At 48.3% G+C, this 124,623-nt stretch overlaps 1 protein-coding gene across 1 annotated transcript; it reads right to left on the bottom strand.

Moving 5' to 3' along the window:
- Positions 1–14,514: 14,514 nt before the first annotated feature.
- VWA5B1 (von Willebrand factor A domain containing 5B1) lies at positions 14,515–94,173 on the bottom strand. The gene is made up of 23 exons (XM_077260272.1): positions 94,036–94,173; positions 62,850–63,007; positions 62,254–62,415; positions 60,174–60,393; positions 58,387–58,517; positions 57,719–57,850; positions 56,703–56,827; positions 55,522–55,698; positions 50,335–50,445; positions 47,217–47,419; positions 46,866–46,980; positions 46,521–46,706; positions 32,182–32,356; positions 31,879–32,060; positions 24,663–24,897; positions 22,592–22,903; positions 20,071–20,208; positions 19,352–19,480; positions 18,890–18,964; positions 18,678–18,747; positions 18,491–18,608; positions 16,150–17,908; positions 14,515–16,082 (listed from the first exon to the last, which is right to left on the bottom strand). The coding sequence occupies exons 2-22, from the start codon at positions 62,986–62,988 to the stop codon at positions 17,180–17,182; spliced, it is 3,864 nt and encodes a 1,287-aa protein (XP_077116387.1). The 5' UTR covers positions 62,989–63,007; positions 94,036–94,173; the 3' UTR covers positions 14,515–16,082; positions 16,150–17,179.
- Positions 94,174–124,623: the final 30,450 nt, after the last annotated feature.

The raw sequence follows: 124,623 nt of genomic DNA, 5'->3' as shown, positions 1-124,623 counted from the left end.
ATGGGGGGCACACGGGGAGCAGTCTGTGTATGGGGGGAACACGGGGAGAAGTCTGTGTATGGGGGGAACACGGGGAGCAGTCTGTTTATGGGGGGGAACACAGGGAGCAGTCTGTGTATGGGGGAACACGGAGAGAAGTCTGTGTATGGAGGATGTAGGGAGCAGTCTGTGTATGGGGGGACACGGGGAGGAGTCTGTGTATGGGGGGAACACGGGGAGAAGTCTGTGTATGGGGGGAACACGGGGAGCAGTCTGTGTATGGGGGGGAACACGGGGAGCAGTCTGTGTATGGGGGGAACACGGGGAGAAGTCTGTGTATGGGGGGAACACGGGGAGCAGTCTGTGTATGAAAGGATGTAGGGAGCAGTCTGTGTATGGGGGGACACGGGGAGCAGTCTGTGTATGGGGGGACACGGGGAGCAGTCTGTGTATGGGGGACACGGGGAGAAGTCTGTGTATGGGGGACACGGGGAGCAGTCTGTGTATGGAGGATATAGGAAGCAGTCTGTGTATGGGGGGACACAGGGAGCAGTCTGTGTATGGGGGGAACACGGGGAGAAGTCTGTATGGGGGGAAGTCTGTATAGGGGGAACACGGGGAGAAGTCTGTGTATGGGGGAAGTCTGTATAGGGGGAACACGGGGAGCAGTCTGTGTGTGGGGGGACACGGGAATCAGTCTGTGTATGGGGGGACACAGGGAGCAGTCTGTGTATGGGGGCAACACGGGGAGCAGTCTCTATGGGTGGACACGGGGAGAAGTCTGTATGGAGGATATAGGAAGCAGTCTGTGTATGGGGGGACTCGGGGAGCAGTCTGTATATAGGGAAAACACAGGAAGAAGTCTGTATGGGGGGACACGGGGAGCAGTCTGTGTATGGGGGGAAGTCTGTATAGGGGGAACACGGGGATCAGTCTGTGTATGGGGGGAACACGGGGAGCAGTCTGTGTATGGGGGGAACACGGGGAGAAGTCTGTGTATGGGGGGGAACTCGGGGAGCAGTCTGTGTACGGCGGGAACACGGGGAGCAGTCTGTGTATGGGGGGTAGATGGGGGACCGTCTGTGTATGGGGGGAACACGGGAACAGTCTGTGTATGGGGGGAACACAGGGAGAAGTCTGTATGGGGGGGAAGTCTGTGTATGGGGGGAACACGGGGAGAAGTCTGTGTATGGGGAGAACACGGGGAGCACTCTGTATGGGGGGGAACACGGGGAGCAGTCTGTATGGGGGGGACACGGGAGAAGTCTGTGTATGGGGGGGACACGGGGAGCAGTCTGTGTATGGGGGGTACACGGGGCGCAGTCTGTGTGTGGGGGATATAAGGAGCAGTGTTTGTGTGTTATGGGCATCCCCCTCATTCTCTGGATCGGTGGGGTTCTCAGAGGTTGGACCTACATATATGCCGTCACCTTATGTGATGGAAAGCCCCATCCACAGTCTCAGTGCTGGAGAACAGATTGTCCCCCTGCCCTCCAGCTCTCAGCCAGGATCAGGGCCCCGGGCCCCTCCTGCACTTTTGAGAAGACAACAGTTGGTTCTGCGCCTTCTTCCCTTCCATGACTGGCACTTTGGGGGTCGATTAGGGGCATGGTTATGAATTATGGGCTCGGCTTTGATGGCACAGATGGTCTACGATCGCGGTGCCATCCCTGGCGCCAGGTTTTCTTTAGTTTCCTGATAATTTTGTTATTTGCAACTTTTTTTTTGTTTCTAAATAAAACTGAGATGAACATTTTGTACCACGACGCCTCCTCGCCTGTCGGATGACTGACAGCTCCGGCGGTTGTGGCGGGGGGCGCAGACGCTGGGGTCTGCCTCATGTCTGGTACCTGACTGATTACATTACGGCAGATGATCTGTGCCATCTTGTGTCTTTATAACAATAGTACAGTACGACGGCAGCACCAAAACCCCACAGAAGGGATGACTCAGGCCTCGCGGAGAGAGCGAGAAAGTAAAAATAGTCGTCAGGCCGCGGCCGAAGCTTTGATTAGCAGATCCCGAGTTCCAACAATCCACAAATCTGAGGATCCAGTAGAGAAGAGGCGACGGCGGGACGTTACCAGCACATTGTATAGCAGGCGGCAAATGAAGACGCCACCTCGCCAGCGCCTGAAGAATACACAAGGGCCGAGGCTGGAGGCTTATGCACGGACTGGAGTCACACTGCCTCTAACCCTTCTCTAGTCAGTGCCCTGAAATGAAGCCGTGGTGTCCGTACAAAGCAATCCGCAAAGATTTCATGTGTCCACTGCCGGTGAGGAAAGGAAGTCGAGCGTCGGATGGAGTGGTGTAAATCCGCCACTGCTGGACTCTGGAGGAGACGTGTTCTGTGCAGTTACGGAATGCACTTCTCTATCTGCGTCTGATGGAGGAGTCTGGGTTTGGTGATTCCAGGAGGACGCTACCCTCTGACTGCATTGTGCCCCCTGTACAGATGGTGGAGGGGGATAATGCCCTGGGCTGTTATAAGGAGGTGGCCGCGGACCCTCCGCTCCAGTGAAAGAAAATATTAATCTTCAGCACAAGACATTGTGGACAACTGTAGCTTCAGCATTGTGGGAACAGTTTGGGGAAGACCCTTATCTGTCCCCCATGACTGCGCCCAGTGCACAAGTAGCATACAGACATGTGGGGACATGAGGGGCTGCAGAGACCTCTTGTCACGGAGTTACCGCGACAGAGCAGTACCAGAAGACCACGGCGTCTGATGGCTTCTGCTTCTTCTCTGAGAAGCACTTCTGTGTATTAATGGTGTTTTTTTTTTTTCAGCAGGACAGGGGTTAATAGGCCATGTGGAAATTCCTGCTTTCAGCTGTGCTCGGTTAGCCACTCCTCTCTCCTGTAAAAGCTAGGCCTTCTGATCAGATCTTTGTCTGAGATATCACATGCTTGATAGACCTGGAGTAGTGAGGAGCTGGTGTTTGGAGAGCTGGAGGAATTTATTGTGCGACAGTTGTATGGTTTGTACTCTTGGAATATTCCTCATCCTTACCTGCCTTATTTACTCTTCACACCCTGGTGGTCACCCCTGTTATTTGTGAGAGCATATTTTGTGTGTGTGTGTGTGTGTGTGTGTGTGTGTGTGTGTGTGTGTGTGTGTGTGTGTGTGTGTGTGTGTGGAGTTTTCTTTTTACCCTTGTCTTCGCTCCTGTTTGTCGGGTTGGTGTACTGTTGTACATGGTAGCGCCTCTCTTCCCCGGGTGGGGAGGGGAACAGACGCAGGGCGGCAGTCAGGAGACAGGGCAAGGGCGGAGGCCCCACATCCTCGCCATCTGAGGTATCCCGGGGAACAGGGCGAGTTAGGGCGCCCCCTAGAGCTAGGGCCAGGAAAGGTGCCCCTGGTCCCGGTTTACTCGCCAGTCCAATCGTGACACCTCTGCTCTGACTACGGAGATTGTGAGTCCGGAGCCCCCAACATCAGGGTCTGACCCCACAAATGCTCTTCTGGATGAAGGGGCAAAAATTCGCACACGCCTCCAAAATCTTGTAGAAAATCCAGAAGAGCAGATATATTAATTACATAATTAATTACTTCCATAGACATATTAATGTCTATGGATGTAGATCAGGACAGAGAAGCCCCCGGAGGTGGATGTGGGTGGCACATATTTTCCTCCATATTAATGTCTATGAATGTACAGTGCCTTGCGAAAGTTTCAGCTCTCTGGAACTTTTCAACCTTTTCACACACATCAGGCTTCAAACATGAAGATACCAAATGTAAATTTTTGGTAAAGAATCAACAACAAGTGGAACACAATTGTGAAGTTGAATGAAATTTATTGGTTATTTTACATTTTTGTGGAAATTCAAAAACTGAAAAGTGGGTTGTGAGATATTTTTCGGCCCCTTTAACCCCTTTCTGACATTGGACGTACTATCCCGTCGAGGTGGGGTGGGCCCGTATGACCACCGACGGGATAGTACGTCCAGCGCGATCGGCGGCGCTCACAGGGGGAGCGCGGCCGATCGCGGCCGGGTGTCAGCTGACTATCGCAGCTGACATCCGGCACTATGTGCCAGGAGCGGTCATGGACCGCCCCCGGCACATTAACCCCCGGCACACCGCGATCAAACATGATCGCGGTGTACCGGCGGTACAGGGAAGCATCCTGAGACCCCCGGAGCATCGCGATGTGATCGCGTTGCTCCGAGGGTCTCCTACCTCCTTCCTTGCTGCAGGTCCCGGATCCAAGATGGCCGCGGCATCCGGGTCCTGCAGGGAGGGAGGTGGCTTACCGAGTGCCTGCTCAGAGCAGGCGCTTGGTAAGCCTGCAGTGCTCTAAGTCAGATCGGTGATCGGTGATGTCCCCCCCTGGGACAAAGTAAAAAAGTTTAAAAATTTTTTTTCCACATGTGTAAAAAAAAAATAAATAAATAAAAAAAATAAAATAAAAAAAAATTCCTAAATAAAGAAAAAAAAAATATATATTATTCCCATAAATACATTTCTTTATCTAAATAAATAAAAAAAAACAAAACAATAAAAGTACACATTTAGTATCACTGTGTCCGTAACGACCCCACCTATAAAACTATCACTAGTTAACCCCTTCAGTGAACACCGTAGGGGGGGGGGGGGGGAAAAGAGGCAAAAAACAACGCTTTATTATCATACCGCCGAACAAAAAGTGGAATAACACGCGATCAAAAAGACAGATATAAATAACCATGGTACCGCTGAAAACGTCATCTTGTCCCGCAAAAAATGAGCCGCCCTACAGCGTCATCAAAGAAAAAATAAAAAAGTTATAGTCCTCAGAATAAAGCGATGCCAAAATAATAATTTATTCTATAAAATAGTTTTTATCGTATAAAAGCGCCAAAACATAAAAAAATGATATAAATGAGGTATCGCTGTAATCATACTGACCCGAAGAATAAAACTGCTTTATCAATTTTACCAAACGTGGAACGGTATAAACGCCCCCCCAAAAGAAATTCATGAATAGCTGTTTTTTTGTCATTCTGCCTCACAAAAATCGGAATAAAAAGCGATCAAAAACTGTCACGTGTCCGAAAATGTTACCATTAAAAACGTCAACTCGTCCCGCAAAAAACAAGACCTCACATGACTCTGTGGACCAAAATATGGAAAAATTATAGGTCTCAAAATGAGAAGAAAAAACTTTTTTGCTATAAAAAGCGTCTTTTAGTGTGTGACGGCTGCCAATCATAAAAATCCGATATAAAAAACGCTATAAGGCCATGTTCACACAGTGCGTTTTTTACTGCGGAACCGCAGCGGTTTTGCCGCTGCGGTTCCGCAGCTGTTTTCCATGCAGGGTACATTACAATGTACTCCTATGGAAAACAGGAACCACTGTGCACACGGTCCTGAATTTCCCTTAAAAAGCCGCGCTGAATCGGTGCGGGAAAAAAGAAGGAGCATGTCACTTCTTTTTCCTAAACCGCAGCGGTTCTGCACCCATAGACCTCCATTGTGAGGTCAAAACCGCAGTAAAACCCGCAGATCAAAAATATATCTGCGGGTTTTACTGCGGTTTGATGTGCAGAACCGCAGCTGCAGGAAGTGCGGGGAAGCAGGCGGAAGTTGTTCCTCGGAAGTGCGTGGGCGGAGTGTCGTTCCTGAAGAGACTGTCATCATGGAGGCATACCGTCGCATGGGGATCGATGTCGGGCGTCTGATTGATCTGGTATGTCTGTGTGTCCATCCCCATGCGACGATAGTGCCTCCATTGTGCTAAGTCGCCGTATGGGACTACTACTCCCATCCGGTATTAGGATGGGAGAGTTGTCCCTGTGTCCGGCGACTTAGCACAATAGTAAAGTTTACACCAAACACCTACACACAATACACATACATGACACACAGTACAGTACATACAACACATAACACAGAGTATATACTCACCAACAGCACACTTGTAGGCGAAGCCCTCGATCCTCCATGAGAAAATCCAAAAATAATAAACCAAATTCATACTCCCTGTCCGCAGAATCCATAAAACGAGTGTCCCACGCCGATCAGCTGCTCTCCGGCGATACACTGCCAGGAGCGAGACTCCTAGCAGTGTATCGCGTACTGTCCCGGAGTTCAATGGCGCCGGCGTCTCGGTTAACGGCAGTACAGCTGTGTTGAAATTTCCCACGCAGCACTGCCGTTAAGCGAGAGTGCCGGGGTCAATGACCGCCGGTAAACTCGCTCACGCATGCGCAGTGACATACCGACAGGAACTATGGCTCCTGTCAGTGTGTTGCTGCAGCCGTGGAGAGCAGACATATCTCTGGATGTGTCTGTTCTCCATGGAAGATCTTAATGCCACCTTACAATAGTAAAAATACGTGGCACTTAAATACGTGATACGTGGCACTTAACGTATTTCAGTGCCACGTATTTCAGTGCCACGTATTTCACGTGCCACACTGGCACGTGGCACTGAAATACGTGATACGTGGCACTGAAATATGTGGCACTGAAATACGTGGCACTGAAATACGTGATACGTGGCACTGAAATACGTGGCACTTAAATACGTGATACGTGGCACTGAAATACGTGGCACTGAAATACGTGGCACTGAAATACGTGGCACTGAAATACGTGGCACTGAAATACGTGGCACTGAAATACGTGCGGAGCTGAATCCGCGGGCTGTCATCTGGCCTACGCTCAGCACGTCCACTCATTTTGATGTGTAAGTTCCAAAATGGAGGATGGAAGAAGAAAAGGGTTGGACTATGAAATGACATCATTTTTTTTTTCCCCCCCAACTGCAGTAAGCTTTATTTGTGTCAAACACAGACATTCTGCAGACAAAACTGCATAAAAAAACGCACTAAAAACCACACCAAAAACGCACCAAAACCGCACCTGCGTTTTCTGCAAAGACCTGCGGTTTCAGTCCTGAAAAAAAAAGGATGGAAATCAGGAACGTGTGAACATACCCTAAAAGTAAAACAAACCCCCCTTCATCACCCCCTTAGTTAGGGAAAAATAATAAAATTAAAAAAATGTATTTATTTCCATTTTCCCTTTAGGGTTAGGGTTGGGGCTAAAGATAGGGTTAGGGTTGGGGCTAAAGTTGGGGTTAGGGTTTGGATTACATTTACAGTTGGGATTAGTGTTGGGATTAGAGTTAGGGGTGTGTCAGGGTTAGGGGTGTGGTTAGGGTTACCATTGGGATTAGGGCTAGGTTTGTGTTTGGATTAGGGTTTCAGTTAGATTTGGGGAGTTTCCACTGTTTAGGCACATCAGGGGCGCTCCAAACGCGACATGGCGTCCGATCTCAATTCCAGCCAATTCTGCATTGAAAAAGTAAAACAGTGCTCCTTCCCTTCCGAGCTTTCCTGTGCGCCCAAACAGGGGTTTACCCCAACATATGGGGCATCATCGTACTCGGGACAAATTGCACAACAACTTTTGGGGTCCAAGTTCTCTTGTTACCCTTGGGAAAATATAAATTTGGGGGGCTAAAAATCATTTTTGTGGGGAAAAAAAAAAGATTTTTCATTTTCATGGCTCTGCGTTGTAAACTGTAGTGAAACACTTGGGGGTTAAAAGTTCTCACAACACATCTAGATAAGTTCCTTGGGAGGTCTAGTTTCCAATATGGGGTCACTTTTGGGGGTTTCTACTGTTTGGGTACATCAGGGGCTCTGCAAATACAACGTGATGCCTGCAGACCAATCCATCTAAGTCTGCATTCCAAATGGCGCTCCTTCCCTTCCGAGCTCTGCCATGCGCCCAAACAGTGGTTCCCTCCCACATATGGGGTATCAGCATACTCAGGACAAATTGGACAACAACTTTTGGGGTCCAATTTCTTCTGTTACCCTTGGGAAAATACAAAACTGGGGGCTAAAAAATAATTTTTGCGAAAAAAAAAAAAAAGGAATTTTTATTTTCACGGCTCTGCGTTATAAACTGTAGTGAAACACTTGGGGGATCAAAGCTCTCCAAACACATATAGATAAGTTCCTTAGTGGGTCTACTTTCCAAAATGGTGTCACTTGTGGGGGGGTTTAATGTTTAGGCACATCAGGGGCTCTCCAAACGCAACATGGCGTCCCATCTTAATTCCAGTCAATTTTGCATTGAAAAGTCAAATGGCGCTCCTTCCCTTCCGAGCTTTGCCATGCGCCCAAACAGTCGTTTACCCCCACATATGGGGTATCGGTGTACTCAGGACAAATTGCACAACAACTTTTGTGGTCTAATTTCTTCTCTTACCCTTGGGAAAATAAAAAATTGGGGGCAAAAAGATCATTTTTGTGAAAAAATATGATTTTTTATTTTTACGGCTCTGCATTATAAACTTCTGTGAAGCACTTGTTGGGTCAAAGTGCTCACCACACATCTAGCTAAGTTCCTAAAGGGGTCTACTTTCCAAAATGGTGTCACTTGTGGGGGTTTCAATGTTTAGGCACATCAGGGGCTCTCCAAATGCAACATGGCGTCCCATCTTAAAGGGCACCTGTCACCCCGTTTTTTCGGTATGAGATAAAAATACTGTTAAATAGGGCCTGAGCTGAGCATTACAATAGTGTAGTTTGTGTACCCCGATTCCCCACCTATGCTGCCGAAATACGTTACCGAAGTAGTCGTTTTCGCCTGTCAATCAGGCTGGTCAGGTCAAAAGGGTGTGGTGTCCTCCCCCAGATCTTGCGTAGTTTTCCGTTGGTGGCGTAGTGGTGTGCGCATGTCCAAGGTCCAGATTCCTCTGCCAGGGGATTTCAAAGAGCGCGGTGTCCGTTATTGCATTGGTGATCGGTGGGCGCGGCCATCTTCCTTTGGCCGCGCGTGCGCAGAAGCGGCGCTGTTCTGGCCGCGACGCTCTGCTGGCCGCGGCTTCAGGAAAATGGCCGCGGGATGCCGCGCGTGCGCAGATGGATATCGCGGCGGCCATTTTCCTGAAGCCGCGGCCAGCAGAGCGTCGCGGCCAGCACAGCGCCGCTTCTGCGCACGCGCGGCCAAAGGAAGATGGCCGCGCCCACCGATCACCAATGCAATAACGGACACCGCGCTCTTTGAAATCCCCTGGCAGAGGAATCTGGACCTTGGACATGCGCACACCACTACGCCACCAACGGAAAACTACGCAAGATCTGGGGGAGGACACCACACCCTTTTGACCTGACCAGCCTGATTGACAGGCGAAAACGACTACTTCGGTAACGTATTTCGGCAGCATAGGTGGGGAATCGGGGTCCACAAACTACACTATTGTAATGCTCAGCTCAGGCCCTATTTAACAGTATTTTTATCTCATACCGAAAAAACGGGGTGACAGGTTCCCTTTAATTCCAGTCAATTTTGCATTGAAAAGTCAAATGGCGCTCCTTCCCTTCCGAGCTCTGCGGTGCGCCCAAACAGTGGTTTACCCCCACATATGGGGTATCAGCGTACTCAGCACAAATTGTACAACAACTTTTGGGGTCCATTTTCTCCTGTTACCCTTGGTAAAATAAAACAAATTGGAGCCGAAATAAATTTTGTGTGAAAAAAAGTTAAATGTTCATTTTTATTTAAACATTCCAAAAATTCCTGTGAAACACCTGAAGGGTTAATAAACTTCTTGAATGTGGTTTTGAGCACCTTGAGGGGTGCAGTTTTTAGAATGGTGTCACACTTGGTTAATTTCTATCATATAGACCCCTCAAAATGACTTCAAATGAGATGTGGTCCCTAAAAAAAAAAAAAAATGGTGTTGTAAAAATGAGAAATTGCTGGTCAACTTTTAACCCTTATAACTCCTTAACAAAAAAATTTTGGTTCCTAAATTGTGCTGATGTAAAGTAGACATGTGGGAAATGTTACCTATTAAGTATTTTGTGTGACATATCTCTGTGATTTTAAGGGCATAAAAATTCAGAGTTGGAAAATTGCGAAATTTTCGCCAAATTTCCGTTTTTTTCCACAAATAAACGCAAGTTATATCGAAGAAATGTTACCACTATCATGAAGTACAATATGTCACGAGAAAACAGTATCAGAATCGCCAGGAAACGTTGAAGCGTTCCAGAGTTATAACCTCATAAAGGGACAGTGGTCAGAATTATAAAAATTGGCCCGGTCATTAACGTGCAAACCACCCTTGGGGGTGAAGGGGTTACCTTAATACTTTGTTGCGCTACCTTTTGCTGCGATTACAAGTCGCTTGGGGTATATCTCTATCAGTTTTGTACATCGAGAGACTGAAATTCTTGCCCATTCTTCCTTGGCAAACAGCTCGAGCTCAGTGAGGTTTGATGGAGATCATTTGTGAACAGCAGTTCTCAGCTCTTTCCACAGATTCTCGATTGGATTGAGGTCTGGACTCTGACTTGGCCATTCTACCACCTGGATACGTTTATTTGTGAACCATTCCATTGTAGATTTTGCTTTATGTTTGGGATCATTGTCTTGTTAGAAGACAAATCTCCGTCCCAGTCTCAGGTCTTTTGCAGACTCCAACAGATTTTCTTCAAGAATGGTCCTGTATTTGGCTCCATCCATCTTCCCTGTCCCTGCTGAAGAAAAGCAGGCCCAAACTATGATGCTGCCACCACCATGTTTGACAGTGGGGATGGTGTGTTCAGGGTGATGAGCTGTGTTGCCTTTACACCAAACATATCGTTTGGCATTTTTGCCAAAAAGTTTGATTTTTGTTTCCTCTGACCAGAGCACCTTCTTCCACGTTTGGTGTCTCCCAGGTGGCTTGTTGCAAACTTTAAACCACACTTTTCATGGATATCTTTGAGAAATGGTTTTCTTCTTGCCGCTCTTACATAAAGGCTCATTGTTGTCCTATGGACAGACTGTCCCACCCCAGCTGTAGATCTCTGCAGTTCATCCAGAGTGATCATGGGCCTCTTCGCTGCATCTCAGATCAGTCTTCTCCTTGTTTGAGATGAGAGTTTAGAGGGACGGCCGGGTCTTGGTAGATTTGCAGTGGTATGATACTCCTTCCATTTCAATATGATCGCTTGCACAGTGCTCCTTGGGATGCTTAAAGTTTTGGAAAACATTTTGTATCCAAATCCAGCTTTAAACTTCTCCACAACAGTATCACGGACCTGCCTGTTGTGTTCCTTGGTCTTCATGATGCTCTCTGTGCTTCACACAGAACCCTGAGACTATCACAGAGCAGGTGCATTTATACGGAGACTTGATTACACACAGGTGGATTATATTTATCATCATTAGGCATTTAGGACAACATTGGATCATTCAGAGATCCACAATGATCTTCTGGAGTGAGTTTGCTGCACTGAAAGTAAAGGGGCCGAATAATATTGCACGCTCCACTTTTCAGGTTTGAATTTCCACAAAAATTTAAAATAACCAATAAATTTCGTTCAACTTCACAATTGTGTTCCACTTGTTGATTCTTCACCAAAAATTTACATTTGGTATCTTTATGTTTGAAGCATGATATGTGGGAAAAGGCTGAAAAGTCCCAGGGGGCCGAATACTTTTGCAAGGCACTGTAGATGAGGACATAGAAGCCCCTTGTCAGAAAATAGTAAGAAGTTCTGATTACTTCAATTACACATACAGAGTTATCCGTACCAGTTTCCTGTGCCTGCCAGCAGAAGGCTGGTATTCTAAGTCACTCTCCCTCCCTCCCTCCCTCCTGCTATATGGCTGTAATGTGAGCCCAGTGTGCTAGCAACACTCACTGGAATCGCTGAAAAATATTTAGAATTGAGAGTCCTCAGTGGTTGATACCTTTAATGGCTAACTGAAAAGATGGAAACAAATTGCAAGCTTTGGAGACTACACAGGCCTCTTCATCAGGCAAAGACTAAAAGAAATTCTGAAGAATCACATATTTATGCACAATACAGCACAGAAAAACGCCATAGGTAAGACAGGTGATGTGAAGCAGAATTACCATTATAAACAGTTATGTCCATAAATATTGGAGCAGTTCATAGATAAGGAGTGTAAATGTTTTATTGTCCTCTGGGGTCAGGTTCTGTTATGATGACCCCACATGGTCTGAGGGGCAAGTTTCTTAGTTGATGTAAAAAGACATAAATCCATGCGACACATTCATTCCTGCACTGAGTGTGTCAAAGGTCATCATCAGATTATACTCCCAGACTCTTCTGGGAGTATAATTTTTGTGAAAAAATATGATTTTTTATTTTTACGGCTCTGCATTATAAACTTCTGTGAAGCACTTGGTGGGTCAAAGTGCTCACCACACATCTAGATAAGTTCCTTAGGGGGTCTACTTTCCAAAATGGTGTCACTTGTGGGGGGTTTCAATGTTTAGGCACATCAGGGGCTCTCCAAACGCAACATGGCATCCCATCTCAATTCCAGTCAATTTTGCATTGAAAAGTAAAATGGCGCTCCTTTCCTTCCAAGCTCTGCCATGCGCCCAAACAGTGGTTTACCCCCACATATGGGGTATCAGCGTACTCAGGACAAATTGTACAAAAACTTTTGGGGTCCATTTTCTCCTGTTACCCTTGGTAAAATAAAACAAATAGGAGCTGAAATAAATTTTGTGTGAAAAAAAGTTAAATGTTCATTTTTATTTAAACATTCCAAAAATTCCTGTGAAACACCTGAAGGGTTAATAAACTTTTTGAATGTGGTTTTGAGCACCTTGAGGGGTGCAGTTTTTAGAATGGTGTCACACTTGGGTATTTTCTATCATATAGACCCCTCAAAATGACTTCAAATGAGATGTGGTCCCTAAAAATTTTTTAGTAAAAATTAGAAATTTCTGTTCAACTTTACACCCTTATAACTCCCAAACAATTGTGCTGATGTAAAGTAGACATGTGGGAAATGTTACTTATTAAGTATTTTGCGTGACATATCTCTGTGATTTAAGGGCATAAAAATTCAAAGTTGGAAAATGGCGATATTTTCAAAATTTTCACCAAATTTCCATTTTTTTCACAAATAAACGCAGGTAATATCAAAGAAATGTTACCACTATCATGAAGTACAATATGTCACGAGAAAACAATGTCAGAATCACCGGGATCCGTTGAAGCGTTCCAGAGTTATAGGGACAGTGGTCAGAATTGTAAAAATTGGCCTGGTCATTAACGTGCAAACCACCCTTGGGGGTAAAGGGGTTAAACTCTTCATTCCCCCCCTCCCACCTAATACCAGCCAAAACTGGTACAGAAACTGCATGGGACACTTTGTTCATTTAAAGTTATGCATATTTTCACCGATCAGGGCTAGAGATATAAGGATTATATATTCCGGATGTTTATCGAGAGATCTATAGCTCACTGAAACCGCTAGGAGCTAAACCAAGTAGTGAGTTGCAAGGAGCGGGTTTCTCCGTATGCGGGTCATGTAACTACACCGTGTTTACGCTTAAAAGAATCCCCCTGATGTGGTGCACATCCTGATCAATGTGTCGTTCGTATACGAGGTTCATACAGCGAGCTATGTATAAAATGGTTTGTCACAGCTCTAAGAAAGGGGAGGATTCAGCCCGAGTGAGGTCACCACAGGAGGAGTGCCTTGGTTTTGGGCTGGAAGATAACTGAGTGGGACATCAGTCTTCCAGTGTCTCTTGTCCGGGATCTAGCTGCTATACAGATGTGTGATATGCATGTAGATGTGTCGCCCATCCCCCACAGCACACGGTCAGCCATGAGATGAAATGACATAACGAAATGTAAGTGTTCTTTTCAACTTTAATCCCATTTTATTTGTAATTGTACTGTATATACAATACTTGTCTTCTTTATAATATCTTTTTATACTTCTGTAAACACTGCCTACCTTTTTTAGAGTAAAATATATAAAATTACTAGCTTTGTCTCTCTTTGCTCTATAACGAACTGTCACGTCCTCTGAAGTGAATTACGCTACTAATCTGGGTTGGCTCCGGACCCGTTAATAATTAAGAAATCGGAGCTGGTGGCAGCGGGATTTGTCCTGTGCGTTTGGGATGCTTTGTAGCGACTGCAGTGTGCCCATTAGGCACTACAAAGCCTTTCTGGCGACTAATTATCCTACGTGCAGTACCCTGTCTGACCTGAATAAGGTGAGGGGAGCCAGAGAGCTGCAAGTTCCAAACCGGAACTGGGAAGTGAGATATAGATAAATCCCCTTCAGAAAGAACCAGGGGCAACCAAACAACCCCGGTTCATGACAAATTGGTGTGAGTGGTGGGGATGATAAGGGTATCCTCCCCGTGAACCGTGACACCCTTGGAGCTGGATGTGGGGGACACATACTTTTCTCCATATTAATGTCTATGGATGTAGATGAGGACAGAGAAGCCCCCGGAGGTGGATGTGGGGGGCACATACTTTCTCCATATTAATGTCTATGGATGTAGATGAGGACCGAGAAGCCCCCGGAGGTGGATGTGGGGGGCACATACTTTCTCCATATTAATGTCTATGGATGTAGCAGAGGACAGAGTAGCCCCCGGAGGTGGGGGGCACATACTTTCCTCCATATTAATGTCTATGGATGTAGTTGAGGACAGATAAGCCCCCGGATGTGGGGGGCACATACTTTCTCCATATATTGCACCCACCATGTGACTTATGAATGACGCATCACTCGGCTCGGTCACAAAGTATCACTTTACTGAACACAAATCTGATGATACAAGATCCGGAATGTTTGCTGCCGACAGACAGGAGAACAATGAGAATATCTGATACCTGATGCCAAATCCTCCGCAGTAAGAACCAAGCTGAATGACCAGAAGGCACAAGGGAGCAGCCGGACGGCGCGCAGCAAGAGATGGATCAACTTCTACAAAACATCATGGATGTATAAGACGGGATTGGTGGGCAGCGGAGACGCCCGAGGCGCAGCAGCATCTGACGACCCTCAGTGGGAGAGATGAAGCGGAATCCTTGTATATTCATGTTCTATTTTCACTATTCTCAATACCTCCGCTTGCTTTCTACGAACAGTAATATTTTCATCCACTCTAAAGAGCTGCCCTCAAACTTCTCACAGCTGCGGGTTTGTTTCAGTTGTATCCATTCTAGACAATCCTCTGTACGCTGTGCTGCTCTGATGGGTTGTTACAATGTATCAGTCTGGGGTCCAGGCCATTTAGCTTGCAGAGGATTGGCAGGACTTGATACAACTGTGACAAACCATCAGCTGAGATAAGGTAAGACATTTTCATACTTTGATAGAAAGCAGAGATCTTGATAAAATGCTAGAAAACTGTGAAACTATGTGACGTACGCATAGGGCTTTATTCGCAGAGCCCCTTTAAAATGTGAGAAGTGAAATGTGTCTGTGCTGCAAACTCTGCTGGAAGAAGTCGTGGTGACAGTCTGGGCCAAAAGGAGAAGAAAATAAAGAACATCTCCCATCAGACAGGACATCAGCGGTGAGCATCTGTCTATGACTACACTGCCATTTCTTAATAAGTTCTGCTGAACCGATACGTACTGTGATACGATCACTGTATGGCGGTAATATCAGCCTGTGCATAGTAATATCTATTCCATAACAGCATCGTTGTCAGCCGAGGAGCCCATTATAGATAGTGGGGGCCCACTCGTGTATTTGCCCCCTGCGCTGAACGACTAACTGCGCCTGTGTACGGCGCACAATGGTCACTTCACAAATTCTCCCCATCCCCCACCACCTGACGCTCCAATAAGGCTGAATAGAAGAATAAGATTGTCCCCCGCTGATCTACCTGCCATAACTAATCACATGACTCATAGTCCTGACTCCTTACAATCAGCAAGTGTCAAGGGGGCGGTGCCATGAATGTCCTTAATGACCCTCCTATTGGAACAGGATGATCTTCCACCCTCCGGCACGGTGCACATGCACACTAAAGGCATGAGAATCTCTCTCTCCATCTATCCATTCATCTCTCCATCAATAATCCATCTCTCCATCTATGATCCATCTCTCTCTCCATCCATGCACATCTCCATCTAACTCTTGTCTCCATCCATCCATCTCTCCATCAAACTCTCCGTCCATCTCTATCTCCATCCATCTTTCTCTCTCCATCCATCACTCTCTCTATATCAATACATCTTTCTCACTCCATCCATCACTCTCTCTATCTCCATCCATTCATCCATCACTCTTTCTCTCTCCATCCATCACTCTTTCTCTCTCCATCCATCACTCTTTCTCTCTCCATCCATCACTCTTTCTCTCTCCATCCATCACTCTTTCTCTCTCCATCCATCACTCTTTCTCTCTCCATCCATCACTCTTTCTCTCTCCATCCATCCCTCTTTCCATCCATCCCTCTCTTTCCATCCATCCATCTTTCTCTCTCCATCCATCCATCTCTTTCTCACTCCATCCATCCATCTTTCTTTCTCTCTCCATCCATCCATCTCTCTCTTTCCATCCATCCCTTTCTCTCTCCATCCCTCTCATCCATCTCTCTCTTTTTCTCTCTCCATCCATCTGTCGTACAGGAATGCTACACTGTGCGCTCAGCGTGTGATACAGGAAGACGATCTGTGTACAATTCTTCCTTGTCGTGAAACGCGCTGGGATGAATGTGCGCACACCGAGATATATTAGATCAAAAAACAAGAACGTAGATCTGATGTGCAGCTGAAACCTTTCCCCTCCCCCCAACAAAAAGAAACACACAGATGACAAAAAAAATCCAACAAGTTAACCTCAAACACAAGAAAAGTCCAAGACCCCATGCATAGAGCTGATCCCACATTCCTGCAAGTTATATCCCCCCCCAATAAGGACCCCACAGTACACAGAATATCACGTGGCTGTCTACACTCAGGACATTCTCACGGAGAAGACAGGAGCAGGCACGATGGGGTATCGTATGCCGTCTCCAACCACAGACTGGACAAGACCCCGCAGCTCATACTCACACCTACAAAGCTGGAAGACCCCCACATAACTGGGGATGATGGGTACGTCACCAGAAAAGGGTGGGACAGACCACCATGAGCACAAAGGGGCAAAGGACCATGCGATGATTGGAGAGCACACGTAGAAGTACACGGACAGACGGTATCAGTGCCCGGCGTCCCCACCATGGGACTAACATGCAAACAGGCCGACTACTGGTGGCTTCCATCGCTCCTAGTGGCACACCTGTCTGTCCCTTACATGGCAGGAGGTCCCCTTTAATCCCCCTTGGTGTCACCGGCAGCGTCCTCTCCTGGTACCCGCCCCGCTAGCAGCACTGATACAACTCTTCACGACAAAGCCATACCACAACACACAGACCGGTACACCCCGGCGCCATCGTCCCGTCCGCTACACGCTGCTCGGGTTGTAACACAAGACGTTGAACTGCAAATTTTCATCCCAATGTCGGAGCAACACGAAGAGCTGCTGGGCGGCGGACTTGACGGTGGCCAGCGTGCGTCCCTCAGGGATCTTCTGCCAGCACAGCCACCGGTCAGCCTTGGCGGCCAGTAGCTCCCACTCAATGAAGTAAGCTGCGGAGTTGTTCTCGAGCCAGGCCAGGGCGACGGCGGTGGCCCAGATCATGCTTTCTGGATGTGACCTTCGCTGCTCCTCAATGCTCTCCATCCACGTCTGGACCTCGGCGCCATCAGACTCCGACCCCAATCCACTGTCTGTGTGAATGGAGGCCGAGTCTTGGGCGCTGTCGGGAGATGAAAAGCGTCGCACGGGCAGGACGGGGAGCGTCAGTTCGTTCTCGGACTTTGCGGATCGAGAGGGACTGTCCAAGGCGCTGCCGGAGAGGTGGCGTGTCCGCGACGGCTGCTGGCAGACGTCTTCACCAAATCCATTCAATGTGGTATGGTGGTCGTCGTCCGGGGCAAGAAACTGCCCCGTGCCCGCTGTAGAGGGTCCGGAGTCCTTACGTGAAGGAGAAGAACCGTGAGATACGGGGCTCAGAGCAGATCGGTGACTTGTGAACGGAGACGTCCACTTGAGTTTGTCCATCGGGATGTTGGCCGCATCGGCAAAGGCCTGGTTCAATAGGAAAGCGCCACAAGCCAACTGCAGCGTGACCTACGGGAGGGGCGACACCAAAACCAGCCGTCATCTCACAAGCGGTCAGTAAAGAAGGGGCCGGTTTTACTTACATCACTGGAAACGAGAAATTCTGCAGGTTCCTTTAAGATCCCTGCTTGCTGTCAAAGAATTGGAAAGCTCATTCGTTGTTGCGTTTCAGTTATCGCAATTCCTCTTTTAGTGAGGACGGGATTTACATTCATGGATTAAAAAAAAGGCTTTTTCCATCCGCTGACAGCAAGCAGGGTTCTTGAAAATGGCGAGGAATAGAAACAAAAATGAAACCTTTCCCCTCTCCTGCCGGCAGCAGCTCTATAAAATGTTCACAAACCTCTAAGAGCTGCATCTATTGTAAAGAGGCGAGGTGGAGGGGGGAGATGCGGCTGCAGCTTCTCTCTTGCTGCATACTGTGAGGGGAGAGGGAGTTTCTCTATTCTTAGTGTCTCACCAAAAGCAGCGGCCATGGAAATTAATATTTATCTGCTTGAAACTGTAGCCCCCCATTAAACCTGCACCCGTTACAGACAGCAGCAGGATCTCCTGGACGAGAAGCCGTCCCCCGAGGATCCTGGCACTCACCAGGGGCAGGTAGTCGATGTTCTTCTCGCTGTCGCTTTCCTCGCTGCCTTTTCCGGGGGATTTAATCATGAATCCTTTGGCGGCTCGAGTCAGAAGTCTCGTCTTATTGAGGCTCAACCTACGACAAGACGAGAGATCAGGAGACCTGCCGGAGCGAACGCGAGATCTGCATGTGAGCGCGGGTTACCTGGCGGCAAACAGACTCTCTATGGACCTCTGAGAATGGGCCGAGGACACGGACGGACTGCGCGGGGCGGCTGAAAGACAGACACAATAGGAATGCAGGCATTTAAAGGGCCGCTGCAGGAAATAGTGGTCACAACACCAGTCGCTTCCTATCAGGACCGTTGCAGACTCGGCTCCGCCATCACCGTGCTCTACAATCTTCATAGTTCTCACCTTGTGGAAAGCTGCAGCGTTCCCATCCCAAGGACCCTGGGGTGGTGCAGGCCGATATAGCGCACTCGTCTGCATCTGAAGGAGAATGACCGCGTTACCAGCTGGCATCTATAGACCTTCTTTGCCCCTCACAGGAGAAGACCCCACATGACTTGGTTACCTGCAGCAGCCCCTGGGGGGCGTTCACCTGGATTTATAAACTCTGTGCATTGAGCGCCCCCTAGTGGTCACAGCTTGTGGCCAGAATTATCTCATTTATCAGGTCTGCTCACTGGGAGCTCCTCACAGCTCGAACAGGGCGGAAACAGACAGAAGGGGCTTCAGAGATTGGAGTTTTACTTTTGGGGGAGATCTAATTTGCATATTTTTGCCTCAGTTACATTCCCGGTCACCGAATGGATCTGCACAGTAAGAATCAGCCCCCCAGGACAAAAATAAATTAACACGGCAGTGAGTTCTTACTGAAAAATCGATCTTCTGAAGAGTCAGACACACATGTTGACTGCGATCGGCCCAGTCCGATGGAGAATCCTCGCAGGCGGCGACTTCCGGAGCTTAAGCTGCGCTGAGAGCCCTGTTTGAGAGCAGCACCTAGCAGGGAATGAGGGCATCCTCCTCAGTCAGTGCGAGAGGCCTCCGGACAAAGACAGAGAGAGAAAGGGCCAGACGAGAGACTCACAGTTAACACAGACAGACGGGTGCTGGAGACATGGGGTAAGAATGGTGAAAGGTGGGAGACATGGAGGGTGGGCACCATGGATTGTGGGCAATATGGATGGTGGAACAGGTGATGGGTGGAAGACATGGGGGGTAGGAAAGGTGGAGGATGGGAGAGGTGAAGGATGGGAGAGGAAGGGAGGGAGAGGAAGGGAGAGAGGTGGAGGGCGAGAGGTGGAGGACGAGAGAGATGGAGGACGAGAGATGGAGGGCGAGAGGGGTGGAGGACGAGAAGTGGAGAGAGAGGTGGAGGGCGAGAGAGGTGGAGGGCGAGAGGTGGAGGGCGAGAGAGGTGGAGGGCGAGAGGTGGAGGGCGAGAGAGGTGGAGGGCGAGAGAGGTGGAAGTCGTTGGAATTGGTAGAGATAAAGCCAAAAACAAAGGTAGGACTAATAGAACCTGGAGGGGAGCAGCATGAGATGCGGCAGGCGGAGCGGCGTGTTCCTGCACAGCGTTGCGCCGTTACCTGTGTTGGCGTACTCCACCACGCTGGGCAGGTACGAGTTGCTGCTGAGGTCTACAGGGACGAACGCCGTGTACTTGCTGATGACATTACAGGCCTTGCTGGCGTTAATGGCGTTGAGCTGGAATCGGCGTCCGACACCTACAGGGGAAGCACAGGGAGGACGGTGATGACGGACACGTGGCCTGATGTGAGGGGGATTATTCCTGGTTACGTGGGGGGGACACTCAGTGGATTTGTCTAGATGTGGCTCCGTGTGTGATGTGTCTCTTCATGAATAGGACGACCAGCCACTGAGGACCCCGAGGAAGGTGGGCGACAACCCAGTGCAAGCTATAATGGAAACCAGATAGGGAAAGGTCACGATAATAAATTGGTGCCAGGATCAACGTAGGTGAGGAAATGAGAGAAGAGACGGACCCTCCCCGCTCCTCCAGTGTCAGATCATCACAGTCAGACACTGAAGTCCCTTGCCGGGGGTTCTCTGCCTCTAAATATCTCATCCTATAACTACAGTCACAGAAACCCCATAACGACAGCCACAGAGACCCCATAACTACAGCCACAGAGATCCCATAACGACAGTCACAGAGATCCCATAACGACAGCCACAGAGATCCCATAACGACAGCCAGAGAAACCCCATAACTACAGCCACAGAGATCCCATAACGAGTCACACAGATCCCATAACTACATCCAAAGTGAGCCCACATGATCAGCCAGTGACGCCATAACTACCCCCACAGAGACCCCACAGCAACAGCCACAGAGACCCCATAACAGCTACAGAGACCCCACAACTGCAGCCACAGAGACCCCATAACAGCTACAGAGAAGCCATAACTCCAGCCAAAGAGACCCCATAACTCCAGCCAAAGAGACCCCATAACTCCAGCCAAAGAGACCCCATAACTCCAGCCAAAGAGACCCCATAACTATATCAACGGTGACCCCACATCATCAGCTGCGATCTCTTAATTAGTGCTGCATGTTGATGCACTTGTGCACCAATACAAAATCTCCAATATGGCCCCCCAACTCCCCCACATCTTCTCCAAAGGACAATTTGGGCCACGAGGCTTCATGGCAGGGGTCACCACTGTCACCTCTGATGGTTATGCCCATGCCTTTATTGACATCCAGTGACAGACACAGTAGCTCCCCCACATCTCATCCAGTTGGTCTCTCCTTATCTCAGGGGTCTTCTATATAATCTAGAATAGGTAGAAACCTGATGGATTACTAGACAACTAGGGGGGCACAATGTTTAGGGATTTTAGGCTCAGCTTAGTGTAAACCCAAGGCTAAGGCCTAAATATCTCCAGGATCTCAGCTCTGGAAATTTTTGACCTAAAACAACAATCACAGGGGTCTAGACATCACACGTCACTTATAGTGAACAAGGCCATCACTAACACTACTGCTTCACCTCTAGAGCCGCGGCCATCACTGCTTCGCCACTAAAACTTTGACCATCAATAACACCAATGATACATCTCTGAAGTCTCGGCCATCACCATCACCACTGCTCCAAGTCTGGAGACCGAGGCTATCATTGACACCATTGCTTCACCTCTAGAGCCTCGGCCATCATTGACACCAATGATGCACCTCTGAAGTTTCGGACATTATCGACACCACTGCTCCACTTCTGGAGACCGGGGCCATCACTGACTCCATTGCTCCACCTCTGAAGTCCTGGACATCATCCACACCACTGCTCCACTTCTGGAGACCGGGGCCATCACTGACTCCATTGCTCCACCTCTGAAGTCTCGGACATCATCCACACCACTGCTCCACCTCTGGAGTCCCAGCCATCACCAACACCACTGCTCCACTTTTGGTTCCTTAGTCTTCAGTGACACCACTGCTCCACCTATGGAGTCCCAGTCATCGCCAACACCACTGCTCCACTTTTGGTCCCTTAGTCTTCAGTGACACCACTGCTCCACCTCTGGAGTCCCAGCTATCACCAACACCACTGCTCCACTTTTGGTTCCTTAGTCTTTAGTGACACCACTGCTCCACCTCTGGAGTCCCAGCTATCACCAACACCACTTTTGGTTCCTTAGTCTTCACTGACATTACTGACCTATGTCTGGAACCCTGCCCATCACCATCACCATTGCTCTACCTCTGGAGCCCCAGCCATCTCTGACACCACTGCTCCACCTTAGGAAAAAAGGGCATTCAGCAACACCGCTGCTCCACCTCTGGAGCTCCAGCCATCACTGGCACCCATGGAGCGCTGGCTTTGAATAGTTAGTATGGCCGACCCGTTGGGGTCTACCATTACATATTGTGAGGTCAGTTGCTTGGGATCTCCCTCTATTATTTTGCTAATACTAACACTACTTTTGCTGTGGTGCCGCCTCATATAGTGAAAGGTTTGTGGGGTTTTTTGGAAACTGCAAAATCAAAACGTTTCCACCGGCTACCAGTGAGAAGCTTTGTACAGCAGTAAATAGGGGTGCAGTGAGAATTGGGGCCTTATGATGAGGTTCTGCATTTTTTATTACCATGCTCGATCTCACTTTCTCTCTCAGCCAGCTGCTCAAAGTCTCGAATGATGGACTTGGCCGACAGATGATGAAACGTCTCGTTCCACAGGTCGCTCTCGTCGTCGTCTCTGTTCTCCCGTTCCCTGAAAAGCTTTTGGATGTCAAATGCGATTTCCCACTGCACCGGATGATTGCCCTTCAGGCCCCTGACCACAGCCTTGCACATAGAGGTCGGGTGAGAAGACGGACTCTTCATCCCAGAGATCTTCTCTTGAGGGAACTCCACTGAAGACGCCTCGGTTTCGAAGGTGAAACATGGATGATGACAATCTACGAGAGAACAATGCAGGACAATGACTCCATGTGTCAATACCCTGATAGACAATCACATTACCTATTTTAAAGGGGTTAATTGACCACCGCCAATGGCCACTGGAAGCCTTGAACCATTTCCAAAACATGAGGTAGGCCAGGTTCCATCTTACCAGCATATGGACAACCCTACCAGAGGGGCTTTGGCCCCAACTCATCATTCGCATTATTTGTTTTTCGTGACTTATTATTGATTATTTAAATAAAAAAGGTGCAAATTAAATAATGAACGAGGCAAAAAACATAAAAGTCCCTAATAGAAGCATTTTTACTCCAGAAGAAAGGTGCAAAGACGATGGTGAATCGGGACCATATTTCTCAACACCCTGAGACAATCAGCCCTCATTAAGCCCCTATATTGCTCCTCAAGGGCGGGTCCATTTTGCCTCAGGACCCCCACAGTGATCTGCATTATACAAGCTATAGAAGAGGTGTTGGGATTTCGAGGTCCTAGCTTTGCATCCACCCGTGGAGTAAAGTGGATCTGGCTTCCAGTGGGTAGGTAGTAGTACTGGCGGGTCATCGAGGCCGTGAAGTATGGGAAGGGCCATATGTATTTTGCGATGGGACCCTGAGACCCTCCCTCTACAGTGAACGCCCCTGCAGATACCCACATATTCAATGCTGTAGTATATTTAGCCACATTACTCAATAAAACCTCTTTTCTCTGTGGATTTCTTGGGTGGGTGAGGGGCCCTAAAGCCTCTTTTCTCTGTGGATTTCTTGGGTGGGTGAGGGGCCCTAAAGCCTCTTTTCTCTGTGGATTTCTTGGGTGGGTGAGGGGCCCTGATGACAAATTATACCATGTCCGGCAGCATCCTGGCACAGAGTGGCTCGTCTACAGCAGAGCAGATCAGTTTCAACGAGCCATTGTATATGTACGGCATTTCCCACACACTCCGAGAAGAAGACAATAAAAAGTAAAGCAACAACCTGGGTATTTATGCTGCGGGTCTGTGTTTTATGGATGAATTATTATAATTATCACATTCTGTATTATTATTACAGCTGCTGGCGGAGAGTTACGCTGCTTGTTTCATAAAGTCTATGAATGAATCCCCCGAGGAGCTCGGCTCATTCATACAATCCCGCACTAAATAATGAATGGCCGCCTCGCAGCGGGGATCTCCAGTGCACTTTGATTCGCATCCTGCATTATTCACCGGGAAATGTGCAAATACAGAAGAATATTCCTGGCCTGAACATGACTGATCCCAGACAAGCAAGCAAAGCCCAGCTTATACCGGCTGTACATATATAATTATATACAGGAGATGCTCAGGTTATACTGGCTGTACATATATAATTATATACAGGAGATGCTCAGGTTATACCGGCTGTACATATATAATTATATACAGGAGATGCCCAGGTTATACTGGCTGTACAAATATAATTATATACAGGAGATGCCCAGGTTATATCGGCTGTACATGTATAATTATATACAGGAGATGCCCAGGTTATATCGGCTGTACATGTATAATTATATACCGGAGATGCCCAGGTTATAGCAGCTGTACATATTTAATTATATACAGGAGATGCCCAGGTTATAGCAGCTGTACATATATAATTATATACAGGAGATGCCCAGGTTATAGCAGCATGCTCTTTATTATTAGATGGATGTAATTGTGTTTGGTCGCTGAACGCCATGTAGCGCCTCTTGCCCGCTCACACACATTAGTACATGGACTATCAAGGATAGCCTCACCCAGGTCTCCCGGGCTGCAGAAAGGCTGACTGTCCGAGGAAGATTTCAGAGAGAGAGTGGTCTCCTGCTGGGTGGAGGGATTTCCTGTGTTTGATGCTTGCGGACCCTCATGTGTCAGTGGGGATTCCCAGTCATGGCAGAAAGAAAGGCAGCTCTGCTGAAGAAGAGATGGCCGCCTGGCGCCAGCTCCCCTAATTTTTGTGGTGCTGACAAATGGGCTGATGGATAGAGACGACTGATGGAATTCAGACAATGGATATGGGGGAGAGAAAAGATGGCGGAGCATTACTATCTTATAATTACTGGTGAATTTCTGTAATAACTGCACTCCAAACAGAACAAATTTCCTGATCTTACTGTCTACCGTATGTAGTGACACCATTAAATCACCGGAGTATCTACCACACCCGATAAATATCCTCTTGATACAATGCCATGACCGACTTTCCGAAAGAGTTCGAATAATTCTGGTGGTCATAAATAGACTCTTTAGAAAGAGTTAAAACAAGGCCTGGGCTGGTGGTCAGGTTAGAGATGGCCATTACAAGACCTCGGTTAGGGTTGGTGAAAGGGTTGGTCAGTAGACAGGCTGGGTAGGTGGATGGTTAACACATGGTCATTACAAGGTCTAGGTCTCGATGTTGGTCGTCTCTGAAAGAATTACTAGAATATCTGGGTTGGTGGATGGCTCACACATTGTCAATATAAGGTCTAGGTCAGATATTGGTTGGCATTGGAGGCTGGTTTACAGGTGATCATTACGAGGTCAAAGTTGGGTCTCGATTTAAAAATGGCTTATAGATGGTCACTACAAGGTCTGAGTTGGTGAATGGTTTACAGAAGGCCTGTTTTGATGTCCATACAATTCTTGGATTAGTAGCTCATTTGGACATAGTCATTAAAAGTTCTAAGTTAAAGGTTGGTTTAGACTTGGACTTGAGAAGGTTGCTGATCAGTTTGGAAATGGTCAGTACAAGGTCTGGGTTGGTTGTTGATATAGATATTTCAAGGTCCTTGGGGTGGTGGTTGGTTTATAGATGGTCATCACAATATTTAAGTTAGTTGTTTGGTTTGGAGATGGTCACTAGAATATTTGGGTCGGTGGATGGTTTAGAGACTCCTGACAAGGTCTGAGTTGGTGGATGGTTTAGATATGGGTTTGGATTGGAGGCTCATTTAAAGCTGGCCATTACAAGATTTCCCTTGGTTGTTGACTTAAAAATGGTATCAGTTGGTAGATGGTTTAGAAAATGCTCGTTTTGTTTGATGTTTTTGGGGTTGGTGGTTCAATTGGACATAGTCATTAAAAGTTCCAGATTGGTTGGTTTAGATATGTTCATGAGAAGGTTGTTGATCAGTTCGGAGATGATCACTACAAAGTTTGAGTTGGTTTAGATATGGATATTACAAGGTCTGGGGTGGTGGTTTGTTTACACATGGTCATTACAAGGTTTGTGTCAGTTGTTGGTTGGTTTGGAGTTGGTCACTACAACATCTGGGTTGGTGGATTATTTAGAGAAGGTCATGGCAACGTCAGTGTTCATAAATGGTTTTGATATATGGGTTTCTTTTGGAGGCTGGTTTAAAGCTGGTCAATATAAGATCTGTATTGGTTGTTGATTTAGAGATGGTCTGGGTTGGTCGATGGCTTACAGATGGTCACTACAAGGTGTGGGTTGGTGAATGGTTTACAGAAGCCCTGGTTTGAATGAGGTTTGGAGATAGTCACTACCAGATTTGGGTTAGTCCTTGGTTTAGATATGAATAATACAAGTTCTGCTGTGGTGGTTGGTTTATAGATGGTCACTAAAAGGTTTGAGTTGGTGGTTGGTTTCGTCATGGTGATTAGAAGGTCTGGATTAGTTGTGGCTTTAGGCTTTGACAAGGTTGGTAGTCAGTTTGGAGATGGTCTCTACAATATTCAGGTTCGTTTAAACATGGTCACTACAAGACCTGGATTGGTGGTTGGTTTAAAAGGTCTGACATTTTTCTTACTACTTGAGTTGGGGGTTTGGATGAAGTAAGGACATTAGAAGTAGGAAGTTCTTCTTGCTCTCGGTTGTTGGAGATCTGTTTCGGGAGCCACATAGCTTATCTGGTGGTTGACGTAGAGTCATCGTTATCTTTTTTCTCTACTGTAATTAACCAATATGACCACTAATGATATCAATAGTTATTGCTACTATTGGCTGGAGTTAATGTAGGGAACGGAATGGGGTCTGGTGAAAGTTTGTAAACTGTTAAAAACTTCTAGAAAACCTACAACTTACGGCCCTCCAGCTGCCATAAACTCAGTCCCGAAGGGCAGGGCGTGAATGGTGGTTGAGAGGCAGAGGCTGGAGATCACTAGGTATGCAGGATATTTCTGCAGATGTGGTAAGTACTTGGTTGTAATGTTTGGAAGCCTGACCTCCGGTCTAACCTATAAATGTACAGTGTAGACACCCTGCACCAGTAATTATAAAAATAATGAAAAAAAATCAGGGGAACAAGTGGGATTTTTTTTTTGCTACCGCCATAAAAGACCATGGAAGAAAAAAAAAATCCATTGTTTCTGATTCTTGTCATTATTTCTCTACATTGTGCCAGGCAGAGTGTAAACTTTATAAACTCTCTGATATAACGTCATGATGAAACATTGTCAAGATTATGGAAATACATTGAAAACAAATTATTAAAAGCTGTGGATAACTACAGATACACATAAAAAGGTAAACAATGCCCTTAGAGGGGCTGTGACACCCACCTTCTGTATCATGGACGTCTGCAGTGTTCCTTCTTGTCATGATTATGTGTTTTCTGACATTTCTGTAGGACGTTTCCGTCTAATGATTTTTTCTTTTGCATTTTAAACATTTTTATAAAGTCAAACAGATTAAGGTGAGGTGGAGGCGCTGTTGCACTAATTCTTATGTCTCTGGTGGTGGCGAAGAGTGGTACTGCAAGTGATTCTTATGTAAGATTCGTAAGAAACGTCTTGCAGAAACGAAAGAACCAGATTATAAAGTAGTGAGAACCTCTGCGACAGATTATATTTATTTACTCCATCCGCTTAGTATAAGTCTACTGTAAGTTTGCTACTTACCTTTCATAACCCTAAATACTGTTCATTACATGACTCTGTATATTATGTTTAACCCTATCACTATCATCTATACCCCCTGTGGCGCTCCAGGTGTTGCAAACTACAACTACCAGCAGACCCTAAGGTTGCCCTTGTTGAAAGTTGTATTTTTCTTTTTCTATCAGCCACTGCCATGAAGATGTAGTACATTCAGCTGCACCTCCGGCTGCTGCTGTAAAGCTCCTTAGCGAGTTACCACCGTATTATAAATCCTTTTTTCGGAGTTGGTGCATCAGTTTTTTCCTCTCCTACCTGTATCCTACAATTCCCAGCCCATTTCTGTGCAGATCCTTTTGGTCAGGAGGAGCCATCCTCGATCTTGGCTGATGACCCTGCATTGTGAGCCGCCATTATTTGGGTATTTATCGCCAGGTGTTTCCCTGGTTCTCGCTGCAATAATTGACATTTGGTGGGAAATAAAAGCAAGGGGCTGAAAATCCCCCAATTTCTATTATCTCTGGTGGTTAATGGAGTGATGGTGGCCCCTTCCCTTTCTATGTGCTGATGTTTGAGGCTATAGCACAGGCTGCATTTAGAAGAGTGTTTGACGCCTTTTCGCACCCATATTACGGACACAACACCCCGACCAGCCTGGTGACAACACCCCGACCAGCCTGGTGCATTAGAAGGTCCTCAAAAGCCTATAGTGACATAAAATGGGCGTCATATAAATGCAAATAAAGTCGTCCGTATCTTGCCTGTCAAAACGTGATCTTCCTATTGGCTGAATTTTTACTTTCAGAACATGTTGGGTCTCTTCAAACCAGTTGGGAATTCGGTTGGAGAAGTTTCTAGAATGTTCTGCTGTCTTCTGTACCGTCCATGCAGCGATTTTGATTGCTTTCCCTGGAGGAGACGGTCGGACTTTGTAATGACTGCGGAGGATTATATAAGCCATTCTAAGACTCATGCCCTTGGAGTGATTTGGGCGCTAGGCTCCTTCCTCAGTTCTGGGATTCGTGTATTTGGATTGGTTTTGGCACAGGGCTCCTTTTTTGGTTAGAGATTCTTTCCCCTGGCATGATTTGGACATTGGACTCCTTCCTCGGTTATGGGATTTGCGTCCTTGGTGTAGTTTTGGTGCATGGCTCCTTTCTCGGTTTTAGGACTCATGCCATTAGAGAGGTTTGAACATTGGGCTCCTTTCTCGGTTCTGTGCCTTCTGCCCAGGCGTGGTTTGAGAATTAGGCTCCATTCTTGGTTTTGTGTCTTTTGCCCTTGGAGCCTCATGCCCAAACCACGCCAAGGGCAGACGACACAAAACCAAGAATGGAGCCTCGTGCCCAAACCACGCCAGGGTCAGAAGGCACAAAGCCAAGAATGGAGGCTCGTGTCCAAACCACGCCATGGTCAGAAGGCACAGAACCAAGAATGGAGCCTCGTGCCCAAAAAACTCCATTCTTGGTTTTGTGTCTTCTGTTCCTGCGTGGTTTGGGCATGAGACTCCATTCTTGGTTTTGTATCTTCTGTCCCTGGTGTGGTTTGGGCACGAGGCTCCATTCTTGGTTTTGCATCTTCTGTTCCTGGCGTGGTTTGGGCATGAGACTCCATTCTTGGTTTTGTATCTTCTGTCCCTGGCGTGGTTTGGCCACGAAGCTCCATTCTTGGTTTTGTGACTAGTGCGCCTGGCGTGGTTTGGGCACGAGGCTCCATTCTTGGTGTTGTATCTTCTGTTCCTGGTGTGGTTTGGGCACGAGGCTCCATTCTTGGTTTTGCATCTTCTGTTCCTGGCGTGGTTTGGGCATGAGACTCCATTCTTGGTTTTGTATCTTCCGTCCCTGGTGTGGTTTGGGCACGAGGCTCTATTCTTGGTCTTGTATCTTCTGTTCCTGGCGTGGTTTGGGCAAAAGGCTCCATTCTTGGTTTTGTATCTTCTGACCCTGGCATGGTTTGGGCACCAGGCTCCATTCCTGGTTTTGTATCTTCTGACCCTGGCGTGGTTTGGGCTCGAGGCTCCATTCTTGGTTTTGCATCTTCTGCCCCTGGCGTGGTTTGGGCACGAGGCTCCATTCTTAGTTTTGTATCTTCTGTCCCTGGTGTAGTTTGGGCACGAGTCTCCATTCATGGTTTTGTGACTCGTGTGCCTGGCGTGGTTTGGGCACTTTGGCTTTCTTTCTCAGTTGGGTCTGAAAATTGCAAATGAGATGGATCGAAGGCTTTAACCTGGGCTTTGTTTCCATGGCGACGCAGGAGCAGTTGGCTGATATGGTGGCCCCGTATCTGAGCAACTTGCAGGGAACATAATTCACTAAGACAACAGCAAAGAGGCGTCTAGAGACGAGGTGCTCAGAATCGGAGAGATAGGTAATTAATGTAATAGCGTCCCCCCCCCGACCTCCGCGGCTCCTGATGCCTCCTGGGAGGTGGTGATCGGTATTAACGACAGTGTGTGTGGGGCTCCATGCCTCCCGCCGGGTTCGACAGTTCTCACAGATTCTTTCTTTTACCTTTTCAGTGCCGGCACGCCTCAGGTGGTTACAGATATGACACAATGCTGCCGTTGCAGGTGTAGAAAGGGTTAATGGTAGCAGTGACGCCATGGTCCGGGTCTCAGCTGGGATGCCATATTATTACATGTGAATTATTTACCGGCCAGATATGGATTTTATTGTAAGTGTTTTTCTCATACGTATGAAGCCGCATCGCCCTTAGAGGAAACAAATGTAATCCAAGTGGATGGCGAGGACTGAAGCGGCGCGTCCTCCCGGATATCAGCATCCTGGATATATTGCTGTAATAAGCGGAGTGCAGGAACATGGGAACAACAGGGCCTGAGAGGCACCATGTGCACGGCGGACGCTGTTAGACTGTAAGCTCTGCAGCCTCACACTGACCAATGTTAAAGGTCAATTTACCTTACTAAATCCCAGTATGGTCGCTGGAATGGTGAGGTCACAGGGTGAGGTTACAGGGTGAGGGCGGTGAGGTCACAGGGTGAGGGCGGTGAGGTCACAGGGTGAGTGCGGTGAGGTCACAGGGTGAGGGCAGTGACGTCAAAGGGTGAGGGCAGTGAGGTCAGTGTAATGACAGTAAAGTCACAGGGTGAGGGCACAGAGTGAGGGCCAGTGAGGTCACAGGGTGAGGGCTGTGAGGTCACAGGGTGAGGACAGTGAGGTCACAGGGTGAGGACAGTGAGGTCACAGGGTGAGGACAGTGAGGTCATAGGGTGAGGGACAGTGAGGTCACAGGGTGATGGACAGTGATGTCACAGGGTGAGGGCAGTGAGGTTAGTGTGAGGACAGTAAAGTCACAGGGTGAGGGCCAGTGAGGTCACATGGTGAGGGCTGTGAGGTCACAGGGTGAGGGCAGTGAGGTCACAGGGTGAGAGCAGTGAGGTCACAGGGTGAGAGCAGTGAGGTCACAGGGTGAGAGCAGTGAGGTCACAGGGTGAGAGCAGTAAAGTCACAGGATGAGGTCCAGTGAGGTCACAGGATGAGGGCTGTGAGGTCACGGTGAGGGCTGTGAGGTCACAGGGTGAGGGCTGTGAGGTCACAGGGTGAGGGCTGTGAGGTCACAAGGTAAGGGCAGTGAGGTCACAGGGTGAGGGCGGTGAGGTCATAAGGTGAGGGTAGTGAGGTCATAAGGTGAGGATAGTGAGGTCACAGGCTATGCGGAAGGCCGGTTTGTGATTGGGTGATAACCACCAATCGACCAAACCGCTGCACGTCCAGCTCTGCCTTCACCTACTGTATCCTCACTCATCCCTTGTAGATTGTGAGGCTCGTGGGCAGGGTCCTCTCTCCTCCTGTACCAGCTGTGACTTGTATTGTTTAAGATTATTGTACTTGTTTTTATTATGTATACCCCTCCTCACATGTAAAGCGCCATGGAATAAATGGCGCTATAATAATAATAATATCACAAGGTGAGGGCAGTGAAGTGTAACAGGTCAGTGTATGATTGTGATGTTCTGGAAAAAATGGTGATGTCACACAGTTTATGCAGACGGCCAGTCTGTGATCGACTGATGATGTCACAGTGAGGTCACAGTTTATGTAACAGGTCAATTTGTGATTGGATGATCATAAATGTTAAATAATTCTCAGAATTTCCTCTTTGAGAACTTTTCTTGTACATCGTGTCACGTGGTACCTGAGACTCATGAGTGTCAGCGCTCGTGTCATCTGTACCCTGAAGTTCCTGGATTTCGATTCTGCAGAGGGGATTCTTCTCCTGGGCTGTGCTGGGGTCATGGGCCGCGTGGGACCTTGGCAAAGGCTGGTGGTCGGCAATCTGACTGGTGCTGTAGGTTCTGCACTGGAAGCCGGGATCAACTGATGGAAGAGCAAACTGGAATTATGGATCTTGGTCGTGTGGCTCTACCCATCCTCTGTGCTGAGCCTTCAGCATAGTGACCTGGTGCCAGTGACCCATGCCTGGCGCCGATGACCTTACCACACTCTCCAGCCAGATCCTCTTTGCCGTTCAGGAATTCGGAGTTCTGCTCTGAGGGAAGACCCCCGTCTTGTTGACCCCTTGACCCTCCACTTCCAGAAGAGTCTTGGGACTGAAAAAATACAGAACTTCCCGACTCCTGAGAGCGCATCATACTGTATCTCCGCCTCTTGTCCTGGAAGGAGAGAAGATGCAAAAACTCATGATGACATTTAAAGGGTTCTCCATCTCCACTCATGGTTACAGAAAATTGGTTAAAAAACAGAAAGACAGAATGGGCATAGCTTTGCCCCGATAATCCTTTTTTCCTCTTCTCTGCGCCTTATTTAGTCTCAGTTCTGAATTATCTGAGAAAGACTGGTTGCTAGGGAACTGCTGCCTGGCAACTCATTTGAAATGTTGTTACAATGTATCAATAGCAACTAGAAAGAATGCAGTGACACTGCCTCAGCCTAGGTTTCCCAATAATTAATTATTCTTAATTGGTCAGACATTCAGATGGCTCCGTACAAGATAATGAAAACTATAAGAAAGGCGAAGTTTTGGAGATGCCGTCGCGCTTGATCAGAAGTTTATAGTTCGACTTAAAAGAATCCCGAGAAATGAAGGTTCAGATTTCTGTCTCGTTACGACTTATTCCGTTTCCATGGTGAAAACCAAAAAGCTGAACTGCAACTAAGGAGAACTGAATATGTGAAGCCTCGCTGTGAGCGGAGAGCGGCTTCAGGAAAATTAACCATGTCCTTGCCCAGCGTGGATTTCTCCAAGAGGAAAATCTACAGCTCTTGTAAACCACAGGAAAGAGTTAAAATCAGCCGATAAGTACTACAATGTAGCAATGACAAACATATCACAGCCTTTATGTATTTTGTAAATAGACCCGAAATTCTGTGCTGAGAGCTAATTTTAACACTTGTACTGCCTTCAGCTGCCACTTGGGGGCTCCCAGGAGTTGACTGCAGACAGTTCTAATATTGATCCCAATGTATATGTTGTACGCAGGAAGACTATGGCCCTTCTGAGTGCAGCCGAAATGCTGGTAGTTTGAAAAAGGGAGAGGCATATTTCAGGTCCCTCCCTATTGACTAATTCCTAGCCTAATGTACTGGGTGACATTAAAAAAAACAACTTGATTAGCCCTTGGTATAGGTTACTGACCCTCTTATATACTTGCTAAGTAGCAAACAGGCAGACTATAATACAACTTCAGGGCTGCAAACGCTAGCAGTGAATAATCCCTTTAAGTAAGCCCCTCCCCCGCACATTAAGTATATAATCCCATGCGTAAACCCCTGACTGCAATTGAAATATCTAATAAATAATAATAAATTCACGGGGTGAGAGTATTTTGGGCATTTTGTGAGCAGAGTTACTTAGTAACGGAAGATTTCTAGGAGCGCCGTGATTCCTCCCCCCTCTTTATCGTTTGTAAAGAGCAGAAATGTGCGCTTCTGAGACCGGAGCGTCAGGGACACATACAGGAACCCAGAGCAGAGAGAATATTGGTATGGGCTCAGCTACAGAGAGGGTCCACGCTCCAGCAGAGGAGAAAAAAACAATTTAATTCAATGAGGCCAGAAAGGAACATGGACAACAGAAAGCGCTGTATGCACATTGTGAAGGTCCTGCGCTTCCTGCAGCCTCTGCTACAAGGTCCTGTACTTCCTGCAGACACAGATACAAGGCACTCTGCTTCCTGCAGCCACTGCTACAAGGTCCTGTGCTTCCTGCAGCCACTGCTACAAGGTCTGTGCTTCCTGCAGCCACTGCTACAAGGTCCTGTACTTCTTGCAGCCACAGCTACAAGGTCCTGTGCTTCCGGCAGCCACTGCTACAAGGTCCTGTGCTTCCTGTAGCCACTGCTACAAGGTCCTGTGCTTCCTGCAGCCACTGCTACAAGGTCCTGTGCTTCCTGCAGCCACTGCTACAAGGTCTTGTGCTTCCTGCAGCCACTGCTACAAGGTCCTGTGCTTCCTGCAGCCACTGCTACAAGGTCCTGTGCTTCCTGCAGCCACTGCTACAAGGTTCTGTGCTTCCTGCAGCCACTGCTACAAGGTCCTGTGCTTCCTGCAGCCACTGCTACAAGGTCCTGTGCTACCTGCAGCCACTGCTACAAGGTCCTTTGCTTCCTGCAGCCACTGCTACAAGGTCATGTGCTTCCTGCAGCCACTGCTACAAGGTCCTGTGCTTCCTGTAACCACTGCTACAAGGTCCTGTGCTTCCTGCAGCCACTGCTACAAGGTCCTGTGCTTCCTGCAGCCATTGCTACAAGGTCCTGTACTTCCTGCAGAAACTGCTACAAGGTCTGTGCTTCCTGCAGCCACTGCTACAAGGTCCTGCACTTCCTGCAGCCACTGCTACAAGGTCCTGTGCTTCCTGCAGCCACTGCTACAAGGTCTTGTGCTTCCTGCAGCCACTGCTACAAGGTCCTGTGCTTCCTGCAGCAATTGCTACAAGGACCTGTGCTTCCTGCAGCCACTGCTACAAGGTCCTCCGCTTCCTGCAGCCACTGTTACAAGATCCTCTGCTTCCTGCAGCCACTGCTACAAGGTCTGTGCTTCTTGCAGCCACTGCTACAAGGTCTTGTGCTTCCTGCAGCCACTGCTACAAGGTCCTGTGCTTCCTGCAGCCACTGCTACAAGGTCCTGTGCTTCCTGCAGCCACTGCTACAAGGTCCTGTGCTTCCTGCAGCCACTGCTACAAGATCCTGTACTTCCTGCAGCCACTGCTACAAGGTCTGTGCTTCCTGCAGCCACTGCTACAAGGTCTGTGCTTCCTGCAGCCACTGCTACAAGGTCCTCTGCTTCCTGCAGTCACTGCTACAAGGTCCTCTGCTTCCTGCAGTCACTGCTACAAGGTCCTCTGCTTCCTGCAGTCACTGCTACAAGGTCCTCTGCTTCCTGCAGCCACTGCTACAAGATCCTCTGCTTCCTGCAGCCACTGCTACAAGGTCTGTGCTTCTTGCAGCCACTGCTACAAGGTCCTGTGCCTCCTGCAGCCGCTGCTACAAGGTCACTGCTTCAAGGTCCAGTGCTTCATGCAGTTACTCCTTCAAGGTCCTGTGCTTTCTGAAGCCACTGCTTCAAGGTCCTGTGCTTTCTGCAGCCACTGCTTCAAGGTCCTGTGCTTCCTGCAGTCACTGCTTCATGGTCCTGTGCTTCCTACAGTCACTGCTTCAAGGTCATGTGCTTCCTGCAGTTACTACTTCAAGGTCCTGTGCTTTCTGCAGCCACTGCTACAAGGTCCTGTGCTTCCTGCAGTCACTGCTTCAAAGTCTTGTGCTTCCTACAGTAACTGCTTCAAGGTCCTGTACTTCCCGCAGCCACTGCTATAAGGTCCTGTACTTCCCGCAGCCACTGTTTCAAGGTCCTGTGCTTCCTGCAGTCACTGCTACAAGGTCCTCTGCTTCCTGCAGTCACTGCTACAAGATCCTGTGCTTCCTGCAGCCACTGCTACAAGGTCCTCTGCTTCCTGCAGCCACTGCTACTAGGTCCTGTGTTTCCTGCAGCTACTGCTACAAGGTCCTCTGCTTCCTGCAGTCACTGCTACAAGGTCCTCTGCTTCCTGCAGTCACTGCTACAAGGTCCTCTGCTTCCTGCAGTCACTGCTACAAGGTCCTGTGCTTCCTGCAGTCACTGCTACAAGGTCCTGTGCTTCCTGCAGCCACTGCTACAAGGTCCTGTGCTTCCAGCAGCCACTGCTACAAGATCATGTGCTTCCTGCAGCCACTGCTACAAGATCCTGTGCTTCCTGCAGCCACTGCTACAAGATCCTGTGATTCCTGCAGCCACTGCTACAAGGTCTGTGCTTCTTGCAGCCACTGCTACAAGGTCTGTGCTTCCTGCAGTCACTGCTTCAAGGTCCTGTACTTCCTGCAGTCTCTGCTACAAGGTCTGTGCTTCATGTAGCCACTGCTACAAGGTCTGTGCTTCCTGCAGTCACTGCTTCAAGGTCCTGTGCTTCCTGCAGTCACTGCTTCAAGGTCCTCTGCTTCCGGCAGTCATTGCTTCAATGTCCTGTGCTTCCTGCAGTTACTACTTCAAGGTCCTGTGCTTTCTGCAGCCACTGCTACAAAATCCTGTACTTCCCGCAGCCACTGCTACAAAGTCCTGTACTTCCCCGCAGCCACTGCTTCAAGGTCCTGTACTGCCTGCAGTCACTGCTACAAGGTCCTGTGCTTCCTGCAGCCACTGCTACAAGGTCTGTGCTTCCTGCAGCCATTGCTACAAGGTCCTGTGCTTCCTGCAGCCACTGTTACAAGGTCCTGTGCTTCCTGCAGCCACTGTTACAAGGTTCTTTGCTTCCTGTAGCCACTGTTACAAGGTCCTGTGCGTCCTGCAGCCAGTGCTACAAGGTTCTGTGCTTCCTGCAGCCACTGTTACAAGGTCCTGTGCTTCCTGCAGCCACTGCTTCAAGGTGCTGTGCTTCCTGCAGCCACTGCTACAAGGTCCTCTGCTTCCTGCAGTCACTGCTACAAGATCCTGTGCTTCCTGCAGCCACTGCTACAAGGTCTATGCTTCCTGCAGTCACTGCTACAAGGTCTATGCTTCCAGCAGCCACTGCTACAAGATCCTGTGCTTCCTGCAGCCACTGCTACAAGATCCTGTGCTTCCTGTAGCCACTGCTACAAGATCCTGTGCTTCCTGCAGTCTCTGCTACAAGGTCTGTGCTTCCTGCAGCCACTGCTACAAGGTCTGTGCTTCCTGCAGTCACTGCTTCAAGGTCCTGTGCTTCCTGCAGTCACTGCTTCAAGGTCCTGTGCTTCTGGCAGTCATTGCTTCAAGGTCCTGTGCTTCCTGCAGTCACTGCTTCAATGTCCTGTGCTTCCTGCAGTTACTACTTCAAGGTCCTGTGCTTTCTGCAGCCACTGCTACAAAGTCCTGTACTTCCCGCAGCCACTGCTACAAAGTCCTGTACTTCCCCGCAGCCACTGCTTCAAGGTCCTGTACTGCCTGCAGTCACTGCTACAAGGTCCTCTGCTTCCTGCAGCCACTGCTACAAGGTCCTGTGCTTCCTGCAGCCACTGCTACAAGGTCTGTGCTTCCTGCAGTCACTGCTTCAAAATCCTGTGCTTCCTGCAGCCACTGCTACAAGGTCCTGTGCTTCCTGCAGCCACTGCTACAAGGTCATGCGCTTCCTGCAGCCACTGCTACAAGGTCCTGTGCTTCCTGCAGCCACTGTTACAAGGTTCTGTGCTTCCTGCAGCCACTGTTACAAGGTCCTGTGCGTCCTGCAGCCACTGCTACAAGGTTCTGTGTTTCCTGCAGCCACTGTTACAAGGTCCTGTGCTTCCTGCAGCCACTGCTTCAAGGTGCTGTGCTTCCTGCAGCCACTGCTACAAGGTCCTCTGCTTCCTGCAGTCACTGCTACAAGATACTGTGCTTCCTGCAGCCACTGCTACAAGGTCCTGTGCCTCCTGCAGGCACTGTTACAAGGTCCTGTGATTCCTGCAGCCACTGCTACAAGGTCCTGTGCTTCCTGCAGCCACTGCTACAAGGTCCTGTGCTTCCTGCAGTCACTGCTACAAGGTACTGTCCTTCCTGCAGTCACTGCTACAAAGTCCTGTCCTTCCCGCAGTCACTGCTACAAGATCCTGTGCTTCCTGCAGCCACTGTTACAAGGTCCTCTGCTTCCTGCAGCCACTTTTACAAGGTCCTCTGCTTCCTGCAGCCACTGCTACAAGGTCCTGTGCCTCCTGCAGGCACTGTTACAAGGTGCTGTGCTTCCTGCAGCCACTGCTACAAGGTCCTGTGCCTCCTGCAGGCACTGTTACAAGGTCCTGTGATTCCTGCAGCCACTGCTACAAGGTCCTGTGCTTCCTGCAGCCACTGCTACAAGGTCCTGTGCTTCCTGCAGCCACTGCTACAAGGTACTGTCCTTCCTGCAGTCACTGCTACAAAGTCCTGTCCTTCCCGCAGTCACTGCTACAAGATCCTGTGCTTCCTGCAGCCACTGTTACAAGGTCCTCTGCTTCCTGCAGCCACTTTTACAAGGTCCTCTGCTTCCTGCAGCCACTATTACAAGGTCCTGTGCTCCCTGCAGCCACTGCTACAAGATCTTGTCCTTCCTGCAGCCACTGTTACAAGGTCCTGTGCTTCCTGCAGCCACTGCTACAAGATCTTGTCCTTCCTGCAGCCACTGCTACAAGGTCCTGTGCTTCCTGCAGACACTGCCACAAGATCCTGTGCTTCCTGCAGCCACTGCTACAAGGGCCTGTGTTTCCTGCAGCTACTGCTACAAGGTCCTCTGCTTCCTGCAGTCACTGCTACAAGGTCCTCTGCTTCCTGCAGTCACTGCTACAAGGTCCTGTGCTTCCTGCAGCCACTGCTACAAGGTCTATGCTTCCAGCAGCCACTGCTACAAGATCCTGTGCTTCCTGCAGCCACTGCTACAAGGTCCTGTGCTTCCTGCAGCCACTGCTACAAGGTCCTCTGCTTCCTGCAGCCACTGCTACAAGGTCCTGTGCTTCCTGCAGCCATTGCTACAAGGACCTGTGCTTCCTGCAGCCACTGCTACAAGGGCCTGTGTTTCCTGCAGCTACTGCTACAAGGTCCTCTGCTTCCTGCAGTCACTGCTACAAGGTCCTCTGCTTCCTGCAGTCACTGCTACAAGGTCCTGTGCTTCCTGCAGCCACTGCTACAAGGTCTATGCTTCCAGCAGCCACTGCTACAAGATCCTGTGCTTCCTGCAGCCACTGCTACAAGGTCCTGTGCTTCCTGCAGCCACTGCTACAAGGTCCTCTGCTTCCTGCAGCCACTGCTACAAGGTCCTGTGCTTCCTGCAGCCATTGCTACAAGGACCTGTGCTTCCTGCAGCCACTGCTACAACGTCCTCTGCTTCCTGCAGTCACTGCTACAAGGTCCTCTGCTTCCTGCAGCCACTGTTACAAGATCCTCTGCTTCCTGCAGCCACTGCTACAAGGTCTGTGCTTCTTGCAGCTACTGCTACAAGGTCCTGTGCTTCCTGCAGCCACTTCTACAAGGTCCTGTGCTTCCTGCAGCCACTTCTACAAGGTCCTCTGCTTCCTGCAGCCACTGCTACAAGGTCCTGTGCTCCTGCAGCCACTGCTACAAGGTCCTGTGCTTCCTGCAGCCACTGCTACAAGATCCTGTACTTCCTGCAGCCACTGCTACAAGGTCTGTGCTTCCTGCAGCCACTGCTACAAGATCCTCTTCTTCCTGCAGCCACTGCTACAAGGTCTGTGCTTCTTGCAGCCACTGCTACAAGGACCTGTGCCTCCTGCAGCCGCTGCTACAAGGTCACTGCTTCAAGGTCCAGTGCTTCATGCAGTTAAGGTACCTTCACACGAAACGACATCGCTAGCGATCCGTGACGTTGCAGCGTCCTGGCTAGCGATATCTTTTCGTTTGACACGCAGCAGCGATCAGGATCCTGCTGTGATGTCGCTGGTCGCTGAATAAAGTCCAGAACTTTATTTGGTCGTCCGATCGCTGTGTATCGTTGTGTTTGAAAGCAAAAGCAACGATACCAGCGATGTTTTACACTGGTAACCAGGGTAAACATCGGGTTACCAAGCGCAGGGCCGCGCTTAGTAACCCGATGTTTACCCTGGTTACCAGCGTAAAAGTAAAAAAAACAAACAGCACATACTTACATGCGTCCCCCAGCGTCTGCTTCCTGACACTTACTGAGCGCCGGCCCTAAAGTGAAAGCACAGCGGTGAGGTCACCGCTGTGCTGTTAGGGCCGGAGCTCAGTCAGTGTCAGGAAGCAGACGCTGGGGGACGCATGTAAGTATGTGCTGTTTGTTTTTTTTACTTTTACGCTGGTAACCAGGGTAAACATCGGGTTACTAAGCGCGGCCCTGCGCTTAGCAACCCGATGTTTACCCTGGTTACCCGGGGACCTCGGCATCGTTGGTCGCTGGAGAGCGGTCTGTGTGACAGCTCTCCAGCGATCAAACAGCGACGCTGCAGCGATCGGCATCGTTGTCGCTATCGCTGCAGCGTCGCTTCGTGTGAAGGTATCTTTAATCCTTCAAGGTCCTGTGCTTTCTGAAGCCACTGCTTCAAGGTCCTGTGCTTTCTGCAGCCACTGCTACAAGGTCCTGTGCTTCCTGCAGTCACTGCTTCAAAGTCTTGTGCTTCGTACAGTAACTGCTTCAAGGTCCCGTACTTCCCGCAGCCACTGCTATAAGGTCCTGTACTTCCCGCAGCCACTGCTTCAAGGTCCTGTGCTTCCTGCAGCCACTGCTACAAGATCCTCTGCTTCCTGCAGCCACTGCTACAAGGTCTGTGCTTCTTGCAGCCACTGCTACAAGGTCCTGTGCCTCCTGCAGCCGCTGCTACAAGGTCACTGCTTCAAGGTCCAGTGCTTCATGCAGTTACTCCTTCAAGGTCCTGTGCTTTCTGCAGCCACTGCTTCAAGGTCCTGTGCTTCCTGCAGCCACTGCTACAAGGTCCTGTGCTTCCTGCAGTCACTGCTTCATGGTCCTGTGCTTCCTACAGTCACTGCTTCAAGGTCATGTGCTTCCTGCAGTTACTACTTCAAGGTCCTGTGCTTTCTGCAGCCACTGCTACAAGGTCCTGTGCTTCCTGCAGTCACTGCTTCAAAGTCTTGTGCTTCCTACAGTAACTGCTTCAAGGTCCTGTACCTCCCGCAGCCACTGCTATAAGGTCCTGTACTTCCCGCAGCCACTGCTTCAAGGTCCTGTGCTTCCTGCAGTCATTGCTACAAGGTCCTCTGCTTCCTGCAGTCACTGCTACAAGATCCTATGCTTCCTGCAGCCACTGCTACAAGGTCCTCTGCTTCCTGCAGCCACTGCTACAAGGTCCTGTGTTTCCTGCAGCTACTGCTACAAGGTCCTCTGCTTCCTGCAGTCACTGCTACAAGGTCCTCTGCTTCCTGCAGTCACTGCTACAAGGTCCTGTGCTTCCTGCAGCCACTGCTACAAGGTCTATGCTTCCTGCAGTCACTGCTTCAAGGTCCTGTACTTCCTGCAGTCTCTGCTACAAGGTCTGTGCTTCCTGTAGCCACTGCTACAAGGTCTGTGCTTCCCGCAGTCACTGCTTCAAGGTCCTGTGCTTCCTCCAGTCACTGCTTCAAGGTCCTCTGCTTCCGGCAGTCATTGCTTCAAGGTCCTGTGCTTCCTGCAGTCACTGCTTCAATGTCCTGTGCTTCCTGCAGTTACTACTTCAAGGTCCTGTGCTTTCTGCAGCCACTGCTACAAAATCCTGTACTTCCCGCAGCCACTGCTACAAAGTCCTGTACTTCCCCGCAGCCACTGCTTCAAGGTCCTGTACTGCCTGCAGTCACTGCTACAATGTCCTCTGCTTCCTGCAGCCACTGCTACAAGGTCCTGTGCTTCCTACAGCCACTGCTACAAGGTCTGTGCTTCCTGCAGTCACTGCTTCAAAGTCCTGTGCTTCCTGCAGCCACTGCTACAAGGTCTGTGCTTCCTGCAGCCACTGCTACAAGGTCCTGTGCTTCCTGCAGCCACTGTTACAAGGTCCTGTGCTTCCTGCAGCCACTGTTACAAGGTTCTGTGCTTCCTGCAGCCACTGTTACAAGGTCCTGTGCGTCCTGCAGCCACTGCTACAAGGTTCTGTGCTTCCTGCAGCCACTGTTACAAGGTCCTGTGCTTCCTGCAGCCACTGCTTCAAGGTGCTGTGCTTCCTGCAGCCACTGCTACAAGGTCCTCTGCTTCCTGCAGTCACTGCTACAAGATCCTGTGCTTCCTGCAGCCACTGCTACAAGGTCTGTGCTTCCTGCAGTCACTGCTACAAGGTCTATGCTTCCAGCAGCCACTGCTACAAGATCCTGTGCTTCCTGCAGCCACTGCTACAAGATCCTGTGCTTCCTGTAGCCACTGCTACAAGATCCTGTGCTTCCTTCAGTCTCTGCTACAAGGTCTGTGCTTCCTGCAGCCACTGCTACAAGGTCTGTGCTTCCTGCAGTCACTGCTTCAAGGTCCTGTGCTTCCTGCAGTCACTGCTTCAAGGTCCTGTGCTTCTGGCAGTCATTGCTTCAAGGTCCTGTGCTTCCTGCAGTCACTGCTTCAATGTCCTGTGCTTCCTGCAGTTACTACTTCAAGGTCCTGTGCTTTCTGCAGCCACTGCTACAAAATCCTGTACTTCCCGCAGCCACTGCTACAAAGTCCTGTACTTCCCCGCAGCCACTGTTTCAAGGTCCTGTACTGCCTGCAGTCACTGCTACAAGGTCCTCTGCTTCCTGCAGCCACTGCTACAAGGTCCTGTGCTTCCTGTAGCCACTGCTACAAGGTCCTGTACTACCTGCAGTCACTGCTACAAGGTCCTGTGCTTCCTGCAGCCACTGCTTCAAGGTCCTGTACTGCCTGCAGTCACTGCTACAAGGTCCTGTGCTTCCTGCAGCCACTGCTTCAAGGTGCTGTGCTTCCTGCAGCCACTGCTACAAGGTCCTCTGCTTCCTGCAGTCACTGCTACAAGATACTGTGCTTCCTGCAGCCACTGCTACAAGGTTCTGTGCTTCCTGCAGCCACTGCTACAAGGTCCTGTGCTTCCTGCAGCCACTGCTACAAGGTCCCGTGCTTCCTGCAGCCACTGCTACAAGGTCCTGTCCTTCCTGCAGCCACTGCTACAAGGTCCCGTGCTTCCTGCAGCCACTGCTACAAGGTCCTGTGCGTCCTGCAGCCACTGCTACAAGGTTCTGTGCTTCCTGCAGCCACTGTTACAAGGTCCTGTGCTTCCTGCAGCCACTGCTTTAAGGTCCTGTGCTTCCTGCAGCCACTACTACAAGGTCCTGTGCTTCCTGCAGCCACTGCTAAAAGGTCCTGTGCTTCCTGCAGCCACTGCTACAAGGTTCTGTGCTTCCTGCAGCCACTGTTACAAGGGCCTGTGTTTCCTGCAGCTACTGCTACAAGGTCCTCTGCTTCCTGCAGTCACTGCTACAAGGTCCTCTGCTTCCTGCAGTCACTGCTACAAGGTCCTGTGCTTCCTGCAGCCACTGCTACAAGGTCTATGCTTCCAGCAGCCACTGCTACAAGATCCTGTGCTTCCTGCAGCCACTGCTACAAGGTCTGTGCTTCCTGCAGCCACTGCTACAAGGTCTGTGCTTCCTGCAGTCACTGCTTCAAGGTCCTGTACTTCCTGCAGTCACTGCTACAAGGTCTGTGCTTCCTGCAGCCACTGCTACAAGGTCTGTGCTTCCTGCAGTCACTGCTTCAAGGTCCTGTGCTTCCTGCAGTCACTGCTTCAAGGTCCTGTGCTTCCGGCAGTCGTTGCTTCAAGGTCCTGTGCTTCCTGCAGTCACTGCTTCAATGTCCTGTGCTTCCTGCAGCCACTGCTACAAGGTCCTGTCCTTCCTGCAGTCACTGCTATAAAGTCCTGTCCTTCCCGCAGTCACTGCTACAAGATCCTGTGCTTCCTGCAGCCACTGTTACAAGGTCCTCTGCTTCCTGCAGCCACTTTTACAAGGTCCTCTGCTTCCTGCAGCCACTTTTACAAGGTCCTCTGCTTCCTGCAGCCACTATTACAAGGTCCTGTGCTTCCTGCAGCCACTGCTAAAAGACCCTGTCCTTCCTGCAGCCACTGTTACAAGGTCCTGTGCTTCCTGCAGCCACTGCTACAAGATCCTGTCCTTCCTGCAGCCACTGCTACAAGGTCCTGTGCTTCCTGCAGCCACTGCTACAAGATCCTGTGCTTCCTGCAGCCACTGCTAGAAGGTCCTGTGCTTCCTGCAGCCACTGCTACAAGGTCTGTGCTTCCTGCAGTCACTGCTACAAGGTCTATGCTTCCAGCAGCCACTGCTACAAGATCCTGTGCTTCCTGCAGCCACTGCTACAAGATCCTGTGCTTCCTGTAGCCACTGCTACAAGATCCTGTGCTTCCTTCAGTCTCTGCTACAAGGTCTGTGCTTCCTGCAGCCACTGCTACAAGGTCTGTGCTTCCTGCAGTCACTGCTTCAAGGTCCTGTGCTTCCTGCAGTCACTGCTTCAAGGTCCTGTGCTTCTGGCAGTCACTGCTTCAAGGTCCTGTGCTTCCTGCAGTCACTGCTTCAATGTCCTGTGCTTCCTGCAGTTACTACTTCAAGGTCCTGTGCTTTCTGCAGCCACTGCTACAAAATCCTGTACTTCCCGCAGCCACTGCTACAAAGTCCTGTACTTCCCCGCAGCCACTGCTTCAAGGTCCTGTACTGCCTGCAGTCACTGCTACAAGGTCCTCTGCTTCCTGCAGCCACTGCTACAAGGTCCTGTGCTTCCTGTAGCCACTGCTACAAGGTCCTGTACTACCTGCAGTCACTGCTACAAGGTCCTCTGCTTCCTGCAGCCACTGCTACAAGGTCCTGTGCTTCCTGCAGCCACTGCTTCAAGGTCCTGTACTGCCTGCAGTCACTGCTACAAGGTCCTGTGCTTCCTGCAGCCACTGCTTCAAGGTGCTGTGCTTCCTGCAGCCACTGCTACAAGGTTCTGTGCTTCCTGCAGCCACTGCTACAAGGTCCTGTGCTTCCTGCAGCCACTGCTACAAGGTCCCGTGCTTCCTGCAGCCACTGCTACAAGGTTCTGTGCTTCCTGCAGCCACTGTTACAAGGTCCTGTGCTTCCTGCAGCCACTGCTTTAAGGTCCTGTGCTTCCTGCAGCCACTACTACAAGGTCCTGTGCTTCCTGCAGCCACTGCTAAAAGGTCCTGTGCTTCCTGCAGCCACTGCTACAAGGTTCTGTGCTTCCTGCAGCCACTGTTACAAGGGCCTGTGTTTCCTGCAGCTACTGCTACAAGGTCCTCTGCTTCCTGCAGTCACTGCTACAAGGTCCTCTGCTTCCTGCAGTCACTGCTACAAGGTCCTGTGCTTCCTGCAGCCACTGCTACAAGGTCTATGCTTCCAGCAGCCACTGCTACAAGATCCTGTGCTTCCTGCAGCCACTGCTACAAGGTCTGTGCTTCCTGCAGCCACTGCTACAAGGTCTGTGCTTCCTGCAGTCACTGCTTCAAGGTCCTGTACTTCCTGCAGTCACTGCTACAAGGTCTGTGCTTCCTGCAGCCACTGCTACAAGGTCTGTGCTTCCTGCAGTCACTGCTTCAAGGTCCTGTGCTTCCTGCAGTCACTGCTTCAAGGTCCTGTGCTTCCGGCAGTCACTGCTTCAATGTCCTGTGCTTCCTGCAGCCACTGCTACAAGGTCCTGTCCTTCCTGCAGTCACTGCTATAAAGTCCTGTCCTTCCCGCAGTCACTGCTACAAGATCCTGTGCTTCCTGCAGCCACTGTTACAAGGTCCTCTGCTTCCTGCAGCCACTTTTACAAGGTCCTCTGCTTCCTGCAGCCACTTTTACAAGGTCCTCTGCTTCCTGCAGCCACTATTACAAGGTCCTGTGCTTCCTGCAGCCACTGCTAAAAGACCCTGTCCTTCCTGCAGCCACTGTTACAAGGTCCTGTGCTTCCTGCAGCCACTGCTACAAGATCCTGTCCTTCCTGCAGCCACTGCTACAAGGTCCTGTGCTTCCTGCAGCCACTGCTACAAGATCCTGTGCTTCCTGCAGCCACTGCTAGAAGGTCCTGTGCTTCCTGCAGTCATTGCTACAAGGTCCTGTGCTTCCTGCAGCCACTGCTACAAGGTCCTGTCCTTCCTGCAGTCACTGCTACAAAGTCCTGTCCTTCCCGCAGTCACTGCTACAAGATCCTGTGCTTCCTGCAGCCACTGTTACAAGGTCCTCTGCTTCCTGCAGCCACTTTTACAAGGTCCTGTGCTTCCGGCAGCCACTGCTAAAAGACCCTGTCCTTCCTGCAGCCACTGTTACAAGGTCCTTTGCTTCCTGCAGCCACTGCTACAAGATCCTGTCCTTCCTGCAGCCACTGCTACAAGGTCCTGTGCTTCCTGCAGCCACTGCTACAAGGTCCTGTGCTTCCTGCAGCCACTGCTACAAGATCCTGTGCTTCCTGCAGCCACTGCTACAGTTTGGATTCTGGATTATAGCAGCACACATTTGTCCTTCCAATTACACTTATTTTCCCACCCAAGCAAACAATCTTCAGATCACACCCTTATAGTCTATCCCTCTGCCTTAGCAGATACAAGTAGTCATGTGACTCTGTAAAAACTAATATCTAGACAGGATGCATCATACTAAATAACATCACAGGACTGAAACACATTCAGACTCACTTCACAGCTGAGGGTTTGTTACAACTCTATCACATCTGGACAATTGTCTGTGAGCTAAACAGAGCAGCAGCTCAAATCTATCTACTGCCCTGACCTCTTGTTACATTGTATTAGTGCAGATAAAATGTATCTGTCCTGAGTCTCGAAGATGATGGTCTAGACTGGACACAACTGTAACAGACCCTCCGCTGTGTGAAGTATTAGGTCAGGACAGGTTTCCAGAGATTATAAAGGTGTTTGTGCTCACGGTACGAAGGTTGGAGAGGAAGCGGGCCGTGCTGCACACAACTCCGTATCCCACCAGCCGATCTCCAGGGAACAGGAAGCTGGAGCTGATCGGGGAGATCAGAACCTCGGTGCTCTCTGGGAAGACCCACTCCACGGTCACATCACTGAGGACCGGGGCCATCGACTTCTTCAGAGACTGCAACATCTGCAAAAATATAAATCGAGACGGGTGAGATGACATATGTGTGTTATATGTTACTATCTTCGTGCTATTGTCGTCAGCAGTCAGCCACGAGGGCTGCAAAGCATGGCGGGCGAGATGGCGTAGACCCCACACAATGATACCCACTCTCGGGCGACTAACCTTGGGTTGCAGTCTTTCTCCTTCGATTAGGAATTCAGCACTGCCCTTGGACACGCTCGCCACTCCCTGGACCAGCCGGCGGCATGCATTCTGGCCAATGCCGAAACTGTAGCATCTGGCAAAATATACACAGCAAACGTATAACATTAGGGATATAGTAGTAAAATCTGCAATGGAGCAGCGCCATCTAGTGGTTACAATGTCATAAAAAATATATAAAAAAAAGACTAATGTGCATGGTTGGATTTGCAGTCGTGGGAGAGACACATATGGCCCTTGGCTGGTGGGGAGACCCCATGACGGTTCCCCGGTGAGTGCTGCAAATAGTGAGCGCGGCCCTCCCGACTTTACCGAGTGAACGACGAGTGATGACGGATCAGCTCGATGACTTTGCCGGTGTTGCTGACAGCTCCGTCCGTCAGCAGAAAGAGTAGACGCGGGTAGCCGCGGCACACCGGCTGCCGGATGATCCAGTTCAGGGGCGACAGGATGTTGGTGCCCCCCATGTCAGCTCGCAGCTTCTTGATGCTCTCACAGGCGATGGCGAGGTTTTCCTGTAAGACATTACATGGACAGGACGGTCATCAAATTCCTGCCAGGGCTCCGGAGTCCGGGAAAGCTGAGAGACAGAGAATTTCTCCAGCTTTCCCAAGCACCTCCCTCTGAGGTGTCTGCACACATCTCGCAGAAGGACCTCACTCCTGTGACTCTCTGACTGCTGGGAAAACTACAAGTACCAACATGTGCTGACAGCCCCTTATGCTGTGATCTCCAATAAATGGCTTTCTGGTGGTTGGGGAACTACAACTCCCATCATTCCCTGACCGCTGCAGAATATGCTAGACTGGGATCACTCTCAGCTGCTCCTATCCACAATACACGTCCGTGACATCAGACGGAGTGGCAGGATTGATAGCGCCCAGAGCCAAGAAGAGGGCCGCTGCCAGGACACGCGGTGGCACCGACACAGACCGGCACAACAGACGGTAACCCAATTATTGGCAGGAATTCCCTTCCCATAATCCCCACTATACGGATAATACGGGGAATTAAATCCGGCTCTCCTTAATATTCCGCACCGATAATTAAATATGATCAGGATGTAGCAATGATCTGATCATCTCATCCACAGCGATGACTATGTGTAAGAAATCACCGCCACCTCTGGTGGTCTTCACAGGGCTTATAGGGGGCTTCACCCAGCTCTCCACAGACCCTGAATGACACATGGCTGTGAAGTGCTATGTAGCTTCCTCTATGGTTCTGGCTGTGTGTCGGTCTTCGCTATATGGCGGTATTATACATGTATTGTAGAGCAATATTTTATAGGCATGGAGTGATGGTACAATTCCTGCCCTGTATGGCCTCATTATGTAGGCACTGTGTGGCGGTAATACAGCTGCATTATATAGCAGTATTATGTAGGCACTATGTAACGCTATTATAGCTGCATTGTATGGCAGTAATATGTAGGCACCGTGTGGCAGTATTATTTCTGGCTAGCAGTACTTTGTAGGCACTGTGTGGCGGTATAATAGCTGCACTGTATGGCTGTATTATATAGGCAGTATAATTTTGTTATTTCTGCATTGTATGGCAGTACTATGTAGGCATTGTGTGGCGGTATTATTTCTGCCCTTTATGACCTTGTAATGTAGGCACTGTGTGGCGGTATTATTTCTACACTGTATAGCAGTATTATGTAGGCACTGTGTGGCGGTATTATTTCTGCATTGTATAGCAGTATTATGTAGGCACTGTGTGGCGGTTTTATTTCTGCATTGTATAGCAGTATTATGTAGGCACTGTGTGGCGGTTTTATTTCTGCATTGTATAGCAGTATTGTGTAGGCACTGTGTGGCGGTATTATTTCTACACTGTATAGCAGTATTATGTAGGCACTGTGTGGCGGTATTATTTCTACACTGTATAGCAGTATTATGTAGGCACTGTGTGGCGGTATTATTCCTGCATTGTATAGCAGTATTATGTAGGCACTGTGTGGCGGTTTTATTTCTGCATTGTATAGCAATATTGTGTAGGCACTGTGTGGCGGTATTATTTCTGCATTGTATAGCAGTATTATGTAGGCACTTTGTGGCGGTATTATTTCTGCATTGTATAGCAGTATTGTGTAGGCACTGTGTGGAGGTATTATTTCTACACTGTATAGCAGTATTATGTAGGCACTGTGTGGCGGTATTATTTCTACACTGTATAGCAGTATTATGTAGGCACTGTGTGGCAGTATTATTTCTGCATTGTATAGCAGTATTGTGTAGGCACTGTGTGGCGGTATCATTTCTACACTGTATAGCAGTATTATGCAGTCACTGTGTGGCTTGTATTATTTCTGCACTGTATAGCAGTACTATCTGGGCACTGTGACAGTTATTTCTGCATTGCATAGCAGTATTGAGTGGGCATTGCGTGGAAGTATTATGTCTACACTGTATAGTAATATTATGTAGGCACTATGTAAAGCAGTACTATGTAAGCATTATGTGGCGGTATTATTTCTACACTGTATAGCAGTACCATGTAGGCACTGTGTGGTGGTATAATAGCTTCACTATATGGCAGTACTATGTAGGCGCTGTGTGGCAGTATTATTTATGCACTGTATAGCAGTACTATGTAGGCACTGTGTGGTGGTATTATTTCTACACTGTATAGCAGTTTTATGTAGGTAACATGTGGTCGAATGTTTTTGCACTGTCTCAACGATTATTTTCCTAGTGTCTCACACTTATCTGACAACTGCAGAGCAACTTCAGGAAAACCAGAACACTGCGAGATGGACGCGGTATCTCACCTCATTCACCGGTCAGACTGTGGTGTGAAGTGATTTCCATAATGAAAAGCTGAGCTGCCCTTTTAATGTCACCCAGCACTATGAAATCTTCTGTGAAGTACAAGAAGACATGAGCCAAATACTGCCGCCATTGTATAGCTACAGCAGGAGCCGTGCCAGATGATGTGCACGACCAGCTCTGTCCAGCAGGTGGCGATCATCGTCATCCGCTGCTGACAGGTCACATCTGTCTCTGATACAATGTATATAGATGGAACCCTAGATAGAATGTGTACATTCAATACAGTGTATTATATGACAGGTACTTGTATATAAGGCAGCTACGTGTATATATGACAGGTACGTGTATATATGACCGGTACGTGTATATATGACCGGTACGTGTATATATGACAGGCATGTGTATATGTAGACACAGTGGAGACTCGCACAGTGAACAGGAACAGTTCCCAGTGAAAAGTAAACTGTGATTCCTGTTTATTCCTCCTACGCCATAAATATCGGCCAGAGCCAAAACCTGAAGGATCAGGACGGATCTGACACTGACGACTCACAGAACCGCCCGAGCCGACCAATCAGGATCTAGTGTTAATATTGGCTTGGAAGGTTTAGAAACCAAGAGAGCTGTGTTCTGATTGGCTACAAGGGGCTCACCTCATTATAGCTCTGACTGCAGGGGAACAAGGACTTGAAGGTGGAACCGAACCCGATGATATTGAAGAGTGACGAGGGCATCAGAGTCTTCAAAATGACGAGCATGGCATCCTGCGGGCACAAGAAGAACACTGGGTATTAGAACAGTGAGCGCAGCTCTGGGGTATAATACAGGATGTAACTCAGGATCAGTAATGTAATGTATGTACACAGTGACTGCACCAGCAGAATAGTGAGTGCAGCTCTGGGGTATAATACAGGAGGTAACTCAGGATCAGTAATGTAATGTATGTACACAGTGACTGCACCAGCAGAATAGTGAGTGCAGCTCTGGAGTATAATACAGGATGTAACTCAGGATCAGTAATGTAATGTATGTACACAGTGACTGCACCACCAGAATATTGAGCGCAGCTCTGTGGTATAATACGGGAGGTAACTCAGGATCAGTAATGTAATGTATGTACACAGTGACTGCACCAGCGGAATAGTGAGTGCAACTCTGGGGTATAATACGGGATGTAACTCAGAATCAGTAATGTAATGTATGTACACAGTGACTGCAGCAGCAGAATAGTGAGTGCAGCTCTGGAGTATAATACAGGAGGTAACTCAGGATCAGTAATGTAATGTATGTACACAGTGACTGCACCAGCAGAATAGTGAGTGCAGCTCTGGGGTATAATACAGGATGTAACTCAGGATCAGTAATGTATGTACACAGTGACAGCACCAGCAGAATAGTGAGTGCAGCTCTGGGGTATAATACAGGATGTAACTCAGGATCAGTAATGTAATGTACGTACACAGTGACTGCACCAGCAGAATAGTGAGTGCAGCTCTGAGGTATAATACGGGATGTAACTCAGGATCAGTAATGTAATGTATGTACACAGTGACTGCACCAGCAGAATATTGAGCGCAGCTCTGGGGTATAATACAGGAGGTAACTCAGGATCAGTAATGTAATGTATGTACACAGTGACTGCACCAGCAGAATAGTGAGTGCAGCTCTGGGGTACAATACATGATATAACTCAGGATCAGTAATGTAATGTATGTACACAGTGACTGCACCAGCAGAATAGTGAGTGCAGCTCTGGGGTATAATGTAACTCAGAATCAGTGATATGTGGACAGGGTCTTTAGAAATCAAGATTCAGTTTTCACACAAGTTTAATTAACCCCTCTCTTGCTGGTCAGATAACAGCTGTGACAACATGTCTACATAGGGGATTCATGGGTAAGCTAGGACAGTTTCCTCCGGAGTTATTTTCCCTTCTGTCAGATATCATTGCTGGTGGTCTCGTCCGCAGTGTTGGGGGACGGTTTAATTATATGGAAATGAATGAGAACTGATGGATTGAAAGTTCCTCTCAACAAAGCAATTAAAAAGAGAAAGTGTTAATGTAGCCAGAGGATAATGAGGCCGGAGGGGCCCGCAGAGATCGGGGCCCGGCTCAGGTTGGCCCTGTCTAGTCTCACCATGTCGGAGGCTTGTTGATCCTCCCGACCCATCAGCACCAGGGACAGTTCTGGGTTTTCGGCTGCTTTCCTCTTTTCACATTTGATAAGCCACGGAGAACCAATCAGGCTTGGGCCCTAAGGCCGCTGCCTTGTCTGCTCCAATGGTGCATACACCTTCACTTTGCGCTTTCTCGCTACAGAGGGGGCTCAACATTAGTAAACAGCGGAGGGGGCACCGGCCCGAGGGTCTCTCCATGATGAGTGAACCGCCCCCTGTGCCCCCTAGTCCAGGGAGAGGCGCAGACTGTGGTGGCCTCACCAATGTAGCAAAGATGAACAGCGCTCCAGCCATGTGTATGAATATCAGAAAAAAGTATTTATTAGAGCCATAAAAAGCAACGTTTCGACCACCATGTGGTCTTTTTCAAGCATACCAAACATTGCAAAGGGTTGGCTTAAATAGGGTGAATACCACAAAGGGCACCAATCCCTATCAAAGCACCACCCACTTTAAAATATATACACCATAATACATAAAAACAGACATCAACCGTGCATAAAATTACCACCCACCAATTTTAGTGTATGCATTATTTGAACAAAACCAATATTCAATCCACAAATATGAAATCTATGTTTTGTTGATTCCGTGTTCAACAAATCAACTTCTTTACAGCCTAAGGGTCTGAACATAGATTTTAATCTTCATCCGTTTACTCCGTAAGGATGAGTTCTTCTCATTAGTGATAGCGTTGTCATTGGTTATGCTGTTTTTAATACACTGTTCATGTTTTTTATCATTTTTTGTTTTGTCTTTTATATAGGCTTTTGATGTGACAGTCGGCCATTGGATAATGGTAGCCTTAGAGTTGGAATTTGGTACGAAATGCTGTAGTTTCAAATATGATGCTGTTTTCATATATAGTTTGCCGACTGTCTTCCAATTGCCTTGTTGTTAATATTTAAATGAACATTCTTTATGTGCATTATTGTAAAATGTTATGCTTTGGTATAGATTCTGTGTTCATGACAAGATTCTGCTGTTACAGTCTTGATTATGAGAGAAAGTTCACTGTTTTCTATTGTTGCTATGGTGATTAACCTGTGTGGGGATCAGATAGGTCCGCGGTTGCGCTGCGTATGTGGGCGCCGTGGTCAGGCAGGGCCTCATTGCGGTCATGTGATGGGGTCTCGTCTGACGTATGGCTCTCCTGCGTTTGCGCACTGTGCTCCTTGAGTAGATCCTTATGTAGAGGAGGTCCCTGTTGTTTACCGGCGTTACTTGGGTGATGGTCACGTGGGTCCGCTGCGTTGTGACGGATGTGCGCTCCGGAGCTGGGCGTGGCTCCATTGCGATCATGTGATGCAGCCTAGCCTGATTCCTGGTACGCCGGCGATCGCACGCTGTGGTCACTACAATGATCAGGGGAAACGCATGCTGATGATGTAGATACATCCTGTTGCAACGGGCGACTGGATTGGGTATATGATCTATGATGTTATATATGAAATGTATGGATAGGCTGCTTTTCTTTTTAGCGCCGTTTTGCTTCATTGAGCCCATTGGAGTATTAAGACCCGGACACAGCGACATCCATTGGCTGAAACTCCCCATGACAACACCGATGCAAGAAGTTGATTTGTTGAACACGGAATCAACAAAACATAGATTTCATATTTGTGGATTGAATATTGGTTTTGTTCGAATAATGCATACACTAAAATTGGTGGGTGGTAATTTTATGCACGGTTGATGTCTGTTTTTATGTATTATGGTGTATATATTTTAAAGTGGGTGGTGCTTTGATAGGGATTGGTGCCCTGTGTGGTATTCACCCTATTTAAGCCAACCCTTTGCAATGTTTGGTATGCTTGAAAAAGACCACATGGTGGTCGAAACGTTGCTTTTTATGGCTCTAATAAATACTTTTTTCTGATATTCATACACCTGGCTGGAGCGCTGTTCATCTTTGCTACATTGTTCGTGGATATACAGGAAGGTTCCCTGGATGTGGAACGGGCGCCCTGAAAGTGAGTGCTGTCAGCCCCCTTTTTACCTGCACATGTGGTGGCCTCACCATCACCAGAGGAGTCCGCTCTCCTCCATATACTGCCCTAAAGTGTGTACCGTGGCTCGCAGTAGGGGGTCCGCGTTATGTTCCCAGAGACGTTTCTAACCCCTTATTTAATCATTAGTTGACTCCCTGGATCCTCCATAGAGGGAGCGACACTGGGGATAATTATATTCCAGGCAATGGGTATAACTATACATTTCATTATTGCTTGCATAATAAATGGCCAGGAACAGAAAATGAGGGGTGCGGGCTGGGGGCCTGCGAGGGGATGGGGAGTGCGGGCTGGGAGTCTGTAGAGGTATAAAGGGTGCAAGCTGGGGGCCAGCATGGAGGATGAGGGGTGCAGGCTGGGGGTCGGCACGGAAAATAAGGGGTGCGAGCTGGGGGCCTGCAAGTGGATGGGGAGTGCTGGATGGGAGTCTGTGGTGGTATGAGGGGTGCAAGCTGGGGGTTGGCGCTGAGGATGAGGGGTGCAGACTGGGGGTCGGAAATGAGGATGAAGGGTGCGGGTCAGCACGGAGGATAAGGGGTGCAGGCTGGGGGCCTGCAAGTGGATGGGGAGTGTGGGATGGGAGTCTGTTGGGGTATGAGGGGTGCAGGCTGGGGGTCGGCACTGAGGATGAGAGGTGCGGGCTAGCAGTCGCACAAAGTATGAGGAGTGCGGGTTGGGAGTCTGAGGGGGGGGATGAGCGGTGGAAGGGGGAGTCAGCACTGAGGGGTGCGAACTGAGGGTTGGTGCGGAGAATGAGGGGTGTGAGTTGAGTGTAGAGGGATGAGAGTAGCATGCTGGGGATTGGCGCACAGGATGAAGGGTGCGGGCTGGGGGTTGGAACTGAGGATGAGGGGTGCGGGCTGGGGGTCGGCATGGGGACAGCTTCTGTCATATCAGTCTGTTCTCTGCTCATTACTTCTGTCTTCCATGAATCAATTGATCAGCGGCTGTACTGAGTAGCACGGTCGTCACAATGTATCGTTATCTGTCTTATCCCTCTCCTGTCCTCCCTGCTCCTCGTCATCTCCAGGTGGCAGGGCTGACAACCTCTCGCTCATGGTACACGGGCTGGTTGTCAGCAGTGACAACCTCTCGAAGATGATATATCAGCTCGTTGTCAGCAGTGACAGGGCTGACAACCTCTTGTATGCGGGCTGGTTATGAATCCACCTCTGGGGGTGCACTCCTCTTCTGACGTGCCCCCCACACTATGGTGAGTGACTGACAACCTCTCGCACATGGTACACGGGCTGGTGGTCAGCAGTAACATTCGTGGCTGACAACCCCTCGCACATGGTACACGGGCTGGTGGTCAGCAGTGACGGGGCGTGACTGACAACCTCTCACACATGGTACACGGGCTGGTTGTCAGCAGTGACGGGGCGTGACTGACAACCTCTCACACATGGTACACGGGCTGGTTGTCAGCAGTGACAGGCGTGACTGACAACCTCTCACACATGGTACATGGGCTGGTGGTCAGCAGTGACGGTCATGGCTGACAACCTCTCGCACATGGTACACGGGCTGGTTGTCAGCAGGGACGGAGCGTGACTGACAACCTCTCACACATGGTACACGGGCTGGTTGTCAGCAGTGACAGTCGTGACTGACAACCTCTCGCACATGGTACACGCGCCGCTCCTGCATTACCCGGACTCGGGTGACGTTCACTCCGCTCATGCTTCCGCTGCGGTCGATCAGGAAGATGAATTCTCCTTGGCTCTTGCTCAGGTCGGTCGGACTCGTCTGCAGGTCCGGGCAGAAGTTCAGCATCACCACTGGGTTATGACAAATGTCCTTAATGAGCCGCTTGCGGATTATTTCCGTCTATTAATAAGGAGGAAAATGTGTTGAGAGGCGAGAAAAGTAATTACCCCCCCCCCCCCCCCGAGAGGCGACCAATTACCGAGTCTCTGCTGCAGATTCTTCTTATCATCACTGACACTGATTCCCGCCCAGATCCCTCCGCACACGGCCCCGATCATTACAGAGACCAAGACCCCTCCGCACACGGCCCCGATCATTACAGAGACCCAGACCCCTCCGCACACGGCCCCGATCATTAGAGGCCCAGACCCCTCCGCACACAGCCCCGATCATTACAGAGACCCAGACCCCTCCGCACACGGCCCCGATCATTACAGAGACCCAGACCCCTCCGCACACGGCCCCGATCATTACAGAGGCCCAGACCCCTCCGCACACGGCCCCGATCATTACAGAGACCCAGACCCCTCCGCACACGGCCCCGATCATTACAGAGACACAGACCCCTCCGCACACGGCCCGAGCATTACAGAGACCCAGACCCCTCCGCACACGGCCCCGATCATTACAGAGACCCAGACCCCTCCGCACACAGCCCAGATCATTACAGAGACCCAGACCCCTCCGCACACGGCCCCGATCATTACAGAGACCCAGACCCCTCCGCACACGGCCCCGATCATTACAGAGACCCAGACCCCTCCGCACACGGCCCCGATCATTACAGAGACCCAGACCCCTCCCGCACACGGCCCCGATCATTACAGAGACCCAGACCCCTCCGCACACAGCCCAGATCATTACAGAGACCCAGACCCCTCTGCTTGCTGTCAGGGAATGCCCATAGGGACCTTCTATGGTGAGTCTGGGAGACCGTATGGTGGGTCTAGGACCTCATATGGTGAGTCTGGGACCCTGTATGGTGGGTCTGGGACCCCATATGGTGGGACTGGGACCTCGTAAGGTTGGCCTTGGACCTCGTATAGTACAGTAGGTCTGGGACCTCGTATAGTGTGTCAGGGATCTCGTATGGTTGTGTTGGACCTCACATTGACCCCTCTCACCTTTTTTTCAGGGCTGGGGTCTTTCTTGGTTCCTCGGATAAAGTCGCTCTTTCCTCTTATGAACTGTTCATATTCGTATGGGGTCATGTCGCCGTCCTCCATGAGGATGTGCGGCAGATGGGGCTCTGAGGAAGGAGATGATGTTTGGTTTAATCCCCATAAATGTATAGACTCGTCCTCCCTCCACTGATACAATGTAACGAGATTTTGTCTTATAACTTCCCTGCTGATGATAATATGGGAGACGTAACAATCTGGCAGCTGAAAATCTGGTTAATCAAACATAAATCTCATGTCATCACTGAGTCTGAAGATCTAATGACCCATCTGCTCCATCCTTCTCACACTTCATCATTTCTGGGGAGGTCCCTTTATTCCTGCTTGCTCATGGCTGGGGAGGTCCCTTTATTCCCGCTTGCTCATGGCTGGGGAGGTCCCTTTATTCCCGCTTGCTCATGGCTGGGGAGGTCCCTTTATTCTCGCTTACTCATGGCTGGGGAGGTCCCTTTATTTCCGCTTGCTCATGGCTGGGGAGGTCCTTTTATTCCCGCTTGCTCATGGCCGGGGAGGACCCTTTATTCCCGCTTGCTCATGGCTAGGGAGGTCCCTTTATTCTCGCTTGCTCATGGCCGGGGAGGTCCCTTTATTTCCGCTTGCTCATGGCTGGGGAGGTCCCATTATTCCCGCTTGCTCATGGCTGGGGAGGTCCCTTTATTCCCGCTTGCTCATGGCCAGGGAGGACCCTTTATTCCCGCTTGCTCATGGCCGGGGAGGACGCTTTATTCCCACTTGCTCATGGCTGGGAAGGTCCCTTTATTCCCGCTTGCTCATGGTTGGGGAGGTCCCTTTATTCCCGCTTGCTCATGGCCGGGGAGGACCCTTTCTTCCTGCTTGCTCATGGTTGGGGAGGTCCCTTTATTCCCGCTTGCTCATGGCTGGGGAGGTCCCTTTATTACCGCTTTATCACACCCTCTAGGTTCTTTAGTCCCTGAATTTAGCAGTCAGAAGGTCCTTACCACTGGGATGGATGAGGATTTCCACGGGACGGTCATACGTGTGCTTGTTGGCCAGCGTGATCATGATGCTCTTGGCAGAAGGAGCTGAGGGGTCGGCGTCCGCTCGGATCTCATGAGTGGGACTCTCCACACCTGAAACACGGATGTTGTGAGGTCTCTGTAATCTCCTGCTCTCCATTAATTCTGACTTGTGGCTTACCTTCTCCTTTGATTCACTCACTAATCTCCTATGGCTTGAGGTATACAGCTCTTATGCAGATCTATGGATCACCATGGCTACAGACTACAAACTAACCCTATGTAGTCTTATCTTGCAAGATGAGTACAGCAGGATCAGACTACACAAGGTTTGTTTGTAGTCTGTTACCATGGAGATGAGTAGGTCTGCGCTGAAGCTGCAAACACAAATCAGGAATATTTGGAAAGTTGCATCATTTACCTATTACATGTGTGTCCACTTTCCCTCTGCATTGACCTGTGGCTCAGCCTATCCCTACCTTAGGCTTGCAGGCGCCCTCCCTGGTCTCCAGTACAGGGGTACGGGCTCCCCAGCTGTGCACTGGGTCGTCTGCCTCCACTTGTCGCTCAGTTCACAGGATAAGCTGCATAAAGTGTCTTTACCTAAGACGTAGTGGGAAGGGTAGGGGGTATTGGTGGGGGTCACTTACCTGCTAACAGGTAGGGGGCTCGGATCTCCAGGTGGAAGGTCAGCTCGTACTCGGCCGCGTTCACCGCCTCTGTTTCCAGTAAGGTCGCCAGGCAGAGCTTCTTGGTGCCGCTGCACAATCCGGCCTCTCTCCTAGAACCACACATCACAAGTGACGGTAAGTGGCGCAGAGCCGAGATCCGAAAAGTCCTGTCTACCCGGGGCCCCGTCTATCTGTACCGGCAGCTCCATCTGTACCTGCAGCCCCCGTCTCACTCCACCTGCGGACCCGTCTCTCTACCCATGGCCCCGTCTCTCTCTACCCGAGGCCTCGTCTCTCGCTACCCGCGGCCCCGTCTCTCTCTACCCCCGACCCCGTCTCTCTCTACCCCCGGCACCATCTATCGCTTCTCACGGCCCCGTCTCTCGCTACCCGCGGCCCCGCCTCTCTCTACCCGCGGCCCCATCTCTCTCTACCCGCGGCCCCGTCTCTTTCTACCCGCGGCCCCGTCTCTCGCTACCCGCGGCCTCGTCTCTCTCTCTACTAGCGGCCTTGTCTCTTTCTACCCCCGGCCCCGTCTCTCTCTCCCCACGGCCCCGTCTCTTTCTACCCCCGGCCCCGTCTCTCGTTACCCGCGGCCTCGTCTCTCTCTACCCGCGGCCCCGTCTCTCGCTACCCGCTGCCCCGTCTTTCGCTACCCGGGGCCTCGTTTCTCTCTACCCGCGGCCCCGTTTCTCGCTACCCGCGGCCCAGTCTCTCGCTACCCGCGGCCCCGTCTCTCGCTACCCGCGGCCCCGTCTCTCGCTACCCGCGGCCCCGTCTCTCGCTACCCGCGGCCCCGTCTCTCGCTACCCGCGGCCCCGTCTCTCGCTACCCGCGGCCCCGTCTCTCGCTACCCGCGGCCCCGTCTCTCGCTACCCGCGGCCCCGTCTCTCGCTACCCGCGGCCCCGTCTCTCGCTACCCGCGGCCCCGTCTCTCGCTACCCGCGGCCCCGTCTCTCGCTACCCGCGGCCCCGTCTCTCGCTACCCGCGGCCTCGTCTCTTTCTACCCCTTGGCACCGTCTCTCTCTACCCACAGCCCCGTCTCTTGCTACCCGTGGCCTCGTCTCTCTCTACCCTCGGCCTCATTTCTTTCTACCAAGGCCTTGTTTCTCGCTACCCGCGGCCTCGTCTCTCACTACCCTCGGCCTCGTCTCTTTCTACCCCTGGCCTTGTCTCTCTATACCCACGGCCACGTCTCTCTCTACCCCCGGCCCCGTCTCTAGCTACCCGCGGCCTCGTCTCTCTCTACCCACGGCCCCGTCTCTCTTTACCCACGGCCCCGTCTCTCTCTACCCACGGCCCCGGCTCTCTCTACCCACGGCCCTGGCTCTCTCTCTACCCACGGCCTCGGCTCTCTCTACCCGCGGCCTCGGCTCTCGCTACCCGCAGCCTCGGCTCTCGCTACCCGCAGCCTCGGCTCTCGCTACCCGCGGCCTCGGCTCTCGCTACCCGCGGCCTCGTTTCTCTCTACCCGCGGCCCCCTCTACCCGCGGCCCCGGCTCTCTCTACCCACGGCCTCGGCTCTCTCTACCCGCGGCCTCGGCTCTCTCTACCCGCGGCCTCGGCCCTCTCTACCCGCGGCCTCGGCCCTCTCTACCCGCGGCCTCGGCCCTCTCTACCCGCGGCCTCGGCCCTCTCTACCCGCGGCCTCGGCCCTCTCTACCCGCGGCCTCGGCCCTCTCTACCCGCGGCCTCGTCTCTACCTGCGACCCCATCTCTACTCCAGCGCTACAGCTCCTTAAATACATTGTCCTACAGTTCTTACAGTCTCAGGGGAGTCACCGCGGCTATGGCGCTGTCCATGGAGGTGTGAGACACTCGGGGGACACAAACTGGTGGGACGAGGACACGGACGGCCCCGCTGGAAAGCGTTGGGAGCTCAGACGAGGTGCTGATCAGCACGGACACGCTCTCCTGGGCCGGCACTTTCCCGAGGTTGGCCACGAAGATGATTCTCTCCAAATCTTCGTCCAGAAGAATCCTCCCTGCAGCTCAGACACAAGGAAAGGACAATGAATGCCGGGGACAGTCCGAGACATCAGAGTCCAGGGAAAGAATGTGACCGGCAACATGGTGAGAACTGCAGAAGTGCGCGGTGCGGTATCCGAGACCGACACTAGAGAAAGCAACGACAGCGGCTCCCCCTACAGCTCAGAGAATGTATCTAAGCCAGGGATCAGCAATCTGTGGTACTCTACAAACAGCACAATCTAATCCCATCCTGTGTGAAACAGTCTGCTGAGATGTGTATCTAATCCCATCCTGTGTGATACTGACTGATGAGCTGTGTATCTAATCCTATCCTGTGTGATACTGTCTGCTGAGCCATGCATCTAATCCTATCCTGTGTGACACTGTTTGCTGAGCTGTGTATCTAATGCTCTCCCGTGTGATACTGACTGCTGAGCCGTGCATCTAATCCTATCCTGTGTGATACTGTCTGCTTAGCCGTGTATCTAATCCTATCCTGTGTGATACTGACTGCTGATCTGTGTATGAGCTCACTATTCAGGTATAGAGCACATGACAAATTGCATCTCAGCTTTGCCATTGTTCAGAGGCTGATTTTCTAGATATCAGCTCTCAGTATCTCAGCTTTCCGTATCCCAGCTCTCCATATCCCAGCTCTCCATATCCCAGCAGTGTGCACCCTTTCCCTCTGTGTCTCTCGCTTACCAGGAATCCAACACCTCAGTCTAATGACCTGGAAAAGGCAGCATCACAAGCTGCAGATAACGGGGTCACACGTCGCCCCGGGGTGATACCAGAGAGCAGTCACTAAGGTGCAGTAGACGAAGAACAGAAGGGATATTCTGCTGCTATCTGGTATCAGCCTCCTCCCTGCCGCTCTGCTATGTCCCATTGCATACATCAGTCCCTGGTGACACCTGCTGGTTACAGCTGGGTACTGCGCCCTCCTGTCTGGTCTCCAGTGAGCTGTAAATGTATCCATGGCCCCCAGAATCAATGGAAAAAGGCCAAAAATAGACATCGAGGGGTTAAACATGTTCATGTTACAAGGTGAGATCTCCGTGGTAACAGCCGATTATGCAGTGATCACCAAGAAGGTAGAGGCAGAAATGTAAGGAGGGGGCAGAGCGGAAGTGAGCAGGTCCCACCACATCACAATCCTGGAGCAGAACAGGGTGGCGGCCCCTCGTGACCCCTCTTCATAGGATAGGATTAGATACACAGCTCAGCAGACAGTATCACACAGGAGAGGATTAGATACACGGCTCAGCCGACGGTATCACACAGGAGAGGATTAGATACACGGCTCAGCAGACGGTATCACACAGGAGAGGATTAGATACATGGCTCAGCAGTCAGTATCACACAGGAGAGGATTAGATACACAGCTCAGCAGTCAGTATCACACAGGAGAGGATTAGATACACGGCTCAGCAGACAGTATCACACAGGAGAGGATTAGATACACAGCTCAGCAGTCAGTATCACACAGAAGAGGATTAGATACACGGCTGAGAAGTCAGTATCACACAGGATAGAATTAGATACACGGCTCAGCAGACAGTATCACAGAGGAGAGGATTAGATACACAGCCCAGCAGACGGTATCACACAGGAGAGGATTAGACACACGGCTCAACAGTCAGTATCACACAGGATAGGATTAGATACACGGCTCAGACAGTATCACACAGGATGGGATTAGATACACAGCCCAGCAGACGGTATCACACAGGGGAGGATTAGATACACGGCTCAGCAGACGGTATCACACAGGAGAGGATTAGATACACGGCCCCTGTCTGCAGTGATCATGCTGACACGGCACACGGGATGAGATGCACGCTATGGTGGTACTGTAATGCCGCTCTCACCGTTCCCGTCGGGCAGTCTCCCGCTGGACAAGCTGCAGTAATCGTAGTAGGATTCGTCCATTTTGCCTTTGTCCTTGATCTGGACGGTGACGATTCTCCTGCAGATAACGGCCTCGAAGCCGACGACCACCGTGTGCTCATTGAGGGGAAATACGAAGAGCGCTGCGGGGGAGACGGGGGACAGTCACTGCCGACACGGTGATACAAGAGACCGACCAGGCGCACGCCATGATACCACCTCCCACCTGTAGGAGTGCTGTGCCTTTATGTAGGTCAGTGGTTGTTGGATACTTGTGACGCTGACTGTGAGTATTCTAGAATGGTGCAGGACGGTATTATACGGGGACTATGCGGCATTATAACGTGGGCACTGTAAGGCAGTATTACTGAGATACTGTGTATTACTGCGGAGGTGCTACTATGTGGCCTGTATATGGCGGTATTATCTGAGCACCATGTGGCGGTATGGAGACATCATAATGAGTCTCACACAACACTATGGAGACCCACTTTGCTTATTGCCCAGGGCTGAGTTCTGATTTCCGCTCTGGGCTCCATCGCTTGCAGGTAACGCAGACATCACACTCGTTAGTTACCTTCTACGGGCTGAGCCTCGGGGTTGCTGTAGGTGAGCGAGGCCGTCATCCCCAGGGCGTAGCCGCTGACGCAGGCGCTTATCTCAGCCGACGTCAGGGGTAAGGGGGCGCCAGTGAATCGGTTCATCAGCCCGGGCATCTTGGCTCCTGGTTCAGGCCTAGTGGAGAATAAGAAAGCATTACAGACTGAGCAATGAGGGCTGCAGATGGTCAGTGGTGGACATGTTGGGAGTTGTAGTCTTCATAACAAGGGCTTGTGGGTCAGTGCCTCTCAGGAACTGGAAGAGCGACAACCACATTTGGGAAGCAGGAATCTACTTAGAAAGGTTGTCAGCTCCCCTCCCCCACTCCATCTGTACAAAACAAAAGTGGCCGAAGCAGAGTGAGCCGGAGAAAAACGCCGCCAGGATACGGATAATGTGCGCTCCATGATGAGGCATCACAGGAGGGCGCAAGAGACACGGCGTCTGTGCTTTGGGGTTTCTAGTGGACGAGATATGATGGGCATTTGTGGCTACTCAGGGGGTGAAATGGGCAATATCTTCAGTAGCAAACCGGCCAGCAGGGCGGGGAGTTTCAACTTCAACTAGTGCTGTGTGCCCATTGGGAGAGAAGAGGGAAGGCGGCATGGAGAGAGCGGCGTGGAGAGGGCGGCATTTAGAGGGAGGGCGTGTGAAGAGGGCAGCATGCAGTGGGCGGTGTGGACAGGGCGGTGTGGCGTGGGCGGCAAGGAGTGGGTGGCTAGGAGAGGGCAGCGAGGAGTAGGAGGCATGCAGTGGGAGGCCTGGAGTAGGTGGCATTGACAGGACTTTATGAAAAAGACTACATGAAGAGGGCAGCATGGATAGAGAGGCATTTAGAGGGTGGCAAGGAGAAGGCACCATTTAGAGTGAGGGTGGTGTGGAGTGGGCGGCGTGGAGAGGGCAACGTAGAGTAGGCAGCATGAAGAGGCAGGCGTGGAGTAGGTGGCACGGAGAGGGCGGCATATAGAAGGCAGCATGGAAAGGACTAAATGGAAAAGACAACATGAAGAGGGCAGCATGGAGAGGGCAGCGTGGAGAGGGCAGCATTTAGAGGGCAGCATGGAAAAGACTATGGAATAATAATAATCTTTATTTTTTATATAGCGCTAACATATTACGCAGCGCTTTACAGTTTGCACACATTATCATCGCTGTCCCCGATGGGGCTCCCAATCTAAATTCCCCATCAGTATGTCTTTGGAATGTGAGAGGAAACCGGAGAACCCGGAGGAAACCCACGCAAACACGGAGAGAACATACAAACTCTTTGCAGATGTTGTCCAAGGTGGGATTAAAACCCAGGACTCCAGCGCTGCAAGGCTGCTGTGCTAACCACTGGCCACCATGCTTGGAAAAGACAACATGAAAAGGGCGACATGAAGAGGGCGGCATGGAGAGGGCAGCATGGAAAAGATGACATGAAGAGGGCGGCATGGAGAGGGCAGCATGGAGAGGGCAGCGGGAGGCAGCGTGGAGAGGGCAGCGTGGAGAGGGCAGCGTGGAGCATGGAAAAGACTATGGAAAAGATGACATGAAGAGGGCAACATGGAGAGGGTAGTGTGGAGAGGGTGGCATGGAAAGGGCAGTGTGGAGAGGGCGGTATGGAGAGGGCGGCGTGGAGCATGGAAAAGACTATGGAAAAGAGGACATGAAGAGGGCGACATGGAGAGGGCGGCATGGAGAGGGTAGTGTGGAGAGGGCGGCATGGAGAGGGCAGCGTGGAGAGGGTGGCGTGGAGAGGGCGGCATGGAGAGGGCGGCATGGAGAGGGCGGCATGGAGAGGGCGGCGTGGAGAGGGCGGCGTGGAGAGGGCAGCGTGGAGAGGGCGGCGTGGGGAGGGTGGCACGGAGAGGGCAGTGTGGAGAGGGCGGCATGGAGAGGGCAGTGTGGAGAGGGCGGCGTGGAGAGGGCGGCGTGAAGAGGGCAGTGTGGAGAGGGCGGCATGGAGAGGGCAGTGTGGAGAGGGCGGCATGGAGAGGGCAGTGTGGAGAGGGCGGCGTGGAGAGGGCAGCATGGAGAGGGCAGTGTGGAGAGGGCGGCATGGAGAGGGCAGTGTGGGGAGGGCGGCATGGAGAGGGCAGCGTGGAGAGGGAAGATTTGAGAGGGCGGAATGGAGAGGGCAGTGTGGAGGGCGGCATGGAGTGGGCACTGTGGAGAGGGCGGTGTGGAGAGGGCAGCATGGAGAGGGCGGCATGGAGCGGGAATCATGGAAAGGACTATGGAAAAGATGACATGAAGATGGCAACATGGAGAGGGTAATGTGGAGATGGCGGCATGGAAAGGGCAGTGTGGAGAGAGCGGTATGGAGAGGGCGGCGTGGAGCATGGAAGAGACTATGGAAAAGAGGACATGAAGAGGGCGACATGGAGAGGGCGGCATGGAGAGGGTAGTGTGGAGAGGGCGGCGTGGAGCATGGAAAAGACTATGGAAAAGATGACATGAAGAGGGCAACATGGAGAGGGTAGTGTGGAGAGGGCGGTATGGAGAGGGCGGCATGGAGAGGGCGGCGTGGAGCATGGAAAAGACTATAGAAAAGAGGACATGAAGAGGGCGACATGGAGAGGGCGGCATGGAGAGGGTAGTGTGGAGAGGGCGGCATGGAGAGGGCAGTGTGGAGAGGGCGGCGTGGAGAGGGCAGTGTGGAGAGGGCGGCATGGAGAGGGCAGTGTGGAGAGGGCAGCGTGGGGAGGGCAGTGTGGAGAGGGAGACATGGAGAGGGCAGCGTGGAGAGGGAAGATTCGAGAGGGCGGAATGGAGAGGGCAGTGTGGAGGGCGGCATGGAGTGGGCACTGTGGAGAGGGCGGTGTGGAGAGGGCGGCATGGAGCGGGAATCATGGAAAGGACTATGGAAAAGATGACATGAAGATGGCAACATGGAGAGGGTAATGTGGAGAGGGCGGCATGGAAAGGGCAGTGTGGAGAGAGCGGTATGGAGAGGGCGGCGAGGAGCATGGAAAAGACTATGGAAAAGAGGACATGAAGAGGGCGACATGGAGAGGGCGGCACGGAGAGGGTAGTGTGGAGAGGGCGGCATGGAGAGGGTGGCGTGGAGAGGGTGGCGTGGAGAGGGCGGCGTGGAGAGGGCGGCGTGGAGAGGGCGGCGTGGAGCATGGAAAAGACTATGGAAAAGATGACATGAAGAGGGCAACATGGAGAGGGTAGTGTGGAGAGGGCGGTATGGAGAGGGCGGCATGGAGAGGGCGGCGTGGAGCATGGAAAAGACTATGGAAAAGAGGACATGAAGAGGGCGACATGGAGAGGGCGGCATGGAGAGGGCGGCGTGGAGAGGGTGGCGTGGAGAGGGTGGCGTGGAGAGGGCGGCATGGAGAGGGCAGTGTGGAAAGGGCAGCATGGAGAGGGCAGTGGAGCAGCATGGAGAGGGCAGCGTGGAGAGGGCGGTGTGGAGAGGGCGGCGTGGAGAGGGCGGCGTGGAGAGGGCGGCGTGGAGAGGGCGGCGTGGAGAGGGCGGCGTGGAGAGGGAGACATGGAGAGGGCAGCGTGGAGAGGGAATATTCGAGAGGGCGGAATGGAGAGGGCAGTGTGGAGGGCGGCATGGAGTGGGCACTGTGGAGAGGGCGGTGTGGAGAGGGCAGCATGGAGAGGGCAGTGTGGAGGGCGGAATGGAGAGGGCAGTGTGGAGGGTGGCATGGAGTGGGCAGTGTGGAGAGGGCGGCGTGGAGAGGGCAGCATGGAGAGGGCAGTGTGGAGAGGGCGGCATGGAGCGGGAATCATGGAAAGGACTATGGAAAAGATGACATGAAGATGGCAGCGTAGACATAGAGAGGGCATGATATAAAGGACACAATAAAAAGGGCACCAAGGAGAGAGCAGAACGGAGTCTGGGGCTATCAGGGTCCTCTCTCCACTGCCTGATAAATCAGCCTCTCTGCCTGACACCACTGGCATCACACACTCTGACTAATCATCAGCTGCCGCATCTTCTGGGAGAAGTCTGAATATTATCATACAGCAGATGACAGTGATAACGGCCGACACCTCCTGGGCTCAGTCTCTGCTGGTACTAAAAATGCAAAAGAATAAATAGAGAGGAAAAGAGGCGAAGCAATGACTGACAGCAACTGCAAACACACAAGGGAAGATTCATAGAATAGGTGACCACCGTGCCCTGTACTGGCTGCAGAAACTGCAAATTAGTCCTAAAAGAGCAGAAGGAATGCCAAGAGATGTCAGCTCTGAAGCCTGGCGAATAGTGAGTGCAGCTCTGGAGTATAATGCAGGCTGTAACTCAGGATCAGCAATTTAATATATGTACACAGTGACTGCACCAGCAGAATAGTGAGTGCAGCTCTGAGGTATAATACAGAATGTAACTCAGGATCAGTAATGTAATGTGTGTACACAGTGACTGCACCAGCAGAATAGTGAGTGCAGCTCTGGAGCATAATACAGGATGTAACTCAGGAGCAGTAATGTAATGTAAGTACACAGTGACTGAACCAGCAGAATAGTGAGTGCAGCTCTGGAGCATAATACAGGAGATAACTCAGGAGCAGAAATGTAATGTATGTACACAGTGACTGCACCAGCAGAATAGTGAGTGCAGCTCTGGGACTCAGGATCAGTAATGTAATGTATGTACACAGTGACTGCACCAGCAGAATAGTGAGTGCAGCTCTGGGGTATAATACAGGATGTAACTCAGGATCAGTAATGTAATGTATGTACACAGTGACTGCACCAGCAGAATAGTGAGTGCAGCTCTGAGGTATAATACAGGAGGTAACTCAGGATCAGTCATGTAATGTATGTATGCAGGGATTTCTCTGTTTATGTGGTTGATACATAAATCTGGATGGAAATGATAAGGGAGCAGCAGATTACTTGGTTGTTGTAGGTAACTTAACACTCCACATTCTTTTACATTCTTGACAATCAGGAAGATTATGAGACAATCTGCATATATTAAGAAAGATTTGTGGTTTAGAGATTAGTAAAACGATGGCTGAACTCCCACAGGAGAAGCAAAGTGAGACTCTCCCTGAGTGTAAAACAAGTGAAAACACAAGATTTTGCTGCTGGTTCTTGTCATGAATATTAAAAAGAAAAACTCAAATAAATTACACTTAAATAAAAGCCTAAAACGTAAAATTTATACAACTAACATAAGGAGCGGCAGTTCTCGTTTCTTTTACTGTAAATAACAGAATGTGAGAAAATATCTGACTGGCTGCTACGAGAAAAACCGACATTCCTACATAACGGGACAGTCTCAGCTAAAGACAATGATGGAGAAACGTGCGGGATCCTCTAATCTCAGAGCAACCGACTGCTGAAATCTTATAAATATCCACATTTAGTTTCATATATATATATACAGTGGGGCAAAAAAGTATTTAGTCAGTCAGCAATAGTGCAAGTTCCACCACTTAAAAAGATGAGAGGCATCTGTAATTTACATCATAGGTAGACCTCAACTATGGGAGACAAACTGAGACAAAAAAATCCAGAAAATCACATTGTCTGTTTTTTTATCATTTTATTTGCATATTATGGTGGAAAATAAGTATTTGGTCAGAAACAAAATTTCATCTCAATACTTTGTAATATATCCTTTGTTGGCAATGACAGAGGTCAAACGTTTTCTGTAAGTCTTCACAAGGTTGCCACACACTATTGTTGGTATGTTGGCCCATTCCTCCATGCAGATCTCCTCTAGAGCAGAGATGTTTTTGGCTTTTCGCTTGGCAACACGGACTTTCAACTCCCTCCAAAGGTTTTCTATAGGGTTGAGATCTGGAGACTGGCTAGGCCACTCCAGGACCTTGAAATGCTTCTTACGAAGCCACTCCTTCGTTGCCCTGGCGGTGTACTTTGGATCATTGTCATGTTGAAAGACCCAGCCACGTTTCATCTTCAATGCCCTTGCTGATGGAAGGAGGTTTGCACTCAAAATCTCACGATACATGGCCCCATTCATTCTTTCATGTACCCGGATCAGTCGTCCTGGCCCCTTTGCAGAGAAACAGCCCCAAAGCATGATGTTTCCACCACCATGCTTTACAGTAGGTATGCTGTTTGATGGATGCAACTCAGTATTCTTTTTCCTCCAAACACGACAAGTTGTGTTTCTACCAAACAGTTCCAGTTTGGTTTCATCAGACCATAGGACATTCTCCCAAAACTCCTCTGGATCATCCAAATGCTCTCTAGCAAACTTCAGACGGGCCCGGACATGTACTGGCTTAAGCAGTGGGACACGTCTGGCACTGCAGGATCTGAGTCCATGGTGGCGTAGTGTGTTACTTATGGTAGGCCTTGTTACATTGGTCCCAGCTCTCTGCAGTTCATTCACTAGGTCCCCCCGCGTGGTTCTGGGATTTTTGCTCACCGTTCTTGTGATCATTCTGACCCCACGGGGTGGGATTTTGCGTGGAGCCCCAGATCGAGGGAGATTATCTGTGGTCTTGAATGTCTTCCATTTTCTAATTATTGCTCCCACTGTTGATTTCTTCACTCCAAGCTGGTTGGCTATTGAAGATTCAGTCTTCCCAGCCTGGTGCAGGGCTACAATTTTGTTTCTGGTGTCCTTTGACAGCTCTTTGGTCTTCACCATAGTGGAGTTTGGAGTCAGACTGTTTGAGGGTGTGCACAGGTGCCTTTTTATACTGATAACAAGTTTAAACAGGTGCCATTACTACAGGTAATGAGTGGAGGAAAGAGGAGACTCTTAAAGAAGAAGTTACAGGTCTGTGAGAGCCAGAAATCTTGATTGTTTGTTTCTGACCAAATATATATTTTCCACCATAATATGCAAATAAAATGATAAAAAAACAGACAATGTGATTTTCTGGATTTTTATTTCTCAGTTTGTCTCCCATAGTTGAGGTCTACCTATGATGTAAATTACAGACGCCTCTCATCTTTTTAAGTGGTGGAACTTGCACTATTGCTGAATGACTAAATACTTTTTTGCCCCACTGTATATAAAAAACAACTCTCTGGAAACTGTGAAAAAATGAAAGTTATTACATATAATTTACAGATGAGAGCGGTGTCCTCCAAAGAAACAGAAAAAGTTGTGATTATATAAAGGTGAAGCTGTCACCAAGAAACACACAGAACCGAGAGCTGCAAGGAAGACAAGACTCAGCTCTGCCAGCAAGAATATACTACTATAATACTGCCCCTATGTACAAGAATATAACTACTATAATACTGCTCCTATGTACAAGAATATAACTACTATAATACTGCCCCTATGTACAAGAATATAACAACTATATTACTGCTCCTATGTACAAGAATATAACTACTATAATACTGCTCCTATGTACAAGAATATAACTACTATAATACAGCTCCTATATACAAGAATATAACTACTATAATACTGCCCCTATGTACAAGAATATAACTACTACAATACTGCCCCTATGTACAAGAATATAACTACGATAATACTGCCCCTATGTACAAGAATATAACTACTATAATACTGCCCCCTATGTACAAGAATATAACTACTATAATACTGCTCCTATGTACAAGAATATAACTGCTATAATACTGCCCCTATGTACAAGAATATAACTACTATAATACTGCCCCTATGTACAGGAATATACTACTACTAGATGGTGGCCCAATTCTAATGTATCGGGTATTCTAGAATATGCATGTCCACGTAGTATATTGCACAGCCCACGTAGTATATTGCGCAGCCCACGTAGTATATTGCCCAGCCCACGTAGTATATTGCCCAACCCACGTAGTATATTGCCTTGTAACGTAGTATACAGCACAGAGCCACGTAGTATATTGCCCAGCCACGTAGCATATTGCCCAACCACGTAGTATATTGCACAGCGACGTAGTATACTGCACAGAGCCACGTAGTATATTGTACAGCGACTTAGTATACAGCACAGAGCCAGGTAGTATATTGGCCAGTCACGTAGTATATTGCCCAGCTACATAGTATATTGCCCAGCCATGTATGTCACAGGTTAAAAAATAAAAAATAGACATATACTCACCTTCCAGGGACCCTTGTAGTCCTGTTGCCTCCTTCTCACGCAGGCGCGCAGGACCTGTGATGACGTCGCGGTCACATGACCGTGACGTCACGGCAGGTCCTTCTTGCGCAGGCGCGCAATACCTATGATGACGTCGCGGTCACATGACCGTGACGTCATGGCAGGTCCTTTTCGCAGACCATCCTTGCCACCGGAACCTGCCGCTTGCATGGAGCGGTCACCGGAGCGTCGAGAGGAGCGGGAAAGGTGAGTATATAATGATTTTTATTTTTTTATTATTTTTAAACATTAGATGTTTTTAATATTGATGCTGCATAGGCAGCATCAATAGTAAAAACTTGGTCACACAGGGTTAATAGCGGCGGTAACGGAGTGAGTTACCCGCGGCATAATGCGGTCCGTTACCGCCGGCATTAACCCTGTGTGAGCGGTGACTGGAGGGGAGTATGGAGCGGGCGCCGGGCACTGACTGCAGGGGAGTAGGGAGGGACTAATCAGACTTTGGCCGTCGCTGATTGGTCGCGGCAGCCATGACAGGCATCTGGCGAGACCAATCAGCGACTTGGATTCCATGACAGACAGAGGCCGCAACCAATGAATATCCATGACAGACAAAGACAGACAGAAAGACGGAAGTGACCCTTAGACAATTATATAGTAGATAATACTGTCCCTACATACAAGAATATAACTACTATAATACTGCTGCTATGTACAAGAAAATAACTACTATAATACTGTCCCTATGTACAAGAATATAACTACTATAATACTGTCCCTATATACAAGAATATAACTACTATAATACTGTCCCTATATACAAGAATCTAACTACTATAATACTGATCCTATGTACAAGAATATAACTACTATAACACTGCCCCCTATATAAAAGAATATAACTACTATAATACTGCCCCATATATACAAGAATATAACTACTATAATACTGCCCCTATGTACAAGAATATAACTACTATAATACTGCCCCTATGTACAAGAATATAACTACTATAATACTGCTCCTATGTACAAGAATATAACTACTATAATACTGCCCCTATGTACAAGAATATAACTACTATAATACTGCCCCTATGTACAGGAATATAACTACTATAATACTGCCACTATGTACAAGAATATAACTACTATAATACTGCTCCTATGTACAAGAATATAACTGCTATAATACTGCCCCTATATACAAGAATATAACTACTATAATACTGCCCCTATATACAAGAATATAACTACTATAATACTGCCCCTATATACAATATAACTACTATAATACTGCCCCTATGTACAAGAATATAACTACTATAATACTGTTCCTATGTACAAGAATATAACTGCTATAATACTGCCCCTATGTACAAGAATATAACTACTATAATACTGCCCCTATGTACAAGAATATAACTACTATAATACTGCCCCTATATACAAGAATATAGCTACTATAATAATGCCCCCTATGTACAGGAATATAACTACTATAATACTGCTCCTATGTATAAGAATATAACTACTATAATACTGCCCCTATGTGCAAGAATATAACTACTATAATACTGCCCCTATGTACAAGAATATAACTACTATAATAATGCTCCTATGTACAAGAATATAACTACTATAATACTGCCCCTATGTACAATATAACTACTATAATACTGCCCCTATGTACAAGAATATAACTACTATAGTACTGCTCCTGTGTACAAGAATATAACTACTATAATACTGCCCCTATGTACAAGAATATAACTACTATAATACTGCTCCTATGTACAAGAATATAACTACTATAATACTGCTCCTATGTACAAGAATATAACTACTATAATACTTCCCCTATGTACAGGAACATAACTCCTATAATACTGCCCCCTGCAGGCTATTGCATAGATTTTCTCCTTTGCAGGCGGTATATAAAGGAGCATTGTTTGGGGAGGGATTCTGCAGACTATGATGAGCTCCTTTGTGTCCTGTGTGATTGGATTGCTCAGCACTGAGATCTTGGTAATTTACAGATCAATGTTGAGAATAATATCTCCGGGAACAGATTATTCTTCTATTCTTTGAGGAGTAATTGTCTGTGTGACCGGAGGGCGGCTGGAGTCGCATCCATTGATACAGCGACACCAGCACAGACGGTCGCATCCTTCCCCTGCAGACTATCTCAGATGCCTCGGATGCAGCATTATTACTGACGATTATGGCGGGGTTCATTATATTATGGGCTTGTTCTCATTTGCCCTCAGTGTTACGGCCATGCCCGGCAGCACTTGCCCCTGTGGGCATTTTATGATCGGCCATTAACAGTGTCAGGAAAAATAAAATGCAAAATAAAAAGAAACGTCACATATTTTAATTCCCAGCGATTATGGATAATATTCCCCGTGGCCGCTGTTTACTTGTCTTCCTTCCTCGCCGTTTGCGTCGCGCTCTGCCTGATCTTGTCTGCTTTTCTATCCATCATGCAGGACTGAGGCTCCTGGATCCGTCACCACCGCCCAAGAGCTGCGGCTGGAAAACTCCCTAAAGTGTCAATCAGGCAGGAATGAAGAGGAGCCGCTGTGTTTGCAGGCACAGAGGGTGCAGAAAAAGTAGCCACGACAAAGCCCCCGAGCCTGAGAGACCCTCTGCCCCATAAGAAGGCAACAGTCAAAATTATTCACCCACATTAGTGTTACTGGCATTAATGACTCCCACAGTCTGAAGAGCCCGTCTTTATATCCAGCTTCAGGAACAAGGCGAGAAGCTGACATTTAGCTATGAATCCCAGTTGCAGCAGGTTATAACAGCCAGAGGTGAAGCAGGTTATAACAGCCAGTGAGGCTGTACTAAGCACTATAGATGCCGAGACTGCAGGAATCAGTAAAAGTGGCATTTTGTTGTGAATTTGGACCACTTTTACCGACTCCTGCAGTCTCGGCGTCTTTAGTACATAGTACAGCCACTCTGGCTGTTATAACCTGCACCAAACTAATAAAGGAAGAACATAAAAAATATTTAATCACAACTCATTTTGTTGGTTTATTGCAAACAGCATAAAGTTTGTAAAACTTACTATACTGAATGTGCAATGGGGGACTCTTACAGCCTCAGCGTCTTTAGTACTTAATAGAGCGTCTCTAGCTGTTATAACCTGCAGTAAACCAATAAAACAAGAACAATGTAAGGAAAATATCTGTAAATTTTACTAAACTTAATTTGCAAGAAGGGGTGGGGGGATTTTTAAGTCTGAGCATCGTTAGCACTTAATAGAGCCCCTCTGGCTGTTATGACCTGCAATAAGCTGATAAAACAAGAGCAATGTAACTATCTGAACGCAACTTGTTTAATTTCAAATAGCAGAAAGTTTGTGAATTTTACCAATAAACTGAATTTGCAATTTCCAGAAGTGATGACATGCGATTGTGTTTCTGATCGCCGACCTCAGCGGACTTGTTCCGTACACGCACCGCTGTGGGCGTAAAGTTATTTGGCAACTTGACGCAATGGTACGACCAAGGGAGTTCTGCATTGTTCCCCCCCGTTAAGGTTGTCGCACTTATTTCGGAGACGTGATCGTGGCCCGCTGAAGGCAGAAGTCATGGCGCACGATGCAGAACGCCTCCTCGCTTTCTTGACTGGCACAAACCTGCACATTATCCCCCTTTATGTTCTGCCGGTGGTGACTCTCGAGTTATAAAGAAGCCTGGATTACTATGATAAGTATCCCGGAGACTTCAGGCTCTAAGCTGCACCATTTATTACAGTACCTGGGTCTGTGGGCGCCAGGTTGTCATTATCTGCCCAGGTGTGCAGCCGCTCATTACCGCCACATGAAGCATTAATTACCGCCTCAATGTCTTCTCCCTGCTAACTACAATCTGCACGTGTTAGGTCACGTTCCCAAGTGTGAAAACTCGGCTTTTATTATTGCTATACCGAAACATAAAAAAGCAATCTGCTCTGATTATTGGATTTTTGCTGCATTTTATTATGCATTTTTGCTGCAGAATTAATGCAGAATTTTTTTTATTGCAGAATGAATAGATGTTTCCAGGATCAACCCCCATAACCCCCCCCCCCCCCCCCCAAGGTCGGCACTCCTGTGTAGATGCACATTCACACTGCGGCCATTAACAGACACATGCATCCTAGAATGAAAACTGTGCATAGAAACCATTAGGCGCGTATGTACTAACACACATAGATAACATAGGGGACGAAGCTGGTCAAAAAAGCGTAAAAGAGATCCATCCGTGTGCAGATGCTACGCCGATGTCCTGGAGAGCCTTCCACAAACTCCCTCATCACTCCGGACATGAAAGGAGTTCCTTGGTCAATCCGGGAAAAAATAAGCTCTCGGGCTATGCTCCGGGCAGAGTAGTTTCACAGTGATACCCCTCCCGATACAATGTTGCACCAGGATATATTGGTGCCCTCTGGTGGACTTAACTAGGGGTCCGACAAGATCCATGGCAATTCGGCCAAATGGTTAATGGCACTAGGGGACTGCGGAAGTGGGATACGGGAGCACCTAGCTGGCAGGTGGGATAGAACCCGCAATAGTTAGTCTCTCGGTGACATCCAGGCCATTAGAACCTCTGAAGGACCCACTCTTGAGTTTTGTCTACACCCAGATGAACACCCAAGACATGATAATGGCTCAGATCTGACACCCTACGCCTATGGGGCACCGGTACTAACAGTTACCCTATTACCTCCCCTTCAGTGTAGTAGCCCGGTATAGCAAGTCCTCATTTACCACAAAGTATGGAAACCTGGTGTCAGTCCCCGGCTCGAACAATTCCATTTTGAGAAGTAACATTATCAAATGCCCCTTTCAATGTAAAGTCCTTCATTTGAACAGCTCCCAAACCAACAAACTCAGGAATGTCGGCCTCATTGGTCACTGTCTGGTCCTCGTCGTCAGCAAGGACACACAGGGTGAACTCATCTGACTGCGATGGGGAGTCTTTATGGTCAAATCGGTTCTTATCTGAGTAACTTGGCATCCCAACTTTTCGCAATGAGTCGCAGAACAAGCTACAGTACTGCCCTATTATTACAGGTCTTTAACTACCCCAACCTCAAGAGACACCGTGCCACAGTTAGTTATTATGGTTACTTTGGTGACAGGGTAGGCTTTGGCGTCCCCGTGAATACAGCAGATGCTTTCCTGGGAAGAACTGGTGGGGGAGTGTGGCCCTAATCAGGGTCACCAGACTCCCCGAGTCCAGACACCAGCACTCCATTTATTGTCACCGGACATGCCGGTGCTCCCTCACCAAGCTGATTGCCTACCGCTCTTGCAGCGTGGACTTAGTACGAACATCGCCTGTCTAGGCTGCAGTCTGTTCGCTGGACATAGGACAATGGACAGCTATGTGCCCAGGATCGTGACACATCCAACAAATAAAAGTTATTACCAGAAGCCTTTGGCAAACCCTCGGAGGCCCCTTGGGACCAGTTGTGGCTTTATTACCCTTCTTTTGAGAGTCAGGCTCCTTTTTGGGTATTCCAGTACGTGGATGCAACAAAGCCTGATCTCCTTAAGGACTTCTCGACCACCTGGTACCTTTCTACTAGGCCACCCAGGTGGACTGCATTCCACAGGTCCCCCTGGGCAACCCAGGGTTGCACCAGCCTAGGCTGGGAGTGGATAAATCTGTCCATAACAACAGGCTTGACCATCTGGGCTGGAGTGGAGGACTCCGCTGCAACCACTTCTGTACAAGATGTAGCTGGTTGAGCATATGGGAGTGAGGGGGTTTATCACCGCAATACGCCCAGAGGTGGACCTTTGTGCTCTGACAGACAGTCACTCCTGAGCGTGTCAGTATTGCAGTTTTTAATGTGGCATACTCCTGTGCATGCTTGCTGTAAGACCAGTGCATAATAAGCCTTTTGGGGCTGGACCAGTTAGATAGGGGGCCAGCACCTCCACCCACTGCCCAAAACTGCCCAGACATCACCACCCGCGGTCATCTTTTGCCTGGCACGTCTTAGCACCTTCCGTCTGTATGAGTCATCACCTGGACTTGGGCATGGGATGCTCACTCTTCCACGGACTACATCGCTGAGGAGTTCTATCTGCTACGTAAGCGCCTACTGTTGCTGCTGCTCCAGTAGTTTATTCCTGTTGTTGCTGTATGTGCTGCTGCTGTCCTTGGACCAGGTCCTTGATCAGCTCCTCCATGTTGTCTGCTTTTAATACTGCAACCACCTTTACCCAAGGCATGCAGTTTTTCCACAGCTGTCACACACGTTTCCTGGGGGAGTTGCCCGCATTCTCCACCAACTGTGGTAGATCGGCTCACTCAGATGCTGAAAAGGGTAGTCACAGGAACACTTTCCACTTAAATTTTCAACAACTGGTTCATTAAAACCAAACTGCATAAACCAGTGCAAAGTAAATAAACATGGTCCTTCTGGAATAACGGGAAAAACAAAATAGCATCCAGTACAGCGTGTGGCTACGGGGATCAGCCCTCTTAGGGAAAAAAAAACACCTGTACAGTTCTCTTTAACACCAGCACAGCTCTGGACTCCAGAGAACGCTGAATGAGTCCAAGGGCTGTACATTTACCTTCCGGACCATACTCTGGGGTGGGGAAATAGTGAACATCCTCCTACCCACTCTTCAGCTGTTCACAAACATCCAGCCCTTAATATGTCCGATTAACCCCTCTCAGCACTTAGCATGCTGGAACATTTTTCCAGTTTCATATAACTGAGGCTAACATACTGAGCGACACATATCTCCCCTCCAGTATTTTACCAGTGTTCTTCTCACATGCCATACAGTGTTCACATAATACCGCCATACAATGCTCACATAAGGCAATACAGAGCTCACATAATACCGCCTTACAATGCTCATATAAGACTGCCACACAATGCTCACATATAAGATTGCCACACAATGCTCATATAATACTGCCTGTTGTGAATTCTGCTTTTGGGTTCCCTCCGGTGGTGGTAGGTGGTAATGCAGTTGTCCCTGAGTTGCAGTCCTGGTCAGGTGTTTCTGCTGATTGCAGTTCTGACTGGGGTATTTAGGTGTGCAGGATCCATTAGTCCTTGCCAGTTGTCAATTGTTGTTGGGAGGTGTTGGACCTCTGCCTGGTTCCTCCTGCCTTTCTGCCAAATCAGCAAAGATAAGTGTCTGGTTTTTTTTCTGTGGCACACATGCTGTGTGCTTCATGATTCAGTGCTATTCTTTTGTGTTTTCTTGTCCAGCTTAGATTGTGTCAGTATTTTCTCAGTCTTGTTGGATTCTCTGGGGTTGCAGATATTCATTCCACGTCTTTAGTTAGATTGTGGAATTTTTTGTATTATCTGCTGTGGATATTTTTTGAAGGGTTTTAATACTGACAGCCTAGTATTCTGTCCTATCCTTTCCTATTTAGCTAGAGTGGCCTCTTTTGCTAAATCTTGTTTTCTGCCTGCGTGTGTCTTTTCTTCTCCTACTCACAGTCAATATTTGTGGGAGCTGCCTATCCTTTGGGGTTCTGCTTTGAGGCAAGGTAGTATTCCTATTTCCATCTATAGGGGTATTTAGTCCTCCGGCTGTGTCGAGGTGTCTAGGGTTTGTTAGGCACACCCCACGGCTACTTCTAGTTGCGGTTAGTTCAGGATCTGCGGTCAGTATAGTTTCCACTTACTCCAGAGAAAGTTTCATGCGGCTCCAAGGTCACCGGATCATAACAGTACAACTGGCCAATAATGAGCTAAATGCATCTCAGAAGAAGGGAAGAAAGGTGTTGAGCCATTTTTTTTTCTGCAGTCTGTTTTGTCTTTTTTTCCCTCTTTATCTATGGGTGGCTGAGGAGTCTTGTGCTAGCATGGATGTTCAGGAATTAGCTTCTCGTGTAGACCAGCTTGCTGCTAGGGTACAGGGTATTTCTGATTATATTGTTCAGACTCCTGTTTTAGAACCGAAGATTCCTACTCCTGATTTGTTATTTGGTGACAGGTCCAAATTTTTGAGTTTTAAAAACAATTGTAAACTGTTTTTTGCTTTGAGACCTCGATCCTCCGGTGATTCCATTCAGCAGGTTAAAATCGTCATCTCCCTGCTGCGTGGTGATCCACAGGATTGTACAAAAAGGTAACAAGGGTGCTCACTGTCCGTAGTGGGGGTGCTCAGGAGAAATTAGAATCCAATATATTGTATAACTCCGGCACACCAAATTGTTTCAAAATTCTGTTGCTTTTATTAATTATTTCTCATTTTAAAAAATGGTGGGATACCATACAAAAAAGGAAAAAGGTCACAGTTTGTAGACATATGAGAAGAATCCCCGAAGTTTCGGCGCTTATTGCCTTTCTCAAGGGGTTTCTGTCTATTTGTATATGACCGGCAAGGAATTATGGCTCCCACTTAATAGTATAGACTTTCCGGCGTCCGGTGTATGGTTCCAAGTGAGGACGCACACGGCTACCCGTCCTCACTTGGAACCATACACCGGACGCCGGAAAGTCTATACTATTAAGTGGGAGCCATAATTCCTTGCCGGTCATATACAAATAGACAGAAACCCCTTGAGAAAGGCAATAAGCGCCGAAACGTCAGGGATTCTCCTCATATGTCTACAAACTGACTTTTTTCCTTTTTTGTATGGTATCCCACCATTTTTTGAAATGAGAAATAATTAATAAAAGCAACATAATTTTGAAACAATTTGGTGTGCCGGAGTTATACAATATATTGGATCCACAGGATTGGGCATTTTCCCTGGAATCTGGGAATCCTGCTTTGCTTAATGTAGACTCCTTTTTTCAGGCTTTAGGATTATTATATGATGAACCGAATTCTGTGGATCAAGCGGAGAAGACCTTGCTGGCCCTGTCTCAGGGTCAAGAGGCGGCAGAATTGTATTGTCAGAAATTCAGAAAATGGTCTGTGTTGACTAAATGGAATGATGATGCTTTGGCGGCAATTTTCAGAAAGGGTCTTTCTGAATCCGTTAAAGATGTTATGGTGGGGTTTCCCACGCCTTCCGGTCTGAGTGATTCTATGTCTCTGGCCATTCAGATTGATCGGCGTTTGCGGGAGCGTAGAACTGTGCGCGCTGTGGAGTCGTCCTCAGAGCCAATTCCTGAGCCAATGCAGTGTGATGGGATTCTGTCTAGGACAGAACGACAAGTACTCAGACGTCAGAATAGGTTGTGTTATTATTGTGGCGACGCTTCTCATGTCATTTCAGTCTGCCCTAAGCGGACAAAAAGGATCGCTAGTTCATTTACCATCAGTACTGTACAACCTAAATTTCTGTTATCGGTGTCCTTGATCTGCTCATTGTCATCATTTTCTGTCATGGCGTTTGTGGATTCAGGCGCCGCCTTGAACTTAATGGATTTTGAGTTAGCCAGGCATTGTGGTTTTCCCTTGCAGCCTTTGCAGAACCCTATTCCTTTAAGGGGGGATTGATGCTACACCTTTGGCTAAAAATAAGCCTCAGTTTTGGACACAGGTGACCATGCACATGGCGCCAGCCCATCAGGAAGATTGTCGATTTCTGGTGTTGCATAATTTGCATGATGTTATCGTGCTGGGTTTCCAGTGGTTGCAGGTACATAATCCTGTGTTGGATTGGAAGTCTATGTCTGTGACTAGTTGGGGTTGTCAGGGGGTTCATAATGATGTTCCTTTGATGTCAATCTCCTCTTCTTCCTCTTCTGAAATTCCAGAGTTTTTGTCTGATTTTCAGGATGTATTTGGTGAGCCCAAGTCCAGTTCCCTTCCACCGCACAGGGATTGTGATTGTGGGATTGACTTGATTCCAGGCAGTAAGTTTCCTAAGGGCCGACTTTTCAACCTGTCTGTGCCTGAACATACCGCCATGCGGAGTTATGTTAAGGAGTCTTTGGAGAAAGGGCATATTCGGCCATCTTCTTCACCGTTGGGAGCGGGATTTTTTTTTTGTTGCTAAGAAGGATGGCTCCTTGAGACCTTGTATTGATTATCGCCTCTTGAATAAGATCACGGTCAAGTTTCAATACCCTTTACCTTTGCTTTCTGATTTGTTTGCTAGGATTAAGGGGGCTAGTTGGTTTACTAAGATTGACCTTCGGGGGGCATATAATCTTGTTCGTATTAAACAGGGTGATGAATGAAAAACTGCGTTTAATACGCCCAAAGGCCATTTTGAATACCTTGCGATGCCATTCGGGCTCACTAATGCTCCATCTGTTTTTCAATCTTTCATGCATGATATCTTCCGGAATTATATTGATAAATTCTTGATTGCATATTTGGACGATATTTTGATTTTTTCTGATGATTGGGAGTCTCGTGTGGAACAGGTCAGGATGGTATTTCAGATCCTTCGTGGCAATGCTTTGTTTGTGAAGGGGTCTAAGTGCCTCTTTGGGGTGCAGAAGGTTTCTTTTTTGGGCTTCATTTTTTCTCCCTCATCTATGGAGATGGATCCGGTTAAGGTTCAGGCCATTTATGATTGGATTCAACCCACATCTGTGAAGAGCCTTCAGAAATTTTTGGGTTTTTCAAATTTTTATCACCGTTTCATTGCTAATTTCTCCAGAGTGGTTAAAGCCTTGACCGATTTGACGAAGAAAGGCGCTGATGTGGCGAATTGGTCCTCTGCGGCTGTCTATGCCTTTCAGGAGCTTAAACGCCGATTTACTTCTGCTCCGGTGTTGTGCCAACCGGATGTTTCCCTTCCGTTTCAGGTTGAGATTGACGCCTCTGAGATTGGGGCAGGGGCCGTTTTGTCTCAGAGGGATTCTGTGGGTTCCTTGATGAAACCGTGTGCCTTCTTCTCCCGCAAGTTTTCGCCTGCTGAACGCAATAATGATGTCGGCAATCGGGAGTTGTTGGCTATGAAGTGGACGTTTGAGGAGTGGCGACATTGGCTTGAGGGAGCTAAGTATCGTATTGTAGTCCTGACTGATCATAAGAATCTGATTTACCTCGAGTCTGCCAAACGGCTGAGTCCTAGACAGGCTCGATGGTCCTTGTTTTTTTCCCGTTTTGATTTCGTGGTTTCGTATCTTCCGGGTTCTAAGAATATTAAGGCTGATGCCCTTTCTAGGAGTTTTTTGCCTGATTCTCCTGAGGTCCTTGAACCGGTCGGCATTCTGAAAGAAGGGGTGGTCCTTTCTGCCATTTCCCCTGATTTACGGCGGGTTCTTCAGGAATTTCAGGCTGACAGACCTGACCGCTGTCCTGTGGGGAAATTGTTTGTTCCTGACAGATGGACTAGTAGAGTGATTTCTGAGGTTCACTGTTCCGTGTTCGCTGGTCATGCTGGTATTTTTGGTACCATAGATTTGGTTGCTAGGTCCTTTTGGTGGCCTTCCTTGTCGCGTGATGTGCGTTTTTTTGTGCAGTCCTGTGGGACTTGTGAGCGGGCCAAGCCTTGTTGTTCCCGTGCAAGTGGGTTACTTTTGCCATTGCCGGTCCCTGAGAGGCCCTGGACGCATATTTCTATGGATTTTATTTCTGATCTTCCGGTTTCCCAGAGGATGTCGGTTATCTGGGTTGTTTGTGACCGGTTTTCTAAGATGGTTCATTTGGTGCCTTTGCCTAAATTGCCTTCCTCTTCAGATTTGGTTCCGTTGTTTTTTCAGCATGTGGTTCGTTTGCATCGTATTCCGGAGAATATTGTGTCCGACAGAGGTTCCCAGTTTGTTTCTAGGTTTTGGCGGGCCTTTTGTGCTAGGCTGGGCATTGATTTGTCTTTTTCTTCTGCATTTCATCCTCAGACAAATGGCCAGACCGAGCGAACTGATCAGACCTTGGAGACCTATTTGAGATGCTTTGTGTCTGCTGATCAGGATGATTGGGTGGCCTTTTTGCCATTGGCCGAGTTTGCCCTTAATAATCAGGCTAGTTCAGCTACTTTGGTTTCGCCTTTCTTTTGTAATTTTGGTTTTCATCCTCATTTTTCTTCTGGGCAGGTTGAGCCTTCTGACTGTCCTGGTGTGGATTCTGTGGTTGACAGATTGCAGCAGATTTGGGCTCATGTGGTGGACAATTTGGTGTTGTCTCAGGAGGAGGCTCAACGTTTTGCTAACCGTCGTCGGTGTGTTGGTTCCCGGCTTCGGGTTGGGGATCTGGTTTGGTTGTCTTCCCGTCATGTTCCTATGAAGGTTTCTTCCCCTAAGTTTAAGCCTCGGTTTATTGGTCCTTATAGGATTTCTGGGATTATTATGGGTGTCTTTTCAATTGGCGCTTCCGGCCTCTTTTGCTATCCATAATGTCTTCCATAGATCTTTATTGCGGAAATATGTGGTGCCCGTTGTTCCCTCTGTTGATCCTCCGGCCCCTGTGTTGGTCGATGGGGAGTTGGAGTATGTGGTTGAGAAGATATTGGATTCTCGTTTTTCGAGGCGGAGGCTTCAGTACCTTGTCAAATGGAAGGGTTATGGCCAGGAGGATAATTCTTGGGTTTTTGCTTCTGATGTCCATGCTGCTGATTTGGTCCGTGCCTTTCATCTGGCTCGTCCTGATCGGCCTGGGGCGCTGGTGAGGGTTCGGTTGTGAATTCTGCTTTTGGGTTCCCTCCGGTGGTGGTAGGCGGTAATGCAGTTGTCCCTGAGTTGCAGTCCTGGTCAGGTGTTTCTGCTGATTGCAGTTCTGACTGGGGTATTTAGGTGTGCAGGATCCATTAGTCCTTGCCAGTTGTCAATTGTTGTTGGGAGGTGTTGGACCTCTGCCTGGTTCCTCCTTCCTTTCTGCCAAACCAGCAAAGATAAGTGTCTGTTTTTTTTTCTGTGGCACACATGCTGTGTGCTTCATGATTCAGTGCTATTCTTTTGTGTTTTCTTGTCCAGCTTAGATTGTGTCAGTATTTTCTCAGTCTTGTTGGATTCTCTGGGGTTGCAGATATTCATTCCACGTCTTTAGTTAGATTGTGGAATTTTTTGTATTATCTGCTGTGGATATTTTTTGAAGGGTTTTAATACTGACAGCCTAGTATTCTGTCCTGTCCTTTCCTATTTAGCTAAAGTGGCCTCTTTTGCTAAATCTTGTTTTCTGCCTGCGTGTCTTTTCTTCTCCTACTCACAGTCAATATTTGTGGGAGCTGCCTATCCTTTGGGGTTCTGCTCTGAGGCAAGGTAGTATTCCTATTTCCATCTATAGGGGTATTTAGTCCTCCGGCTGTGTCGAGGTGTCTAGGGTTTGTTAGGCACACCCCACGGCTACTTCTAGTTGCGGTGTTAGTTCAGGATCTGCGGTCAGTATAGTTTCCACCTACTCCAGAGAAAGTTTCATGCGGCTCCAAGGTCACCGGATCATAACAACTGCCATACATTGTCTAAGTACTGTGATTGTAATTGAACTACCATCCCACTTACATACTTCTGTCATACATTCCCTACATAACTTCCAATTGTGCTTATATCATAGTACCATGCAGTGCTCACATATTACGGCCGTATATTCCCCTAATCCTAGAGCCCCACAGTAAACACATTACATGGCGGTACATCACAATGGATACGTAATGGGCCGCGAGATGTCACGTAGAGACCCAGAGAGCTGTAAGAGATAAACCAGCGGTGGTCCCAGCAGCCGCTCCTAATTCCTGGCCTTCCCCAGAGGGCACTGGCCATGGACTACTTCTGCAGATGCTCAGGGACTACTCTGCGCTCACGGGTTCAAATCTGACCAAGGACATCATCATGCAGTTGACATGTTCTCCCCATTTTTTTTTGTTTCCTCCCACACCCCAAAAACCTACAGAGATGATAAATGTCTTCCTCCAACACTGGCCCCGTTGAGCCCTCGAGAGGTGTCAGTAATGAGCAGGCGCCTCTGTTCTGTGCAGCATTTCAGCTCCAGCTGAGGAGCGTCGGTGAATGGCAGCTGGGGCCACGAAAAACTATTTTTGGCTCAGAATTTGGGGGTGTTCATAAAGGAAAACAAGAAAATTGCAGCAGATGATTTACAGGCTGCGAAATGTGTCGCGCTCTGCGCCGCACACCTACAGCATTCCTTTATCCCCCATATAAGCCGCGCTCCCTGAGACGTCGTCACATACAAAGAGCCTGATTACACAAATAATACAGAGCACAAAACAGCAGCACCTGCCTGCGACATGGACCTGCGCACAGCGCCCCCTACAGGCACTGTCTGCCCTGCTCTCTCCTTCCTCGTCTCCCCACTTCACATTTCCCCCACTCTTTTCTCTTCTGTTCAGTCTCTTTACACCTCTCTCCTTTACTTTATCTGTGTCTTTATCCTTTCACTCTAGTCTCATCTCTTTTCCTGTCTTTTACTTCCAAGTTTCTTAATCTTCCTCTTTCATTTCTTGCTCTTCTCTCTCTCGATCTCTCTCTCTTAAAGATCTCTCCCTTCTGTCATTTTTTGCTTTCTTCTCATGCTCTTTTTCACATCTCTCCCATGTTTCTCCTCTTTTATCTGCTTGCTTACACTTTTCTTTTTTTGTTGATTTGCACTTATTTACTTTATTTAATTTTATTTACTTTACGCTCTTTCCCCTTTCTTGCTATCTTTTCCTCTTTTCTTGTTCTCTCTATTCCTCCCTTTTCTTGTTCTCGCTTTTCCTCTTTTCTTGTTCTCGCTTTTCCTCTTTTCTTGTTCTCGCTTTTCCTCTTTTCTTGTTCTCGCTTTTCCTCTTTTCTTTTTTCTCTTTTCTTGTTCTCTCTTTTCTTGTTCTCTCTATTCCTCTTTCTTGTTCTCTCTTTTCTTGTGCTCTCTATTCCTCTCTTTTCTTGTGCTCTTTTCCTCTTTTTTTCTCTATTACTCTTTTCTTGTTCTCTTTTCCTCTTTTCTTGTGCTCTCTATTCCTCTTATTGTGTTCTCTTTTGTTCTCTCTATTCCTCTTCTTGCTCTCTATTCCTTTTCTTGCTTTCTATTCCTCTTTTCAGGTGCTCTATTCCTCTTTTCTTGTGCTCTTTTCCTCTTTTCTTGTGCACTCTATTCCTCTTATTGTGTTCTCTTTTTTGTTCTCTCTATTCCTCTTTTCTTGCTCTCTATTCCTTTTATTGTTCTCTCTATTCCTCTTTTCTTGTTCTCTCTATTCCTCTTTTCTCGTGCTCTTCTTGTGCTCTCTTTTCTTGTTCTCTCTATTCCTCTTTTCTTGTTCCCTCTATTTGTTCTCTCTATTCCTCAGTCTTATTCTCTCACCTCATCCTCTGTGTTCTTGCTCCTCTCCCTTTCCCTCTCTCACTCTTCTCTCGTGCTGCCCTTCCCTTTGTCCCTGTTTTGTACTCTTCTCCAACCCCCTTTCTCTGTGTCCCTCCTCTCTATCCCCTCTTTTCTTCCTCCTCTTCTTTTCTTGCTTGCAGTCCCTCTGTTGACATTGTGGTTCCCAATCTTTGGCGTTCGGTGGCCACATCCATAGCGGTGGCAAGAATTGCCTCTGGTCTCCTCGGAGCCATGTCACCAGGGTCATACACGAATGAGCTGCATCCACTGCCTCTCCACTCCAGCTTTAGATCCTTTTTGGGGTCACAGTTTTGCGATTCCTTCATTCCCTGTTTCATCAGATGAAGGTCCCCACCATTGTCCGGAGATAGTGATACATCGGCGCTGCCATCATTACTGTATCCCGAGCCTGTGATCCCGCCGTAATGAATCCTTTCTAGAAGATCCGCCCGCTAAGAACACTTCAGGGGAATTACAGACTTGAAAACAACTTGGACATAATTGCCTTTGGAAGCATCTTGTGTCTCTCGCCGCCGATCTCTCTGATGTATTTTCGCTGAAATATTCTGATAATGAATAGGGAAAAATCAGTGAATTAATCAGAAAGCGTCGTCTCACTCTGCTGAGGGACATGGCGGGACGTGGGCTGCCGACCGTCTTCTCAGGACGTATTACAGACGTCTTTTATTAAAAATGCCATGTCTGACATACGACATAGATGTGGACTGACGGGAAGCGTGCGGGCTGTCATGTGGCGGAAACCTGCAAGCAGGCGGGTGAACAAAGTCAGCTCTGCGTATCCTCAAAAATGGCTGACAGTCGGATGAGCAGCTCAAATACTCTAGGAGATAACCAAGCAGAAGAAAGCACTGAGCGCTTGTTACAATGTATCATGTCGGCTCTTAGAGGATAGTCTCCGCTGGATACAATTGTAACAGACCCTGCTAATCCTGGGCCATCACTTCTGATCTGTGCAGATTAGTAAAACCCAGCTGCCTTCACCCCAAGTCTTTGAAGCTGCAATACCACACACAACCTGAAGACAGGTGTGGCGCTGTGTCTGGCAGAAGGCATATTTTTATCATTCTGGAAGTAAAACCCCTTTAAACAATGAGATTTACAGAGATCCTCAATGACATCTCCAAAGGTCAGATGGCAGCGTGAGCCATTATCGGAGCCATACGCCAAGCCCCTATCTCCAGAGTCCTGCGTCTGACATTTATAGAGTGCGGGCGAGTAAATCATTACAGGCAGGACAACAAATAAATGTGCGCAGAGCGGGAAGGCGACACGGATTTGGTTTTATTTCGTTTTTTTTTCTCTTTTTAAGATAACGGGAAATTTCAGAGATGTAAGAGGACGATGAGAATCCATTACTTTCCTGCGGCAAAATCCATCAGTGCATCAATGACGTCCCGCAGGGCTCCTCGCCATGGGCGACAGGCATCGCCGTCACCACTAATTCTCCCCGCTGGAGCCGCTCAGGCGAATCCCTTACAATCAGGCAACGAGTCGCTGATAAGTGACAGCGGCAGGTGGACGGCAGCCGTGCTCGCTCCTGGGGTGCAGGATCACAAACTGGGGACCCCCAGAGCCACCGTGCCCCTGGGGAACCCCATAGTGCCCAGCACGGCCCCATCTGAGGGGGGCATATCCTGATCCATGGATACAATGACAGAACTACAGTAAAGACTGACACATGGAGATCCGGAGCAGGAGGCAAGGCACGCATGGATGTAGCAGAGCTGAGATAACAGTGCTTAATGGTTGCGATATTTAATAGGGGCACTCTATAGCCTACTGGAATTAATAGGATTTCCTATGGACTGGGTACATAATGGGGCACCTTATGGGATTATTAATGGGGCACTCTTCCTGGGATTATTGATTAATGAGGACTGAGCTGTGTGTACTGACATTATCACCACCGGCCGCTCAGGTCCTAATCTCCGCACTGACAGCGCAGTCGTTACTGCGTCTCGGAGAGCGGGTGACAGAACGATTTGCAGCCATTTCCTTGATTACTGACATTTGTTGCAGGCGTCCTGACGCTCGTACTCAGGTCCCCGCTGCGCCATTCGCTCAGCACGGCGATAATTACCTGCGCTCTGCACCACCACATAGAAACGGCAGCAAATGTACAGGGTGGAGCAACACACAATAAACACGGAAGAAAGAAAAGAAGAAAAAGATGGAGACAGAAAGAGGGAAGGAAGGAAGGAAGGAAGGAAGGAAGGAAGGAAGGAAGGAAAAAGAAAGCGAGAATGAGAGAATGGAGAAGTATAGATAGAGAGAAGGCGAGAAAAAATATAGAAAGAGGAAGGAAGAAAAAAGAGAACGAAAGAAAAAGGAAGGGAAGAAAGAAAATTGTCGAAAGAAAGTGAAAAAATAGGAAGGAAGGAAATAAAAACAAGCAAAAGAAAGAAAAAATATAGATGGAAAGAGAAAAAAAAAATAGAAAGTAAGAGGAAGAAAGAAAAAAGGAAGAAAGAACGAAAGAAAAAGAGGAAAGAGAGAAAATTGTAGAAAGAAAGCACAAATAATTGGAAGGAAAAAAGAAAAAAGTAAAAAAGAAAAATAAAAGGATAAAGAAAATTATAGATAGAAAGCAGGAAAAAAATAGAAATATGAAGGAAGAAAAAAAAAAAGAATGAAAATGAATGGGAAGAGAGAAAATCGTAGGAAGAAAGCAAGAAAAAAATAAGAAGGAAGGAAATAAAAGAGAAAAAGAAGAGAAAGAAAAAAATGATAGATAGAAAGCGAGAAAAAAAAAAAAAAAAGAGAGGAAGGAAGGAAAAAAAAAGAAAGTATCAGGCAGAGGTCTGCAGTTTCCTCCTAGATGTTGAGCTTTTGTTTCTCTCTAATGTCAGGATCTCTGCTTGCTGTTGGTGAATTGAAACCTTCTTGCTTAAATCAGGGCTGAATCCTAACACTGCTCATAGCTGAGGGTTTGTCACAGTTGTATCCAGTCCTAGAAATCCTCCACAGATTGAGGCTATGTGCACACGCTGCGGATTTTGCTGCAGATCCGCAGCGTTTCCGCAACTGCGGACCTGCAGCAATTTCCCATGAGTTTACAGTACAATGTAAACCTATGGGAAACTAAATCCGCAGTGCACATGCTGCAGAAAAAAATGCACGGAAACGCCTGGTCCAATAGGAATCTGCAGGTGAAAACCCGCAGTAAAAACCGCAGCGGTTTTTCACTGCGGATTTATCAAATCCGCTGCGGAAAATTCCGCATTGGAATCCGCAGCGTGTGCACATGGCCTTAGCAGATAACTAGGGGGCATCAACCTTCAAAACAGCAGATGCTTGGATACTACAACTCCCACCATTCCCTGACACTAGTAGGGGTTCATCTACATACGCTTCCTATTGAATGCATACAGGACTCCCCCTTAGTGGCCGATATCTTTACCAGTAAGAGAATGGTGGTCTCTCCAGATGTTACAAAACAAACACCCAGCATGCCTTTAAAGTTGTATGAAATGCGGTATATTGGGTCGTGTATATGAGGTCTGGCAATGCCAGGGATTCTTATAAGAGACACCGTAGGGGCATATAATGTGTGACATCCATCTCAGATACTGCAGAAGCTCTTGGAGAAAAAGAAATCGAGCTTTAGTTGATAACTTATTCAGTGCTTCCTCTTCTTTTTTTTTTCCTGATGAGGTTCTGCAGCAGCTGGGTGTATATCATGAACACGGGGCCACGGCATGGCGCATAATTGCAGTAGTGAACGGTGGATGCGACGTTCACCCATCATGGAGGTTCCTGGGCGGCTGACACCAGGCAGGATTAACCCAAAGGTTAATGATTCTGGAGCAGTCAGTGTGAGATGAAGGAGGTTAAGCACCCAGTGACCTGAGCAGATGTATAGATTGGATGCCACTTATTGACCAACGCCGCCGTTCATCGGGAGGAATGACACCAGCACTCCTGGCGGTATTATTTACCTAGGTAGACACTTGCGTTACTTGGAGCTGGTTCATTAATCTACAACACGACATTGGAAATAGCCGGCAGCTGAGCCTCACAAGCAGCGTGGGGGCCTTCATGGCAGCGAGTACGGTATGGCGGTGGCTAAATCTAAAATGTTTTTCTGGGTTAACAATAGGCTAAGTGATAGGAAACGAAGAGCGGTCATTAATGGAGCACACTAGGATTGGGTCACAGCTAACAGTGGGGTATCACAGGGGTCAGTATTGGGCCCTCTTCTTTTTAACATATTTATTAATGACCAGAGTAGATATACAATATTTGCAGATAGTAAACTTTGCAAGGTAATTAACACTGAGAAGGATAATGTCATGATACAGAGGGATTTATAGATCGGGGGCAGAGAAGAGTCACAACTGCAATACCAAGACAGGTTATTGAACTTGGGGTTAATTAGTTTGGAAACCTGAAAGCTTAGGGGCAATCTTATTACAAAGTACAAATATATACAATTATCTTTTTACACCGAGGCATGCGATATGGACAAGAGCGTATCCTCTACGTCTAGGGGAAGAAGGTTTAATAATAAGTCACAGAACACAGATTCTTTACTGTATGAGGAGCGAGACTATGGATTGTTTACTGTGCGAGCAGTGAGACTATGGATTCTTTACTGTAAGAACAGTGAGACTATGGATTCTTTACTGTACAAGGAGTAACACTATGGATTCTTTACTATAAGAGCAGTGAGACTATGGATTCTTTACTGTACGAGGAGCGAGACTATGGATTCTTCACTGTACGAGGAGCGAGACTATGGATTCTTTACTGTACGAGGAGCGAGACTATGGATTTTTTACTTACGAGCAGCGAGACTATGAATTCTTTACTGTAAGAGGAGCGAGACTATGAATTCTTTACTGTACGAGTCGAGGAGCGAGACTATGGATTCTTTACTGTACGAGGAGCGAGACTATGGATTCTTTACTTACGAGCAGCGAGACTATGAATTCTTTACTGTAAGAGGAGCGAGACTGAATTCTTTACTGTACGAGTCGAGGAGCGAGACTATGGATTCTTTACTGTACGAGGAGCGAGACTATGGATTTTTTACTTACGAGCAGCGAGACTATGAATTCTTTACTGTAAGAGGAGCGAGACTATGGATTCTTTACTGTACGAGGAGCGAGATTATGGATTCTTTACTGTACGAGGAGCGAGACTAGGGATTCTTTACTGTACGAGGAGCAAGACTATGGATTCTTTACTGTACGAGGAGCGAGACTATGGATTATCTACTGTACGAGCAGAGACTATGGATTCTTTACTGTACGAGGAGCGAGACTATGGATTTTTTACTTACGAGCAGCGAGACTATGAATTCTTTACTGTAAGAGGAGCGAGACTATGAATTCTTTACTGTACGAGTCAAGGAGCGAGACTATGGATTCTTTACTGTACGAGGAGCGAGACTATGGATTCTTTACTGTACGAGGAACAAGACTATGGATTCTTTACTGTACGAGGAGACAGACTGAATTCTTTACTGTACGAGGAGCAAGACTATGGATTCTTTACTGTACGAGGAGTGAGACTATGGATTCTTTACTGTAAGAGCAATGAGAATATGGAACCCTTCGATGATATTGCAATGGTTGATTCACTACTGAAATGTGGGAGCGTCTTCCATGATCCTTGCTGACGATCTGCAGGTCCGGCATCTCACAGCCACCCGAGGCCATAATAAATTGGATGATTAAGGCTGCGCCGAGGCAGCACTGACGTAACGCAGACAGAAGGAGCGGCGGCGTGAAACGGGAGGAGACCGCAAGGAAGGAATTAAGTGAAAGGACGGCGAGTGTCTTATCCGAGCAGGTTCTGCTGTAACGACGTCCATATAAAAGCAGGCACGTCGGTGCTGACTACAAGTGTGCACGCAGCAGAGCCGAGCTTGTCAGTTGGCACAGGTCACGGTAATCCCTATAAACCCCTCGTTATCTGCGCTGGAAACGTTTCCATATCCGCGTCTCATCAGATCACATATAAACCGGCGGCCGCGCTGAGTTATTGACCATGAAAACAAGAAGATGATGATCTGAGCAAATAAACGCACAATGTCTTGTATGTCGGAGATCACACACCACCACAAACACAGAGTGGAGAAATCTCTGGCCATTCAGGTGTTGCAGAACTACAAATCCCAGCAGCATTTGCAGCCCCCGAGCTGCGTGTACAGCCAATGCCCCAACATCTGTAAAGAGAAGCCAATCAGAAACCCAATCAGCCTCCAATGAAGAGTGGGGAGGCTCTTGTGCTAATTGCAAATACTGGGGGTCACATAAGAAGCGAAGACGAAGTCCCCGCAGAGCAGGAGTGACGGCGAGACCCCACTACCATAGGAGCGGAGCTGTTATACAGGGGGATGCAACTTGTGAGGGGCGATAAAGGGTGACGGGCAGCCACCTGGACACATAATATCAGTTATAATGGCTCCTGGAACACATGTACAGTGGGGAAATAAGTATTTGATCCCTTGCTGATTTTGTAAGTTTGCCCACTGGCAGACATGAACAGTCTATAATTTGGACAGTTACAATATCCCGTCACCGTGGAGAGTTATATCACGTCACCGTGGAGAGTTATAATATCTCGTCACCGTGGAGATTTATAATATCACGTCACCGTGGAGAGTTATAATATCCCGTCACCGTGGAGACTTATAATATCCCGTCACCGTGGAGACTTATAATATCCCGTCACCGTGGAGACTTATAATATCCCGTCGCCGTGGAGACTTATAATATCCCGTCGCCGTGGAGAGTTAGAATATCCCGTCGCCGTGGAGAGTTAGAATATCCCGTCGCCGTGGAGACTTATAATATCCCGTCGCCGTGGAGACTTATAATATCACATCGCCGTGGAGACTTATAATATCACATCGCCGTGGAGACTTAAAATATCACATCGCCGTGGAGCGTTATAATATCACATCGCCGTGGAGAGTTATAATATCATCGCCGTGGAGAGTTATAATAACCCGTCACCGTGGAGAGTTAGAATATCCCGTCACCGTGGAGAGTTAGAATATCCCGTCACCGTGGAGAGTTAGAATATCCCGTCACCGTGGAGAGTTAGAATATCCCGTCACCGTGGAGAGTTAGAATATCCCGTCACCGTGGAGAGTTAGAATATCCCGTCACCGTGGAGAGTTAGAATATCCCGTCACCGTGGAGAGTTAGAATATCCCGTCACCGTGGAGAGTTAGAATATCCCGTCACCGTGGAGAGTTAGAATATCCCGTCACCGTGGAGAGTTAGAATATCCCGTCACCGTGGAGTTAGAATATCCCGTCACCGTGGAGAGTTAGAATATCCCGTCACCGTGGAGAGTTAGAATATCCCGTCACCGTGGAGAGTTAGAATATCCCGTCACCGTGGAGTTATAATTACACCCCCTATAGTTATATTACACACCCCCTGCAGTTGTATTACACTCCCCTGTACAGATATATTACACCCCCTATAGTTATATTACACCCCCCTTTACAGTTATATTACACCCCCCTGTACAGATATATTACACCCCCCTGTACAGATATATTACACCCCCCTTGTGCAGATATATTACACCCCCCTGTACAGATATATTACACCCCCCCTGTGCAGATATATTACACCCCCCTGTACAGATATATTACACCCCCCTGTACAGTTATATTACACCCCCTATAGTTATATTACACACCCCCTGTAGTTATATTACACCCCCCTGTACAGTTATATTACACCCCCCGTACAGTTATATTACACCCCCCCTGTACAGATATATTACACCCCCCTGTACAGATATATTACACCCCCCCTGTACAGATATATTACACCCCCCCCCCTGTACAGATATATTACACCCCCCCCCCCCCCTGTACAGATATATTACACCCCCCCCCTGTACAGATATATTACACCCCCAGTTATAATCTCGGATGCCACTGACAGCCGCCAGCACAGGACACGGAGCAGTCTGACATTGACCCCTTCATCCTCCCACCCGCAGGCAGACACGAGGGGCCGAGGACTCACCCGAATCCCGTCTATGCAGGGCTCTCCGGGGAAGGCGGGAGCCGCAGGTGCAGAGCGCGTCCGTACAGACTTCTGGCTCCTCAGCTACAGGTGGTGTATGAGGGGAGACTGCGGGAGAGTGTGCGCGGTGTATGAGGGGAGACTCCGCGCGGTGTATGAGGGGAGGCGGCTGCTCAGTGCTGGGCTGGGGCGGACTCGGGGAGAGGAGCAGCCCGCAGACCCCGGCACAGATCCCCGCGCACAGCCATGGCGGGCTGCTGACCACCAGCACTTCAGTCAGAGGCAGTAACCATAGCAACGCCTCATACACAGCCCGCGCCCGCTGCTGTCCCGCCTGCACCGGGAGCCCGGCGATTACACCCGGTGTGACAGCTGACAGTCAGCAGGAAGTCATAACAAGTAATTAAGTTACACATCATAGAAACAGTCAGCAATGAGATTAACTCGGCGCATCCTCCATGGCGGCGGCCCCAGCCAGCACTCCTCTGGTAACACGTCTCACAGGCAGACGACAGAGGGGGCAGCACACAACAGACCCTGATAACTGCACCCCAACCAATGAGCTGCAGGGGCGACGTGTGCATCCTGCCCAGATACAGGGCTGCAGTGTGTGAACCTAGTCCACTACAAGTCCCAGCATAACCTGGCCCTACAGGAGAGGGGGGCGACATATCCCAAACCATCCCACACAGCACTGCATCCACAGACACTACAAGTCCCAGCATAACCTGGCCCTACAGGAGAGGGGGCGACATATCCCAAACCATCCCACACAGCACTGCATCCACAGACACTGCAAGTCCCAGCATAACCTGGCCCTACAGGAGAGGGGGCGACATATCCCAAACCATCCCACACAGCACTGCATCCACAGACACTACAAGTCCCAGCATAACCTGGCCCTACAGGAGAGGGGGCGACATATCCCAAACCATCCCACACAGCACTGCATCCACAGACACTACAAGTCCCAGCATAACCTGGCCCTACAGGAGAGGGGGCGACATATCCCAAACCATCCCACACAGCACTGCATCCACAGACACTGCAAGTCCCAGCATAACCTGGCCCTACAGGAGAGGGGGCGACATATCCCAAACCATCCCACACAGCACTGCATCCACAGACACTACAAGTCCCAGCATAACCTGGCCCTACAGGAGAGGGGGCGACATATCCCAAACCATCCCACACAGCACTGCATCCACAGACACTACAAGTCCCAGCATAACCTGGTCCTACAAGAGAGGGGGCGACGTATCCCAAACCACCCAACACAGCACTGCACCCACAGACACTACAAGTCCCAGCATATCCTGGCCCTACAGGTGAGGGGGCGACATCCCAAACCATCCCACACAGCACCGCACCCAGAGACACTACAAGTCCCAGCATAACCTGGTCCTACAGGAGAGGGGGCGACATATCCCAAACCATCCCACACAACACCGCACCCACAGACACTACAAGTCCCAGCATAACCTGGTCCTACAGGAGAGGGGGCAACGTATCCCACACCATCCCACACAGCACTGCACCCAGAGACACTACAAGTCCCAGCATAACCTGGTCCTACAGGAGAGGGGGCGACGTATCCCAAACCACCCCATACAGCACCGCACCCACAGACACTACAAGTCCCAGCATAACCTGGCCCTACAGGAAAGGGGGCAACGTATCCCACACAGCACTGCACCCAGAGACACTACAAGTCCCAGCATAACCTGGTCCTACAGGAGAGGGGGCGACGTATCCCAAAACATCCCACACAGCACCGCACCCAGAGACACTACAAGTCCCAGCATAACCTGGTCCTACAGGAGAGGGGGCGACATATCCCAAACCATCCCACACAGCACCGCACCCACAGACACTACAAGTCCCAGCATAACCTGGTCCTACAGGAGAGGGGGCAACGTATCCCACACCATCCCACACAGCACTGCACCCAGAGACACTACAAGTCCCAGCATAACCTCGTCCTACAGGAGAGGGGGCGACGTATTGCAAACCATCCCACACAGCACCGCACCCACAGACACTACAAGTCCCAGCATAACCTGGCCCTACAGGAGAGGGGGCAACGTATCCCACACCATCCCACACAGCACTGCACCCAGAGACACTACAAGTCCCAGCATAACCTGGTCCTACAGGAGAGGGGGCGACGTATCCCAAACCACCCCATACAGCACCGCACCCACAGACACTACAAGTCCCAGCATAACCTGGCCCTACAGGAAAGGGGGCAACGTATCCCACACCATCCCACACAGCACTGCACCCAGAGACACTACAAGTCCCAGCATAACCTGGTCCTACAGGAGAGGGGGCGACGTATCCCAAACTATCCCACACAGCACTGCACTCACAGACCCTACAAGTCCCAGCATAACCTGGCTCTACAGGGGAGGAGGCGACGTATCCCAAACTGTCGCGTACAGCACTGCACCCACAGACACTACAAGTCCCAGCATAACCTGGCCCTACAGGAGAGGGGGCGACGTATCCCATACCATCCTACACAGCACCCCACCCACAGACACTACAAGTCCCAGCATAACCTGGCCCTACAGGAGAGGGGGCGACGTATCCCAAAACATCCCACACAGCACTGCACCCACAGACACTACAAGTCCCAGCATAACCTGGTCCTACAGGAGAGGGGGCGACGTATCCCAAACCATCCCACACAGCACTGCACCCACAGACACTACAAGTCCCAGCATAACCTGGTCCTACAGGAGAGGGGGCAACGTATCCCAAACCACGCCACACAGCACTGCACCCACAGACACTACAAGTCCCAGCATAACCTGGCCCTACAGGTGAGGAGGCGACATATCCCAAACCATCCCACACAGCACTGCACCCACAGACACTACAAGTCCCAGCTTAACCTGGTCCTACAGGAGAGGGGGCGACATATCCCAAACCACCCCACACAGCACTGCACCCACAGACACTACAAGTCCCAGCATAACCTGGTCCTACAAGAGAGGGGGCGACGTATCCCAAACCATCGCGTACAGCACTGCACCCACAGACACTACAAGTCCCAGCATAACCTGGCCCTACAGGAGAGGGGGCGACGTATCCCAAACCATTCCACACAGCACCGCACCCACAGACACTACAAGTCCCAGCATAACCTGGTCCTACAGGAGAGGGGGCGACTATCCCAAACCATCCCACACAGCACTGCACCCACAGACACTACAAGTCCCAGCATAACCTGGCCCTACAGGAGAGGGGGCGACGTATCCCAAACCATTCCACACAGCACCGCACCCACAGACACTACAAGTCCCAGCATAACCTGGTCCTACAGGAGAGGGGACGACGTATCCCACACCATCCCACACAGCACTGCACCCACAGACACTACAAGTCCCAGCATAACCTGGCCCTGCAGGTGAGGGGGCGACTTATCCCACGCCATCCCACACAGCACCGCACCCACAGACACTACAAGTCCCAGCATAACCTGGCCCTACAGGAGAGGGGGCGACGTATTCCAAACCATCCCACACAGCACTGCACCCACAGACACTACAAGTCCCAGCATAACCTGGCCCTACAGGAGAGGGGGTGACTATCCCAAACCATCCCACACAGCACTGCACCCACAGACACTGCAAGTCCCAGCATAACCTGGTCCTACAGGAGAGGGGACAACATATCCCAAACCATTCCACACAGCACCGCACCCACAGACACTACAAGTCCCAGCATAACCTGGTCCTACAGGAGAGGCGACGACGTATCCCAAACCATCCCACACAGCACCGCACCCACAGACACTACAAGTCCCAGCATAACCTGGCCCTGCAGGTGAGGGGGCGACATATCCCACGCCATCCCACACAGCACCGCACCCACAGACACTACAAGTCCCAGCATAACCTGGCCCTACAGGAGAGGAGGCGACATATCCCAACCCATCCCACACAGCACTGCACCCACAGACACTACAAGTCCCAGCATAACCTGGTCCTACAGGTGAGGGGGCGACGTATCCCAAACCATCCCACACAACACTGCACCCACAGACACTACAAGTCCCAGCATAACCTGGTCCTACAGGTGAGGGGGCGACGTATCCCAAACCATCCCACACAGCACCGCACCCACAGACACTACAAATCCCAGCATAACCTGGTCCTACAGGAGAGGGGGCGACATATCCCACGCCATCCCACACAGCCCCGCACCCACAGACACTACAAGTCCCATCATAACCTGGTCCTACAGGAGAGGGGGCGACGTATTCCAAACCATCCCACACAGCACCGCACCCACAGACACTACAAGTCCCAGCATAACCTGGTCCTACAGGAGAAGGGGCGACATATCCCAAACCATCCCACACAGCACCGCACCCACAGACACTACAAGTCCCAGCATAACCTGGTCCTACAGGAGAGGGGGCGACATATCCCACGCCATCCCACACCATCCCACACAGCACCGCACCCACAGACACTACAAGTCCCAGCATAACCTGGTCCTACAGGAGAGGGGGCGACGTATTCCAAACCATCCCACACAGCACCGCACCCACAGACACTACAAGTCCCAGCATAACCTGGTCCTACAGGAGAGGGGGCAACATATCCCAAACCATCCCACACAGCACCGCACCCACAGACACCACAAGTCCCAGCATAACCTGGTCCTACAGGAGAGGGGGCGACATATCCCAAACCATCCCACACAACACCGCACCCACAGACACTACAAGTCCCAGCATAACCTGGTCCTACAGGAGAGGGGACAACATATCCCAAACCATCCCACACAACACTGCACCCACAGACACTACAAGTCCCAGCATAGCCTGGCCCTACAGGAGAGGAGGCGACGTATCCCAAACCATCCCACACAGCACTGCACCCACAGACACTACAAGTCCCAGCACAGCCCCCCATAGCTCGGCTCCCTGTGGCAGTTTGGAGTTTTCTCGCCCTCCTTTCTCTTCTTGTGTCCTGGGAAGCAGAGAACATTCCTTCCTCCCGACACTCGCTCTTCGTTTTCTCTCCATCGTTCCCACTCCTTCCCTGATTTTACTTCACAATAGAAATGATTTAACACAACCGGAGGATTATAAATCGGGAGATCAGATAACTCCACGCGGCTCCTCTAATTCCGATACTGTCTGGGACTGCAGAGGTTACTGCGGCCTGACCCCTCACACTACAGCCGGCGCCTGAACCCTAATTAACGAGAACAATCAGAGTCCAACAATGACTTCATCCAGCAAAGACGCCGCGACCGATAATCCAGAATTATTATTCTATTTAGATAAAGAGCCCACAATAAACCAGCCAACCACAGAGAGCAGATGAAGAAACTCATTACATTACTGATCCTGAGTTACATCCTGTATTATACCCCAGAGCTGCACTCACTATTCTGCTGGTGCAGTCACTGTGTACATACATTACATTACTGATCCTGAGTTACATCCTGTATTATACTCCAGAGCTGCACTCACTATTCTACTGGTGCAATCACTGTGTACATACATTATTGATCCTGAGTTACATCCTGTATTATACTCCAGAGCTGCACTCACTATTCTGCTGGTGCAGTCACTGTGTTCATACATTACATTACTGATCCTGAGTTACATCCTGTATTATACTCCAGAGCTGCACTCACTAGTCTGCTGGTGCAGTCACTGTGTACATTACATTACATTACTGATCCTGAGTTACATCCTGTATTATACCCCAGAGCTGCACTCACTATTCTGCTGGTGCAGTCACTGTGTACATACATTACTGATCCTGAGTTACCTCCTGTATTATACTCCAGAGCTACACTCACTATTCTGCTGGTGCAGTCACTGTACATACATTACACCCTATGGGTTGAATGATCCTTTAGTAGAATGTGAAGAACACACTGGGTAACTGCTTGGCAGAGAAGGGGTTAGTACATGCCTGGTTGGCGCTGCGCAGTGGAGAGGACATGCTGCTGCTGCTGCTGCAGACAGGAGGACCAGTGATGGCGCAGACCATGAATAATTTATAGCTTGGAAATAAGGAAATATTTAGGGAACTCCAGATTTTCTAGGAATTATAATGCGTTAAACAGAACGGAACGCGAAACTCGGATTGTGATTGGCTGTAGGCTCCATGTCTCCAACCAATCACAGAGAAAGATTCACACAATCATCATTACACTGACAACAGGGATCTTCTAATTATCAAAGCAATAAAAACAAGAAGGGGTTAATAGCATAACATTACAATCAAAAGTATTCACCCCCAGTAATAAATATATAACCCCCATCTCAAATCCGGATTATTAGTGAAATGTACAAACTTTCTTCTGTTTCTATAAAGCAATGAAACCAGAACAAAATGGAAATATCTGAAGACGAAGACTGTGACGATTCTCCAGATTCAGCACAGAACGTCTCTCCTGACTGTTCCCCTTCAGCAGCAGCGTCTTCAGGATTTCGTAGACCCCTCTGGCTGTTATAACCTGCTGCACACGGGATATCACCAGACACCAGCTTGTGGCCGCTCCTGAGGAATCCGAGCCCAGTCCTCATGGCATTGGCCTCAAGGTCACTAATATTCTTAGGTCTACTGCCTTCTTCACACACCACCAAAGAATCTCCTTCAGGTCCAGATTACGCCCCCACTCCAGAATCTTCCATGACGTCTTCTAGCACCAAACCTCGCTGGACTGTGAGGTGCTGGGATCATTGCTAGATGGAAAGTTCAGTTACCCCAGAGCATCAGCTCCGCACACAAGGAAGGCGTTCTCTTAGGATTTCTGACATTCTAATCCATCGTCACATTCAGATTTCCAGTGTCCAAAAAAGCAAAACTGTGGAGTATCACTGAGCCTCCACCATGCTACCCTGTATACATCACAGAGCCTCTATCATGCTTCACTGTATACATCACAGATCCTCCATCATGCTTCACTGTATACATCACAGAACCTCCACCATGCTTCACTGTATACATCACAGAGTGTCAGGACTCTGAACATTTTTACCTTTTGTGCATTACTGCCCTTTTTCAAGATGGCGTCTTTGGTCTCATGTGCACTGTGTCTCCTGCTATAAAACTCCACCCCAGCCTTCAGTCTGTGCTAGAGTATTCTGCCTTGCATCCAGCTCCTGACCACTGATTACTCCCTGGCTATATACCTGCTCCTGTGAACCTGTGTGGTGATCCTGCTACTCTGCTCTGAGTTCCTGCTGCATACACAAGTTTCCAGTAATCCTCTTTTATCTGCTGTTCGTGTTTACTTCCATCTGCATTTGCTGGTCATGTAAGCTGTTGCTGCTTTGCAATAACCTGAGACTATTAACCAGGCCTCCCTGGATGAGCTAAGATATGATTTGAACTGCCTAATAAGCATATCTATCTGTGCTTGGACTAAGACAAGGACTTATTCGTGTCAAGTATCCTCAAGAATAACTGTGCTTCATAGACTTTCTGCTTGATTGCATTTTCCTCTGAAGTTTCCAATAGACTGCTAAGCTGTGTTTATTATTTGCACCAAGTGTTGTGGACTTGAGTTTCTCTCTGCACCTGTTTGAATCATCGTGTGATAATATAGACTTTACCACTTATAAAACTGTGTCCTGTAGTTGTCTTGTTCCACGCAAAGAGTCTCCTGAGTTATCCCCTATAATTACTACAGGATACTCTAGCCTAAAAAAAAAAGGAGACTGCTGGAACAATGACTGCAGAAAGCAAATTAGAGCAGGTGTTTTCCATAATTAGATCACTGCAGAAAGATGTGGAAGGTCTGCAAAAGAAGTTTGGAAGCTTTGAACACAATCAACAAGTGTTTGGACAAACTTTGCAGGACTTGAGCAACCGCATGGCAGCCCAGGAAAACAAACTTGCTGGCATAGAGTCCCAGTATGGACGGGCTTTTCAGGACATAAGCACGCAAATAGCTGCACAAGTGACTTTACCCTCTGGGCAACCGCCACCAGCGGGCCCACCTAAGTTGCCCCCATTCAGATTTAATGGTGATCGCGACAAATTTCGTGGCTTTGTGAATCAATGTATGCTATATTTTGATGTGCATGCTGACCGTTTTCCTACTGATAGATCCAAAGTATTGTGTGTAATAAGGCTACTGACCTCACGAGCTCTCGCCTGGGTGAATCCGATGATTGAGTCTCGTGACCCACGGTTAAATGACTTGGATGATTTCTTGGCCGCTATGGCATTAATGTTTGATGACCCTAATCGCCGTGCAACCGCTGAATCTGCTTTGTTGTCTTTACGCCAGGCTAAACGTTCTGTTATTGAGTATACCACTGAATTCAGGAGATTAGCGGTAGATACCAATTGGGACAGTTATGCACAATTGCCTATTTTTAAAAGGGGTCTGTCTAGTATTGTAAAAGATGAACTAGCTCGCTCTGAGTCACCACAAGAGCTAGAGACATTTATACAGCATTGTGTGTGCATAGACATTTGCCTTACTGAGCGTAGGCAGGAGAAATTTGCTGCATATAACCATGTTTCTAACTTTTCTCTTCCTTCCAAAGAGCCTGCAGGTAAAACCTCTCGGGAGGTGGAGGAGGTGCCCATGCAAATTGATTCCGTCCAGAGGCGCGAGATCAATGAGCGCCGGGAGCATCGCCTGCGTGAAAGTCTATGTTTCTACTGCGGCCAGTCTGACCACTTCTTGATCAATTGTCCTAAGTGTCCTAGACGGCCTAACAAGGTGCTAGCAGCAATAGGGGAGTATGACAACTATGATGATGAATCTGACATCTCTGAATGTAGCCTGCCTTTAAACGCTGTATTCCATTCACTTTCTATGACTTCACCCCCCAAGGAGCTGAAGGAAAAGAACTCTCACTGTTCTCTCCCTATTAAGATCCTGTGTTCAGGACAGTGGATTTCCAGTTCAGCTATGATCGACTCTGGTGCAGGTGGCAATTTCATGGATATCGCATTTGCCAAGGAACATGGTATTAAAATTCAGCAAAGAGCCTCTCCAATTACCATGGAAACAGTGGATGGGTCACCTTTAATCTCTGGGCCTGTGGATCAGGAGACCGTACCCCTTGAAATTTTGTTGGAGCCTAAGCATCAGGAGCAACTTTCTTTCTTGCTAATTTCTTCTCATTTTCCTGTGATTCTAGCCATTCCTTGGTTGCGTTCTCAGAACCCAATTACCAACTGGGAGACCAAGGAGATTATCTTCCCAACAAGGAGCAACTAGGCGTTAACAGAAGCCGTCCCTGAGTCCACGGCTACGGAACCACATGTACAGGTATTTTCTTTACCTAGAGCTTATAAAGAGTTCTCTGACATCTGTGACAAGAAGAATGCAGATCAGCTTCCTCCACACAGGCATTTTGACTGTCCCATTGAGCTGCTTCCCGGGGCAGCCATTCCTTTTGGTAACGTATACCCTTTGGCGGCACCTGAGCTTCAAGCCTTAAAAGAGTATATTGATGAAAATCTGGCCAAAGCCTTCATACGTCCTTCTTCCTCACCAGAGGGGGCACCTATCTTTTTTGTAAAGAAGAAGGATGGGACCCTGAGACCCTGTGTTGACTATCGAGAACTCAATAAGGTAACCGTACGAAACCGTTACCCTATGCCTCTGATTCCCGAATTACTGGAAAGAGTCCGCCATGCTAAGGTGTTCTCTAAACTGAATCTTCGTGGGGCTTATAATTTGGTGCATATTCGTCCAGGGGATGAGTGGAAGACAGCATTCAGATGCCGGTATGGACACTTTGAATCTCTTGTGATGCCCTTCGGGCTTTGTAACGCCCCTGCAACATTTCAACACCTTGCTAATGACATTTTCAGAGATTTGTTGGACCAGTTTGTAGTGATCTATTTGGACGATATACTAATCTTTTCTGACTCTCTACAGGAACATGAAGAACATGTCAAAACTGATTTAAGACGTCTGAAAGAGAACCATCTGTATATTAAGCCGGAGAAATGCGAGTTCCATTGTTCTGAGATACAGTTCTTAGGTTATATCATCTCTCCCCAGGGGCTGAACATGGAATCTGGTAAGATTCAGGCTATCCTTGACTGGCCGGTACCCAAGAATGTTAAGGAGGTCCAACGTTTTATTGGTTTTGCAAATTTCTACAGACGCTTCATTCGAAATTTTTCTGATATTGTCCGTCCCATTACTTCCTTGACAAAGAAGGAAAAGCCCTTTAAGTGGTCATCACAGGCTCAAGAAGCTTTTGATCGGCTTAAAGTCTGTTTCACATCAGCACCGCTGTTGATACACCCAGATCCAACACTTCCTTTCATTGTGGAGGTGGATGCTTCTGATAATGCTTTGTGGGCTATTCTCTCCCAAAGAACTGGAGAGAAGGGTCTGTTACATCCTTGTGCTTTCTTTTCCCGTAGACTAACCTCAGCAGAGAAGAATTACGACGTGGGAGACAAGGAATTGCTGGCTATTATTGCGGCTTTCAAAGAATGGAGGCATCATCTGCAAGGCGCTGCACAACAGATCATAGTGCTAACTGACCATCGCAATCTAGAGTTCCTTAGATCCACCAGATGTCTTTCTCCTCGTCAGGCTCGTTGGAACTTATTTTTAAATCAATTTAACTTTGTTATCTCGTACCGTCCAGGTTCTCGTAATGGGAAGGCTGATGCTTTATCCCGAATCCATGCTGCGGATTCTGTACCTGGAGCCCCGTCCAAGACCATTCTATCTGATGCCAATTTCATTGGAGTTATCCACGATCAGAACTTGTGGAAGGAGTGCAGGGAGGCCTATGAAGGTGATGTATTTCTGGCCAACCCACCTGTGGATATTAATCTTGTCTTTTAGGGTGGCATTTGGTTCAGAGATCGACGTATCTACTGTTGTGAATTCTGTTCTTGGGCTCCCTCCGGTGGTTATAAGTGGTAGCGCTGCTGTCTGTCCTTCACAGCAGTGATCAGGTGTGTCCACTCTGGACTGGGCTATTTAGTCTGGCTTCACCCTTTGGTCAGTGCCAGTTGTCCATTGTTTTCTGGAGGATTCACATCCCTTCATGGTTTCTCCTGCTTCCTGGTCTTTTCACCAAGATAAGTTCTGCTTGTTTTGCAGCCCACATTTTGTGGGCCTCATTGTTCAGTGCATTTCATGTTTTTTCTTGTCCAGCTTAATCTGTGTAAGGATTTATGCAGTCAAGCTGGAATCTCTGGAGAGGCAGATATACCCTCCATGTCTTTAGTTAGATGTGGAGTTTTTTGTATTTTCTGTGGTGGATATTTCCTTGTATTTTAATACTGACCGCATAGTGCTCTGTCCTATCTTTCCTATTTAGCTAGATTGGCCTCCTTTGCTAAATCCTGTTTTCAGCTTGTGTATGTTTTGTCCTCTCCTCTCACAGTCAATATTTGTGGGGGGCTGCCTATCCTTTGGGAATTTTCTCTGAGGCGAGATAGTTTTCCCTTTTCCATCTATAGGGTTAATTAGTCCTCCGGCTGTGTCGAGGTGTCTAGGATCAGTAGGTACATCCCACGGCTACTTCTAGTTGCGGTGTTAAGTTCAGGGTCCGCGGTCAGTACAGATACCACCTTCTCCAGAGTACGTCCAATGCTACTCCTAGGCCACCAGATCATAACAGTACAAGTGGCCAACAATGAGTTAACCGCATCTCAGAAGAAGGGAAAGAAAGTGCTGAGCCTTTTGTTTTTCTGTACTCTGTTGTTTTTTTTTTTCCCTCTTTACCTCTGGGTGGTTCAGGAGTTTGGTGCTGACATGGATGTTCAGGGACTTGCTTCTCGTGTGGATCAACTTGCTGCTAGAGTACAGGGTACCATATTTTTCGGACTATAAGATGCACTTTTTTTCCTCCAAATTTGGGAGGAAAGTGTGGGTGCGTCTTATAGTACGGATATAGCATGTGGGGAGAGGGGCAGCAGCGAGTGGGATCGCACTGTTATCCCACTTCAGGATGTCCCCGCTGCCCGGAATCAGCTGCTGGGGAAACCACATGGCCCCGCTGATTAAGTGCAGTGAATTTTTATTAGCTGCTCCCCGCTCCAGCTTTTACCTCACAACAGTGTGGCTGGCTGCCACAATTAAGAGGTCAGTCTTTACAAAACAGAATAAAGCACTCTGCCACTCCTTTGGTGAACTATAACTCCCAGCATGTCATAGGATCTGCAGGACATGCTGGGAGTTATAGTTCTCCCATGGGATTTTAAAGCAGCACTCCAGTGTTATTTTGCAGTGCTGGAGTGGTGCTTTCACTATAAGCCCTGTGCACCCATTCTTAGGGCTCATTTCCACATGCGAGGCACACGTCCGTATCTCGCATGTGGAAACCAAGCTGTGGAGCCGGCACTCCAGAGCGGAGCGTGCGGCCGCATAGGAACACATGGAGCTGCACAGCTCCGCTCCAAAGTGCCGGCGCCAGAGCTTGGTTTCCACATGCGAGATACGGACGTGTGCCTCGCATGTGGAAATGAGCCCTTATACTCACCCTCCAGGGTCTTCATATTGTACTTCACAGACACCACACTGGTCCCGCAGCTTCCAACATAATAACATACTATTATATATAATAACACCACATATAATAGTATGTTATTTATGTTATTAAATATTTTACCACATTTTTTTTGCTTCAAATATTTTTTTCCCTATTTTCCACCTCTAAAACCTGGGTGCGCTTTATAGTCCGGTGCGTCTTATAGTCCGAAAAATACGGTATTTCTGATTATATCGTTCAGACTCCAGCTTTAGAGCCTAGAATTCCAACTCCTGATCTGTTTTTTGGGGACAAGTCTAAATTTCTGAGCTTTAAAAATAACTGTAAACTGTTTTTTGCTCTGAAGCCCCGTTCCTCTGGTGATCCCATCCAGCAGGTTAACCCCTTCACCCCCGGAGCTTTTTCCGTTTTTCCGTTTTCGTTTTTCGCTACCCTCCTTCCCAGAGCCATAACTTTTTTATTTTTCTGTCAATTTGGCCATGTGAGGGCTTATTTTTTGCGGTACGAGTTGTACTTTTGAACGACATCATTGGTTTTAGCATGTCGTGTACTAGAAAACGGGAAAAAAATTCCAAGTGCAGTGAAATTGCAAAAAAAGTGCAATCCCACACTTGTTTTTTGCTTGCCTATTTTGCTAGGTTCACTAAATGCTAAAACTGACCTGCCATTATGATTCTCCAGGTCACTACGAGTTCATAGACACCTAACATGACTAGGTTATTTTTCACCTAAGTGGTGAAAAAAAATTCCAAACTTTGCAAAAAACAAAACAAAATTGCGCCATTTTCCGATACTCGTAGCGTCTCCATTTTTCGTGATCTGGGGTCAGGTGAGGACTTATTTTTTGCGTGCCGAGCTGGCGTTTTTAATGATAGCATTTTGGTGTAGATACGTTCTTTTGATCGCCCGTTATTGCATTTTAATGCAATGTCGTGGCGACCAAAAAAACGTAAATCTGGCGTTTCGAATTTTTTTCTCATTACGCCATTTAGCGATCAGGTTAATGCTTTTTTTTATTGATAGATCAGGCGATTCTGAACCCGGCGATACCAAATATGTGTAGGTTGGGTTTTTTTTTTATTGACTTATTTTGATTGGGGCGAAAGGGGGGTGATTTAAACTTTTATATTTTTTTTATTTTTTTCACATTTTTAAAAACTTTTTTTTTTTACTTTTGCCATGCTTCTATAGCCTCCATGGGAGGCTAGAAGAAGGAACAGCCCGATCGGCTCTGCTATGCAGCAGTGATCATAAGATCGCTGCTACACAGCAGATTTGCAGGTGTGCTGTGAGCGCCGACCACAGGGGGGCGCTCACAGCCACCGGCAATCAGTAACCATAGAGGTCTCAAGGACCTCTATGGTTACAATGGAGGAGCATCGCCGACCCCCGATCATGTGACGGGGGTCGGCGATGCGCTCATATCCGGCCGCACGGCCGGATGCGGTAGTTAAATGCCGCTGTCTGCGTTTGACAGCGGCATTTAACTAGTTAATAGCGGCGGGTGATCGCGATTTCACCCGCCGCTATTGCGCGCACATGTCAGCTGTAAAAAACAGCTGACATGTCGCGACTTTGATGTGCGCTCACCGCCGGAGCGCACATCAAAGCGGGGGTCCCGACATGTGACGTACTATACCGTCACATGTCGGGAAGGGGTTAAAATTGTCACATCTCTGTTGCGTGGCGACCCCCAGTATTGGGCATTTGCCCTGGAATCTGGGAATCCGGCGTTGCTTAATGTAGACACCTTTTTTCAGGCGCTTGGGTTATTGTATGATGAACCTAACTCTGTAGAGCATGCTGAGAAAACCTTGTTGGCCCTGTGTCAGGGTCAAGAAGCGGCAGAATCATATTGCCAAAAATTTAGAAAATGGTCTGTGTTGACTAAATGGAATGAGGATGCTTTGGCGGCAATTTTCAGAAAGGGTCTTTCTGAATCCGTTAAAGATGTTATGGTGGGGTTCCCCACGCCTGCTGGTTTGAGTGATTCTATGTCTCTGGCCATTCAAATTGATCGGCGCTTGCGTGAGCGCAGAGTTGTGCACACTATGGCGTTGTCTTCCGAGCGGAGTCCTGAGCCTATGCAATGTGATAGGATTGTGTCTAGAGCTGAACGACAAGGATTCAGACGTCAGAATGGGTTGTGTTTTTACTGCGGCGATTCTGCTCATGTTATTTCTGATTGCCCTAAGCGTGTCAAGAGAATCGCTAGTTCTGTTACCATCAGTACTGTACAACCTAAATTTCTGTTATCTGTGACCCTGATCTGCTCATTATCGTCATTTTCTGTCATGGCATTTGTGGATTCAGGCGCCGCTTTAAATTTAATGGACTTAGAATTTGCCAGACGTTGTGGGTTTCCCTTACAGCCTTTGCAGAGTCCTATCCCTTTGAGGGGCATTGATGCTACACCATTGGCTAAAAATAAACCTCAGTTTTGGACACAGTTAACCATGTGCATGGCGCCAGCCCATCAGGAAGATTGCCGTTTTCTGGTGTTGCATAATCTGCATGATGCTATTGTGCTGGGGTTTCCATGGTTACAGGTACATAATCCAGTGTTGGATTGGAAATCGATGTCTGTGACTAGTTGGGGTTGTCAAGGGGTACATAGTGACGTTCCTTTAATGTCAATTTCCTCCTCCCCCTCTTCTGAAGTTCCTGAGTTTTTGTCAGATTTCCAGGATGTTTTTGATGAGCCCAAGTCCAGTTCCCTTCCACCGCATAGGGACTGTGATTGTGCTATTGACTTGATTCCAGGCTGTAAGTTCCCTAAGGGCCGACTTTTTGAACCTGTCTGTGCCAGAACATGCCGCCATGCGGAGTTATGTTAAGGAGTCTTTGGAGAAGGGGCATATTCGGCCATCTTCTTCTCCATTGGGAGCAGGTTTCTTTTTTGTTGCCAAGAAGGATGGCTCCTTGAGACCCTGTATTGATTATCGCCTCTTGAATAAGATCACGGTCAAATTCCAATACCCTTTGCCTTTGCTCTCTGATTTGTTTGCCAGGATTAAGGGTGCTAGTTGGTTTACTAAGATTGACCTTCGAGGGGCATATAATCTTGTTCGTATTAAGCAGGGCGACGAATGGAAAACTGTGTTCAATACGCCCGAGGGCCATTTTGAATATCTTGTGATGCGATTCAGACTCTCTAATGCTCCATCTGTGTTTCAGTCCTTCATGCATGATATATTTCTGAATTATCTTGATAAATTCATGATTGTATATTTGGATGATATTTTGATTTTTTCGGATGATTGGGAGTCTCATGTGAAACAAGTCAGGATGGTATTTCAGATCCTTCGTGATAATGCCTTGTTTGTGAAGGGGTCTAAGTGCCTCTTTGGAGTACAGAAGGTTTCTTTTTTGGGCTTCATTTTTTCTCCCTCATCTATAGAAATGGATCCGGTTAAGGTTCAGGCCATTCATGATTGGATCCAGCCCACATCCGTGAAGAGCCTTCAGAAATTTTTGGGCTTTGCTAATTTTTATCGCCGTTTCATTGCCAACTTCTCCAGTGTGGTTAAACCCCTGACCGATTTGACGAAGAAAGGCGCTGATGTGACGAATTGGTCCTCTGCGGCCGTTTCTGCCTTTCAGGAGCTTAAACGCCGATTTACTTCTGCCCCTGTGTTGCGTCAGCCGGATGTTTCTCTTCCTTTTCAGGTTGAGGTTGACGCTTCTGAGATTGGGGCAGGGGCCGTTTTGTCTCAGAGGAATTCTGATGGTTCCTTGATGAAACCGTGTGCCTTCTTCTCTCGAAAGTTTTCGCCTGCGGAACGCAATTATGATGTCGGTAATCGTGAGTTGTTGGCTATGAAGTGGGCATTTGAGGAGTGGCGACATTGGCTTGAGGGGGCTAAGCACCGTATTGTGGTCTTGACCGATCATAAGAATCTGATTTACCTCGAGTCTGCCAAACGGCTGAATCCTAGACAGGCCCGATGGTCCCTGTTTTTCTCCCGTTTTGATTTTGTTGTCTCGTATCTTCCAGGTTCTAAGAATGTTAAGGCTGATGCCCTCTCTAGGAGTTTTTTGCCTGATTCCCCTGGGGTCCTTGAGCCGGTCGGCATTCTGAAGGAGGGGGTGATTCTTTCTGCCATCTCCCCTGATTTACGACGGGTTCTTCAGGAATTTCAGGCTGATAAACCTGACCGCTGTCCAGTGGGGAAACTGTTTGTTCCTGATAGATGGACTAGCAAAGTGATTTCTGAGGTTCACTGTTCTGTGTTGGCTGGCCATCCTGGGATTTTTGGTACCAGAGATTTGGTTAGTAGGTCATTTTGGTGGCCTTCTTTGTCACGGGATGTGCGTTCCATTGTGCAGTCCTGTGGGACTTGTGCGCGGGCTAAACCTTGCTGCTCACGCGCCAGTGGGTTGCTTTTACCTTTGCCGGTCCGTGAGAGGCCTTGGACACATATTTCTATGGATTTTATTTCGGATCTTCCGGTTTCCCAGAGGATGTCGGTTATCTGGGTGGTTTGTGACCGGTTTTCTAAGATGGTTCATTTGGTACCTTTGCCTAAATTACCTTCCTCTTCTGATTTGGTTCTGTTGTTTTTTCAGCATGTGGTTCGTTTGCATGGCATTCCGGAGAATATTGTGTCCGATAGAGGTTCCCAGTTTGTTTCCAGGTTTTGGCGGGCCTTTTGTGCTAGGCTGGGCATTGATTTGTCTTTTTCTTCCGCATTTCATCCTCAGACAAATGGCCAAACCGAGCGAACTAACCAGACTTTGGAAACTTATTTGAGATGCTTTGTGTCTGCCGATCAGGATGATTGAGTGGCTTTCTTGCCATTGGCCGAGTTTGCCCTTAATAATCGGGCTAGTTCTGCTACCTTGGTTTCACATTTTTTTTGTAATTCTGGGTTTCATCCTCGTTTTTCTTCGGGGCAGGTTGAGCCTTCTGATTGTCCTGGGGTGGACTCTGTGGTTGACAGGTTGCAGCAAATTTGGGCTCATGTTGTGGACAATTTGGTGTTGTGTCAGGAGGAGGCTCAGTGTTTTGCTAACCGTCGGCGGCGTGTGGGTTCCCGGCTTCGGGTTGGGGATTTGGTCTGGTTGTCTTCCCGTCATGTTCCTATGAAGGTTTCTTCCCCTAAGTTCAAGCCTCGGTTTATTGGTCCTTATAGGATTTCTGAGATTATCAATCCAGTGTCTTTTCGTTTGGCCCTTCCAGCCTCTTTTTCCATCCACAATGTTTTTCATAGATCTTTGTTGCTGAAATATGTGGTACCCGTCGTTCCCTCTGTTGATCCTCCTGCCCCGGTGTTGATTGATGGGGAGTTGGAGTATGTTGTTGAGAAGATCTTGGATTCTCGTTTTTCAGGGCGGAGGCTTCAGTATCTTGTCAAGTGGAAGGGTTATGGCCAGGAGGATAATTCTTGGGTTGTTGCCTCTGATGTTCATGCTGACGATTTGGTTCGTGCCTTCCATTTGGCTCGTCCTGATCGGCCTGGGGGCTCTGGTGAGGGTTTGGTGACCCCTCCTCAAGGGGGGGGTACTGTTGTGAATTCTGTTCTTGGGCTCCCTCCGGTGGTTATAAGTGGTAGCGCTGCTGTCTGTCCTTCACAGCAGTGATCAGGTGTGTCCACTCTGGACTGGGCTATTTATTCTGGCTTAACCCTTTGGTCAGTGCCAGTTGTCCATTGTTTTCTGGAGGATTCACATCCCTTCATGGTTTCTCCTGCTTCCTGGTCTTTTCACCAAGATAAGTTCTGCTTGTTTTGCAGCCCACATTTTGTGGGCCTCATTGTTAAGTGCATTTCATGTTTTTTCTTGTCCAGCTTAATCTGTGTAAGGATTTATGCAGTCAAGCTGGAATCTCTGGAGAGGCAGATATACCCTCCATGTCTTTAGTTAGATGTGGAGTTTTTTGTATTTTCTGTGGTGGATATTTCCTAGTATTTTAATACTGACCGCATAGTGCTCTGTCCTATCTTTCCTATTTAGCTAGATTGGCCTCCTTTGCTAAATCCTGTTTTCAGCCTGTGTATGTTTTGTCCTCTCCTCTCACAGTCAATATTTGTGGGGGGCTGCCTATCCTTTGGGAATTTTCTCTGAGGCGAGATAGTTTTCCCTTTTCCATCTATAGGGTTAATTAGTCCTCCGGCTGTGTCGAGGTGTCTAGGATCAGTAGGTACATCCCACGGCTACTTCTAGTTGCGGTGTTAAGTTCAGGGTCCGTGGTCAGTACAGATACCACCTTCTCCAGAGTACGTCCAATGCTACTCCTAGGCCACCAGATCATAACAATCTACGTCCCGAAGGTCGTCCGTCTGCAGATCCCCAAGTTGGTACATGACTCCAAGTTGGCTGGTCACAGGGGGTACAGAAGACACAAGAGTTCCTGAGCTGATTCTTCTGGTGTCCAAATTGCCTGAAGGATACCAAGGACTATGTTCTCTCTTGCGATGTATGTGCCCGTTACAAGACTCCTCATGTGGCAACTACGGGTCTTCTACAACCATTACCTGTTCAGTACCGCCCTTGGGGGTCTATATCAATGGACTTTATTGTGGAGCTGCCTACATCGGGGGGCATGAATACAATCATGGTGGTAGTTGATCACCTGACTAAAGCTGCTCATTTTGTTCTGTGCACCGGCCTCCCCTCAGCTAAAGATACAGTGAACTTGGTTATACAGAATGTCTTTCGGTTGCATGGGGTTCCAGATGAGATCATCTCTGACCGCGGAGTACAGTTCACTTCAAGATTCTGGAAGGGGTTTTGCTCTGCACTCAATATTAATGTCTGTCTCTCTTCTGCTTACCATCCCCAGACAAATGGTCAGACTGAGCGTACCAACCAGACGCTGGAACAATATCTAAGATGTTATGTCAGCCATCTCCAGGATGATTGGTTGGAGTTGTTGCTGTTAGCCGAATTTTCATATAATAATTCTCAGAGCACTTCCACTAAATTTACACCTTTCTTTGCCAATCTGGGTTATCATTCGTGTATTTTACCTAGGTCTCCAATTAATTCTCCGGTTCCGGCAGTGGAGGAAAGGCTGACTGCGATGAGACAGAATCTGGAGGTTCTGAAGGAATCCCTGACCACAGCTCAAGAACATTATAAGAGATCGGCTGATAAGATTCCGTAAACCTGCACCCATGTTCAAGGTAGGAGATTCCGTGTGGTTAGCAACTAAGAATCTGAAGTTAAACGTTCCTTCACAAAAACTTGGACAGAAATTCATTGGCCCTTTCAAGATCAACGGTATTGTGAGCTCTGTGGCCTACCGGCTGAAGCTGCCTAGGACAATGAAGGTACACCCAGTTTTTCATGTATCTTTACTAAAGCCTGTATCTCCTAATACATTCCAGGGACGTGTTGTGCCACCTCCGCAGCCTGTGGTGATTGATGGGCAAGAACAATTCGTGGTGGAGGAAATTATTGATTCCAGGATTCACAGGAATTGGCTCCAATATCTGATAAGATGGCAGGGATATCCCCCTGAGGAAGACTCTTGGGAACCTGTGGAAAACATCAATGCCCAACAAAAGATTTCTCGTTTTCATCAGAGATTTCCTGAGAAACCTGGTCCAGGATCGTCCTGAGGCCGCTTCTAAGGAGGGAGTAATGTCAGGACTCTGAACATTTTTTACCTTTTGTGCATTACTGCCCTCTTCCAAGATGGCGTCTTTGGTCTCATGTGCACTGTGTCTTCCTGCTATAAAACTCCACCCCAGCCTTCAGTCTGTGCTAGAGTATTCTGCCTTGCATCCAGCTCCTGACCTCTGATTACTCCCTGGCTATACACCTGCTCCTGTGAACCTGTGTGGTGATCCTGCTACTCTGCTCTGAGTTCCTGCTGCATACACAAGTTTCCAGTAATCCTCTTTTATCTGCTGTTCGTGTTTACTTCCATCTGCATTTGCTGGTCATGTAAGCTGTTGCTGCTTTGCAATAACCTGAGACTATTAACCAGGCCTCCCTGGTTGAGCTAAGATATGATTTGAACTGCCTAATAAGCATATCTATCTGTGCCTGGACTAAGACAAGGACTTATTCATGTCAAGTATCCTCAAGAATAACTGTGCTTCATAGACTTTCTGCTTGATTGCATTTTCCTCTGAAGTTTCCTATAGACTGCTAAGCTGCGTTTATTATTTGCACCAAGTGTTGTGGACTTGAGTTTCTCTCTGCACCTGTTTGAATCACCGTGTGATAATATAGACTTTACCACTTATAAAACTGTGTCCTGTAGTTGTCTTGTTCCACGCAAAGAGTCTCCTGAGTTATCCCCTATAATTATTACACAGAGCCTCATCCATGCTTCACTGTATACATCACAGAGCTTCCAACATGCTTCACTGTATACATCAGAGTCTCATCCATGCTTTACTATACATATACCAGAGCTTCCACAATGCTTCACTGTACACATCAGAGCCTCAACCAAGATTCACTGTACATATCACAGAGCCTACGCCATGCTTCACTATATGTATCACAGAGCCTCCGCCATGTTTTACTGTATATATCACAGAGCCTCCACCATGGTTCATTCTATATATCACTGAGCCTCCGCCATGGTTCACTGTAAATGTCATGCAGCTGCAGTACAGTACAGCTCAACCTCCACCAGGGGGAGCCTGGTAGAGAAGCGAGACTGCACACACAGAGCAGCTGAACAGATGCCACCTAGTGGCGAGAGAGAGAGGTCAGGATAGCCAAGTCAGAACACAAGATAGCACTACAGTACAAAATGATTTAGACAGAATGGATAGTCGGGACATAACAAGGGATCAGTAAACCAGGACGGGCAAAATACGGTACAATAGGGACAAGCTGAAACGGAGTCAAAATGCCAAGCCAGGAGGTCAGAACCAGGGAGTCAAGCAGATCTACAGACAAACAAAGAGACACTGGGAAAGGGCAGACAGGGGGAGATAACAGACACAGGACAAGTCAGGGTTTGCAGCAGGACAAATCAAGAGCTTCCAGAGTCAGGTTCACACGCCAAAGACAGAGCTATAGCTGACACCACCCTCAGGATACCTGGGAGCTAAATAGCAAACCCGAGCCCAGAATGAGGCAGAGCAAAGTTAACCCTAGACATGATCCACCCAGAGAAAGAGCAGACAGGACTAAACTCTGGAATGGATCATGTTATGACCCCAATGGCAGAGGGTCTCAGAAAATAATTACTAAGTCTGCAAACACAAAAAACCAGCTCATAGGGCAGTGGTAACTGAGCTGACCATATATCTAATCCTAGCACCACAAATAGCAGCAGCTGGGGAACGTGCCTACGTTGGTTCTAGACGTCTCGCGCCAGCCGGAGAACTAACTAACCCTAGAAGGGAAAAGAAAGACCTTTCTTGCCTCCAGAGAAAAGACCCCAAAAGTTGGATACAAGCCCCCAACAAATAATAACGGTGAGGTAAGAGGAAAAGACAAACGAAAGAATGAGCTAGGTATTTAGCAAAGAGAGGCCCACTAGCTAATAGCAGAATATAGTAAGATGACTTATATGGTCAGCAAAAACCCTATCAAAATATCCACGCTGGATATTCAAGAACCCCCGAACCGTCTAACGGCCCGGGGGGAGAACACCAGCCCCCTAGAGCTTCCAGCAAAGTCAGGAATCACATTTAGTACAAGCTGGACAAAAATAAGAGCAAAGCAAATAACCAAAAAACAAAGAAGCAGGACTTAGCTTAATTTTGCACGAACCAAGACCAGCAGACAGGAGCAAACAGAAAGGATCTGATTACAACGATGCCAGGCACTGGACTAAGGATCCAGGAAGTTTATATAGCAACACCCCTGGACTAACGACCCAGGTGGGTGCCAAACTGAGGAAAGACAATCCCAGAGTCATATCACTAGTAACCACAAGAGGGAGCCAAAAAGTCTAATTCACAACAGGATCATGACAGTACATATTCACAAACCCTCCACCATGGTTCACTGTAGATATCATCACGCTCCAGATGAGCTTCAATGTAGGCATTACCGAGCCTCCACCTTGCATCACTACAGGCACCATCGAGCCCCCACCATGTTTCAATGTAGGCATCACCCAACCCCCAGCCAAGCTTCATTGTAACCTTCATTATAGGCATCACCAAGCCCAAGTCATGCTTCACTGCAGATATCACCAAGCCCTCCACCATGCTTCACTGTAGGCATCACCGAGCCCCCACCGAGCTTGACTGTAGGCATCACCGAGCCACCACTGTGCTTCACTGTAAGTAGGGTGCTCTTTTCAGTAGACTCTAGATTCTTCCTCCTGCAATCACCACTGGATTCATAGGACAGTTCAGGTTTTGTTTCATCTCACCACAGAACAGAATCCCAGAACTTCTATGGTTATTTCTATGATTTGGGGCAGATTGGATGTGACTTTTCTTGCAGTTTTAGGTCAGTAGAATTGATATTTGGGGTTTGGAAAGGAGACCTTCAGTGTTTAGTATGCACCTTACCGTGCGAATTGTAACCTCAGTGACAGCTGCTACCAAATCGTACTGCAGTCACTGAAGCGTTGTTGACCACCTGCTTTGTCAGGAATCTCATGGCAGCTGGTGACATCTTCCTCTCTGCCAAGTCCAGGTAATGTAGCTGATGTTTCCAGCTGTATCTCTAGGACCAGTCACTGCAGCTGGATCTTTTCCAATCCATTTCCTTGTTTGCACGATGATCTGTTCTTCTAAAGGCCCGTACATACATAAGTATAACTGCTGTAATACTGCCCCCTGCATGCAAGAATATAACTACTGTAATACTGCCCCTATGTACAACAATATAACTACTATAATACTGCCCCCTATGTACAAGAATATAACTACTATAATACTGCCCCTATATACAAGAATATAACTATTATAATTCTGCCCCTATGTACAAGAATATAACTACTATAATACTGCACCTATGAACAAGAATATAACTACTATAATACTGCTCCCTATGTACAAGAATATAACTACTATAATACTGCTCCTATGTACAAGAATATAACTACTATAATACTGCCCCTATGTACAACAATATAACCACTATAATACTGCCCCTATGTACAACAATATAACTACTATAATACTGCCCCCTATGTACAAGAATATAACTACTATAATACTGCCCCTATATACAAGAATATAACTACTATAATACTGCCTCTATGTACAAGAATATAACTACTATAATACTGCTCCTATGTACAAGAATATAACTACTATAATACTGCTCCTATGTACAAGAATATAACTACTATAATACTGCCTCCTATGTACAAGAATATAACTACTATAATACTGCTCCTATGTACAAGAATATAACTACTATAATACCGTCCCCTATGTACAAGAATATAACTACTATAATACTGCTCCTATGTACAAGAATATAACTACTATAATACTGTCCCTATGTACAAGAATATAACTGCTATAACACTGCCCCCTATGTACAAGACTATAACTGCTATAATACTGCTCCTATGTACAAGAATATAACTGCTATAATACTGTTCCCTATGTACAAGAATATAACTACTATAATACTGCTCCCTATGTACAAGAATATAACTACTATAATACTGACCCTATGTACAAGAATATAACTACTATAATACTGCTCCTATGTACAAGAATATAACTACTATAATACTGCTTCTATGTACAAGAATATAACTACTATAATACTGCCCCCTATGTACAGGAATATAACTACTATAATACTGCTCCTATGTACAAGAATATAACTACTATAATACTGCTCCTATGTCCAAGAATATAACTACTATAATACTGCCTCCTATGTACAGGAATATATCTACTATAATACTGCTCCTATGTACAAGAATATAACTACTATAATACTGCTCCTATATACAAGAATATAACTACTATAATACTGCCCCCTATGTACAAGAATATAATTACTATAATACTGCCCCTATGTACAAGAATATAACTACTATAATACTGCTCCTATGTACAAAAATTTGGACCCTGCGTTTTTTGGTGCGTTTTGGCACATGCTCATTGTTTTGTATGGGTGAAAAATGCTGGAAGAAGCGACATCTTGCCATTTTCTAAATAAGTCAGGAAAATAAAACCAATGTGTGTGTAGGAGATTTGAGCAATCTCATAGACTTTGCTGATACTGTAAAATGCAGCTTAAAATTTGCATTAAAAAAATTGCAACGTGTGAACATAGCCTTATTGTTAGTGAGAACGTGCCCTAATATGAACAACTGCTGTGTAGGTGAATAGTTTGGGGAGTGTAAAGCATGGAGGACGTAGCTCCCAGATAGCACAGAGTTACATGACAGATGGTTTCAGTAATATTCAGCTCACCTCTGGCAGATTTCATGCTGAGAAAAGCGGAGTAAACATTTGCTCATCTTCAGAGCTTGTAAAATGAAGAGGAAATTAAAACTGAACTTGAAATTAAAACTGAAATCATAAAATGTTATTACCGTCTGCTGCAAGAGTGTGGCTCATGTATAGGGGAAGTCAGACTAGGATGTGCGGGATATATAGGAAAAGTCATTGTAGTATGTGGGGTTATATATAGGAGATGTCAGTGTAGGATGTAGGGTGGTGCATAAGGGATGCCAGTGTAGGATGTGGGGTGGTGTATAGGGTACGTCAGTGTAGGATGTGGGGTAATGTATAGGGGATGTCAGTGTAGGATGTGGGGTAATGTATAGGGGATGTCAGTGTAGGATGTGGGGTAATGTATAGGGGACGTCAGTGTAGTATGTGGGGTAATGTATAGGGGACGTCAGTGAAAGAGGTGGGGGTAATGTATAGGGGACATCAGTGTAGGATGTGGGGTAATGTATAGGGGACGTCAGTGTAGGATGTGGGGTAATGTATAGGGGATGTCAGTGTAGGATGTGGGGTAATGTATAGGGGATGTCAGTGTAGTATGTGGGGTAATGTATAGGGGATGTCAGTGTAGGATGTGGGGTAATGTATAGGGGATGTCAGTGTAGGATGTGGGGTAATGTATAGGGGATGTCAGTGTAGGATATGGGATGGTGTATAGATGATGTCAGTGTAGGATGTGGGGTGATGTATAAGGGATGTCAGTGTGGGATGATGTATAGGAGATGTCAGTGTATTATGCAGGGTGATGTATAAGGAATGTCAGTGTAGGACGTGGGGTGATGTATAAGGATGTCAGTGTAGGACGTGGGGTGGTGTATAAGGGATGTCAGTGTAGGATGTGGGGTGGTGTATAGGGGATGTCAGTGTAGGATGTGGGGTAATATATAGGGGATGTCAGTGTAGGATATGGGATGGTGTATAGATGATGTCAGTGTAGGATGTGGGGTGGTGTATAGGGGATGTCAGTGTAGGATGTGGGGTAATATATAGGGGATGTCAGTGTAGGATATGGGATGGTGTATAGATGATGTCAGTGTAGGATGTGGGGTGATGTATAAGGGATGTCAGTGTGGGATGATGTATAGGAGATGTCAGTGTATTATGCAGGGTGATGTATAAGGAATGTCAGTGTAGGACGTGGGGTGATGTATAAGGGATGTCAGTGTAGGATGTGGGGTGGTGTATAAGGGATGTCAGTATAGGACGTGGTGTGGTGTATAAGGGATGTCAGTGTATGGTATGAGGTGGTGTATAGGTGATGTCAATGTAGGATGTGGGGTGATGTATAGGGGATGTCAGTATAGGATGTGGGGTGATGTATAGGAGATGCCAGTGTAGGATGTGGGGTGGTGTATAGGGGATGCCAGTGTAGGATGTGGGTAATGTATAGGGGATGTTAGTGTAGGATGTGGGGTGATGTACAGGGGATGTCAGTGTAGGATGTGGGGTGATGTATAGGGGATGTCAGTGTAGGATGTGGGGTAATATATAGGGTATGTCAGTGTAGGCTGTGGGGTGGTGTATAGGGGATGTCAGTGTAGGATGTAGGATGTGGGGTGATGTATAGGGAATGTCAGTAGGATGTGGGGTGATGTATAGGGGATGTCAGTGTAGGTTATGGGGTGGTGTATAGGGAATGTCAGTGTAGGACGTGGGGTTATGTATAGGGGATGTCAGTGTAGGATGTGGGGTAATGTATAGATGTCAGTGTATTATGTGGGGTGATGTATAAGGGATGTCAGTGTAGGAAGTGGGGTGATGTATAAGGGAAGTCAGTAGGATGTGGGGTGATGTATAGGGGATGTCAGTGTAGGTTATGGGGTGGTGTATAGGGAATGTCAGTGTAGGACGTGGGGTTATGTATAGGGGATGTCAGTGTAGGATGTGGGGTAATGTATAGGGGATGTTAGTGTAGGATGTGGGGTAATGTATAGATGTCAGTGTATTATGTGGGGTGATGTATAAGGGATGTCAGTGTAGGAAGTGGGGTGATGTATAAGGGAAGTCAGTGTAGGACGAAGGGTGGTGTATAGGGGATGTCAGTGTATGGTATGAGGTGGTGTATAGGTGATGTCAATGTAGGACGTGGGGTTATGTATAGAGGATGTCAGTATAGGATGTGGGTGATGTACAGGAGATGCCAGTGTAGGATGTGGGGTGGTGTATACGGGATGCCAGTGTAGGATGTGGGTAATGTATAGGGGATGTCAATGTAGGATGTGGGGTAATGTATAGGGGATGTCAGTATAGGATGTGGGGTAATGTATAGGAGATGTCAGTGTATTATGCGGGGTGATGTATAAGGGATGTCAGTGTAGGACGTGGAGTGATGTATAAGGGATGTCAGTGTAGGACGTGGGGTGATGTATAAGGCATGTCAGTGTAGGACGTGGGGTGATGTATAGGGGATGTCAGTGGAGGTTATGGGGTGGTGTATAGGGAATGTCAGTGTAGGACGTGGGGTTATGTATAGGGGATGTCAGTGAAGGATGTGGGGTGATGTATAGGGGATGTCAATGTAGGATGTGGAGTGATGTATAGGGTTACTCAGTGTAGGATTCGGGGTGATGTATAGGGGATGTCAGTGTAGGACGTGGGGTAATGTATAGGGGTTGTCAGTGTAGGTTATGGGGTGATGTATAGGGGATGTCAGTGTAGGATGCAGGGTAATGTATAGGGGTACTCAGTGTAGGATTCAGGGTGGTGTATAGGGGATGTCAGTGTAAGAGTCTGGGTGGTGTATAGGGGATGTCAGTGTAGGATGTGGGGTGATGTATAGGGGATGTCAGTATAGGATGTGGGGTAATGTATAGGGGATGTCAGTGTAGGATGTGGGGTACTGTATAGGGGATGTCAGTGTAGGATTTGGGGTAATGTATAGGGGATGTCAGTGTAGGATGTGTGGTAATGTATAGGGGATGTCAGTGTAGGGTGTGGGGTAATGTATAGGGGATGTCAGTGTAGGATGTGGGGTAATGTATAGTGGATGTCAGTGTAGGATATGGGATGGTGTATAGATGATGTCAGTGTAGGATGTGGGGTGATGTATAAGGGATGTCAGTGTGGGATGTGGGGTAATATATAGGGTATGTCAGTGTAGGCTGTGGGGTGGTGTATAGGGGATGTCAGTGTAGGATGTGTGGTGATGTATAGGGAATGTCAGTAGGATGTGGGGTGATGTATAGGGGATGTCAGTGTAGGTTATGGGGTGGTGTATAGGGAATGTCAGTGTAGGACGTGGGGTTATGTATAGGGGATGTCAGTGTAGGATGCAGGGTGATGTATAGGGGATGTCAATGTAGGATGTGGGGTGATGTATAGGGTTACTCAGTGTAGGATTCGGGGTGATGTATAGGGGATGTCAGTGTAGGACGTGGGGTAATGTATAGGGGATGTCAGTGTAGGTTATGTATAGGGAATGTCAGTGTAGGATGTGGGGTGATGTATAGGGGATGTCAGTGTAGGATGCGGGGTGATGTATAGGGGTACTCAGTGTAGGATTCAGGGTGGTGTATAGGGGATGTCAGTGTAAGATTCGGGGTGGTGTATAGGGGATGTCAGTGTAGGATTGGGGGTGGTGTATAGGGGATGTCAGTGTAGGATGTGGGGTGGTGAATAGGGGATGTCAGTGTAGGACGTGGGGTAATGTATTGGGGATGTCAGTGTAGGTTATGGGGTGATGTATAGGGAATGTCAGTGTAGGATGTGGGGTGATGTATAGGGGATGTCAGTGTAGGATGCGGGGTGATGTATAGGGGATGTCAGTGTAGGATGTGGGTTAATGTATAGGGGATGTCACTGTAGGATGTGGGGTAATGTATAGGGGATGTCAGTGTAGGGTGTGGGATAATGTATAGGGGATGTCAGTGTAGGATGTGGGGGTAATGTATAGGGGATGTCAGTGTATTATGCGGGGTGATGTATAAGGGATGTCAGTGTAGGACGTGGGGTGATGTATAAGGGATGTCAGTGTAGGTTATGGGGTGATGTATAGGGAATGTCAGTGTAGGATGTGGGGTGATGTATAGGGGATGTCAGTGTAGGATGCGGGGTGATGTATAGGGGATGTCAGTGTAGGATGTGGGTTAATGTATAGGGGATGTCAGTGTAGGATGTGGGGTAATGTATAGGGGATGTCAGTGTAGGGTGTGGGATAATGTATAGGGGATGTCAGTGTAGGATGTGGGGGTAATGTATAGGGGATGTCAGTGTATTATGCAGGGTGATGTATAAGGGATGTCAGTGTAGGACGTGGGGTGATGTATAAGGGATGTCAGTGTAGGACATGGGGTGGTGCATAGGGGATGTCAGTGTAGGATGTGGGGTAATATATAGGGGAGGTCAGTGTAGGATATGGAATGGTGTATAAGTGATGTCAGTGTAGGATGTGGGGTGGTGTATAAGGGATGTCAGTGTAGGACGTGGGGTGGTGTATAGGGGATGTCAGTGTATGGTATAAGGTGGTGTATAGGTGATGTCAATATAGGACATGGGTGATGTATAGGGGATGTCAGTATAGGATGTGGGGTGATGTATAGGAGATGCCAGTGTAGGATGTGGGGTGGTGTATAGGGGATGCCAGTGTAGGATGTGGGTAATGTATAGGGGATGTCAGTGTAAGATGTGGGGTAATGTATAGGGGATGTCAGTGTAGAATGTGGGGTGATGTACAGGGGATGTCAGTGTAGGATGTGGGGTAATATATAGGTTATGTCAGTGTAGGCTGTGGGGTGGTGTATAGGGGATGTCAGTGTAGGATGTGGGGTGATGTATAGGGAATGTCAGTAGGATGTGGGGTGATGTATAGGGGATGTCAATGTAGGATATGGGATGGTGTATAGATGATGTCAGTGTAGGATGTGGGGTGATGTATAAGGGATGTCAGTGTGGGATGTGGGGTAATGTATAGGGGATGTCAGTGTAGGATATGGGATGGTGTATAGATGATGTCAGTGTAGGATGTGGGGTGATGTATAAGGGATGTCAGTGTGGGATGTGGGGTAATATATAGGGTATGTCAGTGTAGGCTGTGGGGTGGTGTATAGGGGATGTCAGTGTAGGATGTGGGGTGATGTATAGGGAATGCCAGTAGGATGTGGGGTGATGTATAGGGGATGTCAGTGTAGGTTATGGGGTGGTGTATAGGGAATGTCAGTGTAGGACGTGGGGTTATGTATAGGGGATGTCAGTGTAGGATGCGGGGTGATGTATAGGGGATGTCAATGTAGGATGTGGGGTGATGTATAGGGTTACTCAGTGTAGGATTCAGGGTGATGTATAAGGGATGTCAGTGTAGGACGTGGGGTAATGTATAGGGGATGTCAGTGTAGGTTATGGGGTGATGTATAGGCAATGTCAGTATAGGATGTGGGGTGATGTATAGGGGATGTCAGTGTAGGATGCGGGGTGATGTATAGGGGTACTCAGTGTAGGATTCAGGGTGGTGTATAGGGGATGTCAGTGTAAGACTCGGGGTGGTGTATAGGGGATGTCAGTGTAGGATGCGGGGTGGTGTATAGGGGATGTCAGTGTAGGATGTGGGTGGTGTATAGGGGATGTCAGTGTAGGATGTGGGGTGATGTATAGGGGATGTCAGTGTAGGATGCGGGGTGGTGTATAGGGGATGACAGTGTAGGATTCGGGGTGTTGTATAGGGGATGTCAGTGTAGGATGTGGGGTGATGATGTATAGGGGATGTCAGTGTAGGACGTGGGGTAATGTATTGGGGATGTCAGTGTAGGTTATGGGGTGATGTATAAGGAA

This window comes from Ranitomeya variabilis, chromosome 4 (genome assembly GCF_051348905.1).
Source record: "Ranitomeya variabilis isolate aRanVar5 chromosome 4, aRanVar5.hap1, whole genome shotgun sequence".
NCBI classification, from domain to species: Eukaryota; Metazoa; Chordata; class Amphibia; order Anura; family Dendrobatidae; genus Ranitomeya; species Ranitomeya variabilis.
The sequence above is the reverse complement of the archived record's forward strand: the minus strand, read 5'-3'. Positions and strand labels throughout refer to the sequence as shown.

Bases quoted from the DNA above. Each gene is read 5' to 3' on its own strand.
- VWA5B1 (XM_077260272.1), bottom strand. From the start codon at position 62,988: ATGCCCGGGCTGATGAACCGATTCACTGGCGCCCCCTTACCCCTGACG. The intron at 22,904-24,662 runs GTGAGGCTATCC...GTTCTCTCGTAG, and splicing joins CTGCAGCCCGGGAGACCTGG to ATTGTCATCATCCATGTTTC. The intron at 17,909-18,490 runs GTGAGTGCCAGG...CCCCTCCCGTAG, and splicing joins ACATCGACTACCTGCCCCTG to GTCACGCTGCAGTTGGCTTG.